The sequence below is a fragment of the Phoenix dactylifera genome, chromosome 15, assembly GCF_051530095.1.
Source record: "Phoenix dactylifera cultivar Ajwa chromosome 15, Ajwa_hap1_PhDact_Kaust_v1.1, whole genome shotgun sequence".
NCBI classification, from domain to species: domain Eukaryota; kingdom Viridiplantae; phylum Streptophyta; class Magnoliopsida; order Arecales; family Arecaceae; genus Phoenix; species Phoenix dactylifera.
Window position 1 is genome coordinate 13,926,418 of NC_143204.1, and position 144,179 is coordinate 14,070,596.

General features: G+C 42.5%; 5 protein-coding genes and 1 non-coding gene across 7 annotated transcripts; 3 read left to right on the forward strand and 3 right to left on the reverse strand.

Annotated features, from left to right (window-relative positions):
- The first annotated feature begins 10,396 nt into the window (after positions 1–10,396).
- Positions 10,397–10,505, forward strand: LOC149751236 (small nucleolar RNA R71). The gene has a single exon (XR_016398588.1). It is a non-coding gene; the product is annotated as a small nucleolar RNA R71 (small nucleolar RNA).
- A 10,317-nt stretch (positions 10,506–20,822) lies between these two features.
- Positions 20,823–21,284, forward strand: LOC149751237 (uncharacterized). The gene has a single exon (XM_089927413.1). It carries the CDS (start codon positions 20,823–20,825, stop codon positions 21,282–21,284), a length of 462 nt encoding a protein of 153 aa, XP_089783539.1.
- Positions 21,285–25,961: 4,677 nt separating this feature from the next.
- On the reverse strand, positions 25,962–28,433 carry LOC120107864 (protein SHORT-ROOT 2-like). Its single transcript, XM_039121366.3, has one exon. The coding sequence runs from the start codon at positions 27,952–27,954 to the stop codon at positions 26,302–26,304; it is 1,653 nt and encodes a 550-aa protein (XP_038977294.1). The 5' UTR covers positions 27,955–28,433; the 3' UTR covers positions 25,962–26,301.
- Positions 28,434–48,140: 19,707 nt separating this feature from the next.
- On the reverse strand, positions 48,141–57,805 carry PUB49 (plant U-box 49). Its single transcript, XM_039119915.3, has 12 exons — positions 57,687–57,805; positions 57,269–57,536; positions 57,074–57,136; positions 56,850–56,953; positions 52,054–52,145; positions 51,886–51,975; positions 51,722–51,797; positions 51,253–51,626; positions 50,889–51,145; positions 50,519–50,807; positions 49,052–49,159; positions 48,141–48,960 (listed from the first exon to the last, which is right to left on the reverse strand). The coding sequence occupies exons 2-12, from the start codon at positions 57,394–57,396 to the stop codon at positions 48,757–48,759; spliced, it is 1,785 nt and encodes a 594-aa protein (XP_038975843.3). The 5' UTR covers positions 57,397–57,536; positions 57,687–57,805; the 3' UTR covers positions 48,141–48,756.
- Positions 57,806–68,801: 10,996 nt separating this feature from the next.
- LOC103720763 (mechanosensitive ion channel protein 2, chloroplastic-like) lies at positions 68,802–91,178 on the reverse strand. Its single transcript, XM_088711679.2, has 14 exons — positions 90,980–91,178; positions 89,870–89,923; positions 89,729–89,788; positions 88,476–88,633; positions 86,897–87,017; positions 86,709–86,803; positions 86,488–86,601; positions 84,104–84,164; positions 83,338–83,487; positions 83,121–83,231; positions 81,643–81,810; positions 81,409–81,522; positions 75,351–75,407; positions 68,802–69,846 (listed from the first exon to the last, which is right to left on the reverse strand). Exons 3-14 carry the CDS (start codon positions 89,777–89,779, stop codon positions 69,073–69,075), a joined length of 1,974 nt encoding a protein of 657 aa, XP_088567805.2. The 5' UTR covers positions 89,780–89,788; positions 89,870–89,923; positions 90,980–91,178; the 3' UTR covers positions 68,802–69,072.
- Positions 91,179–92,478: 1,300 nt separating this feature from the next.
- On the forward strand, positions 92,479–98,548 carry LOC103720756 (uncharacterized). Of its 2 annotated transcripts, none has more exons than XR_015973613.2 (5): positions 92,479–92,885; positions 97,471–97,618; positions 97,723–97,793; positions 97,864–98,087; positions 98,187–98,548. XR_015973613.2 is itself a non-coding variant. In XM_008810623.5 (5 exons), exons 1-5 carry the CDS (start codon positions 92,664–92,666, stop codon positions 98,196–98,198), a joined length of 657 nt encoding a protein of 218 aa, XP_008808845.3. In that variant the 5' UTR covers positions 92,480–92,663; the 3' UTR covers positions 98,199–98,548. The 2 variants fall into 2 exon arrangements, 1 of the variants encoding a protein (XP_008808845.3); XM_008810623.5 differs by having other exon boundaries at positions 92,480–92,885; positions 97,884–98,087.
- Positions 98,549–144,179: the final 45,631 nt, after the last annotated feature.

Genomic DNA, 144,179 nt, shown 5'->3' on the forward strand with positions numbered 1-144,179 from the left:
ATATATATATATATATATATATATATATATATATATATATAGAGAGAGAGAGAGAGAGAGAGAGAGAGAGAGAGAGAGAGAGAGAGAGGGAGGGCGTGTTAGGCTAGGCTACAATCGAGTGAATTTTCACTCAGATTTGATTAGGTCTAGATTGGATGATAAGAGTCTCATGTTGATGATTTGAGATGTTGGATATGATCAACTATTTTTATATTATTTACATACTAAAAATCATACGATTTGGAGACGCCTAATCTATGCATCAAGTAGTCCATTAATAGATAGTGTAAATAATATTAAATTGTGTATGTTCTTTTAACCAGTTGATGTATGGGCTAGGGGTCTTCAGATCACATAATTTTTAGTATGTATGTGGTTTAAAAGTAGTAGATCACATTCAACGGTTTGGAACATCGATGTGGAATCCTCATTGTCTAATATAGATTTAAGCAGATCTAAGTAGAGATCCACTCAAATGTAGCTAAATTCATCTCTCTCTCTCTCTCTCTCTCTACACACACACACACACACACATATATATATATGAAAGATATGTCTTCTGTTTTCAAGATTTCACTAATGTTTGTTTAACTATCTAAAATTAGAATCTATATTATATTCACATGTTGCTATTCTTATTCATTTTGCTTTACTTCTAGATATTATTTATATAGAACAAGCGTAATTATAGGTGACTTTGCTAAACTGATTCAGACAACTCGACCCAACTTGATCTAACCCGAAGGGAGAACCTGAGCTCAAAAAATTGAGATCAGGTTGTGTGTGGGTTGAGGAACTCAGGTTAAAGATTGGAATGGGTTGAATTTTAGGTAGTGCTCTCAGAGTGTTTGGCCTGGGCTAACCTTCAAAACAACCTAACCTGTCCCATTTTGACCCATAGAATTATTTTGCGACCTGTGTCATCGAGAAGCATGATTGTCCATTATCCTCAAATTTAGAGAACCTGAGGCTTCCTGAGAGATTCTGCACGTCCCTTTGCAAAAGCTTATTGATATCTCAGCCTATCAATCTACTTTGATATTTGCCTTGCCTTGCTGTCCCTTCTTCTCCAGTAATATAATGATAAAAAGTAGGTACCAAATGGTAAGGCTGGCAATGTATGCTGTTTCTGGTTCAGATTGGATCAGCTCGATAGATTTGATGATCAATAGATTTGATACAAAGATTCAAAACCTGACATATGGAACATAAGAATTAGGTACCAAATAGTAGTCTTTAACTGCTGCCATGTTACTGTTTCGAAAGAACCTCCACAGAAAGGGGTCTAGACCTTGTCTTTGGCTGTGTGATGCATAGGGTTGGGGAGTTAATTTGGGGTCAAAATTGCTACCTTTGTCCTTGGCTATTCCAATCAAACCATGGTTCACAGCCATTTCATGAGGGTTTAGCGGGAGATGAAGCATTTCAATTAGGATACTTGTGCAAGGTCTCCATTCATGAGGTCAGGATTCGTGACACTCAGGGCCTGTTTGGAATAAAATTTATGATGGGATGTGGGTTTTGATCCCATAGGATTATACATAAAATTCTATTGGGAGGAAAATCTTGAGTAACTAATCCTATCGTATGTTTGGATAACAAATTAGGATTTCCTACAGGATAACATATGCTGCGATCATCGCGTTCCATGAGCCCGAGTTCCTCTCTGGCATTTTACCGAACACCCCACTGGCGTGCTCCAGCATCCCATTCTGGGCGTACCCGGAAATCATCGCCGTCCAAGTGGACACGTCGTTGTAAGGGGATGCATCAAAGAACATCTTTGCCTCAGCCAGATCCCCGTTGTGGGCGTACCCCGAGATCATGTGTTCCAAGAAACCACGTCCCTCTACGGCAGCATCCGGTCGAAGAGCTGCCGGGCTTCCGCCATCCTCCCTCTCCGGGTGTAGCCAGCGATCATCGCATTCCAGGAGACAGTCTCCCAGGAGGTATTCGAGTCGAACAGCTGCCTCGCGGCCTCGAGGCGGCCATTCTCGGCGTCGGCAGCGAGAAGGCCGTTCCAGGAGACGGCATCATTGTTTGGGTTGCGGTCGAACATGTCCCATGCCAGGTCGACGAGGCCGCTGCTGGTGGGTTGCAAAGGCAACTACTATAGGTGAGCTGTGAGCGGGCGTGTGGGGCTGCATCAATTCTCGTGCAGCTGAGTGGGAATTTCTTTCGAACACTGAGGGGGCGGTGCTGATGGCGGCCCAGGTCACTGGTGCGGCGGAGGAGAGGGTCGAGACGGAGGGCCGGTGCGTTGACACAACTACCCCATCGTGGTCGGAGGTCACGAAGGGCCCTTGGCGGCAGATGCGGTCCCAACACCGGAAAACGGCAGAGGAGTCAGAGGTTCTCCACCGACTTTTCCCAACGGTTTTGGAGCTCCCATCGGACTGCATGGTGGTGCAAAAATAAAACTGCTCTCCCAAGTGCAGGAGAATTGCACAAGTAGTAAAACTCGGAAATCCGAGGTCGAATCCTCAGGGAACGGTATAGGTATTATCAGCGTATTTTAAATGTAATTTTTAGTTGATTTTCAGAAATCAAAAGTAGAGAATAATCGGTAATTAAACAAAGTTCAAGAATATAGATAAGGCTAGGGATCGGGATTCCCCCTTGACAATGCTATTTTCAACAATTAAATTTTGCGATTCTTGATTAAGGATTAATTAGATAGAATAGTTCTAAGCATGGGATATATACTTTGAAAACATGAATTCAACATTTAAGTATTTATCGTGCCGGTTACGTCTACGACAAATCAAAAATCGAAACAATCCATGCATCAATAAATATAAACCATACAAAATCTATCTAATAAATAAGAACGCAATAATCAAGAGCATATAATAGATGTAAATCAAAGAGAATAATCGTTCAGAATTTACTTGAAGAAAGCAAATTGTCAAGGGTTCTTCCATCACCCCTGACCAAAGGAATTAGCCCCCCTTACAAAAATCAGCCTCACCATTTTTTTTTTTCTTTTCGGAAACAGGGCATCCCCTGTTTCCTTTCTCTTTTTTTTTTTTTCTTTCCTTCCCAAATGGCTGGAGAGCCTCCTCTGTTCCTTCCTTCAACCGCAGCAGCCGGCCTCCTCTGTTCTTCCTCTTCTTCCCCCCAAAATGAGCCCACATGAACCGATCCCCCCTGTTCCTTTTTATACAATGAAAACCTCCCCAAATTTTGAATAATCTTCCAAGCAAATCAAAACGGACGCTGGAATCTGGGACTCAGATGCTGCGCTGGTGGGGAGGAAGATCCGGAAGCGCGTGAGAGCTGAAGATGAAGCTTGGACTGCTGGCGCTTGGGATTCGGATGACTGGATCGAACGCATGAGATGGGGCGTGGACGAGTGCTGGGATGAGCGGACGAACGGGATGAATGGGGCTGGGAGGTAATCGCGGCTGGATCCGGGCTGAGAACGGACGCGATGGAGGAGGCGGGCGGACGAAGGGGGCGTTGGTCGCGGGATCGTCCTGGCGAAGATGGAAAGACTCCCGGAAGGCAGAAGCGTGGACGCTGAAATTGTGCATGGGATGATGCTGGGAGGCTGCACGCGGACGGATCCAGGCTGAAAATTAGATCACGGATCCGGGAAGAAGGAGACCACCACGGACAGCTGGGTGTTGGGCTCGGGATGCTGAGTGGAAGCTCACGAATGGCTGGGGAAGGCTGACGATGCACGTGAGATGCGTGGGATTCTGATTATGTGGCCCGATTGAGAAGGATCCGGATCTCTTCCACGCGGGCGGACGCGGGGGATTGGACGTAGACGGCTATATCGTGATCTTCTTCAAATGGCTGTGCGAGATGAGACGAGAAGGAATCTGGACATGCTGCTGATCTCTTTCTTTATTTTGAATTCCAATGCAGAATTCCAATGCACTCAAGGGACTGTGACAAGTAGACAAGTGTTGCTCGGGTGCAAGTGTGTTTGACCAGGTTCAATTCTGCTCCAGTGTAATCAGACTTGAAGTCATGAATCATCCCAAATTGTACCAAATGCACATTTAAACTCTGATTTACGATAATCTGTGCCAAATAAAAATATAAAATTAATGTAGCACTTTTATCACTATTTGTTAGCAATAATATTAATTTAAGCAGCGTGTAGATCGCACTTTTGTGCTCTCATCACACCCCCCAACTGGCTTATTGCTAGTCTCTAGCTATTAACGAGCAAACGATAAAATGAGAGCGCAAAAGGTGTGGTAAAACCTATGACTTTTTATTGAAGCTAAAGATACAAAACAAAGATACATACCCACTTTCGTAGGGAATTACGATTGCACTTAGCACGTGCAACAAGCCGTTAAACCCCTAGGTTATCCTAGTGGACGAGTGTTGTCTCGTGAGGGTTTGCAGTAATGTTACCCACAAACATCATTCATAAAATGATATACAATGAAATCTAAGTCAATACACATGTGATATATATATTTTTCTCAAGCTTGGCAACTATCAAAGCAAGGGGAATACTAAAGTGTAGTATGCATAAACAGAATGACTTTCTTAGAGCACTAATACCTCCACCACAACATGGTACCGCTTGAATTTTAGGTGCACTACTCAAGTTCGCAAGTGTTTACTACAGTTTATTAGAACCTGATCTATCAAATTTTCAGAATATCACATGTTGTCTACATTCGTCAAGAATGGTTCGTATGTAAAGAAAGAGCTATCAATCCCAACTAAATATCCAAAGTACACAAAGGTCCAATACAATGGAGTCAAACCAGCCATTACCACATGTCACTGGGTTCAGCCCGACCAACCCTATTCATGCTTTTTTTTTTTTTTTTTTTTAAAGACATATGGTGATTACAATAGTCCAACCCCCTTAGGCTCTAGCAAGGTCCATGTAGCGAGTTTTCGGCCAATGACTCTTGATCCAGTTGGCTCAAGGCATTAGGTGAAAACACCCCTCGGGCTTAATTACTCGAACCAAACTACGCCACGAGGTTAGACTTGTCATCTCCTCATTTATTTATTTATTTTAAATTTTTTTTTTTCAAAATAGAGAAGGTAAACTGAACCATATAACGTGACTGCATCGTGACTATAGGTCAACCAAGGTCGGAACATAAGGCACTTAGGTGATCTAGCCAGGGTATTCAACCTCTATCTTTATGTGAAAACCAAATCATGAACCTTATAGTACAGACAAGGATACTCGTACTTCTTTTACAGATACGGCTTAATAAAAATGCATTAAACAAATATGAACTCCTGAGGCCTTCCTATAATCATTAAGTACATGTGCGGGGATCTAATAATAGGTCTCTGATCAGTCATAATATGCATATGTTCCTTGCCGTAATAGTTGCACAAACTCAATATGAAAATACATGTGCATTTGCTTAGAAAAGAATGCAAATTTTTTTTTTTTTTAATCAAAATACTTCCCTCCCCCCAACTTAAACATTGCATTGTCCTCAATGTAATAGATACAAAAAAGCTATAATGAAAGACAGTAGAGAAAATAATATTGAAGAGAAGAGGAATACCTTGAGCTATTGATATCCAGAAAATAAAACCTACAAAACTAGAAAAATAATCCTAACTAATATACACGTACCTTTGCCTTCATGCTCAGTCATAAGAAGGCTCCCCTAAGAAAAAGGAGTCCTCTTCATCTGCAAAATTCTCAAGAAAAGGTTTTAACCTGTGTCCATTTACCTTAAAAATTTTACCATCCCGTGGATTCTCAATCTCAACCGCCCCATGTGGAAAAACAGTTTTTATAATGTAAGGACCTGTCCATCTCGATCGCAACTTACCAGGAAACAGATGTAAGCGGAAATCATATAAAAGAACTTTTTGCAAAGGTTCAAAAGATTTTTTTAAAATTGATTTATCATGTAAGATCTTCATTCGTTCTTTGCAAATTTTAGCGTTGTCATAAGCATCTCTGCGAATCTCATTAAGCTCGTTTAATTGCAATTTTCTAGCTAGACCGGCATCTTGTAAATCAAAATTCAATTTTCTAATTGCCCAATACGATTTATGTTCTATTTCTACGGGCAAATGACACGCTTTTCCGTAGACTAGCCGGTAGGGAGACATGCCAAGATTGGTTTTGTATGCAGTACGATAAGCCCATAATGCATCTGATAGTTTCAAGGACCAATCTTTTCATGATGGGTTCACCGTTTTCTCTAAAATACGCTTGATCTCTCGATTGGCTAACTCTACCTGGCCACTGGTTTGCGGATGATATGGGGTAGCAATTCTATGGGTGACACCATATTTTTTCAATAAGGTTTCGAAAGGCTTATTACAAAAGTGTTTTCCACCGTCACTAATTATGATTTTAGGCATCCCAAATCGTGAAAAAATATTTTCTTTTAAAAACTTCAGGACAGGTTTGTGATCATTGGTCTTACAAGCAACAGCTTCTACCCATTTGGACACATATTCGACACCGACTAAAATGTACTCATATCCAAAAGATGGTGGGAATGGGCCCATAAAATCGATGCCCCAACAATCGAAAATTTCGATAATAGTAATGGGTTGAAGAGGCATCATTTGCCTACGAGTTAGACTTCCAATACGTTGACATGGATCACATGTTCTGCAGAACTCGTGGGCATCTTTGAACATAGTAGGCCAATAGAAACCACATTGCAAGACCTTTGCAACAGTTTTCTTAGAGGCAAAGTGTCCACCGCAAGCATCAGTGTGGCAGAAAGAAAGTACGCTTTGTATATCATGATCCGGTATGCATCGTCTAAAGATTTGATCATTGCAATATTTAAACAAATAGGGTTCGTCATAGTAATAATTCTTTACTTCGTGCAAGAAAATTTTTCTATCTGTCGACCCCCAATGCTCCGGCATCCGGCTTGTAACAAGAAAATTTACAATATCTGCATACCATGGTATACTAGAAAGTGCAAACAACTGCTCTTCAGGGAATGAGTCCTTGATGGAAAACTGTGGCACTGAATCATGAAAAACTAATCGTGATAAATGGTCAGCAACCACATTCTCTACTCCTTTTTTATCTTTGATAGTGATGTCAAATTCTTGGAGTAGAAGTATCCATCGTATTAAGCGTGGTTTGGCCTCTTTCTTATCCAACAAATATTTTAGTGCCGCATGGTCCGTGAAGATAACAATAGGAGCACCAAGGATATAAGAGCGAAATTTATCTAAGGCAAATACTACTGCAAGCAATTCCTTCTCGGTGGTAGTGTAATTCATTTGAGCATCGTTTAAGATTTTGCTTGCATAGTAAATGACATATGGTTTATTATCCTTGCGTTGTCCTAGGACAGCTCCTATCGCATAGTCGCTAGCGTCGCACATAATCTCTAAAGGTAATGACCAATCGGGTGGTCGAACGATGGGTGCAGTGCTAAGCATAGACTTTAACTTCTCGAATGCATCTTGGCAAGTTTCAGTCCAATTGAACGATGTATCAAGGGATAGGAGGTTACATAATGGTCGAGCTACGACACTAAAGTCCTTGATGAACCTCCTATAAAATCCGGCGTGACCCAAAAATGATCTAACATCTCTAACCGTCTTGGGTGCAGGTAGCTTAGCAATTAAATCAGTTTTAGCTCTATCTACTTCCATGCCCTTCGATGAAACAATATGTCCTAAGACAATTCCCTTTGGCACCATGAAGTGACATTTCTCCCAATTCAGTATCAAATTCTTTTCTATACATCGAGCTAAGACTGCTTGTAAATGTGACAGGCAATCATCAAATGAGTCGCCAAAAACGGAGAAATCGTCCATGAACACTTCCAAAAATTTTTCGTTCATGTTTTCAAAGATGCTGAGCATGCATCTTTGGAATGTTGCAGGTGCATTATACAACCCGAATGGCATTCGTCGGAAAGCAAATGTGCCAAAAGGACAAGTGAAGGTAGTCTTCTCTTGATCTTCCGGTGAAATTTCAATTTGATAATATCCCGAATAGCCATCGAGAAAACAATAGAAATCATGCCCTGCAACCCTCTCCAATACTTGGTCTACGAAGGGTAGAGGAAAGTGATCCTTTCGTGTGACTAAATTCAGCTTTCGGTAGTCAACACACATGCGCCAACTCGTCGGGACACGAGTTGGAACTAGTTCACCTTGTTCATTTTCTACTACCGTCAAACCCGATTTCTTAGGAACGACTTGAGTAGGGCTTACCCACTTGCTGTCGGAAATTGGGTAAATAATACCCACGTCAAGCAACTTGAGGACTTCTGCCTTAACCACATCTCTCATTGTAGGATTTAACCTTCGTTGCATTTGCCTTGTGGTTTTGGCATTGTCCTCCAAATATATCCGGTGTGTGCAAATTAAGGGGCTAATTCCCTTCAAATCGGCAATAGACCACCCTAAGGCTCCTTTATGATTCTTTAAAACATCAATTAATTTTCTTTCTTGGGTATGATCAAGTTCAGACGAGATAATTATAGGGTAAGTGTCCTCGGGTCCAAGAAAGGCATACTTGAGTTCCTTCGGTAAGGGTTTCAATTCAAGCTTGGGTGCTTGCTCATGGGATAATACTATTTTCACCTCTCGAGGCGACAACCTCTCAAATTCTCGTACTTTTGGTCTCCACCCATTGACCATCTTGATATCCAGATTATCCACAATAGGTGTGACTGACAAATCATCATCATCGGTTCCATTAGGACACCAATCAATTAAGCTATCATTGAATGGGTCGTTAATTGCTTTAGCTAACAAATAATCTTCTGCGATGGTTTCAACCCAATCAACCTCCTTACTCTCTTCGGGATCATTGGGTTGTTTGCACACATTAAAAATGTTCAATTCTAAGGTCATGTTACCAAAAGAAAGTTTCATGACGCCATTCCTACAATTAATCAATGCATTAGAAGTTGCAAGGAATGGACGTCCTAAAATGACCGGAATCTGAGACTGTGAATTCGAAGCCGGATGTGTGTCCAATACAATAAAATCGACAGGAAAGTAGAACTTGTCTACTTGGACTAATACATCCTCGATAATCCTCCTTGGAATTTTAACTGACCTGTCAGCTAATTGCAAAGTGACGGAGGTTGGCTTCAACTCACCTAAACCAAGTTGCTCATATACAGAATATGGTAATAAATTCACACTCGCCCCTAAATCTAACAATGCTCGCTCTATCCTAAAGTCACCTATGATGCATGAGATGGTTGGGCAACCTGGATCTTTATATTTAGGGAGAATGTTGTGCTGCAATATAGCACTCACATTTTCAGTTAAAAATGCCTTCTTCTTAACATTTAATCGGCGTTTGACAGTACACAAGTCCTTCAAAAATTTGGCATATGAGGGTACTTGTTTGATTGCATCAAGAAGAGGTATGTTGATCTTTACTTGTTTAAAAAGCTCAAGAATTTCAGAATTAGGTTCGAGATTTTGCAACGGCTTTAACCGTTGTGGAAAAGATGGAGGAAAAGGACATTCAACTTTCTTAGTAGAAGTTGGGACCTCAACTTCTTCTTTGTCCCTTTCATCGGCATTGGGAGCATCAGAATTAGAAGTGACCTGCGGTCTCAATGGGATGGTCTGATTAATGACTTTTCCATTACGCAAAGTCATGATGCTCTTTGCATGTTCTGTATGCGAACTAGAAGGAGCCGTATTATTACTACCGTGCACTTGTGGGTTAGGTTGGGGTTGAGCTGGAAGCTTACCCTTCTCTTGGGTACTTAGGACGGTAGTCAACATTGACAATTGGTTCCTTATATCTTCAAAATTTCGAGTATTTTGAGCATTGATATTAGCTTGACCTTGTAGAAAAGTTTGTATGGATTGCAAGGTATCCTCGATATTTGGCTTTTGAGAAGGTGATGGTGCATAAGTAGGATGTACAGGTGGAGGAGCTGAATGGTGTGACTGTTGAGGATGATCATTTCTCCACCTAAAATTTGGATGATTCTTCCAACCAGGGTTATAGGTATTCGAGTATGGATCGTTATAAGGCTTTTGGTAGGAGTTCATAGCATTTGCTTGATCGTGCAAGACTTCTTTGAATGCCGGTATGGTGGGACAATCTGTAGTAGTATGACCCGACATATCGCAGATACCACAACACTCGTTTCTAAGCTCTATAGTTTTGATAGGCTCAGCCTTCCTAAGCTCAATTTCTTCTACCTTCCTAGTGAGGGCTGCCATTTTAGCATGAAGATCATCCTCAGTTCTGAGGTTGTAAAGGCCTCCCTGTACAGAGCTAGTAGGCTTAGGCAAAGACTTGTTGTTTCTATCCCCGTTATCCCAAAGTTGGGCAGTCTCAGCAAGGGAATCCAAATACTCCCATGCCTCATCAGGTTGTTTTTCTAAAAATCTACCATTGCACATGGTCTCTACAAACTGTTTCAACTGTGGAGATAAACCTTCATAAAAGAAGCTAATGGTTCTCCAAGTTTCGAATCCGTGATGAGGGCATGAGAGAAGAAGGTCTTTAAATCTTTTCCAACATTCATAAAATGTTTCATTATCTTTTTGTTGGAAATTGCTGATATTTCTTTTCAAAAAGTTGGTCCTTTGTGTGGGGAAGAACTTCTTTAAAAATTCTCTCTGCATATCTTGCCAATTTCTTATTGATCTAGGTCGCAAAGAGTTTAGCCATGTTTTGGCCTTATCCTTTAGAGAGAAAGGAAACAATGTCAACTTGAGGACATCCTCGGTGACGTTTGGCACTCTAAATGTAATGCTCAATTCTTCAAAATCCTTTAAATGAAGATACGGACTTTTGGACTCTAACCCATGAAACTTGGGCAGCAATTGGATTACCCCTGGTTTGATGTCAAAATGTCCTACATTATCAGAAAAAATTATGCAGGAAGGTTGACTAGTCCTAGCCGGTTGTAGGTATTGTCTTAGAGTCATAACATGGGGTTCTCGTTCTCGATTGTGGTGACTCCCCGCATCTTCATTTAGATCAGCCATCTCACAAGGTGTGAGATATTGCGAAGGAATTTCAGAGGTATGTCCAAAGGGATGATCTAAAGTTGTACGACTTAATCGACCGGTGTCGTCCCTATTCCACTTTAACATGCAAAATAATTCCCTCTCTTTTTTTTTCTTTTTTTCTTTTTTTTTAAATAAAAAAATAAATATAAGTACCAACTAAAGATACCCTAAAACGACATCCTAAAACAAAAATCCTATTCACAATCAAACATGCAACAAAACATTACACCTCAATTTCTAATGTTTTTCTTAAATTTCTAGACAGCTCCTAACTGGTTTGAAGAGGGCACCTAAGCCTCCAATCCGGTCTAATGAACCGAGTTGACCAGGTAAGCTCCCAGGTAAGTGGAGGGGTCACGATGCATTCGCAAAGGTCCCACTTAAAACCCACTTGCCTCGAACAGATGAACTGTCTCCCTTATAGGGACAAAGCTTGCCTAGACATCAACTAAGCCACAAAGCGAAATTGGTGCAACTTTCGGTGGTCTTCGTCCTATTGAGCTCGAATGTCCTTAGGGGCCAACGTCTAGTTGATTTTAGTTAAGCTTAGGATATTTATGCACTGGGGTGATTTTTGGGCTAAGGACGAGTGATGAAATCCCGACCTTATCTTTTTAAATGGGTTCTGCCCTTAAAATATTTTATGCTGATGCCTTATACTATATGCAACAATCAAGAGATTTTTTTTTAATATTTTATGACATGACATTAAATTTCATTGAATAGGTGATCAAGCAAATTATTTATTTATTTATTTATTTTTTTTAAATTTTATGAGTTGAAGTCTGAAATTTGAAATTTGAATTCTGAAATTTGAAATTTAAAATTTGAAATTTTAGGTTTTCCCTCTTTTTTTTTTGGAATAATCACCTTTGATCTTTTCTTAAAGTTTTTTTTTTTCAATTTTCAATTAGCAACAAGGGTTAATGAGATATAATAACAATAAAATTCTGATTCTAAAAAAATTAAATGCAGAAAATTCAAAACAGACAGCAGCAAGGTTTCGTATTAATCTAATGGTCTTAAAAATCTCAGAATGTCAATCAGACCGTTCAGATTATTGAAAAATGTCTCGTGCACCAGCTGACCAAATTTGAGTCCAATCAGACAGCTAATTTCTATGATATCAGAGTTTGATGCAAACTGTGCAGGGAATTAAAAATAGTAGTAAAGATGCAATTTTTTTTTTCAAAAGAAAAATACTAACTACTAAGGTAAAAATTAAATCTAAAATTATACTAATAACTCAGCCGTTTCCCGGCAACGGCGCCAAAAACTTGGTGCAAAAATAAAACTGCTCTCCCAAGTGTAGGAGAATCGCACAAGTAGTAAAACTCGGAAATCCGAGGTCGAATCCTCAGGGAACGGTATAGGTATTATCAGCGTATTTTAGATGTAATTTTTAGTTGATTTTCAGAAATCAAAAGTAGAGAATAATCGGTAATTAAACAAAGTTCAAGAATATAGATAAGCTAGGGATCGGGATTCCCCCTTGACAATGCTATTTTCAACAATTAAATTTTGCGATTCTTGATTAAGGATTAATTAGATAGAATAGTTCTAAGCATGGGATATATACTTTGAAAACATGAATTCAACATTTAAGTATTTATCGTGCCGGTTACGTCTACGACAAATCAAAAATCGAAACAATCCATGCATCAATAAATATAAACCATACAAAATCTATCTAATAAATAAGAACGCAATAATCAAGAGCATATAATAGATGTAAATCAAAGAGAATAATCATTCAGAATTTACTTGAAGAAAGCAAATTGTCAAGGGTTCTTCCATCACCCCTGACCAAAGGAATTAGCCCCCCATTACAAAAATCAGCCTCACCATTTTTTTTATTCTTTTCGGAAACAGGGCATCCCCTGTTTCCTTTCTCTTTTTTTTTTTTTCTTTCCTTCCCAAATGGCTGGAGAGCCTCCTCTGTTCCTTCCTTCAACCGCAGCAGCCGGCCTCCTCTGTTCTTCCTCTTCTTCCCCCCAAAATGAGCCCACATGAACCGATCCCCCCTGTTCCTTTTTATACAATGAAAAGCTTGGACTGCTGGCGCTTGGGATTCGGATGACTGGATCGAACGCATGAGATGGGGCGTGGACGAGTGCTGGGATGAGCGGACGAACGGGATGAATGGGGCTGGGAGGTAATCGCGGCTGGATCCGGGCTGAGAACGGACGCGATGGAGGAGGCGGGCGGACGAAGGGGGCGTTGGTCGCGGGATCGTCCTGGCGAAGATGGAAAGACTCCCGGAAGGCAGAAGCGTGGACGCTGAAATTGTGCATGGGATGATGCTGGGAGGCTGCACGCGGACGGATCAAGGCTGAAAATTAGATCACGGATCCGGGAAGAAGGAGACCACCACGGACAGCTGGGTGTTGGGCTCGGGATGCTGAGTGGAAGCTCACGAATGGCTGGGGAAGGCTGACGATGCACGTGAGATGCGTGGGATTCTGATTATGTGGCCCGATTGAGAAGGATCCGGATCTCTTCCACGCGGGCGGACGCGGGGGATTGGACGTAGACGGCTATATCGTGATCTTCTTCAAATGGCTGTGCGAGATGAGACGAGAAGGAATCTGGACATGCTGCTGATCTCTTTCTTTATTTTGAATTCCAATGCAGAATTCCAATGCACTCAAGGGACTGTGACAAGTAGACAAGTGTTGCTCGGGTGCAAGTGTGTTTGACCAGGTTCAATTCTGCTCCAGTGTAATCAGACTTGAAGTCATGAATTATCCCAAATTGTACCAAATGCACATTTAAACTCTGATTTACGATAATCTGTGCCAAATAAAAATATAAAATTAATGTAGCACTTTAATCACTATTTGTTGTTAGCAATAATATTAATTTAAGCAGCGTGTAGATCGCACTTTTGTGCTCTCATCACATGGACAGGGCGCATTTGGCATGGGCGATTGCAGCGGTGGTTGCCCGAAGTTTGGGCCGTCGCGTGCCGGCGGAGTGGATGGCACGCTATCTTCAACGTCGTGGTAAGTTGGGATACGAAGTAATTCTGATGGTAGAGGGCCTTACGACATTTCGTTTCCAAAACGGCGCCAATCGGGATGCGGCGCTGGGTGGGGGACCGTGGGTGGTGGCCGGTCAGCTCATAGCGATGGAGGCATGGAGGCCGGATTTTGTGCCAGGCATTGACATGGTGAGCCGCACTGTGGTTTGGCTCCGCCTCCCATGCCTCCCCCTGGAGTTCTGGGAAAAAGGACTCCTTGTTCTACATAGCTGCTGTGGCTGGTAAGCCGTTGGAACTCGACGGTATGTCTGACCAGCAGGTGGCATTATCGTTTCTTAAAGGCTTGGTGAGTGTTTTATTGTCATCTTCCATAAATGCAACCAACAGGTGGTCATGGTGATATTAAAGGGGAGTGAACCCCTGTGGGTCTTTCTAGCAGCCTATGTAAGCACAGACTACAGGAAGAGGACGGTGTTGTGGGGTGAGGCCACTAGTTTGATTCAGCAGGGTCCCCCCCGCCACCCCCCCGGCTTCTCATTTGGTCCATCGATAGATGGATCCAGTGGTTTCCAGACTTCCTTGTGCAGCATCTACTTCGGATAGCCTTTGACCACTACCCACTTTTAGTGAGTATTTCGCACCCTATCCTGGTTCACAGTCCATTTCGCTTTGAGTAGGTCTGGCTTGCCTACCCACAGTCGTGGGAGGTGGTACGGAAGGCTTGGCAGATGTCGGTACGAGGGGATGTCATGTACAGGGTCACCCGGAAGCTTGAGTTTATGAGGCACTGATTGCTCAGATGGAACAGGGAGGAGGTGGGGAACATCTTCAGAAGAGTGGAGGAGGTAGAGGTGGCCATTTCTAGACTGCAGACTCAGGAAGAATATCATGGTGAGTTAACGGATGGAGAGCAGGCGGAACTCAGAGGTATGCTATCTAGGCACCACTCACTTCTGAGGCAACAAAAGGTTTTTTGACGGTAGAAGTCTCGCATCCAGTGGATCAGAGAAGGTGATTGGAATACAAGATTCTTTCATCAATCAACCATTATCCGGAGGCAGAAGAATAGGGTGAGCAGAATCAGGGATACAAACGGATAGATGACTGAGGATCCGGACACCATCAGACAGGTACTACAACAGTTCTTTTAGTTTAAATGGACAGATTTCGGTGGAGGCACAGGAGGGGGAGCAGTGCCAGCACCAGAGGTGAGGGTCTCCGAGGCAGAGAATGCAGGGTTGTTTAGTCCAGTGATGCAGGCAGAGGTCCAGGAGGCCATTTGGTCCTAAGGTGAGGACAGGGCCCCGGGATCAGATGACTTCCCACCAGTATTCTACAGGAGGTATTGGCACATCGTCGGACATGAGGTATCAACAGCTATCCAGCAGTTCTTCTCTTTGGCTACAATGCCAGATGATTGGAAGAGGACTTTCGTCACATTGATTCCTAAGAGGTAGGACCCTTTGGAGCCCAGTCACTTCCGACCGATCAGTCTGTGCACCACTCTCTACAAGGTTGTGGCGAAGATTCTAGTCAAGAGGATGCAGAGTATCTTGCCTAGGCTTGTATGCCCGGAGCAGGGAGATTTTGTTGGAGGTCGGTCCATCTCGAATAATGTACTCATCGCGCAGGAGTTTATGTCTGACCTTCAGAGGGCGCCAGGGAGGAGTCTTATCGGTGTCAAGTTGGATATGGAGAGAACATATGATAGGATGAGATGGAATTTTTTGGCTCAGTCGTTAGAGGGTTTGGTTTCAACCCCCTTTGGATTAGGTGGATTCAGAATTGTATCCTCGCCCCATCTTTTGCATTATTGGTGAACGGCTCCCCATCTCGGTTTTTTGTGTCATCGGTGGGCTTGAGACAGGGATGCCCACTATCACCGTTACTTTTCATTTTGGGTGCGGATTGTCTATCTAGGGCACTCCGGTTAGTCACGGAGAGATAGGAGGTAGCAGCATATAAGTCTGCACCGAGAGCGTCTCCGATCTCTCATCTATTGTTCGTGGATGATTGCTTGTTGTTAGCCCGGATGATGAGGAGATCAGCCCTGGCATTGAGGAGGGTGTTGGAGGAGTATTGTGGGGCCTCATGTCAGGAGGTCAATCCACCCTTTTGCAGCAATAAAGGATGGTTCATTTGTACCAAAATGCTTATAAAAATGTTAGTAGTACGTTCCCCATACTTCAAGCACAGTTCATGGGCAATAACGCACAAAGTGATACGAATGCAAAAAGTAATGCGTGAGAGGAACATGCACATGGATTGCAGTACGAAGATAGGAATGTGCCATTTGGGCTCATTTGGAGATCTTACAAATTTTTAAGCCGATTATGTGACTAACCATAGGTTGTCATGTAAAGCTTGAACAATCGATGTCCTGCAATATATCATTGATAGTCCCCACAAAACACAAAAGTTGCTCATCTACACCAACTACTTATTTATGGTTAGGGAACAACTCTTGAGGTCTTATTTGTGCCATTTGACAAGCATTTTTTCTTGGCACAAAGCAATACAATAAATTCTTTCTCATTTTGATGGGCAACAACTCTTGCATGCACATCTAATGAATGTATAGTCACACTAATGAAGAAAATCCTAAGAATATAGCATATGATACAACTTGGACATGAGAATATGATTATAATACAAATGGGATGTCAAGAGAGTAGTTTACACTCGTAATAAAATTTAATGATCTGAGTTGCAAATTGAAAATTCAAATTATCATTTATGATGTAAAAGGCTTATAATGTTTTGGTATAAAAAATCATATGTTTTGAAGGCTGCTTGGATATATCTAGTCTCAAAGTAACCAAATTGTATTGTATTATTAGGATTATATAGTTGAGAGAGATTAGTGCATGGCCAAAAAAGTTTTCAAAAATATTATTTTCTTATGCATGGGCATTTTAGACCTTGAAAATATTTAATAGTTTATATTTTATTGTGTAAATTGAATGGTTGGAAGGTGTTATCTAAAGGTGTGATATTTGTTACATAGGCATTTTAGACCTTGTATAGCACATTTAACGATTTATATTTTATTATGTAAATAGAATGATTGAAAGGTGTGATAATTAGTTATCAAGCAAATTACACGTGTCCGAGAAGCACGTGCATGATTTATGAGTGGGATATGTGGCTTATTAACATATCAACATGTGTATAACCCTAAACAACTCGGTAGTGGGATTAGGCCCTTACCTATATATTGCATTCTCGGGGATCCTCCTTGTAAGTTCTTTTGCAACTTTCTTACGCTGCATCTCTACCCCTTTCAACTCTTCTTTTGTTTTTTGAGAGCCGTATTTTATTTAGGCATCAAAGGGTCCCTCCACCGGACATGCTTCGACAGATGGACTTCTTTTTTCTTATTATTTCAAATCAAAGCCAGCGTCAGAGCGATGGTCGAAGCAGTGCCTCCGCCATCCAATGCTGATTTGGAAGAGCTCTACATCAGGATTATCACCAATAGAGTGCAACAACCATCGAATCATCGCTGCGGAGGTATGCCACCCCATCAAATCTTTTCAATCCAAATGGTGGATGAACTGAGATCTCCAACAACCCATTAACTCGACATCTACATTGGGCCAGTTCCCAACGGTAATAGATTGGCACTAAAGGAAGGTTTCTGATCTCATCTTTGGAGGTCTAATCAATCAAGCCGGTGACATACAACCATGAAGTCATGGAGAATGCAAGTGGCGGCCACACCTGCCCAACAAGATGCATTGTTGGAGTCTGATGGCTCTTTGCAGAGCCCTCGAAGGGTTCCTTCTCCACAGGAGCCACAGCCAGACCCACAGGAGCCATAGCCAAGCCCATCAATCACCGTTAAGCAGTTCTGTTTGCTTATGTTCAGACATTGACCACCACTGTCCAAAACCTACAGTAAAGTGCTTCTAACCACCACCAATAGTAGCAATTGCATGTGCAATAGCTGTTGCGACAGACTCACGCACCAGGAGACCAGGGGCCTGGTACAGTTGAGTCATCATTCCCATCCTTGGAGTTAAGGATGGGCTCGATATAGTCATTACTCGCCCACGGAGCACAGTACAAGAGAGAAGGCCCCGATCCCTAAGCTCACAGTCCCGGGAGGGATCAATGCCATGATATTCGTCCCATCACTAACTAGAGAGAATTTTCAGGAGGAAGGTCGATCTCGACCATACGAGAAAATGGATCGACGCCTTGAGGCTTTGAGAGCTCACAATGTTGAGCTCGAGGATGATGTCGACAACAAACTCTCCGTTATGGGCGATGATTATGGATGAACCCTTTTCTCCTTGTTTCAAGATGCCCTCACTGGAGATCTATGATGGGACTACTGATCTCTTAGACCATTTAGAGACTTTTAGAGCCCTCATGATGCTCCAAGAGGCCACCAACGTAGTTCTCTTCTGAGCTTTCTTAGCTACTCTCCAAAAGACAGCTTGACTGTGGTACATTTGGCTGCAACCAAACTTGATTCACTCCTTCGAGCAATTAAACCGATTACTTATGGTACACTTTATCAGCGTCCACTGGCAGAGGAAAGATTTAGAGTGTCTATTCCTATTGCGCAACAGGATGGAAAGTCCCTCTAGGACTATGTTAACTGTTTCAACGCAGCGGCTCTAGAAGTGCATGACTTGAACCACTCGGTCGTGGTCTTTGCATTGAAACACTGGCTGAAGACTTCTCAGTTTCTCTTTTTTCTTGAGAAGAGGTTCCCCATAAGCCATTTGGAACTCCCTGCCAAGTTGAGAAATATACAGATGTAGAAAAAGCTATGATATCTCTGCAAGAGTCAGCCAGGAACAAGCCTAGGAAAAAAAAGAGTAAACAGACTCAAAAGGACAAGGACGAGCCCAGGAGGAAGCAAACGATGGACCACCAAAGTCTCCATTGTCCGAGGAGTCCAACTCAACAGTTCGAGAGGTACACGCCTCTTAATACTCCTCGAATATAGATCTTAGTGAAGATAAAGGATCGAGGCTATGTAAATCGCCTCAAAAGATGAAGAAAGCCGCCAAGAAGGATAAAGATAAATTCTGCAAGTTCCATCAAAACTTCAGCTAGAATACCAAAGATTGCCAGTAGCTCAAGAATGAGATCAAGGCCCTCATCTAGCGAGGATACCTCGGTCCCTTTGTTGACCACCCACAAGATCGGAACAATACTAGTCAGGAGTTGCCTGTGCCTGAGCAGGAGATTGACAATTGACCAACGACGGACATCATCAACACTATCTCGTGTGGTCCAATAGCTGGTTGAATGATCTTGTCCATGCAAAGGAACTACACTCTACTCAAGCAAAAAGTTTAGATCTGAAAATGTAGAGGACGGGCAAGGTGATATCCTTCTCGTATCGACATCGAGGGCGTCCAAACTGCACATGATGACACTATTGTAGTTTTCTTAATCGTCGGTAATTATGATATAAAACGTATTTTAGTAGAAATGTAAGCTCGACGGATGTATTGTTTTATGAGGTTTTATGCAAGATGAATATGCCTACTGACCAATTGAAGAGGATAAACTCACCTTTGATTGGATTTTTAGGAGACCCAATCTCTGTAGAAAGAGTTATCTCCCTCCTGGTCATCCTTAGTTGGGCTCCGAGGCAAACAACCATGATGCTTGATTTTTTGGTCGTGAAAATATCCTTGGCATATAACACCATTTTGGATCGACCCAGATTGAACACCCTTCGTGCTACAGTGTCCACCTACCATCTTCTCATGAGGTTCTCAATCAGACACGATACGGAAGAAGTTCGAGGTGACCAAACACTAGCTCGATAGTGTTGTGTGGCCACTTTATGAGGGAAGAAGCCTATGGAGCGCATCACATTAAAGGCTTTGATGCTTGGGATGAGCAAAAGCAGAAGTAGAGGGGATTCACCCTATAGAGGAAACAGCCACTGATGAGGAGGTGGACAAGCTCTCGGCTTCATCCGAGAAGTCACCTACCCTAGTAGATAGTGAATGTCGTCCTTATGAAGAAAGCTAATAGAAAGTGGCAGGTGTGTGTTGACTTTACAGACCTTAACAAGGTCTATCCTAAAGATAGCTTTCCATTATTAGGATCAACCATCTCATGGATGCAACATCGGGGCATTGGATGCTAAGCTTCATGGACGTATTCTCGGGCTACAATCAAATATAGATAGCACCTAAGGATGAAGAAAAAATATCTTCATCACTGATAAAGAACTCTATTGCTCCAAAATCATGCCATTCAGACTAAAAATGTCAGAGCCATGTAGTAACGCTTGGTCAACAAGATCTTCAAGCACTAGATTTGTCACAACATAGAGGTCTATATTGACGATATGCTAGTAAAAAGTAAGGAGATTGAACAACACGTGGCCGACCTACAGGAGGTATTTGCTGCCCTGCGAAAGTACTGTATGAAGCTCAATTTGAGCAAGTGCGCTTTTGGAGTCACTATGGAAAAGCACCTCAGGTTCTTGGTTACTCATCATGGGATTGAAACCCATCCAGAAAAGATTTATGCAGTGATGGAAATGATACCTCCAAGGATGAAGAAGGATTGCGACACTAGGCAGCTTCATTACAAGATCGGCTGAGAAATGCTTGCTTTTCTTTAAAGCACTAAGGTAGATCAAAAATTTCTAATGGTCCAAGGAGTGCCGAGATTCCTTTGACCAACTCAAGTAGTACCTCAGCTCACAACCCCTCCTCACTAAGCTAAGCCTGGGAGGAAGAAGGAGTGCAAAAACCCATATATTACAAAAGTCGAGTCCTCCTCAATGCAAAGACATGATATTCCAAACTTGATAAGATGGCTTATGCTCTTATCATCTTGGTCGAAAGACTCTAATCATATTTTTTGGCACACTCCATCACAGTGCCGACTGACCAGCCCATGGCGACAAGTTATGCAAAAGCAGGATATGTTAGCAAGGTTGACCAAGCGGGTGATTGAGCTCGAAAATTTTGACATCCATTTTTGTCCCCGACCAGCTACCAATGGCCAAGTGTTGGTGGATTTCCTCATAAAATGCACCATCCCTAAGGAAGAAAGTATGGAAGAACCTCAAGAACAACTCGAGCTAGAAGATGTCTGGATATTACATGTCGACAGATCTTCCAACTCAAATGAGAGCGAAGCTAGGCTAATCCTCACCAGCCTTGATGGAGTTGTGGCGGAGTACGCACTGCAGTTCAACTTCAGAGTTTTCAATAATGAAGCTGAGTATGAGGCCCTCCTTACTGGCCTCAAGCTTGCGAGAGAACTCGATGTTCGACACTTAAAGGTCTTCAGCGACTTCCAGTTGGTCATTGGGCACATCCAACAAGACTTCGAGACAAGAAAACCCATGATGGCCAAGTACCTCTGAAAGGTCTAGTATATTTTCTCATCCTTCGACAAAATTAAGGTACAGCAAATCCCGAGATCTTAGAATGACCAAGTTGTTTTAATATCCATGCTCGCCACATTGGAATGCATAAATTTGGGAAAATCGACCAACCTGGAAGTCCTTGAGATGCCCGACATAGAGGAAGGCTCTAGCTCGGTCCTACAAGCCGATCTTGAACCAAGCTAGATCGACCCCCTGGTTGATTACCTCTAAGATGGAAAACTTTCGGATCGAAGAGAAGCTCAGGGACTCAAATCTCAGGTAGCTCGCTACATCCTCTTACAAGGGATATTGTATAAAAGGTTATTCACCGTATCTCTCCTCAGATGCCTTCGACCTTTTGAGATGGACTATGCCCTTTGGCAGGTTCACGAGGAAATCTATGGCAACCATCTAGGGGGTAGAGCCTTATCGTACAAGGTTATGCAGTAAGATTACTACTTGTTAACCATTCAAAAGGATGCTGCTAACTTCATGAAGAGGTATGATTAGTGACACGACATGCAAACATCCAACAGTAGCTGGCGGCACCACTCATGCCGATCAGCGCCCCTAGCCTTTCATATAATGGGTGATAAACATTCTCAAGCCTTTCCTACCAGCAATCGGGCAGAGAAAGTTTCTCATAGTGGCCATTGACTATTTCACTAAGTAGGTCAAGGCCGATCCATTGGCCTAGATCATCGAGAACAACACCCCGACAAAAAATGAGAAAAATAGGAAAAGGAATCGAAACAACAAACCAAGGATCACCCATTGGTTATATGCCTTGTTACTTCTCCCAGACAAAAGGAAAGAAAAAAAGATGAAAGAGAACAACAAGAAGCAGGAATCGAAACAAGAAACCAAGAAGGCCTAATAGAAGTTTACAGTGAAGAAGCATCGACAGAAAAATAGGAGAACAAACAACAACGACGATGATGAAGAAGAACCTTCGCCGAGAATGGAGAAAAAAAAGAATTTCGGGGGTGGAGCACTGGTTCACCCTTGACCACTCTCACGAGATTGGGTGCAGAAACTTTGAAGTGAAGATGAAGCACAGGCCATAGGCATTATATAGAGCCTCTGGTGGTCTGAATCGATGTAGCCATTCAAGTAGCTGGTCTAATCTCGATCACGTGTTGACCAAATGTTCGATTCTAAACTGTTCTAGGATTGTTACTAGCAAAGCATCCAATCATTACCCCCAAAAATCTTGCCACTAATAATACCACTTCGGGAAGAATAGATGCTAGCACGCAATCATTAACGCCATCTCTAGAAGGTTTTCAAAGCTAACAAGATAGCTCAGCTAATCGGCTTCGTAGCTCGCCTCGGCTGGTCAATTTTATTCGAGGAAAACTGCTTCCTTCACCTGAGCCGATCAAGTTACATCGGCCTTGGAAGTAGGGGACAAATGACATATCTCTGAATCAATCTTAGTTGACAAGGCAAATCGACCAATAAAAGATTGCCACCTAGATGTAGGCTGACTATTCAAAACTTGCGACGTGGCCAACCCAGAAGACTCATGGAGAGTCCTTTGTATTTCAAACTCTCCCCCCCAACTAGCAACAACTCGGCCATGATCGCTAATGTTTCCTAAAAAATATAATACTTGAGCAAATCTCCATGATTCAGAAGTGCAGATATGATTTATTGGTGAGATACGTTCATGTGAACTAGCATATAGCTTCAAACTACTTGGCAGCAAGCTCCATTCCTATCCCATATATTGTGTTTCTTGAGACCCTCCAGGTAAGTTCTCTTTCGACTCTCTTACGGTATCTCTCTGCTCCTTTCAGGCCTCCTCCTCGACTTAGGTATCAGAGAGTTCCTTACCGAACATACTCCAATAGGTGGACTTTTTTATTTTTTTGTTTCAGGTTGGAGCCAATGTCAGAGCGACAATCGAAATAGTTCCTCTGCCATCCATCGCCGACTTGGAAGCACTCGGCATTAGGATCATCACCGATTGAGGCAAGCGGCCATTGGGTCATAACCACAGAGGTGAATCGAGATCTCCGACGACCTTGTTAACTCAGCTCCTAGGTCGAACTGATTCCTAGCGGCAATACCAACCATCCTAAGTAGAAAACCGAAAGACCATGATTTACATTGACGTGGTATACCAATCAGCTTCCAAACTAAAAGACAATGGCTAAAACCAAGTACGCACTCCATAAGGACCACATTGAGTTGGAAAGCGTGCAAAGAGTGATTTGAGCTAGCACCTCACGAAAACTCCAAAATAATAACATCTCAGAACAGTTCTGATATGATGGTACTTTGAGAAGATCAATCGATGCATTAAAACTCTATTCTAGATATCTTGTCTTCGATCAAGATGATGATACAACGTCTATCACCTGAACTAAGATTCGGTTTGGCCTCAGAAATGGGGGGCAAATGATGGGAGAAATATTGGACATCTTGACCTTGGCTTAGACCGACCTTCTTCACCTTGGTATTAACCAAGGTGAACTACTTCGATGAAAACCAATGTGTCATCTACTTGTGCTAATAAAGACCAGCAGTTATGGCGATATTGCAGCCAATGTATGAACAGCGTAATTGCCACCGCGTGCTGCTCAGGTGGGATGATTACTACGTTATTAACATGCAACTAATCATTACCATACAGTTAAGACACGTCACGCCAAATAAGATAACAAGATCAGCATACTACCCTATATAAAGGGGTGGCCCGAGGATCCTCAAGTAAATTCATTTTTTGAGATTCCACTTCATAAATTTTCTCCCTTTTATACTGTTGTTTTACTATTCTGACTTAAACATCGGAGGATCTCCATCAAAAATCTTTCGGCAAGCGGACTTCCTGCAGATTGGCCTCGGCGACATTCAGCTTATTTTTACCTCAGCCACATCCGACCTTACTTCTCTTCGGTTCATACCAACCTCCGAGTATGCCAAGCAGCCGCTGATCTCGGTGCAGAATTTAGTGGCAACACCTTCATCTTCATGTCACAATATAGAGGGAAGGCACTCTTCTGGCTTCGCGAGAGATAAAGAACACTCCTTCTAGTAATAACTCGGATCGGGCAAAGCGGGAAGCTAGGGCTGGCTGCTTAACCTTTTCACTACAGTCATCGTTAATAAATGCTCGTTAATTTTGCTTCTTTCCGGAAATTCATCAGGCGCCATTCGTACCTCGAGTAAATAATGCTCGTTAACAAATGACATTCTAGCTTCCGATGAACTCACACTAAAATATACAAGTGCACCGGGGGGACCTAAGCACCGAAATCTCCCTTTCTCTGTGCCCCGCATCATTTTGACTCTCCTTTACTCAGAATGACTGCTACAAAGAAAAGATGTTTCTTTCAGCTCCTCTTTTTTTAGTGTTTCTTGTCTTGAGCAGTGCTAAACCTACAGCTTCTTTTCGGCAGGGCCTGGGTATGGCTTCCTTTATAATGTGGGTCAAGCGGAGAGCTTTGAGTTGAGGCACAAAATTCATGCAGGCAGTTATTGTCTGCGCGTGTAGATCTAGCATGCTCTTTTTCACTTTATTTGCATGACATGAATAATTATTTAGTGGGCATGTTTAAGGAACAAGAGGGGACAAGCTTGGGCGTCTCATCAAACAACCATGTTGGAAAGAGATCTAAATAGAACAGTAGGATGAAAAGAAAACCAGTCCCCTGCCCTCTCTCAAAAGGAGTTCCCACTATCTCTGTCCACCTCTGGTGGCCCAAAAGCTCCACCCTGGACATCATGAAACCCCCACGCTTTAGTGGTGGGCATAGCGCCCAAAAGCCTCAAAAGTTCAGCTCCCATCCATCACACTCTTTCCTCTCAGGAGGAAAGAAAAAGGGGAAAAGATAAAAAATGGGGCCACCCCCACCACCCCCACCACCATCTTTTGCTAGATTCCAGCAGCACTCGTCCTAAGATTCGCTCCCCGACCGCTCTTACCTCACGAGATAACGACCCCTTCCATATCTACCTATGATCTATATAAAGGCTTTTCTTTCCTTTCTTTTTATAAATAGCCCTCTTTCTACTGATATCACCTTATCACCTAACCCTCTCAACGACAGATACCTATCCCTATTGTTTAATCTAGTTTTCTTATCACAATCCACTAAGCACTTTTAATAATTAGCATATAAAATCTTCGTTACTTTTGAATATTAATTATTTGGCCGTTCATCGCTTCAAGGATTGTTGGATAACGTTAACAGAATACCTATCCATTGTAAGCATTGGATTGGAACAAAATATCGATCAATTGTTATATAGTTGTAACCATGCATGGAATAGAAGGTCTCTATGGTTGCAATGACATCATCTTGGACACTCTATACATACTCATTCTTAGAAATAATAATGTAAGGGCAATCTAGACATTAATATTTTTTCAATTCTTATGATTATTTGTCATCACTAAACTACCAACTCCAATGAACCCTCTCTTCTCTCTTGATTTTTTTTTTTTTTTTTAAAGTTTTAAGCCCATAACAAAATTTAAAATGTCAACAAATCACCTTAGATTAAAGTAGAAAACTTGCTTCCCAAAGCCAGCAGCCGTTTAATGTTCTGACCAACTGGTTTTTACGTGTGGACTCAAGTTCATGAAAGAGCTAATTTTGTAAGGGGTTATTTAAAGAATTTTTTTTTTTTTTTATCTGAATTCTCGAAACCTTTCTGCGAGTCTTATACAAACAACCAAAATCACATATAAGACTCACATACAAAACACAAGCAAAGTTAAAAAATGAAAAGAAACTATGGAAACAAGGGAGAGAATAATAGCCGTCATGATGACAATATCTTGTGATAAAAATTAAAAATATTCTCTCCTTTTCTCTTTCCTCCTTTCTTTCTCGCGCATCCATTGCGTTCCGTCCTTCTCTCTCTTCCCCGCTCTCCTTCCTCGGCCCTGGTTTCCAGTTCCCACGTGCGAGCCATTTTAAAACACAACACTCCCGCTCCACCGCACGTGCCAATGGCTAGGCTTTGGCTTTTCTCTTTCGGTCTCCTCTCCCGCCATCTTTCATGGCTTCCACGCGCTCGCCCATACCACAGGCTGGTCCTTCCACGCGAGAAAGATTCCGGCAGCGGCGCCGCAGGGGTCCTCCGCCTCCTCCGCCGCCCGCATTGACCACCCCTCCCTATACCTCCTCAGCAGCGCCCTCACGTCGTCCGCCACGTCCTCACTGAACGCCGCCGGCACGAAACCCGCAGCCCGCATCCGCCGCGACCACCCCGCCGCCGTCTCCCTCCGCTCCGCCGACTCAGCCGCCGGGCACGCCACCAGGTCCACCACCGCCCGCCCCGCCGCCCGCTCCAGCGCCAGCCTCTCGTTGCTCGTCCTCGGAAAGCTCTCCTCGAGCGAGTCGAAGTAGGCCGAGAAGAACCTCAAACTCTCCCTGAACCCCTTCAAGAACCCCTCCTCCCCTTCCTCCCCTCCGCCATCGCCGCCGCCGGCCGCCTCGAGGTCCGCCTCCTCCTCCACCACCGTCACGATCCGCGGCTGCAGCCGGCGGAGGGAAGCGATGAACGCGTCCCGCCGGCGGCCGGCGGGGGACACGCCGTGGAGGGCGTTGACGCAGTTGACAGCCAGCGCCGCGCCGCCGCCGTCCTGGAGGTCGAGGCGATCGAGGTCGAGCTCCGATAGATCGCCGGCGTGGTGGATGACGTTGAATTTGAACGGCACACCCATGAGCCGCGCGAACTTCTCCATTCTCTGCCCGATCTCCTTCATCACCCTCTGGACGGCGGCCGACGGCGAGGCGGAGGAGACGACGGTGGTGATCGAGAGGTGCGGGGTGTCGTCCGACGACCGGGTGGCGAGCGCCTCCAGGAGAGTAGGCCACTGGGTGCAGAAGGTGTTGCTGAGGTCGAGGATGTGGAGCCGCTGCGTCTGGGACCCGCCACCGGCGGCGGCGTCGAGAAAGGACTCGAGGATGGCGCCGTTGGCGGCGACGTGGCCGAAGGAGGACCAGGGGCTGAGCTCCTGGAATCTCAAGGCCGTGCGGCGGGTGGAGTCGAAGGAGCAGGTCCGGTCGGAGGCGGCGGCGAGGGTGCGGAGCGTGCGGGCCCCGGCGGAGGTCAGCCGGGCGAAGAGCGCCTGCAGAAAGTACGACGCCACCTTCTGCTCGGTGTCGCCGTAGGGCGACGCTAGCTCATTCAGCATCCATATCAGCTGCTGGACGCGCTGCGAGTCGCGGGCGGCCACCGCCCGCGCACAATCCAACAGCAGCTGCGCAGCCCACCCTCCTCCGCCAGCGCCGGGGGCGGCGGCGGCAGCGGCCGATGAAGAGGAGGTCGGAGAGGCGAAATCGAGATTAAGGTCCGGTGGGAAGGAAAAGTCGGCCGGCTCGAAGAGTGCGTGGGCAGTGGAAGCGGTCGGCGTGGTGGCGGCGGTCGAGGGAGCCGGGGTGGTGGTGGTGGTGGTGGTGGAAGGTTGAGGGTGGAAGTGCTTGGAAGAAGAGGAGGAGGAGAAGTCTTCATCCATGTAAAGGTGGTAATTGTTTCCACATTCTTCTTTGTACAGCTCCTCTTCTTGGTTTTGGAAGGGGTGGTGGAGGAAATGGTGGTGGTGGTGGGCTTTCGAGGATCTCGAGCTACTCGACGTGCGGTTGGAGTTGAAGGAGGATTGCTGATCTGATGACTGGAGGCTCACCAATCTAAACAACGTATCCATCTAACCAGCTCTTCACATAGAGATGGATAAGGGGGAGAGAGAGAGAGAGGGGGGGAAATCAGAGAGTATAATAGTTAGAGGGTGGAGAAAAGGGAGGAGAAGAGGAGGGTGAGAGGGAGTTGAAAAGGAGAAGGGAGAGGAGGAGGATCTTGGGGTCGGAATTGAGCTAAGGGAGGCTTCAACTTGGAGAGGAGGGATGGAAGAAGGGTGGAGTCTGTGGTGGGTGGTGACTGCATGCTTTTTAATGGGGGTGATGGTGCGGTGGGGGTGGACGGTGGTGCCCTTTCTTTTGGAGAGGCCAATGCTTTTGGTGCGATCGATGACGGATATGAGTGGGGGAATGGAGATCCCTTTTTTCTGTGCTTTGCTTTGCTTTGCTTTGCCTCTCTTTTATGCTAATTTGCCAATGAAGTGACTGATGTGGGCCTTCCCTTGTTATATAAATGTATAATAAAAAAGAACAACCTTGGATGGGCAGCAGATGGCCGGGCTCCTTGCAAGATAGGAAGATAGGTATGCCTTGTTTTTCTGAGATGAAGGAACTCTCTCTCACTCTCTCTCTCACTCTCTCTCATCTCTCTCTATCTCTCTCAATCTCATATGCATGTCAGAGAGAGAGAGAGAGAGAGAGAGAGAGAGAGAGAGAGGGGAATATTAGGCGTGCCAAGGGGAGGGGGGACGTCAGAAAAGCAGGAGAGCGTGCATCAGCTCAATCATCAAACCCACCAGCAGCTCTCGAGACATTCTTTTGCCCCCTTAATCCCTTCTTGGCTCTCATAAATCCTGCCCATGCTTCGGCATTCTTTTGCTCCTTTTCCCATGTTAAGCATTAGTTTATGTTGTTATAATATAATATGTGGAATAACCAATACCTGGTTCTCAATTTTGCTGACCATTTTAATAATATTGCAAAGAAGAATGATATGGGTCTAATTTACAAATGGAGGTCCCGCCAAGGACCATCCACCAAGTTTTTTGGGTGTATTCTGCACCTAGGGTTAAAGTTCTGCATGTCTCCCTAGGCTACCAATGGCCATTTCAAACTCACCATGCACCTCCTGCAGCTCATGGGACCACCGATTGGATCTTAAGCTCGAATTCTAACGGAAAATAGAGGACAGAGATCTGAACATGGTCATGCTGAAATGTAATTCACGAAAGGATAGTTGAATTGTGATGGATATTGCTGTGCTAAAGACATTACATATAATCCGAATAAGATATCTACATTAATTTTTTTTGTTAAATTGTCTTTTGTGTACCCTTTTTGTTTAGAAGAACTCCAAAACAAATAAGAATTTTAATAGTATAATTGAAGCATGGGAACAGAGTGTAGTAATGCATGTACATGAAACGATTGACACATTCTAATCTGAGTTTGTAATTTAGATTTTGATCAGGAAACAACTTATTTCAACATTATCTCATGGATTTTAGAGTTCGAGAATAGAAATTTACTTGTATAAACTAAGGCGGGGATGAAGTGGAGTAAAGCATATGATATGATTTGAATTTTAGAAATGGATTGCGAAACAACTAATTTTCAGCATTATTTCTGTTTAATGTTCAAACATACAGATGGTGAACTCACATAATATGAGCAAAACCAAAGTCTAATTTAGAAAATGTTAGGGACAAAACTATATATTTAGCAAAGTGCAAGTTATGTTAGATTTGAGCCTTAACATCTGTTTGAAATGGAATTGAAGGGTAATTAATTAAGGTGGCATATATCTTCATCCAAAAAGATAAGGTGGTACATATTTACATCAAAAAAAAAATAAAGGTGCTATATTGCTTGAAAATAAGAAGAGGACTAAATAAGATTTTGTGGAAGCCAAATGAAGGTGGTTGACAAGATACAGAAAGCTAAGTCCAAGGTCCCATAATGGTGAAAGGGCTTCTTACGAAGTCTAATCTAAAATTAAATATGCCATGAAGTTTGATGGTAATGCTAATCTTAAATGATGTAGCGAACAATTAAATGTAACATGGAATGGACAATCATATTTCCTTGAATCATTAGCCATATTTTTTTATAATGTATAAATTAATTGTTTGAAGATGAGGTTCCCTCCTCTCATGAGTGAATTAAGTAGCGTCAATAAGATTATGACAAACTTTCACACATCACTGCCTTGTATATTTAATCCATCGATCCCTGCCCAAAAAGTCTGAGAATGGAGCATAATGTCTTCTAGCATCAATTTAGGGCAGCAACATACTCATGTTGACTATTCCCAAGAGGCTAATAGCTTCATACATCATGTAACATGTTGTGAGATTGACTCCATTGCATGGATCAAAATGTCAATGGTCAATGCACAAAGGCACGACGAGCGTAGTAGTGATGAAGATGTAAAGGTGGATGCATGTCTAATTCATAAGGGTGACATAATATTTTGAGTATTTCATAATAGACCCAAAGTTGAAGGCGATAAAGGAATTATTGGGGAACCATATATACTTGGTGGTTTACAAACATAAACTGAAATGGAAAAACAAAAGAAGAAGAAGTAGAAGGGAACCTTTAGCATTTGTCTTTGTAGACTTTAAATTGCATAGTAGGATCCTTGTACCCAATGACGTCCGACATGGACCGCTTTGGCTGAAGTTGCCGTTTTGGCATTTGAAGCGCAAGAAGAGAGCTAAAGAGAAACATCTTTAAGTCTTGATTAGAAAATCTACACATGGATTTCTACTTCTTATTGTATATCATATTGCTCTATATACCTTGATCAAATTACCTGTTCAGCTTCTTTACAAATTTTTACTCTACAAAACCTTTCACCAAAGAGAATAATATAATCAAGGAGATCATTAAAATCCAATGTAAAAGATGATGCGATATGACCTACAGAAAAAGCTTGCTATTATGACATAATCTACCAAACGATTTGTGTGCAAGAACTAGCCCTTCAAATTTGGTGCAGTGCAAGAGCAATTGAATGATCTACAACTCTCTTGGCACGTCAAAAATGAAACCATGTTCAGAAGTTGTCACGGAGAAAGAGGCTTCCCACCATGAACTCAAATAACTAAAGAAACTCGGATAGGTATAATTGCTGTCCCTTGAAAGGGGTTCCTAATCTTTTTCTTTTTTCCATTCATTCTCCTTTTGTTCTCTCTCTTTGCATCATTTTTCAAAATCCCCCTGGTTGGAGCTCTTCCTGTCTTTTGTCTGACATAAGAAGCGGATAATGTTTTATGAATGGCTTCTTGGCTGTCTTTGTGGAGGCTTTCCTTTCAATCCAAGGAAGCGAAAGTACGTGGACATCATCATTCATTTGTCTTGGTTTTGCGACCAAATAGAGCACTAAAAAAAAAAATGGGACGGTTTTGTCTTCTCTTGCTTCTCGTGCCACCATGACCTCCCCCTTCAACATCCAGGGAATTGATGCCACTGTACACCGTCAACTGTGGATGGAAGCACTGCCCTAGGTTTGGGAATAGAAACAATGGGATAGCAAAATTAAATTTATGCATATAGATCTTGTTGCTGGAAATTGGACCCGGGGGCGGTCGTCGGCTGAGAAGGGGGAGCTGCTGGTGGGCACAGGTGGGTGGCAATCCGTCGGCGAGCGGCGTCCTCCGTCGGGGTGCCTGCAGAAAAGCCGGTGGCCGGGTCTTCCGGCGCCGGCCCTCCGATGCTTAAGTCAGAGGGGGGAAACTTCATTTAAAGAAGAAAGGAGGTAAGTTTTTCCTGAGTTTTCTGAGTCCAACCTCCATCGGAAAGCAAGGGTCCCCTTTTTATAGGGGGGTCGGATTACTTGTGATGTGATAGGGCGAGGCCGTCGTACGACTCAGCACGTTGCTTGGACTGGCACGCGATCAGGTGAATCATTGCATTGATGTCGGAGGTGAGGCCATCGTACGACTTGAACTGGCGCGCGATCGGGTGAATCATTGCATTGATGTCGGAGGTGAGGCCGGGGTCAGAGAGTTGTCACGGCCGACGGGACCCTGCCGAGCCGATTTGCCGTGGAGAGCTGAGGATCCGTAGATGATAGGAGCCACACGCATTAATTGTTGAGTGCGTCGGAGATGTGCATTAATTGTTGAGTGAACTGCAGGTTTGCAGAGATCATGCGTAATAAATGCTGGGGCGGTGGCAGGGTATGGCCCCCGGCCGGACTTCGGAAGGGCACATCCGTGGTAGGTGGGCGACGAGGACGGACTTCCGAAGTCGGAAGCTCTCCGGGTCGGACGTTCCGAGGTCGGACGCCGACCTCGGCCGTCTAAGGTCGGCCGTTATGCGGTCTTCTGGTGACGAGGTTCCCATGTACTGGGGGGGGAAACCACATTCCTCCAACACTACCCCCCGACTTCCGAGTTCGAGCCGCTTGCGAGCTCGGATGCGGGAAGTAGAAGTCGTTATTATATTTATCGAGGCCGAGGGGGATTGGATCATGTCTGCTTCCTTACGCGTCTTGAAGCCTTTATAACGGAGGCTGCGCCCTTTGGCCCTTCGAGGTCGTTTTATATGGTGAACTTATGATGGGGTCTACGTCCTTACGCATCCCGAAGCATTTATAATAGAGGTTGCGCCCTTTGGCTCTCCGAGATTACTTCATACGGCGAACTCATGATGGGGTCCCTGGGCCCGATGGGGCGGCGCCTCGATCTTGTGGTTAGGGCTGTTCCCTGAAGGAGAGCGTGAGCCAGTGGTCAAACCATCACCAGGGCTTTCATGATTATTGCCCTCGGGTTTTACCGAGGTTCCGGCGAGCGGGGTCGGGGTCAGTAGAGGGTACCTCAGCCTTTTTAAGCTTAGTCGGCACGTCCCGGGTCGGGGTTATTTTTATGGGTCGAGATCGACGTCTCGACGTATGGGGGCCGAATCGGGCCCTTACGAGGGTTTACATGAGTTGTCATGGTGGTTATCGGTAGATAGAGCATGCATGAGGTCTGCGGGACCTTGGTCTTAAATCAACTTGTAGGGGCAACCCGGCCTCGGTCGGGATAAGGTCCCGATCTCAATCGGGATTTCGCTGGCAATACGCAGATAGATAAATGTAACAAGGCGGGCGTCAAGCGGATGTACCTTTTGCACCTCTAAAATTGCGCACCTTGTAGCGGAGTGGGTTGCCTTGTTTCCTAGCCATCCTTCGGAGTCACTTTTTGGCTCGGGGTCGAGGGAACTTGGGCTTCTTATGAACCCGATGGCGCCCCCCGAGGTCGAGGGGGTTTGGGAATGCTCCATCCATCTGCGACACTTCCCGAGGTCAAGGGAGTTTGGGACTTTACGGTCGATCCTCGGGGCATCCCGACCTTAGTCGAGGGATCGTGCGCCAGGTCGATGGGTCTGGGAACGCTCTATCGACCTGCGACGCTTTCCGAGGTCGAGGAAGTTTGGGACTCTACAGTCGATCCTCGGGGCATCCCGACCTTAGTCGAGGAATCGTGCGCCAGGTCGATAGGTCTGGAAACGCTCTATCGACCTGCGACGCTTTCCGAGGTCGAGGGAGTTTGGAACTCTACGGTTGACCCTCAGGGCATCCCGACCTTAGTCGAGGAATCGTGCGCCAGGTCGATGGGTCTGGAAACGCTCTATCGACCTGCGATGCTTCCCAAGGTCGAGGGAGTTTGGAACTCTACGGTCGACCCTCAGGGCATCCCGACCTTAGTCGAGGAATCGTGCGCCAGGTCGATGGGTCTGGGAACGCTCTATCGACCTGCAACGCTTCCCGAGGTCGAGGGAGTTTGGAACTCTACAGTCGATCCTCGGGGCATCCCGGCCTTAGTCGAGGAATCGTGCGCCAGGTCGATGGGTCTGGGAACGCTCTATCGACCTGCAATGCTTCCCGAGGTCGAGGGAGTTTGGGACTCTACGGTCGACGCTTGGGGCATCTCGACCTTAATCGGGGTATCTGAGGATCACAAACGACCCAATATTAGAAGAGATAATCATAATCATTGTAAAGAGACGAATCATTATAAAGAGGAGACTGAATCCATGTTCCTGATTGCCTAGAATCCCTTGGGGTTTTATTGGTAATACATCCGTAGATTCTCGGAGTTCCAGCTTCGCGGAATAAGAGTCCCTTCGAGAGATTTCAACTTGTATGCTCCGGGTCGTTGTACTCGGAAGATTTGATATGGCCCTTCCCAGTTTGGGGTGAGCTTTCCCTGCTCGGTTGGCTGGGAAGCCTCGGCTCTCCTAAGGACGAGGTCCCCCACCTTAAAGAGCTTGGGCTTGACTCTGGAGTTGTAGTACTGGGCCGTTTTCTGCTGGTACCTTGCCATGCGGACCCAGGCGACCTCTCGTGTCTCTTCGACGAGATCCAGATTATTTCTGAGCCGGGAAGAGTTGGAGTCGGGCTCGTAGTGCTCCACCCTTGAAGAGGGGAGGCCGATTTCCAGCGGGATGACAGCCTCCATGCCATATGCCAGGTTGAAGGGGGTCTCTCCAGTGGGCAATCGGAACGTTGTCCGGTATGCCCAGAGGACGTTGTACAAGTCCTCAACCCACTGTCCTTTGGATCGATCAAGCCTAGCCTTGAGTCCCTGCAAAATGGTACGATTAGTTACCTCAGTTTTCCCGTTTGCCTAAGGATGGGCGACCGAAGTGAAGCGGTGATCGATGCCGAGCTCGGAGCAAAATTCTCTGAAGTGGACGTTGTCGAACTGCCGGCCATTGTCAGATATAAGGATACGGGGGAGTCCGAATCTGCAGATTATGGACTTCCAAACAAAGTCCCGCATCTTTTGCTCGGTAATCCGGGCCACAGGTTCAGCTTCAACCCATTTGGTGAAGTAGTCGATGTAGACGACCAAAAATTTTCTTTGCCCGGTGGCCAGGGGAAAGGGCCCCAGAATATCGATCCCCCACTGGGCAAACGGCCAGGGGGCGATAATTGAGGTTAGCGGGGCCGAAGGTCGGCGCTGGATGTTGGCGTTCCGTTGACACCGGTCACACTTCCGAACGAAGTCTGTTGCGTTTTTCTGGAGCGTGGGCCAGAAATATCCTTGCTGCAGGATCTTATAGGCTAGCGCCCGACCTCCCAGGTGATTTCCGCAAATTCCTTCATGGACCTCTCGGAGGGCATAATCCGCCTCCGAGGGGCGGAGACATCTAAGGAGAGGAGAGGTGAATGACCGACGGTAGAGCCTGTTTTCATATAGGACATACCGGGAAGCTTGACGCCTGATCTGGCGGGCCTCCATCTCATCGTGAGGGAGGGTTCCGTCTTGGAGATAGCGGACGAACCGGTCGATCCAGCTTGGCTCGAGGTCGATGCACATGGTTGGTTCAGGTTCCTCTGTGCTGGGTGTTCGAAGATACTCGAGCGCCGTCTCCTTGGAAAGCTCGCTCGTGCGGGAGGTCGCCAGTTTAGACAGTTGGTCCGCCCTGAGATTCTCCGCTCTGGGAATGTGCTGGATGCTGAAGGAACCTAAGGCGGACGTGAGTTCCCGCACTTTTTGGAGATATTTCCGCATCGATGGCTCTTTTGCTTCGAAGTCTCCCTGGACCTGGCTTACTATCAGCTGGGAGTCACTAAAGGCCTTTAGATCTTCCACCTTCAGTTCTTTCGTCAATTTGAGTCCGACAATGAGCGTCTCATATTCTGCCTCGTTGTTTGAGGCCGGGAACTCGAGGTGTAGGGCTTGCTCAGCCACCACTCCATCTGGGCTGGTGAGGATGAGTCTAGCTCCGCTACCCCCCGAAGCCGAGGACCCGTCCGAATATAGCACCCATGGCAACCTCAGGGTCCCCTCTGTAGATGTAAGCGGTAGCTCGTTGTCACGACCCCCGCCCCATTTCCGGCGGGCCGCCGCGACGGTCCTAGGGTGCGGGTAGGCATAAGGCCACCAGCCACCGCGTAGAACCCTACTACCTATCAATCATCAATAAATCTTGAAAAAATTTGGCATGATGCATGCACAAAATGATCACTTTTCCTATAGTGACCTGTCAGGATTATCTCAATACATACAACACACTACCTGTCAGAGCAGCAATCACATAATCTGTCACATAATAAACCTGGACAATATATAGCAATACATCATCTCAGGCATATAACTCATCTGCACACATATATATATATACCTGCTTCCTAATCCATCCATGGTCAAACCCATATCCACAACAGGATCTATGACTGTAACTATGCACTATATACAATAGAAGGTTTATAATACACCAAAAGGTATGAACCTCTATCTACATTATACTATACTATACTATGGAGCGGCACAGCTAGCAGGCAACCACTAATCCTGCTCCTCTCTATACAATACCTTTCCTGCAATCAAAAACATCAAACTGGGGAGTGAGTATATAAATACTCAGTGAGTGGAGTAGAGAGTACTATGCACATGAGACAAGATATAATCATGGCTCGAGGTAAAATCTCAAGATCAATAACAAGATGAACATGAACTCAACATAAAGAATATGGAGTAAATCATCAATATCACCACAATCAATATCAACTCATCTGAAGCATATATGGAATAATCAAGTCAACATATATGCTACTCATGAATATGTTCAACAGGTCATAGTACTGAATCATATAAATCAGGTGTCAATAGGCTGAATCATCAACAAGACAGCTATCGGGAGGTGGGTTTTACGCCCCAGGCGAACCAGCAACAACTCCCTACTGCCATATGCATACATCGAATATGACACCACACCAATATGTAAATCATCACTAGACAGCTGTCGGAAGGTGGGTTTTTACGCCCCAGGCGAACCAGCAACAACTCCCTACTGTCACATGCATATGCAGGATAAGACACCATACCGATAACATAAATGCTAGACAGCTATCGGGAGGTGGGTTTTACGCCCCAGGCGAACCAGCAACAACTCCCTACTGTCACATGCATATGCAGGATAAGACACCACACTGATCATATAAATGCTGGCCAGTATCCAGAACAGAAATCCATCTCACATCTACATACTAAACGGCACCTCGCGGGAATTCTACATCCGCGGAAAGCCATACTGCACCTCGCGGGGTCTTACTATGCCCGGCGGCAAGCAGAATATAAGTCGTAGGACCGGCCGATCCTACGCCTAGGGCCGTGTCCCCCCCTAGGAAGGGACTGGGCTCCGCCCATCCAGAAGGCTACTATGTGCACAAAGGCCGATGTTCAACCCCATCGACTATAGGTGTCCTGCAGATACTGTCAAGCCATGCATGAATGCCATAATGCACCCTCCCAATACTCTACTAAAAGGAGCATAATTAAGACTACCACTCACTCGACTCCGACCCAATCATAAACTAACATCAGGTTTGGGAGTGAGGGGTCAAGGGTGTGCAATGCAACTCAATATACCACTTACAAGTCTTTGAAATAGAGGAAATGAAATCAATTTACAAAAGAAGTCATTTCACAATTCAGATCCAATTTAATTACTCATAAAGAGTATAATCAAGGTTACCACTTACAAGTTTTTGAAATAGAGGAAATGAAATCAATTTACAAAAGAAGTCATTTCATAATTCAGATCCAATTTAATTACTCATAAAGAGTATAATCAAGGCTACCACTCATAAGTCTTTGAAATAGAGGAAATGAAATCAATTTACAAAAGAAGTCATTTCACAATTCAGATCCAATTTAATTACTCATAAACCCCTCGTAATTCCTCTCAATGTTTCCTCAAATGCATGTATAGAATAATCAAGCATGGAGAATCAAGATTATAAAGGAATCTACTACAATATCAATCAATATGCTCAAGTGGAATCAATTCACACTTGGCGACATTCATGAAAATGAATTAAGGAAGCTCATGGTGCAAAGTACATGACTCCCACTCACCTGTCAATCTGGCACAGCCCTGATACGCCTCCAAAAATCTACAGCAGGCAGTGGGGAACTTCTTCCTCTTGTTCCCTAGCTTCTTGCCCAACTGTGACATGCATTTACAATACATTTAGTCTTGTATCAAGGGCTATAATCTACGTGCCAATTATAACATAGGAAACTTTAATTGATTCAACTCCCCTGTTCCCTAAATCTTTTCTTTTCTTTCTTCTTTTCCTTTTTAATTAATTAACTCACCATTTATGTGTATTAGGGACTCCTTTGCATGAGTACAAGGTCCCTTTTAGCTTGATCTAGGCTTAATACTCTATTATAGCATGAAATCCCCTATTTTCCACCCGGATAAACAGTAACCCGAACTGACAGTGGGTTACTTCATCCCGATTTTGATCCACTTTCAGGACTCCAAATTTGATGAAATTTTTACCTAACATTCTACACTCACAGAGGATTCCAAAGAGATAACATGCATCATCATCGGAGGCCGTTTGACCCCCTAAATAATTCGTCGAAGTTAGGACTTCGACACAGTTTTTCCGTAGTGCCGGAAAAATTTGTCGAAATCCGATTCTTTCTCTTTTAACCGCCTCTACAACCCTTATCCGACCCCTCTAGACTATATCCACCCTTTGTATAGCCTAATGTCATCAAAAGACTAGATAGGGACGGATATTTACCTTTTTCTTTTTGGAAATCGAGGTCCTTGCGTAGAGGGGAAGGAGATCTACGTTTTTCCCTTCAGCTGGAAGTGCAACCGGGATCCCTTTCCTCCTTGAATCCCCTTCCTCTTCTTCTTTCTTCTTCTTCTTCTTCTCTTTTTCTTTCTTTCTTTCCTCTGTTTCACGCCTGAGAACCCCCTCCCTCTTTCTCTCGGTTTCATTCCAAAAGCCAGCTCAAACCCTCCAATTAAATCACATCAAGACACTATTCACCCTTTGTTTAATATTATTAAATTCCCATTTTGCCCCTAACACTTCAACATATCTACCGTTATGCCATTAACTTTTGATTCCTTCCAATTTTACCCTTACCACTTCAACGCATCTACAACTATGCCATTATCTTTTGATTCTTTCCTATTTTACCCCTTATATTAATTTTAAAGGACTATTCTATCCCTTTTTATAAAAAAAAAATTTTGGGGTTGTTACACTCGTGGTCGTCTGGCAGGGTACACTCCACGATGAAGTCGGCGAGTATTTGAGCTTTAATGGCCGGCCTGGGCCGGTATTGAAGGTTGAACTCCCCGAGCTCAACCGCCTATTTGGCAACCCTCCCAGCACGATCCGACCTTTGCAGTATTTGTTTCATAGGCTGGTCGGTCAGTATAACTATTGTATGTGCTTGAAAATAAGGCCGGAGTCTCCGAGCTGAAATGATAAGGGCAAAAATTGTCTTCTCGAGTTTAGAATATCGGGTCTCAGCATCCCTGAGGATCCGGCTGATATAGTAGACTGGCTTCTGGAGCTTGTCCTCTTTCCGGACCAGGACTGAGCTTACTGCGACCGGGGAGACGGCCAGGTACAAGTAAAGAACCTCATCCCACTGAGGCTTGGTGAGTAGCGGAGGAGAGGCCAGAAGGCGCCTGAGCTCTTCAAAGGCTTGCTGGCATTCTTCCGACCACAGGAAGTCCTTTGGCCGCTTAAGGATTTTGAAAAAAGGGAGGCAGCGCTTAGCCGATCGGGAGACAAATCTCCCCAAGGCGGCGACCCGCTCGGTAAGCCGCTGCACTTCTTTGACTGTCCTCGGAGGCGTCATCTCTTGCAGCGCTCGGATTTTCTCGGGGTTGGCTTCAACTCCGCGCCGGGTCACTATGAAACCCAGAAATTTGCCCGAAGTAACTCCGAACGCGCACTTCGCTGGGTTGAGCTTCATTTGGTACCTCCTGAGCTTGGAGAATGTTTCGTTGAGGTTAGCTACATGGCGTTCCGCCGCTCCGCTCTTCACCAGCATGTCATCCACATAGACTTCCATATTTCGGCCGATCTGATCTTCAAAAATTTGGCTGACCAGCCTCTGGTATATGGCTCCAGCATTCTTCAGCCCGAAAGGCATCACCTTGTAACAATAGGTGCCCTTGTCGGTGATGAAGACCGTCTTCTCCTCGTCTTCTGGCGCCATTCGGATTTGATTGTATCCCGAGAAGGCGTCCATGAAGGTCAGCAATTGATGTCCTGAGGTGGAATCGACGAGCTGGTCGATGCTTGGAAGGGGGAAACTATCCTTCGGGCAGGCCTTGTTCAGGTCAGTGTAGTCCACGCACATGCGCCATTTTCCGTTGGCCTTCTTTACGAGGACTATATTGGCGAGCCAGTCTGGGTAGGAAACCACCCGGATGAAACCGGCTTTAAGGAGTTTATCCACTTCCTCGGCTGCGGCTCGCTGTCGTTCCGGGGCGGAGCCCCTCTTTTTCTGCTTCACAGGTCTGCAGGTTGGCTTCACCTGGAGTCGGTGGACCATGACCTCAGGGTCAATTCCTGGCACGTCAGCGGGCGACCAGGCGAAGACATCAGCATTGTCCCGCAGGAAGCTGATGAGGTGATCCCTCTCGCGAGTGCCAAGGCCGGAGCCGACCTGCACAGTTAGCTCGGAAAAATTTTCTCGTAGAGAAACTTGAACGAGAAGCTCACCGGGCTTTACTTGCTTCTTCCAGAGGTCGTCCCTTGCGTCCAGGGTTTCTATGGGTAGCGAGGGGCCCGTTGCCTGAGTTGGCGCCCCTGCTGATGACTTTCGCCGACTCGGCGCCTCAGTTGGTTGCTTTACTCTGCGGGTCGCCATGTAGCACTGCTTGGCAATCAGCTGATTCCCGCGGACCTCGCCTACTCCTTGGTTGGTGGGGAATCACATGAGTAGGTGGCGAGTTGAGACCACGGCTCGGAGGGCATTTAGCCCTGGCCGCCCAAGGATAGCGTTGTAGGCTGAGGGTAGACGGACCATAAGAAAGTCCGTCCTCACAGTGCTTTCCTGGGGAGCGAGGCCGACCGTAACAAGAAGGCTGACCTCGCCCTCGACTGGGACCGAGTCTCCGGTGAACCCGACCAGCGGGGTATTAATTTTCCGAAGCTGGCCTTCTGATAACCCCATTTTTTGGTAGGCATGGTAGTACAAAATATTGGCTGAACTTCCATTGTCAACTAAGACACGTTTTACATCAAATTTATTTACAATCATGGAGATTACCACAGCATCATCGTGAGGGGTCTCAACCCTTTCCAAGTCCTCATCCGAGAACGAAATGACTTCAGAAGTGCGCGGGCGCTTCGGGGAGATTCCTTCTTGGGCTGATCCTCCAGCCGAGGCTCCTCCGATTACATTGATAGTGCCGGAGATAGGCCTATTGTCATCCGGATTTTCGGACGGTGTGGCATTTTCCACTGGCCTTCTTTCCTCACGTCGGTTCCTTACGAACCGATTGAGTACTCCGCGGTGAATAAGCGCCTCAATCTCATCCCAGAGCTGAAAACAGTCCTCCGTGTCGTGCCCGCGGTCTCGGTGGAAGCGGCAATACTTCCTGGGATTGCGGAGAACTCCTGTATCCCGCATAGGAGGCGGAGGTCGGAAGAAGTCCCGACCTTCGATTTCCATCAGAATTTCGGCTCGGGGTGCATTGATAGGGGTGTAGTTCTCGTACCTCCCCGGGTATGTCCGAGACCGCGGTGGGGACCTTGGCTGAGGCGGGGTCCTCTGTTGAGGCTGTCCCCGCTGTCGAGGCGGGCTTCTCAGCCGGGGAAGGTTCTTCTCTCGGCGGGGGGATCGGCTTCTTTGGCGGCCGCGCTCCTCACGGCGTTTCTTCTGTTTCTTTGAAGCTGGTTCGATTGCACCCCGCCTGGAGGCGATAGCCTTCTCGGCCTTAGCATACTTCCGAGCTCGGGCCAGCATCTCGGTGAAGTCGGCGGGGAAGCTTTTCTCGATAGAGAAGAGGAATCGGTAGGAACGAGCCTCAGTTTTTAGGGGCGACATGGCTATTGACTAGTCCAGCTTGCGGACTTCCCACGTGGCGGCGGTAAAGCGGTCCAGATACTCCTTGGGGGATTCTCCCTCCTTCTGTTTGATATCTAGGAGGGAGTCCGACGTCCGCCGCTGGCGTCGGCTGGCAGCAAAGTTGGTAACGAACTGCCTGCCGAGCTGCTCGAAAGAAGATACCGTGCTCGGCTTCAGCCCGAAAAATCAAAGCCGAGCTGTCCCTCGGAGGGTCACCGGGAAGGCCTTACAGAGCACGGCCTCCAAGGATCCTTGCAGTGCCATGAGAGCTCGGTAGCTCTCCAAATGATCGAGGGGGTCGGTAACTCCGCTGTAGGGCTCCACTTGAGGCATCTTGAACCTCGGGGGGACCGGCTCGTCCTCGATTTGGCGGGAGAAGGGGGACTTGGTGGTAAATTCAAAATCCCCCTCCTGTTTTGCCTTCTTGCTGTGGAGCGCTTCGATCTGGCGCTCCAAGTGCTCGACTTTTCTGTCGAGCTCCCCAACCCGAGGAATCGTCACCGTGGTTTGCTCCAGCTCACGGTGGACCGGAGCCGACTCGGCTTCAGAGAGTTGGGGTCTTCTGTTGAGACTTCCCCCCGGCAGCTCTCTCTGGGGGAAGCTCGCCCTTCGTTGTTGGCCCTGGAAGAGCCATGAAGGTTCTGGCCTTGGAGAATCGGGCCGTTGGGAGAAAACTCCAGCATGATCTGGGCCTGTGGGGAGAGCGTAGGTGAGGCCTCCTCACGTCGCAGACCTTGGACGGCAGCGGCCAAGGCCTGGACTTGCTGCACCAGGATATTGAATTGCTCCGGCTGGACCTGAGGAACCGGGTCAGCCGGAGTAGGCGAATTCTGGACGGAGTGTCCAGAACTCTGCGGGGGACGCCGGAAAATGTTGGAGGCTCCCTTACTTCTCAACTTCATGATCGCGACTCGGTCCCTTCCTCTAACGCCAACTGTTGCTGGAAATTGGACCCGGGGGCGGTCGTCGGCTGAGGAGGGGGAGCTGCTGGTGGGCACAGGTGGGTGGCGATCCGTCGGCGAGCGGCGTCCTCCGTCGGGGTGCCTGCAGAAAAGCCGGTGGCCGGGTCTTCCGGCGCCGGCCCTCCGATGCTTAAGTCAGAGGGGGGGAAACTTCGTTTAAAGAAGAAAGGAGGTAAGTTTTTTCTGAGTTTTCTGAGTCCAACCCCCATCGGGAAGCAAGGGTCCCCTTTTTATAGGGGGGTCGGATTACCTGTGATGTGATAGGGCGAGGCCGTCGTACGACTCAGCACGTTGCTTGGTCTGGCACGCGATCAGGTGATTCATTGCATTGATGTCGGAGGTGAGGCTGGGGTCAGAGAGTTGTCACGGCCGACGGGACCCTGCTGAGCCGATTTGCCGTGGAGAGCTGAAGATCCGTAGATGATAGGAGCCACACGCATTAATTGTTGAGTGCGTCGGAGATGTGCATTAATTGTTGAGTGAACTGCAGGTTTGCAGAGATCATGCGTAATAAATACTGGGGCGGTGGCAGGGTATGGCCCCCGGCCGGACTTCGGAAGGGCACAGCCGTGGTAGGTGGGCGACGAAGACGGACTTCCGAGGTCGGGAGCTCTCCGGATCGGACGTTCCGAGGTCGGACGCCGACCTCGGTCGTCTAAGGTCGGCCGTTATGCGGTTTTCTGGTGACGAGGTTCCCATGTACTGGGGGGGAAACCACATTCCCCCAACAAATCTACTTATATCATGAGTTATTTTTATATTTTTTTGGTTACAGCTTTCCAAGAAACTTTTGGATAAGAAATTTTTACTTTATAAAAAATAAAAATAATATAAATGATGATGTCCTGTGGCGAGGAATAATGTAAGATGAGAATATCATGTATAACCTAAATTTGGTTTTGACTTGAGCTCAAAGTTGATCTTAACATCAATCAAAGTAGAAAAAAAATTGCATAATTGAACTTAACCTAGTTAAATGTGAAAAGATCTAGATCTAATATAAATTAGTTATATATTCAGATTTCGGTTCTATAAGTTATCGATCACGCCGGTTGAATTAGAAAATAATTGGATATTCAATACTGATAACCTAGGTTTGATTGTGCCCTCATCCTGATTTTGGCTAATCTTCCTCCAATCTAGATTTTTTTTAAAAAAAAAAAGAATGAAGGAAATACAAATCCTTCAAATTACTGTCAATCTAAATCTGCACCCGAAAATCTTAATTGGAAGTCCTAGCGACAACCTAGAATTGCATCGAGGAGTAGCTTGCAAGGGACTTTTAGATGTGAAGTTAAACACTGGTGTATAGTTATAAATTGATTAGAATCATTAACCTTTTTTTTAATTTTATGAATGGCCTCATTTCTATTAGTCCTTTAGAGAAGCCTTCTCATTAGGTCATTCAACTAACCGAACATAATGTTTAAATTTTATGGACTTGAAATGGGTTGATGTAGGGTACATTTGGTTCTTGTGTCTGATAGTAGGGGCTATAATTACCAAATATAGATGAGATGTCGATGGCTCAACGATCATTGAGAGACCAGTCTGGATTTTGGATTAGCACGGGCATATAACCAGTTAAACTGTGTATTTTTAAGCGACAACTCCTAGTTTTACATCTTGTTTCAATGAAGTGGCTTGGTTTTGCTGAACCTTATTTTATTGATGGGGTGTAATCATGAGCTTGCTGGGTTTTAGGCAGGAGAGTTATAGGGAATCTTGCTGCTTTGCTCCTTTTTCCTTTCTATAATGGCTTTTTTAATTTGTTATCAATTTTCAATGTGTTTAAAGCCGGCCTGTCCTAAAGCACAGTTGGAAGTCCTTTTTTTTTTCATATATATATATGGCGAGAGGAAGGCCCTCTTTAGTCTTTACCTGTCTCTGGGAGCAGGGCTGTGGGAGTGTATGTAGAGCCTAGTAACCTAGAATGATTAATTTTGGATTCTAAAGCAAGAACCATTAAGACCATATCAAGTTATTAGGAAAATTATTCTTAAAATTTTAAAATAAATTATTAAATCTAAGCTAGAATTTGTTCAAACATCATGGTCGCTGATTGCCATTAGTTATTTGGCTCACAAAAGGGGGGATTAAACCTAATTGCTGCCTAGTGCCAGTGGAACTTTAGCATGTTGCTGAGGATCTTTTTCTCTCATCCGCATTTCCACTTAGGTGGGGTCTAAATTTTAAAATCAAAAAGATCACCTTGTCATCATTATTCTCAAATATATGTATAGTTTTTGTTTCATTAAAATAAACAGATGAGATTGCAAATATAGAATATGATAATTGTTAAACTAATATAAGGTCCACTATCATAAAATTGTTACAAAAGGGAAGGATACATTTTTGTACCATGAACTTTTGGTACAAAAGTTTAATAATATGGTAATTTGATCAATAATATGGAGAAATCGTGCGAAATTTAATTTGCTACATCAGCTTATTTACAAATCACAAGCGGTCATGTGAAGGGTAGACGGTGTCGAGCTCTGTCTATCTGATTTTCTATTTTTGCATGATTTTTCTACATTGTTGATGAAATTGCTATACTTTGAACTTTACTGGCTCCATTGCTAGTACCCCATTTTTCTCTATAAAAAATAAAAATTTAATAAAAATAATAATTCTAAAATTTTATGAAAAGAGCTTCTGAACTGCAATTAAGAATGCAAACTAAAATTGGGTTTGGTTTGAATCTTATTTAGATGTCCACCTAGATCAAATGTACAATTCTATCTTGAAATCTATTAGAGTTCTCTTATTTGACTTTTACTAGACATAAGGTTGCAAATGAGTCGAGTTCATCCATGAGCTAATCCAATCCGACCCACTTAGACCCGATTTAGACCCGATTTAGAGATCCGTGAGGCCGGGTCGGATTCCAAATTTGGACCTATTCCATATTTCAAGTCATGATGTATTTATTGAGTTCGAATCTGATCTAACCCGACCTGATCCACCCTAATTGTTATATGGGTCTGCTTTAGGCCTTCTGGCCTATCACCCGACCTAACCCAATCTAATAAAAGTTATGTGGTTTTTGTATTAGCATATAATTGAACAGGCTTTAATTATGAAATTGTTTAACAGGAAAAGCAGGTTAAAAAATAAAAAACCTTAAATGAAGGAACCTTTAATTACTTTTGTTTTTAGATTTCTTGACCTTGTTCATTGTTTTACTCCATGATTTATAAAGCACTAATCATAGAATAGGTTATTCAAGTTTATTTTAATTGATGGTTTAACTCATGTTAGGTCTTGGTATATAGAAAATCTGTAAACTACATTTATAAACTTCAGCTATGCGCAATACAATAGAAAAAAAAAAGCATAGAACTTGAAAGCATTAGAATTGTGTGCCAGAATTTATAGAATCATTTAATAGTGGCATCCATCATCAATTAATTAAGTTTGAAATAAATGGTGTCCTCATCCCACCAATCCAAGTTTTTTTATCTGATTTTTTTCACATGATATATGGGATATTATGGCAAACTAGATAGCTAAGTGATATAAGAAGTTTGACTTTTAGATTATAGATTGATACCATCACTGACTTGGCATTCTATCCATGCTCTATTTCAGTCTATTATATATCTTTAAACATGATAATTCGTATAATTCATAGGAAATGCTCGACTTGTAGAACTCTTTTTAATTATTTTCCGAGCTTTGTTGGAAAAGCTTATCATGCGGAATATGTTATACATGCTTCCACAGAGATAATTATGTCTTACAATGGAGCTAGATTTTTTTCTTGTCCAAATTTATCTCTTTTACTTTAGAACTCCATATGTGACCCTAACCCAATCCGGATCCGGACTTTTTGGGTTAGGATCGTATTATTTATCAACCCTACCCAATTCGAATGCTCCATTAGGTCAAAAATTTTAGTTGTGGACCCAACTCCATTGACCATATTTTTTATTGAGTTGGATTTGGGTCCCACTTTGGAATCCAAACAAGGAACCAAGTCGGGCCGGGGGTCACTCATGACTCTATCGACCCGACCCATTTGCACCCCCTCGCTAGACGCGCACACATAGATTTTACAATTTCATGAAGTTGAGAGCCATGTAATTCTATCTAGAATTCGTGAATCAGCTCATGAGGTGTTTCGTGAAGAAAAGCACTTGTTAGATTTTATTAGATTCTGGAAAAACAGTCCTCAAATTTTCTAAGTTTATGCTACCATTAACACCAATGCATGCGTGGTGCGTATAGGCATCTATTTAGCTACCTCCAACTAATGTTAGTGAGAGCAGATTGCATTTCTGATTCATGAAATGATTGAAAAAATTCCTGTCTTAATAAGCTACCATATTCATATCTAATATCAAAGAGTACATATCCGTGGCTTCCTTTTCCTATCTACTTAGCATTTTATTGGACAAAGGCTGCTCAAGGGAAAAGGTGTCCACACTCTAAAAGCTACCATATGTGGTCCAACCTGTTGACTTTGTGACCAGTGATCCATTTCTTTGTCCTCATCCATAGCCCTCTCTAACCTCAGTCCTTGAAGATAAATTTCCTTATCCAAGACAAAAAGAACCAAATAATTGGAGTTCTTCCCTTCCTCTACTTAGCAACTCTCAAGCACACAGGAAGATATCTCATAAAGAGGATGCTAGCATCTGAAAAAATAGACTCAACCCTTGAATCTTTTAACCAGCATCTGTGAAACTGTATCAGTGGGCGACTCCCACAACAACATGGAAATGAAACCATCAGGTGAGCTTCCAACTTGACGACTGACGACTGAATTCTATAGGCTGCACAGGGATGAGAAAAAGCTTATCGCTGTCCGAAAGAGACAGCTGACACGATAAAAAGAGAAAGCATTTGCTGTTGCACGACGAGATCAATGACTTTTGTGAGACAACCATGCCAGAAATATTAGATTGTAACTGTACATGGATTGCTTTGGATGATGGAAAAACAGGAATAATAGGTGGAAAGCACCGGGTTTGCAATGATTTAAAAGTCACCATGATATATTGGTTGGGATAAAGACCTACAAGAAGATAAACTTCAGACACCCAAAAGCTCTTTAGCTCTCTCAGATTTTCTAGGGCATAATAACCCCTTGCAAAGGTAGGAAATGAGATTTGGGAAAGGTTTCTGAAGCAGATACCAGCACTGTTTGCCTATAATTAAAAACACCTTACAAGTCACTGATCATAAGGTTAAAGAAAGGCATGTGTTTTAATGCTTGCAATAAACTTCCACAAACCAAAAATAAGCTCAACAATATCTTGTTTAGAATTCCAAAATCATAATAATCAGTCAAGTTACTGCTATAGTCTACAGATGAATAATCTGGTCATTTATCAAAATCGGCTAGAACAGAAATAAACATAAAAATTAATATGGAAAAAATGAACGCAGCCATTGGGGTATATAAGGATCACAATATCAATGCTTTTTTCCAAGGAAAGATTTCGAGAGCATATTCCGAAAAGTTTATTTCTTGCTGCAAGTTGAGTAAGGAAAATAGAAGGGATCGGCCAATAATATACAGGGCCTGTAGTAATTAGTTTTCCCACTGAATGTTCGAAATAAAAAAAAAGTAATACAAACATTAAGATCAGCATGAAGACACTGAAGGACTATGAAACAGTTCCACGAATGCCAGATTCACAATCCACCAAAAATTATGCAGTCATCTCATTATTGGCTTAACCAACCTGGCATGTTAAGAAAATGAGCAGTTCGGGTCACCCTTTATTGCACTCTCGTTGAAGACAGAAAAAGCAAATAGAAGCACCTTTTCCAGTGATAAAAACAACACAAGGACGAGTGACCTCATGCATCATACCCCTACTGTGACATGGCTCAGATCACCTGCAGCTGAAATCCATTTCCACTGCCAAGGCCTCGTGAGGAAGAATCCTTGCCTCCACTAATCAGAAAGCCGATGACTGGTGCATCTTTCTACAACATTTCCATCCTCTTTTTCAACGATTAAGTTCATTTTAGAAGGTTACACTTGTAGCAGTAGACTCATCATCAGCTAGCATCTGCTATTTTCATGCTTATAATACATGAAACCTTTTTACCAGCCAGAAAAATTTTTATATTCTACACTTTTGACCTCTACTTTCCTCTTCTTGCTCGAGTCATCTGTTCCCACACCATTTCCAGCTGTGCTGTCAGTTCCACTAGGCCTTGCTTTCAGGTACTTGCCCACTCCGCCACCCACACCAAAAGAACCAGTAACTCCGGTGCCTGGGTTGCTAAACCATGCACCCACCTTATCCTGAAAAGTATACAATTTGACCAGCCAAATCATAAACCTACGGCAGGAAATAAACATTATTCCTCAAAAAGATATGAGATATGGAAATTACCCTATCATCATCAGTAGCTTTCTTCTCCTCTTCTGCCTGATGTCCCTCTTCATCTGGTTCTGTGTAAGGATTCACGAAAACTGAGGCACCTGTTATCTTTATCTCCTCCTGGATCAGAACAAGGCACCATTTAACTGAGCAGGATATCAAAAAGTACAACAATGGGCTGAGACTTGAGAAAGAAAGAGGTAAAATTCAACATAGTTCCACAGGACTCGTGATAGAAAGACAAAGAAAATGCAAAAGCTACAATCGCATTTCCTATCCACAGACTGCTTGAGCACTTCAATGGGTTGCAGGGAGTCTGGCTGTGTTCAGAAAAGATTTCTTTTCTCTTGTTATGATGGATGGATAAATTTACAATGCCAATTCTATAGCATACAAAACCAAAAGCAATTATATCATAAGAATCTATTCTCATTTGCATATAAAAACATCAGATTCAGATGTAGATTTGGAAATAAAAGTCAAAAAAGATAGGAAGAAGTAAGAAGACCTACATAGAACATGTGATAAATCATCTTGAAAGGTTACTCATGTTAATGGAGAATTCAACCCGAAGTCCGTGAACAGCAACTCAAAAGCCGAACCAATAGATAGCATAAGGTTTATCATGGGAATGATAAAATATTTTTAAACTTAACTGAATGTGCAACTACTTGCATCCTATTGCAGCTAGTAGTTTCTAAGAAGCATGAAAACTTCCGCAAAACAACTCTTATTAACTTGCACAATGTCCATGTTTTAACAATTACATGCACCTATAAGTCAGTGGTACGTCACAGCAAAATCGCCATGTAAGAACATCACTTTCTTCTGAGAAAGATTTTCATGCCATTATAGTCATCCAAAATTTCCAAAATACCTTCTTACTATGTTATATGTTACATGAACACTGAAAAAAAACATTCTAGAAAGACACATCTACAGTAATTCTCAATTTGGTGCAAACTACAAGCATTTGTTACTGACGTCGGAACTAAGTCAAATGTGAGATGATACGGCCAATATCTAGGAAGTAAATATTCATAGATGAAGAATAATATATTGAAGTTGAAAATTGATACTCTATTACTCACTTGTGTGACATCTTGCAGTGAAATTCACAAATATTGAATAAATTCAGACACCTCAATTCTAAAGAGAAAAAGATGCATATGCAATGTTTGAGAGTAGGTTGAGTGTGTTGCACCCCTGACAGATACATAAATAATGGAAAGAGTAACTTCAAATAATAGATAACAGAAAAATAAATTATAGATTTTAATGAATATTCAAGGAAATAAATTATAGATTTCCTCTGGACGTCCGCAGTAGACATACCCCCTCCATTGTACTTTTTTACTTTTTCTTGATTTGGCAGGATATACTCACGTTAGAGCTATATGAATTGCCTTTTTCAACCAAAAAAAAAAAAAAAAGGAAAGAAAAACAAAACAAACTAGAAAGTTGAAGAATGTTACTCACCAAGGGCCGGTCATCATCGTCAACAGGAACCTTCTCCATTGCTCCAAGAGTGGTCAAACCACCAACAACCATACCAAATATTGTATGTTTAAAGTTCAGATGATTTGCAGACTTGTAAAGAATAAAAAACTGGGAACCATTGGTATGGGGACCACTGTTTGCCATGCTAACAACACCCCTTCCTGAATGCAGCAATTTTGAATTTAGCTCATCCTTGAAAGGTTTACCCCAAATGGACTGCCCTCCTTTCCCTGTGCCAGTGGGGTCCCCACCTTGAATCATGAAGTTCCTACACAACATGAACCATTAGCCTCCTTTGTGCATACATTAGAAGAAAAAGGAAAAGAAATTTGCGAGTCATCGATCATACCTAATGTTTCGATGGAAAGCAACACCATTATAATAACCATTTTCACAAAGCGTGATGAAGTTTTCGCACGTCCGTGGAGTTAAATCACAATGCAGTTCCAGATTCAAGTCTCCGTGGGTTGTATGCAATTGAACATATCCTTTCTTTTTCGGATTCTTTTCAACTTTGACATATTCGAATTCGTTTTCTGTCACAGGATCATAAGCAGTAGATGTGAAAGAACGTGAAGCAGCCCCTGTAGTAAAACGGCTTTTTACCTGAAATTTACCAACTCTATAAATTTTATGGGAAAATTAAAGTGAGGAATGCAACAGAGGTTCCAATAAAGTTGCCTTAGAAAGAAAAAAAGGAGAAGCAGACGTACAAGTTTTGCATTTACAGGTGTTCTTTCACCTGCCATGTGTAGAGCAATCTGAGCTGCAGTCTTATTGCCAGATGATGCTTTGGCTGCTGCTGCACTTCTTCCATGAACTGCAGCAGATGCTGCATCTACAATACTGAATCCTTGAGTGGATTTAGACTCTCCATTTGCACTGGACTTGGAGTCCTCTTTGACACGAGTTCTTGCAGCTAAAATAGCAGCAAGTGCAGCAGCTCTTTCATTCTGTGCTTTGCTCCCACCTCCACCATGAAGTGCAGCTAGCTTTCCCTTCTCAGTCCCAAGCTCCTGCAGCATTTGCTTGATATCACCAGATATATTTATATTATATAATGGATCTTCTTTCATTCTCCTCAAGTCTGACAAAAGAAAGATATGAATGAAAAAATCTATCTCAATTTCCTGAAAACAAAGATTCAGAAGTCACAAGAACAATGTAAATTTAGATCCACACCTTCATCATCAAGTTCAAGACTGTTTTTAACATGATCAAATTCCAATAGTGCCTTGCTATCAAGTGCATTTGGATTCTGGAAAAGCACAAGCAGAAAACTGTTAACAGTTGATCCAGTTATAAGCATGGTGGAAGAAGAGAACATATGCTTTCTAACCAATTACCTGAATTGTTATCAAGTCATCTTTAGTGAAAGGCTCATCTGTAAGTAACTCTTTCCAATTTTTGGTTTTCAAGTTTAGTTCTTTAATAGCCTGCATCATGAAGGCGAGCAGTGAGATAAACTTGTTAAAGCAATATGTCAAAAACATCCCTGTCTAAAAACAACTTACCTCAAAAGAAAATACATTTCCTGTAGTTTTCACAGCAACTATATGAGTAAATTCCGTAAAAACTTTGTTCAAAACAGGACAATGGTACTCCCCTGCAATTAAGAGAAGGGACAACAACAGTCATAAAACAGCATCACCCAAAATCCATGGTTATACAAATGCACAAGGAATCTGATTTATACAAAATCAGTACAAAAGGAATGTTTAAGTCACTAAAAAGGAGCTTTCATGAGAACTATGATGCAATTTATGAATTCATGATTACTATTTTTGATGCAAAATCAAGTTGTTCGAAGAGGTCCTCATGTAATCACACAAGAGGGTGCACCACTCTATCTATAGCATAGTTTTGGAGTACCATAGGAAATAGGTCATAATAGGATTAAAGTAGAATAAAGTTAAGGTTTTATATCTATGGCAAAGTTTAGAAGAGCCATAGGATCTAATTCTGAAACTAGTTTGAGTTTCACATATGGTTTGAGTTGGTTGGAAATAAGAAAAGATCGCTTTATCTATATAGGGGTTGAGACCTTCCCAGTGGAAGTTATTTGAAAGGTTAGTTACTATGGATTCTAAACCCCTTCTCTCCTCTCTTATTCATCTGATATCTTTTCCTATTCTACAATCTAAACACAAAAGATCATCCCATCCCCTTTCTGAACATTTCCTTGGAGCAAACTGCATTAATTGTTACCAAAGCATAAAAATTACTTCATAACAATAGAAAGCAACTGTAAAGGAAGAATGAAATCTAATGCTTGCACATGTCACATCCCACTGTATACGATGCATAAATTACTTCATAAATTACAAATAAAATTTCCAGCCCCAAGCCATTTTGACCTTTGACTTTAGTTTAGATAATAATTCCACCAATGTATAATACCTTTCTACATAGCTGGTCCCAAGCCCAGATAAAGGAGGGGGGTTGCTGTAGGTTGACGACTAGCATAAAACTATAGTCACATACTATGAACATGAATTCAAAAGAGAAATTTTATGATACATGTAAAAAGAATAAAGAGGGATAGAGATAATTCCCACTGATACCTAATCGATAACGAACCTGAATGGATTCTTTAGGTCCAATTCCATCCATTTTTGTTAAGGCAATTCTGACTTGTTCATCGAGAACTGATATAGCTCCTGAGATATATGACATTCTTTATCCTTCTCCTTGTCTTGGTCTTCTCGGCTGGAATCTACAATGGTTCTCTCCCTCTACTCCCGAACCAAAGACTATATCACTCAAGCGCCAGCAATTTCTCTTGACTATCAAGATCAAAGATCACCCCTACCGAAAATCATATGGGACGAAATAGTACTTGATATCTCAACATCGAGTATGGCCCTAAACCAAGCACAATGGAGGAAAAGGATTCATGTAAGCAACCCTAACTAGTTTGGGGTTAATGCCTAGTTGAGTTGAATTATGCCAGCTTAGTTTCGATCATCTTGACCATCCAAATCAAATCCCACATTCATCCTGCTTCATATATTTATGCAGAACCTATATTCCTCATCCGAATCTCAAACTACCTCGAGTTTCGTAGATTCCTCTAATTACTTCTTCTCCCTCTTCCATGTCTCTGATTCCTTACACATGGTGGCCCTTATCCCCTTTTACATAAGCAGTCGCTCAAGAATGTTCCAATTTGATTCTTGCTAATACATCTTTGAGCACATGGATACCAAGGAGTTCTCAAACTTCATAGTTATTGCTTGTGATGAGTAATCATATGTTTCTATATGAATGTGGAAGAAAACATAAACATGGATAAGATGTCTTTGTACTTATGATGAAGTTGAACGTGCAAGGTTTTATGGTGAAATGAAAGTAACCTATTGACCACCAAGTATATAAAATAAATCATCTGAAAGCCATGAAGTAAAAGTATAGAATACAAAGATCTCATAAATCTTGCATTGTTCAGATATCAGTTATTATTTAGTCAAGGGGAAAAAACATGGCAAATGAAGTACCCAATATATATTGAAACCACAAAATTTGCATCAGATGCCTATGGCTTGTGAGAATTTTAAAATAAATAAACCGCTTCACAAGGTAAGGACTCCAGACCTTGATACTTTGAGCATCTGCACTCTTTATTTTTTAAACAAATTTATTGGAAATGAATCCAAATGCCAGAATAACAATGTTGATAAATAAATTGAGTCACAAGGAATGGCTCAAATGACCTTAATAGTTTGAATGCCTGGAATCCCTTCTTTTTGTTCATCAGGAAATTTATTGGAAAGAAATCCAAATGTGAACATGTAGAAGTTATTGTCATCACTCAAAAGAAAACTTGAAAGAAAACCAAAGGTAAGATTATTTTCATAAAAAAGGAAGATATGAAATAAAAAAACATTATAACAAAGGATTCAAAATAACAATAAAGGGCACCCGAAGGTTTTTCCTTCCTTTCCTTAACCAATTGCAAACCCCTTCCTTCACATTGTGTGAAGTCAGAAAATTATCAAGAGTTTGAGTACGAGCGTTTTCCAAGCTCATTACCAACCTCTCAAAAATTCTCCATTCTGTTATATACTTATCATTCTATTAAATAATCCATATATTCTCTATAGCTCTAACTCAAGAAAATACAAGAATTTCTGTACTTCATGTTCTTATTGATTGCATATTTTTAATTGAATATTTTTGTTTCTAACATCTTTTCTAGGACTTTTTGCTTATATGTGTGTGTATATATGTAGCCCTGCACATATGGCTTATTGCATATTTGTCCTTCAAAAATCACTACAACCATATATACCTCACATTTTACCATGTTTTTGCAATGTTGCCCATCTCATTAAATTTTTTTAGTACCAACATTAAAATAAATAGCTAGTTTAAGTATAAATGACTCTATTACCTTTTGAGTTAATATCCTTGAAAAATTTTCAACCTTTGTTTATCTTGTGGAGAGATGTACCTGTGCATCAGCTTTTTAGGGGTACTCATGCAAATGGTAATAAAGGCATTTTAGACTTAAAATAGCTAGTTATTGACAAAAACAGTCAATCTAAGAAGAGGGAAATTGCCTAAAGTAGGGTGTAATCAAGAGTATATATGTGAATAATGATTTTCAAGGAGCAAATATCAAATAAGTTATATTTGCAGAGGTATATATGCAAAATACCCTTTTTTCCGACATGCTAATGTGTTTATCAAATTTATTAATAGAAGTAACACCCACTAAATGAATTTTTATGACCATATATTTTCGATACATAGATGCTTTCTTTGAGCCATGTCAAATTAAAATCTGATTATTCCCCCAAAAGAAATCACGAGATTATTCCTCACATAAGGTTATCGCCAAGAGTATGTGGCCACATATCTATAAATGAGAATTTTCAGAGAAGACACAGTCGTATTCAATTTTGGATGTTGAACTTCCATTAATTTGTTAGGGAGTCATTTTATGGTATTCATCATACTCCGTGTTCTGAATGAATAAAACTTTAGTATTTGCCACATGCACTGCACATGAAAGTGTGGGTGGCAGTGTGATTTGGGATGTGTGCACATAGGCCTATTTTAATTTTAAAGAAGTAAAGAAGGTACCATTATGGAGATGCACCTTCAAAGAGCCACATCTCAAGGAAAGAAAAAAGTGTTCCAATGTATTTCATTTTTATTAGGAATTCAATTCGCACACATGGATAAGGCATTAGAGTCAATCCACTTAAATTTGAAATATTTTTTTCTTTTCCTATTTTGAGACTCCTTTCTGAGGCATTAACTCTGACCAACCTTGGATGATCAGTAAATTTATTTTCGCAGATTTTCTCTCTTTAAGAAGGAATTTTCCTTCTTCTTTGTTGACCATTGAATGACCTACAATTATTTGAGAGTTCTGTCCATATGTATAAAGAGATAATAGATGATCTTGCTCTTCAAAATGTGGTTGTTAATTGCAAGCGCTGCCAAGTCCTACTTAAGATATGACCTCCCAAAGGGATGGATTAAGCAAAAGCTCTTAGCCAACTGTCAAATTATGGTTACAATTACACGAGAGCCACCCAAACATTCAATTTTCTAACCTGTGATAGTAAAACAAGCCTTGAAAATACAAAAATCTCGGATTTACAAAGTTTTTTTTTTTTTTTTACATTACAATGAATGTTTGTCATCCTTCCTTTATTTGTGAAGACTAAAGAGCAAACAGGGTGAATAGGCAAACTTTTCCAAGCTGTGTAAACCTTAACTTGACAAATAGGCAAAGTGTTAGAGACAGCAGCAGTTAATATGTGCTTTCTAGGAATTGATGATTAACAACTCTAACAAAATAATATCTTGGGCAAACAGAAAACATTTTCAGTTTATGACATTTTTTTAATCTACCACGCTTGGTCTTGTTCCACTATTAAGATCACCAACATTGAGTGGTAGACCACCAATTGCATGGGTATGCTCACCATCATATGTAGCTCACTACGGTCCTGATACCTTTTGTTCCCAATTATATGGCGTGGCATCTAAATACAATCCATACAATGATATATACACACACACATATATATATACACACATATATATATATACACATATATATATAATAAACATTTATAAACTTGCAACCTTGCCTAGTCTGCAGATAAAAACAAATAAATATATAAAAAACTAAATACCGTGACTTATTTATCACTGAATACTAGAAACTGTATTATCCTAAAAAAAAATCTTATATGCTGCAAATTAGCATTACTAAAATACTATTGATGAGGGGAAAACCCACTTGAAGAAAAATTTTCATTCCGTCCTAGATAAATTAACAGGAATTTACCATCAGAATTCTTGTGGAACGTGAGGGGAATGAGATGTTCTTGCTTGAGAGGACCTCCGGTGACCGGATGCTTGCCGTATTTCTTAATATAAGGAAGTATATTCCTGCACCGAACATTCAAATGAAAATCGAAAGTATTTTTCGCCGATTAAAAACAATGAATTTGATAACTCCAACAATCTAGACAACAAAAAAAAAAATTGCAATTTTCTGAAGATACTAACATTATATCGAATACACTCCCATCAGCCGTGCACACAGGGTCTTCAAATGGCGTAAAAGTAAGCCTACAATTCATCAAAATAAAGAAAAAAAAATCCCAACGTAAGGAGAAAATTAAGAAAAAGAGCGGAAAACAAATGAAGGCCTCAAAATTCGAGAACAATTAGGGAATTCTCGGGTTTTAGGAGGAAACTTACGAACAGCAGTAGAAAGGCAAGCGCTTGAAGGGCGTGGACGTCTCCTTGGATTTGGCGCCGCCCCACTCGGTCGCCCACTCCGTCTTCGTGATGAACATCCGATCCTTGCTGTGCTGCTTCTTCCCCATCTCGACTTCAATATGGTGCCTCCGAAGGGAACGAGGAGATAAACCTAGGTTTCTACTAGTTCTCGGTTCCTCTTTTCCAGAGCTAGGGTTTCCTCCACTTCGCCATGGATTTGGGGATTTTGATGGAGCTCCGAGAATTTCTGTTTATAGTGACTCGCGGAGAACCATACGAAACGTAAGTATGATACTCGATTCGTACGTTAAAAGTCGTGTCCAATCGAGACCGTTTATTAATTGGAGTTTCTAGCCAATTTAGTGAAAAGAAAAAAGCATAGTGAGAGGCATCGTACCGCTATGACTAAAGTGCCGAGTTCCGACTTCCCATCACCCCCTCAGGCAAAACAAGGAGTTCACTGTAAAAGCTTGGTTTTTTTGGTTATTTAAGATTTCCATTCTCCTGAGATCCATCAAAAAATGCGGCTTGAGTTTTCTTGATTTTAAACTATGTTCTCGAGGTTCTTGGCCAGAAAGAGTCACCGGAAAGCCTAAAGCTTCATCCGAAATAAAGCACGTCTATTTCGGCCATGATTAGCCACCATCGGCCATCAAGTTTGGCCAGAGTTACAGCCACCTGAGGCTACCGCCAGGTGGGCAATTGGGACATCGTGGCTACCTGTTATCGGTGAAGAAAAAAAAAAAAAGAAGAGAAAGGATTATGCCCACTTCTCTATTTTCTCTCTTTCTCTTCTCTCTCTCTCTTCCTCTCTCCATTTTCTCTTTCTAGAATATTTATGGAATTAGTATCGGATCCTGTCGACCAGATCTACGAATCCAATTTGACCCTTGCAAAGGCCCTGATCCGCCCTGGTGCCTAGGCCACCTACTGGACCGATCACCTCAGCTCTGCTGAATGTTTCTGAAACTTCCATTGATGAACCATGTTGATTGATCTTGGCCTGATTGAGTCCGATTTATTGAGCGAAATATCTAGACCTACCCACACGAAACTACCGTACGCTCAGTCAAGTCTTCTCGAATTATTTATTTAAAATTATTACTTAAAAATTAATTTTATTGTTAATATTTCAAACAGGTCTAGCGAAGTCACCTAACGAAGTCTGATAATATAAGACAAAAGAGGTATGTAAATCTTATACTATTTACTAATTTTTGAACTTGTAAGTAACCTGACACTCCTTATTAATTTGCAAATTTTCATATATTTTTTGTACTTATAATATTAAATGTTGACGATATTATTTTTTTTTAAAAATTAAAAATCAAGCATATGATATTTTGAAACTTATATCACTGCAAGAAAAAGAGGCATTAGCGACGCTTTTTAAGGTCTTTACCGATGCTTGTAAGGGTCAGTAAAGAGCTTGCCGATGCTTTCTAAAGCGTCGCCTATGTAAGAGTAGAAAAAATAATTGCCGATACTTTTAAGAAGCGTCGGCAATTAGCAACGCTTTACCGACGCTTGTAAACATCGCTAATTAGCGACACTTATTAGTGTCGGCAATTAACAATGCTTTAAGCGTCGCTAATGAGCGACGACGTTAAAGCATCGCTAATTAGAGGCGCATTAGCGACGCTTTAAAGCATCGATAATTGGACCGTATTCCTAATTTTAACGACGCTTTAAAGCATCGTTAGAGTATTTTTTAAAAAAAAATTAAAACTCTGTATACAAATTCAAACATATATACAACAAAAGGCATATACATATGTCACAATTAAACATATTTTTCAAAATATTCATATTGTCAAATATAATTGCATTCATATTGTCAATTTACATGTACAATGTACTTAAAAAAACATAAAAAATATACATATAAAACTCTTAAATAAAAGCTATCAGGGTCAATGGCATCATCAACTCTATGCGCAGATGAAGTATCAGGAACCTATAAATAAAAATTTAAGAAGTTAAGAATACGAAAATCATTAAGATCATTAAAAAAATATGATACTTATGTAAAATGTTCAAATAGATGTAGTTATTCACCTAAGGAAGGACAAACTTATACAACAAAGATGTAATCTGGTTAAGCTGAGCCCTCAAAGATTGTATCTTTGTTTGATGGCTCTGTATCGTCTCCTGTGTCTCTGCCTTTAGAATATTAACCTCTGTAGTGCTACTACTCTGTCTGGCATCTTGAGTATATCTACCCACTGCAAACAACTGAGTGAAGGTAACTCCAATGCTATAACTCCTCACTCGACCATAACACTCCGAGCCCATCAATTTGGTAAACACCTGAGCTTCGATACGACTGATGTCGCCGGTTGAAAATGACTTTCTGATATGTTCTGAAATAAGGGATATAGCCTTGTCCTATATCTCTCAAAAAAAATCACATATTAATTTTTTTAAAAATAAAACTAATAAAAAATTATTGCATAAATCAAAGATGAATACATGCAACTCTATCTCTCGCTTTTTTTGGGACAAAGTTGTCATCTCGGTAGGTATAAGTCATCCTATAAAACTCCACCTCACCAGGCTCCCTCCCATGCTCTTCCATCTATAATAAGAAGTATATTGGCAAGCTATATATCATGATGCATGCTTATGATACAAGAGTTTCAAAGAGTTTTAAAGAAACTTACAAATTCAGCTCCACGTCTCACATAACTCTTCGAGTCTGAAGTGTGAGGAACTGTTAGAGATACTCATGCAGCTCTACCAATGTCGAAATATGTCTGGCAAAAAAAAGTAAACAATGTAATATATTAAATATATTAAACATAATATAAGGTATTGAGAGAGTATACAACCTGTCCTCTTTCGAAAAACTAGTAGCGAACAAGCTCCCTCCACTGATAAGGGTATACATCAAGAGAACAAACACGAGCAACCTCCTCCTCTATCATACCCTCATCCTTCCAGTTCGCCTTCAACTTTGCTTTATATTCTTTCCATTTGCAGTTGAAGGACTTTAGTACCCAATTATGACATTCTAAAGGGAGCATAAACTTTTTCTACACCAAAGTAAAGAATGTTATAACAATATTAAATCAAAAAATTAAAATTGTGATGGTAAGCAAATTAACATACAGTAGGTATCAAATTAACAATATAAATTCAAATCTTTACCTGTACAACTCTAAGTAGCTCAACTTTATACGAAGGAAGCATATCATTTCACTTTTGATAGTTGAGCGAACACAACTGACCCTTACACGCAACCGATCCTAGAAAACTTGATAAAAGGCTTCCAGCCTTCTTGATGGGCTGCCCTACTTCGTTGCATCGGATGACGATCTTTTCATCCTCACAAAGCTGCCACACATCTCTTGCTCAAGAGAATCCCCATGTCGCCCTCACTGTAACAAACCAGGACCTCACCCAAAATGGCTAGCCGAAAGGTATTATTTAGGTTCCTTGATCCTGTATAAGTACCCAAGATCTACCCAGCGAATAATCGATGTGGGACTAAATACACGCCTGCACGGGTCCTTACATACTCCCCCCGTTTAAGCCCTGACGTCCTCGTTAGACTAAGGGTTCATATCTATTCAAATCAAATCACAAATACCACGATTGGCCCGTGGTCAGCCCCAATGGATCCGTGCTGCAGTGTCCCCTAGTCCACATAGATTATAGGTCGGATCCGCTCTGATACCATTTGTAACAACCCAGGACCTTACCCAAAATAGCTAGCCGGAAGGTATTATTTAGGTTCCTTGATCCTATATAAGTACCGAAGATCTACCCAGCGAATAACCGATGTGGGACTTACACACGCCCATACGGATCCTCACACTCACTCTCCCTTGTCTATCTATAAAAATATAATAAAATATCCATTAAAGCATTGAAGGCAAATTAATTAAAATAATTAGATTGTAACAGAACTTAATATATGAACTTAAATCAAATTACCCTAGATCTGTAAGTCATCCATAACAACCTCCTCGCCTGGATAATCAGCAGGAGGCTCGTGCTGAGATTGGAACTCGTGCTGAGACTCGAACTCAAGATGCTGGGGCTTATAGGGCTGCTAGGACCATAGGGACTGACTAAGCAGAAGAAGATCCCACCTGAGACTGCTGGAACTCCACATCTCTGAACAGTTTCCCTCGGGGCATGTTGTTACCTAGTATGCACGAAAAAAAAATCAATATCAGTTAAATAATAATTAAATACTAAATAAATTGCTAATAAAAAATAATTCATTCAATGTATACATCGTAAAATTTTTTTACTATTAAGAAATTGTACTCTTTCATTCAACATCCGTCCTAACCAAACTCGTAGCAATTAGTTCATCAGTTGGCACAACATTAAAAGGCATACACTAAGTATAAGTCTTATTATCCTCCTCTTCCAACCCTTTTTTCATATCATACAAGCCTAGGTTTAGTCTTAATAACAATAAACCGATCTTTATCTTTTGAGTCCTATACACAAAATACTTGTCGAGCTTGAGATAAAAAAATGAATGGATCATCTTTCAATAGCACACTATTATGTATCAACCTTGAAAAATTTACAAGTGTGAAGCTATTTATGTCTTGCCTCAAACCTCTAAATGAGTTTATATCCACCCAATCACATCGAAATAGTACTACCTTAAAATTTGCATAATAATCCAACTCATAAAAATTTGTTAGGGCATCATAATAAGTTTTTCCGTCCGTCTCAACCATAACCCCACCATTTTGGATTTTTCTAAATTTCTCACTTTTTAATATAAAATTTAAAATTATTTATAGTGAACCCATCATATCTATTGACAATATTGTTCGGACCTCAAGCAATGACTATTAATTCATCAGAACAATTTATCTCCATCATCGTGGGTACCTAAAAAATTATAGAAGTAATGATTAATTATTCAATGATAATGTCTACAGAAATTAAAAAAAGACTAATGTATTAAATGTCCAACCTGTTTGAATAACCATTCAGGAAATAACTCAACCAACCATATTTCCTCAATCCTTGAAGTAGGATGAATGTTATTGTTGATGCTTTGCTAAGTTACTGAAAATTCTTTGCACGATCAGAAACTCTTTAGTTAGGAATATTATATCTAATATTACAGCTCAAAATATTATAACCATACTAACCTGCGATACTCGGATATTATATCACTGTGAAGTAAAATATAGCGATGTGCCTGTGCCAATGATTTTTGGTTAAGAACAACTCTTTTGACTGTCCCCAAAACTCTTCCAGCAGATGAGAACTTGTAAACTTCTGCATTCTCTATAATATCACAATTCATTTGAGCCGATTGAAAGCAATTTCAACACCTTCAAGATATCTCGAGCAAAATGTCAAACACTCCTCAGCAATATATCTTCCAGCAATCGAGCCCTCGGGATAGGCTGAATTGCGTATATAATCCTTTAAACGCACAAGAAACCTTCAACAAGAAATTTTTAAGATCAATATCAACACCAATATGATTTATAAATATGGACATTAGAGTTTAGATACATCACCTCTCAATAGAATACATCCATCGGTAGTGAACCAGTTCACTAAATTTAGCTTCCGCCGCTAAGTGAATGAGTAGATGAAACATAATGGTAAAAAATTCAGGAGAAAAGATATTTTCCATATGGCATAATGTAAGTGCAACATTAGACTCTAATTGATCAAGTTTCTTAGGATCAAGCACTTTTGAACATAATGCCTTAAGAAATGATGACAACTAAGAAACAATTACAAGAACTTATTTCGGCATTGACGATCTTAAAGCTAATGAAAAAATATCTTGCATCAAAATTTGACCATCGTGACTTTTAAGATTTGAAAGTCTTCGCTTTAAGATTTATGCATCGTGAAATATTCGATGCATACCCAATAGGAACCTTCATATTTTTCAGAATTATTAGAAAAAGATCTTTCTCTTGAGTAGATATTGTGTAATATGCAGAAGGTATAAAAAATTTATCATTGGCAAGCTCTTTTGGATAAAGCTCTTGTCTTATGCCCATGTCTTTCAGATCAAGAAGCGCTTTCAAGTTGTCTATGGTCTTTCCATCAAGATTTAACAATGTTCTAATCAAGTTATCATAAGCATTCTTTTTTATATGCATGACATCAAGATTGTGTCGAAGAAGATTATACTTCCAATAAGATAAATCAAAAAAAATGTTTTTTTTTTTCATAACTGTCTTTGTATAGATGCTACCATTATGTCATCGTCATTTTTCTGTCCATATGCATTGTGATCATTCTCGAAAAAGTTGTCAGGATCCTTAAAAATATCTGATATTAACCCTTCCTTCATTGAGCTATCAACATCCTCTCTTCTTCTCTTCTTCGAACATTTGGAGATCTTACCGGGTATATAATTAGTGCCATACATTTGTCTAAGAACTTCAATTCCAGTTAGTGGAATAGGGGCAAATCACAACTTTGTGGTACCATCAAATAGATCATTCTGAAATCGAAATGAGGTTTGCTTCTAACCATTGACGATGGCCCATATAACAGAACTTTTCTTCATGTTTTAACCAATACGAATGGGTTATATCTCCATAAGAAGGACATGCAATACACCCCATAGTGCTCCAACTAAATAAATTAGCATATGCAGAAAAATTATTGATAGTCCAAATAAGAGCTGCATGCAATTTAAAAGTTTGGCCAGTGAAAGCATCAAATGCATCAATACCCTTTCATAACTATTTCAATTCTTCTATTAAAGGCTGCAAAAAAAATTAATATCATTACCTGGGCCCTTATCACCTAGAATAACTATTGACAAAATAAGTGAAGACTGTTTCATATACGTCCATGGTGGCAAATTATATCGAACCAAAAGAAGGGGGGAAGATGATCATATTAGAAAGTTGGGCATGTTGAGGTAAATTCCATTATACCTTACCACATTCAAAAGAAGCTCAGCATAGATAAAGCAAGTATTCTATTCTAGCATAACACAATAATGCTTCCAAAGGAGTTCAGCAGTAACTTCACCTAGATAATCATATCAGTGCTTTAGAAAGGGTAGAGTTCCAATAATGAGTGAAAACAAACAAAATTTGATTGTATAATCAGATAAAACATGAAAAAAGAGAAACTAGAACAAATTCCTAAACAATTCGATTATAAAATCAAAAGAAAATCCAAAAAATTCAGAATTTAAGGATCGAAGCAAGAGAAGAAGATACCAAACCTGGCCTTGTCCTTGTCCTTGCCGGCTCCAAAATTCAAATGCCCTGTGAGTGCAGAGTAAGAAGTTTAGGAGGAGGAGGAGAATGGGAGGAGGAAGTTGGCCAAGGAGAGGAGGCCAACAGAGAAGGGGAGGAGGAGAAGGAGATGCGGTGGAGGAGAGTGATTTGGGATCGGTCGGCGGAGGAAAAGGGCTGAGATCGGTGAAAGGGGATGAGGAGAGGGTCGATCGGCGTGGGTTAGGGATTTGGGGTTGATCGATGGAGGGGGTCGGGTTTTGTTTGGGGGACGAATGGAGTCCGACAACACTTATAAGTATCATTGGATTTTGGCTTTCGCCGATGCTTATAAGCGTCGGTGATTAACCCTTCCGATGCTTATAAGCGTCGGTAATGGGTGGCTTCCGGCGATGCTAAGCAAAGCTTCAGAAAAATCTATTTTTTTCTATGCTTTTTAAAAGCGTTGGTAATCTTTGTCACCGAAAAAAATTTATCGACGCTTCTACCTAGCATCGGCAATATAGAGTCGGCAATTATAGTTTTTGCTGTAGTATTATAATTTATTGCGAAATAATGGTTTAATGAATATTTTAATATTAACGTCTCGTTTATGAACTACGAACTTCAAATTTATGAAAAATAGTATTTTTGCTATGAAAAGAATAATTTCATAATTATTCTACTGTTAAACGCTTATTTATTGACTATGAACTCTATAAAGCCATTTAGTGTTTATTCATGTATGATTCAAAAACATATGATTTAAGAAATATGACTCAAAAAAAAAATTGTTCTAAGAACTATGACAAAAAGGCTCTCAAATAGCTAGGTATGGCTCCCGAAAGTGATATAGATCAACATCCAGTTCCATATGATCCTCCTAGCAGGTAATAGTAGTTGGCATACGACTCTACCAGTGGATATTAGTAGTTGGCATATGATCCTACTATCGGGTAATAGTAGTTAGCATACAATCCTGTCAGTGGGTAATAGTAGTTGACATACGATCCTACCAATAGGTAATAGTAGTTGATGTTTGTCGATTATGGGCTGTCACGGGAATAATAGTAATTTATGTTATACACCTAGTAATTTAGTCTGAGAGTAGTAATTTGATGGTTAAATGGTAAATGATTTACGATTTTATTTATGCTATACACCTAGAACCATGTTTACGACATATTGATGATTTACTTAAACATGAACAACTATGATATGTTCTATTTTGTAATAGTTATTATTTTCTTTATATACTGCATCAATTCATGCAAAAACTTATGCTTGATCTGGTAAGATAGTAAAAGGATTACTTACTAAGCTGTGTCACTCATATATTTCTATTCTTATTTTTTTCTCTCCAGACGAATAGGGTCAATAAGAATGAAGGATGGTCTAGGCTTAGAGTTCGCACTAGCAAATATGACGATTTTGTAGAAGAATTTTAGTATTTTAAATTGACTGTGAAATTGCAGTTAATGATTTTCTGAATATTAAGGAATATGGATTTGGTATTTATGTTTGGATTCAGATGCTCTAAACCAACATTGGTTGCATTTAATGGATAATGAAATTGAATTTTTATTTATTATATTTTGTTTGAGAAGAATTTGGAAGTTAAATGAAACGTTTGACTTCGTATTATCATGGGTTGTATCCCTCGGTAGCACGGCCATGTCATGCTCTGGATCTGGGGCGTGACATCTTCTTCCAAATCTTCATTCATTCGCTCTGATGGCGTGGGAAGATATTGGATTTGGAGGCTAAATCATTTCCTGAATAGGAAAAAGATTTTGTGAGGGCTTTGCAATTCATCCCTAGTGAGGTTCATAATCCAACTTAATACATCCATATACAAAGACATTTGGAAAAGATACATCATGAGAGCTTCCTTGTCCATGTATTTGTAGGCGTCTATCAGAAAGGTGTTGATATGATCAGTGAGGTACCCATACGTACCATACATTCAAAGCTTGGGGGCTTTAAATTTAGGAGGGAAGACAAATGCTAGGGATTTGATACAGATCGGTCAGTGTTATTTTTTCACTAATAATTTGCATAGCTTCATTCCAAGAGGGATGTCGTTTAGTTTTCCGGTCTTAGCATTTGAGGTGAGAATCGAAGGAAGAATTCTTTTTAAAAGGCATGGCGTACTGAACTGGGATCGATTGAGCCTCCAACTCTTCATATAAGCAAGAAAGTGCAACCACCATCATAGCTTTGTCTATGAAAAATGAAAAAATAATTGATTATTAACTATTGTACATAGAGAATGGCTAACATATACTGTTAAGGTATAGAAGAAATATTTTGGATTTGTTTGGAGCTAATCATAATAAAAGGGCAGAAAAGGGAGGCTAAAATGATGTCACATATGTAAATAAGTGGGTCATTATCATAATTTTAAGTCATTTAAGGGTATTAGGATGAGCACACACTTTATATGTAATCAAGGTGAAGCTTGAGAAGTGGTAGATAGGTCCACAACGTGCACTTGAAACTGTAGACAAGTGAAATTGTTTTGGTATATCCAGCATCAAGTCATGATTTATAAAATTGTTCTGAATTCATGAATTTATTGTGAATGCTCGATAGTACACATGGATCTCCTACGATTGATCATATATTGCATGGGAATTATTTCTATATGGCGAATTTATGTAAACTCTTACCTAACATGAGTCAACGATCTAGAGTTTGATTGTTCATTATATCAGATTATTTACTAACTTCCTCAATTTTTCTGTTGTAATATTTGATATAAGGTTTCATTAGCTTATTTTCAGAAGGTGGAGGAAACTAAACAAACAAAAATTATTAGTTTAGTTAAATGCATTTATATTTTATTATGCAGAAGATGTATAACTGGAATTTTATGTTAATGGTTACTTGTTAACTAAAATTATCCTCTTGTTACTAAGAAAAACCATGCAAACGTGATTTATTGGCTTGAGAAAGAGGTTGAAATTTTATACTATCAAAACAAAACAAATTGTTGAACTCGGAATTCATGGTCAGCTTATTTAGCTCAAAACACATGGGATGTGGATAGCAAAGAAAATTTTATCCAATTTTGAAAGCATATCCTTTAGAACTACCATCAAGAGTAGCCACAGCTGTAATTCATAGTTTTTCAATTTTCGTAATCCATTCAATGTATATTAAGTTTCACTAGGATAAAAATATATGCTAATATCAGACATAATTTTTATCAATTTTAGTCATGTGTTCTTATATAATTAATCAAGTATATACCAATAATATCAGAGTATGCCAGATGGAAAATAGGTCAAAACATTCCAATGTACACACCCATAAGTTGCATCTATTCTAAGGAGATAATCCAAAACAATAACTATACTATCTGATAAAAAAGTTTCTCCAATATAAAACCTAAAGACATAGCAAATTCACAACTTTTTATTTCTTGTGGCTTTAAAGTCCCAATACCAAGTAATTGGGATTGCCAAGTGATTGTCTCTAGAAATCTCTATAATGTGAAAAGGAACATTAAGAAAGAGGAAATACAAGGGAAAAAGAGGGAAAGAACAATGCACCAATCAGAGATGAGATATGAGATTCTACTTTTTTTTTGCTTAAAATATGAGATTCTACTTCCAAGGTGAGAATTTGCGCAACTTTTTTCTCCATCAAGATAGATTACAAGAGACCTCATTTTAAACACAAAAAAAAATGGGAGGAGCTATGAAAATTCAGAGATGAATATAGATACTCTTGAAGAAGTACTCTTGGGTTAAAAAAGCTAAAATAACGAGCAAACCTCAATCTTAAAGAAATATAGTCACCATCCAAATTAGGATCCTGTAGGCAGTGTTGCTGACAGTCAAACTTGTTTCTTCAAGTTGTGCAGGTTGATCAGACTTGATGTACATTTATCTAATGAAGTTTTAATTAGAAAAGCTATGATATCTTAGCATACAAATTTGGTCATAGAATCTTTTGAAAATTTAAATCTCCTTTTATTTAAGATAGATAATATATTTTTTCCATATTTTTGTTGCATCTGCCCAACATCTGGTAAATCTTCTATGCTCCACCTAATTCTCTGCCCGTACCATATATATATATATATGTGTGTGTGTGTGTGTGTGTGTGTGTGTGTGTGTGTGTGTGTGACAAAGCTTGTGAATTTTGTTAGGGCATGCAACATATGTCATACCAACCATCCATCTACCACTTGGAACACCAGTTGCGAAATATAAGTTATAATCACACATCCTTTTAAAAGCATGATAATTCTTTCTCCAAAAAAAACGAAAGGTATGAAAGAGAATACACATGATCTTCATAAGCTCAAACACTTATCATGATCGAAGTTATTGATCAATTGATCAGATCCCAGTTACGTTTTGCCAAAAGGCAGCCCAAAAAGACAAAAACACCAGGCAATTAAAATTTTAATACTTGAGAACAATGACAAGAATCATTACCCTTCTGTTTTTTTGAAAGTAGACGAGAATCATTCCTATTATCACAACAATGTACAACAGCATTTTACCAGCCTCTAGAGAAAACAGATTTGAAACAAATATACCTACTTTGGAATGCCATCAAACAATTCAATAAATTTTGTTGATGTCACCTCTCTTGATCCTTCGTGTCCACTTTTGCTTGACTAGAGACTGCTGGAATCTGTTCTTTCCTATCCTTTGTAGAGGACGAAGACCCTTTCTTATCCAAGTCATTTGCCTCCGATGAAGAAGCCGCTGGACCCATCCCTTCTTCAATTGGAAGCGTCTGTTTTGACCCCCCAAGAGCCACACCAAGGACAATGTTATCTTCAAAGGCAGGCCTGGCTACTGGGGGTGTTGTAGTAGGCACCCTTTCACCTTCATTTTTAGCATGAACTGGACTGGTACCATCCACCTGCTCGCTAACAGCCTCTGGGGACAAAGGATTCTCACCACCAGCTTTAAAGGTTGATCCTACTGAGTCCAAGCCTTCAAGCTGTGAACTCGAAGGTGTTGTTGCAGGGTCAGCCTTATTACTCTTGGAAGGCGTGTCTCCTGAGTTTTTCTTCTTCTGTAGCTGTTTGTCTGAATTGTTTAAGATTGTGCCTTCAGACGATGGAGTGACCTTGGGCCCTGATGCAGAAGTAGCTTTCGAATTTTGTTCTCCATTAGTCCGTGATGTACGGGGCTTAGCTTTGTCATCACCATTGATTCTTGGTGAGGGCTCAATAAGAAGGAACGGGCGGTTGGTGGCAGCAGCAGAACGGGTAACAATGGTCTCAGAATAAGGAATGTTCTCCATGTCTGCATCACCATATATTTTCTGCACGGTGCGAATTGGAGTGGCAAGCCTGGCCCGGTGATGACTGATGACTCTGAGGAGATCTAGCAAAATCGCTTCCTATTGTTTTTCATTTTTCACCAAAATCCATCAAGTTTGTTATTATCATATTCAAATTGAGCTTGATAAAGCAATCTAAGATTGTTTGAGAAACAACACTAAATTCTTCAGAAGCTAAAGGCGCATATGAGGTTGACAACAACAAGAACTGGAAGTGCCACTGTATCATAATGCCGAAAGTTCATAAAAAATGGGAAGCTAACTGAAGAAAAAAGATATCAACTATAAAACATTTTATGCAGAGAGGGGGTATAGACATATGGGCAGCCCACTGTTCAGGGATTCTTGTCAAAGTTACAGTTCACGTTCACTCTCCTAAGTTGGCGGTAGTTTGCAATACTAGAAATCTTGGAACCTCTCTTTTTAAGATCCAGGACAGGGAAAGCCTGGCCAAATTTGTAGTTGAGGGTGGGACTCAATCTCAGGCCATTGGCACCCAACCCCCAATGACTTTACCAACAGCACTAATTGGCAACATTGGAAATCTCTGCTAGTTAATTGATCAAACCTGAGCTTTATTAATAGTTGATACGGTAAAGATCTACATGGTTAGAGGTTTTGCATATGATAACAAAATTTTTAAAAAAATAATAAAGCTTCCCAGGCTCTTCCCAGTGCAATTAATTAAACTAGAAAAAGAGCTCAAATCACAAGAGAGAATTTTTTTTATATTGGGGTACAACAAATCATAAAACACAGATTGGTTCTAAATTGTGTTCACATACCATGTGAGAAGCCTATGGCTATTATATATTGCTATATAATAGCTCCATTGCATTTTTTTTTAAGATGGGTCATTGTGATTGCATGAATTAAAATAGCTTGATAGATATACTGATTGCCTTAAAGATATGGAATACTTGGATAGGCTCTATAATTCCCAGTCCATTTGAATAAGCAATATACTAGAATGAGAGAAAAACCTAGGTAGGCTTTTCAATTCCGACTCTCATCAGGAAATTAAAGCAACAAATTATAGAGAAAAAAGGACAAAAGCATTATCTCTTCCTCGATTATACTGTAAAATATGCCTAAATTAGAGCAAGGTGTGGGGAGAGCCTAGCAGTTTCTCCAACAGACAACTCATTTTCAAGGAGCGTGCATTATATTAGCACAAACAATGGAAACTCAATAAAATTGTCATCCATTTGGCATTTGATGGTTTCACGTGATCTCATGTGAGAAAAGAAAGCAAAAAAACAATGGAAGAAAAAATAAGAAACAAAAAAGAAAGTCTGCATCAAAAAAATTGAGATTCTCAATTCCACAAAATCATCAGAGCTGTTGTAGGCTACCCATTTATCCCGGCAAAAGAAAAGAAAAGAAAGAACATTCAAATAAAATAGGATAGTTGTGGAAGTTGTGCGATAAAAGAAAAATGGGAAGGCCGGAGAGAGAGAGAAAGAGAGAGAGAGATGTCAACATATTCCATATTTCTCTCTCTCTCTCTCTCTCTCTATGTCCACATTTCTCTCTCCCCCCCCCCCCAAAAAAAAAAAAAACAAAATATCGAGAATTCTCAAATAACTCGCAACCTCCTGCATTATAAGGGATTCAAAATAGAAGGCAGAAAAAAGCATAAAATGCATCAAATTTCCTATTCTGAAATAGATCATAGATATTCATTGTCATCCAATCATCTAATCATGACCATCATGGAATGTTCCTTCTCCATAATTTCAAAAATATTGAAAAAACTATGATGCAAAATCAGCCGGCTTTTCTAACATGCATCATACGTGTCCAAGATCTAGTGAAAGTAATAGTAAAGATAATTTGAACCCTAAGGTGAAGTCCCAAATGGCATCAACATGTCACCATAAAGCCCCCGCTCGATGCATTAATACCATCTATGTCAATATACCGGTTACAGCGACCAAACCCTATAACATTAATATCAGCATTCGCCGAACTAACCTAAATCAGGTGGTTCGGCTTACCAAACGAATTGACACTAAATCAGGATAGTTTGGTGGGTAAATTCAGTTTATAACCCCCTCCACCAGCATTCAGCCGAATACTCAAGAAAGTACTTGCTCTCTCTTTTTGCTCTCTCTCTCTCTCTACCCCCCTCCTTCCACGTTGATCCATGCTAACCGACGCCAAGGGAAGCCCCCATCTCCCTCCTCCCTCTCCTTCTTCTTTCCTCTCTCCATGAGCCCCTCTCCCTCACTCTCTCTCTCTCTCCCTCTTCTCCCTCTCTCTCCCCCCTCCCTCCCTCTCTCTCCCCCCTCCCTCCCTCTCTCTCCTCCCTCTTTCCCCTCTCTGTATGCCCCTCTCCCCCCTCCCTTCCTCCTCCTCTCTCTTCCTCTCTACCCCTCTCTCACACAAGTTCAATATGCCCTAGCTCAATACAGTACTAGTATCATACTAAACTAGTCACAGACTGGTACGAGTCCCAGTACCGATCCTGCAGACCTTGATTGATACAATCTCCTTCAATACACCCTACTTTTTTCCCCATAAGTCTAATGAGTTAAGATGAATAGAAGTCTACTACCAAATATTGGATGTATATAACAATCCATAATTAAAAATAAAGACTTGGATTAAAAAAATCTAATCATTGGCATTTCAGTAAAAAAAATGTTGGAGTCTATTCCACAAAATCCTCTCTCTCCTCTTAAATCCAACCATCCATCAAATATATATAATCCATCCACTTGAATCAAACACATTTATCATGAATAACATCTCATCAAATGATGTGGCATCCATCCATCAAATGCTCTTTTCTCTTCAGTTACTCATATGCATTGCATGTACCGCAACATACTATATTCTGATGGGATCATAGCTTTCCATCAAATACTCATGCTTGAAGATCATGTGCATCATATGCGTCGACTATTAGTTATTACATGTATCAAATCAATTGTCCATATAGTGTATTTTACTTGAAGATGTACCACACTATAATTACTTGGTTCTCATACTTGAAGATGCACCACCAAAGATTTGAATCCAGAACCTTTAGTTGCTAAGCAGAGGGGTATCAAATTTCATGGTACCAGACTCTCATGATCATCTCCCCAACTTGCTGAGACTGCTTCTGGAATTTTGTAGTTGTCAACACACTTTGCCATTCAATGGAATTTGACAAACTTAGATGCCTATAGTTGTCAAACACTCAAAAATTTTAACTGGGACCAAATGATTTTGTTCATGCCCACCTGAATATTGTACATATCCAGTCAAGTCACCGACTTCTGATCTTTCTAGAGGCATATTTGGCACTGCTTCATTGAGTACAGCAACCATAAGATCACCCATATGAGCAAATTGATTACCGGCTCATAAAACGTCTGTAGTTTCTGATTTCAAAGCTTCCCTTGATGAATGATACATATGAGTTCATTAACTTTAGCTTTATTTTTCTCCAACCATCAATTTTACAAGGGAGGAACTAAGGAGAAATGTTTTAGGCTCATCTTCATTCGGAGTGATCCCATTCCAGTCAGCTGCTCTCACTAAGAAATCCATCACCCAATTCAACACCAATCTTATTCCTCTACTGCTATTTTTGTATCACTTTAATAGGAACTCATTTTCACATCTTCAGTCATTTTTTTCTCAGCGCTGGTTTTGTTTGTTAGCATTTACCTTCTTTAATACTTCACAAGTATTTCCTTACCACCTTCTCCCTCATTTTGTAACTTCTAAGGGCCTGTTTGGAAAATCAAGTAGGATTGGGCTGGATTCCTATGAGAATCGGGCCTGTTAGCCTCTGCCCAAACCCCTTTTTCTTTTAAGGCCTATCCTAGTCTTGGCCTAAATCCCATGTATAGGTCTGTTGGCCGGCAGGATTAAAAAAAAAAAGAAGAAAAAGCTATAAAGGTCTTTTTTTTTCTCCCACAGGATTTGGGCTGGGGAGGGATTGGGATGATGTGGGCCTTATTCAAACAAGTTGTGTAGTCCATGATCCAACAGAAAATCCAACTGGCTGTTGGATCATAGATTCCACATCTTATTTAAATAAGGCCCATATCAACCCAATTCCTCTCCAGCCCAAATCCTATGGGAGGGGGGAAAAGACTTATATAGTCCAACACGCCCATAGATAGGCCAACAAGACTAAGACGGGCCTTTAGAAAAAAAAGAGGCTGGCAGGCTAACAGGCCCAATTCCCATAGGAAATCCAGCCCAATCCTGCTGGATTTTCCAAACAAGCACTAAATGTTTTCCTTTTTCCTATATCCATCCCACCTCACTCGACTGTTTGTTGAACCTCCATCTTATCTATCTTCAGCCTATAGTTTGTGAAGTTTCACTATAAAAATTATCAGCCTATAGGGGCCTGAACACTTCTAATTCCAGTTCAGTTCTCACTGTGGCTCTCGCCTTAAGATATATTTTTTTCCATTCTCTCACTCTTATGGCCGACACTTTCACAACATGCCACATAATATCACCCTACTATAGATGTCTGACTAGCTGGGAGAGGTGAGTAGGTGGTGTGCTCCACCAATTTGTGAACACTTCTCACAAGAGATGACCAATGAGGTCATCTCCAAGGCCTTAAATCCAGATCCAATATCTTCTGCCGCTCAACATGCATTTTCCAGGATATATGGCTTGATAATCCAAATCCTCATCATCTACTTCTGACAGGTATTGGATAATCAGTCCATCCGTGTTAACCTTTTCACAACACTGTACCGTATCCTAGAGCTCATATTGCAGACTTCCATAATGGAAGGTAGATATTAACTTATTTCTTTCATGTGTATGTACAATTGAGTAGAGCCTGAAAGTAATTTGGACTGAAGATCCAAGCTGTGAGCCAGCACATGCAACTGTGAGGTTGAATTTTGCTTCAGAAATTGTCAACGGGTTTATGACTTCCTGATGCAGAGCTTAAAGCTAAGTATGAGCCAGTTTGTTAACCTCATTGAGACTGTCCTCTCCTTAGTGTCTAATATTTGCTAAAATGATCCCTATGCTGACATGCCTATACTTTCACACTTCATCGGGTCCTCTGACATCCGATAGGATCAGTATGCTGCCAGGTCTCAACTTTCGTTCTCATATTTCCACTAAAGGAGTTTCTCATGTTTTCAAATATCCATCCAGAATAATATGAACAAGGCTTTGATGTTTCCAAAATGGTATCAGAATATACTCTTGTGATCTATTTCCACTAATATAAAAAGGTCATCTCTTGACATAGCATTTCTCATGTGTCTCCACAGTAAATATTATATTTTATTACTTAACCCACCTGTTTCATAATCTGTAAGGCAGCTAAAAAACATAACATAAAATCCATGTACATAAACCATCATATGAAATGACCCCCAAGCCCAGCTCTGCATGGCGAAAAATCCCTTTTGTCCATATTAACATTAATAAACATGAGACAAACTACATGATTAAAATGTTTACAGTTCATGCATGCAATGGCAGTTGAAATAGTCATGCTTGCAATGATGAGAAAAATTTTTAAAAAAATATCAGATAGATCATTTAAATAGATTAGTTGGGAGAGATTCTTATTTTCTTACTTTGACGCAGAGATACTCTTCAAAATGTGATGTCTTCACAAAGCATGATATGAGAATCTGAAACACAATTGAAAGAATATAAATGATATCAACACTGTAGGAATATGATAGAACCATGTAATCAGATATAATCAGGGCCATTAATCTTTAGGGGAGATACATGCACATCCTAATATCTTATAAAATAAAACACATTAGTTATATGTTTGAGCCATACCCTTCCTCAGGCACAAGATCAGGAATAAGTTTAACTTGAAGCCCAGATTTGTACTGCCATGCTCAAACTAAGGTTTGATATGCTACCTAAAGATTGTTAGTTCCACATATTTTTGTACCGATTAGTGAAATGTTCGTGCAAATGCATGTGTAGAAGGAGAAATATAACCAAAATCTATAATCATCATTAACACAATTGTAAAAAATCATCAAATTATATTATCTATTGCTTGAGATAGAATTGTAGTTTTGAAAATAAAAAAATGTTTGATATAATTATTACATTGCATAAGGTCAAGTTACTCCATTATATTACATTACTATTGCTATTGTATTATTGTAAGGAGTATAGTTATATAATTACTATGTTACAATTCATATACAACTTTTGTTTAGAGATATGTTAGATCAAATCAAAGTCAACGGAACCAGTACCAGGCAGCATACCGGTTTTCCGGCAAAACGAGTCGGTATAGGCCGTGCCGAGTCTGTACCAACAGAGGAGACGGCACGCAGACCGTGGGGGGGGAGAGAGAAAGGGAGAGCAAGAAAGCCCAGCTGAGGCCGTGGCCGGACCCCTGTTTCGTTCGAAACAGAGGAACCGGACGCAACCCGGCCTCCTTCAGCCCTCCACTGGCATCCCGCTCTCTCTCTCTCTCTCCCTCCCTCCCCCGCTTGCTCTCTTTCCTTCTCCTTCTCCACCTCCGGCAACAGGTTTCGTTTCCGTTGCAGGAACCGTACCCGTGAGCCACCAGTACGGCTCCGAACAGCCAATACCGCCCGATTTGGGATAGTTACGCCGTCCTTGGATCAAATGGTTCAAAACTGCCTTTGTCTATATGGAACCAATAATCTTTCAAAAGGTACAACTTTACATGAGAATATCAGCTTTTGATGTTCTTAGACTTGTCGGATAGGTCTCCCCGAGATCTACAATCAATATCTGATGGCTCTCAACCAAAATTCTAGTGATGTCCAGGTCAAAAAGTGGCTGAAAATTATAGCCATAATTTAGTGACAATTTTCTACTGATTTACGAAAAAGTATAATTTTTAACAGAAATATTAGATTTCATGATTCAAACATATTGAACAAGATCCATAATTGATATCTCATGGAACTCAATGAATTCCAATGTTTTCTGGCTCAAAAAGTGATCAAAACATATAGTTGTAACTTAGTGACAATTTTCTTCCGGTTTTTGGAATTTTAATCATTTCAGCAGTCCATTTTTTGGTAAAGTAATCATATTAGGAGCAGTTTAGACAGCCAAGATATCTTTAGTTACACTAAAAAGCCATGACATTTCTGGACAAAAATTCTATTCGCTCTTTTATAAACAGTAGTGACGTAAGCATACCATGATGATGAATGTGATTGGGCAAGAGATTGGGAAGGAACTTTTTGTTGTTATTAAACTAGTTATACAATAAGATTAATTCTCATATACTTGACAGGTTTAGATTTATCTTGGTTAATATCTTTTAACTAGATTGAGATGTAAAAAATACTTTCATTTAATCTTAAGAGGTAAATGTTGAATGTAAAGTTCATAGTTGAGCATTAGAATAACAACATTTACTTTCTTGCATGTGAACTTTTGTATGTAGCATTGGAAAAGACTACACTATACCATGCAGTTAAAGTTTATATGAAATCAGAAAGGAGTTTCAAATGAAATATAAGCAACATTGGCAATGAAGAAGAAATGTTTACTGGAGCAAAGTTTCCACTTTATAACAGCACAATAAGAATTTATATTATCACATTAGAAAATCATAAAGAACATCATATGGTACATTCTTGTCGGCATCATAAATATTGGAATACAGGAAATATTGTTGTCAAAAGAATGGTAAGTAGCATTCTTCTTTATAGGTGGTTGTTATCTACCAACTTTTACAGTTTTCTGCTCAGCTTATCTACATATTGCCCTGATGATAAATATGAATACTATAAGAGCTGACTGGATATAAATATGGATATTACCTTCACAAGGATAAATTTTAGTCTTTTTAAAAGTATAGCTCCTTTTGTTTACATCAATTTGCCAGTGTTTGTCCTTGTATTTGTCCAAATTTTGTGGTAAATGATTCTTCGCCACCCGTTGGACAAAAAAAAAAAAATCTTAGCCTCCTTAAGGTACGCATTTAATCCTATATTGCCAAAAGATTTTCCATGACTGCCAATACAGTTAGATAGGTAGGCAAGGCTTTATCCTTTAGATCTACTCTTTGGCATACAAGCTACTTTTTCATCTAAGCTATACTCAAAGAGCAAGTTGAAGATATGGGTCTGTCAAGTTTCCCACCAAAACTGCCATTAGACTTTCAAGCAAAATATTATTCGAAAAGAAATTTAATTTAATGATATACTATTAAGTATAAATAAACTGCAACTACTTGCATTTACATTAATACTGTTGTCTCTATACTAACACTAACCTTCGTCCCCCCAACCCATAATACCCCATTGCCCCCTCTACCATCACATGTTTTAGAATTTAACTTAAATATTATGTATAAATGAATATATATATAGCCCATTAAACTTTAATTTCTCCTTATAGCTTTCAATTTAACTTTTGAACTGTCTGACATTATATGCTTAAATCCATGTCTCAAGACCCTTAGGTTGTATCTCCACACTTTTTTACCATTTGTTCATAATATGTGCTAAATTCTTTGTGGAATGTTTCAGTTAAATATTCTTCAAAAATGGGCATCCTAAAGCAGTAATATTTTCTTCTTCTGAGGAACGTCAAACTTTCACAACCTTGTAGACATGCAATCTGCATGTCTCATGTTCTCATTTGAAGCCCAGTTGCAAGACTATCATGTGGTGCCTGAAGAAAAGGTATTAGGATTACATCCAACAGAAGCACAAACCATTTGCACAGCCATGTAGATCAAAATCTCTCTTTTCTTCTCTTTGATTCAAAATAAAATTTCAGTTGATCATTCAACGTAGGATCAAGCAAGCAAATCATATCTTGTGATGCAGTGCTGATAGCCTGGCACTCAGAATATCAGAACCTGATCATTAATATTATGATTGACAAAAAATTATAGGCATTCACTGTTTTTATATGGATCATTTTTTTTTAAAATCTGGGCAGGTTGACCAGGTTGACCCATGGCCTGGAAACATGCATGGGTCAGGTCGATCCCAAATCCAGAAATCCCAAAAGCCCATATGACTCGACCTGGACGGGTCAACCCACTTTTGATCTGTCTGGGTTAATCACTTAAAAGATGCTGAAATAACACAAAACAATTAAAAGTTATTACTTTACTAGTTTACTATATAGGATTAGGACTTTATTTTAGCCATGGTAAAAGCTTCATCCCAAGTCCTAATTTCCTTCATCATCATTGTCATCCAAAATTATTCTTATAGGGTATTGCTGGTAGGAGATATTAATCTACATTTTTAATCTTATTTTTTGTACAAATAACTTGCATGATTCTTTTATTTTTTGGTATATATGTAACATATACGATGAACTCATCATCATCATCATTATTATTTTATATTTTGAAATTTTTACTACTTTTATATGTTTATTTATTTATGATGCGATGGGCTAACGGATCAACCTGCAGTTGAATCACTGACATGTGACCTGAACGCCAAAACATATGCTGTGCAAGCCAGGTAACACTGATACTGACAGTTTTCTTCCGCTGACCTGTAACCTGGACACCAAAACAGGTGTTGTGCAAGAAAGGCTTCAGAACATTGATATGGAGAGTTGTCTTCCCTTCTGCATTCTTATCCAATGGTGGATGTGGAGAAGGAAAAGCTCATTTTTTAACTTTTAGGCAACAATATATCTCTTTGGTTTGTCCAGAAAATTACCCAGTCACCCTGTTTCAAACTTTGGAAAGTGGAAAGTGAGGTTCAGCTAATTTGATACTTTCGAGGATAGCATGAAAAACTGAAATTCTTTACTAAAGATTTCCAGGTGCTCGCCTATGATCTCGGGCAAGAGGAGATAGCCTTGCAGTGACTCGATAGTCCCTAGGTGAGGCAGGTTTACTGAAGTGATGCCCGCTTGAGATAAAGCAAGAGACATTCGAGCAAGGACCTCTCCAATCTCCAACAATATTCTTCTTGTCCCTTTTCTTCCCATTCTTTAAAAGCTCTGTTAGTTTTATTCTGAGAGGCATTTTGGGCTATTGGAGCCCTCATAAATGAAGGGCTAGAGGAACACTAGGCCTCATGCAAGATCGTGGCAAGTGCAATAGCTTCAACTTAACCAGATTTTGAAGAGGAGGCTAATTCAAAGGACAGACAATGTGACTATTGATTATAAACCTACTGATGAAGGAATCAATGATTATGTTGATGATGATGCTTGAAGGCTTGAAGCTACTCTAGGATGTCTAGCAATTTTTTGTTATGTTTTTTCTTCAGAAACATGTTATGGGAAGTGGCATTTTGTTGTCATGTTTGAACAATGAAGCGATTATAAGATGTCTAATGATTTACTTTTGCTTCCTTTTGTGAAGTGGTATTTTTTTTTTTTTTTTTTGATGCGAGACATGATGGCTAATGTCTAAGACAATTATGATGTAGGATGTTGAAACTTAAATGAATAATGTTACAATGTTTGCATTGCTTTTACGTAGAAACAATATTTATTGCATTTTTCACAAATTAGTGACCTGCTTTCCTCGGGTGAGCACTTTTTTAGCATCTAGCACCTCAAGAGATATAGAGATCATGTCACCTTAAGAGTACCGTTTGCTTTTGAAAACCATGAAGTTGATTAGTGTACAGGTCCCTTTAGGAGAAAACTTTAGCTAGAAATTAGGCATCATGCAAGCCAATGCTAGACTTACTCCGGCAGCAAAAGTTGTGTCTGCCTAATATCAAAATTTTGTAAAGCAGCATATCTAAAGATATAGAAAGCTTGTTGGCATGGTTCATTGTACCGGTACCGAACCAGCCGGTACGAGACATACTGTACCGGTTCGGTATCGATATCTGGTACGGATGGCGTACAAACACTCCGTACGCCGAAAAGACCTCGTACTGTACCGTACCGATACAATGCTAGTATGGCACCGGTACGGAGTTTGGTACCGAGACGGCGAACCTTACTTGTTAGTGTACATATTAACATGACATTCTATATTCATAGCAAATTTAAAGTTGCAAGGAGTACCATGTGAAGAAGCTTCTTAAGAATGTTTCAAAATGTGGCCTGTGTTTGAAATGGGAAAGACAAATTTCTCTTTCTGCCCTAATGTGCTCTTATCTGATAGCCAAAATACAAGAATGGCTGCTTAAAGTTAGCTTAATTAACTAGGTAGAAGCATGCATGCTTTATAAATTGTGATCACATTCTTTCTAGACAGAATTTTAAAGATAACAAGAAATTACCCTTGAGAAAAAGGAACGATTTGAATATTCGAGCGTGAGTTTCAGAATGGGAGAATTAGGTTATATTTTTTGCTTGATACATGAGAAACTGATACTTCAGAAAAGGTCGAGGTTGCATTAATAAATCTAGACAGACAAGAAGTGATAAGACTGCCATGTAATGGGGGAATGCGAGTTGCAGATAGAGTCCATGCATTCTGATAGGTCAAGACACCTAAATAAATTTAATATTTTCATGCACATGAAGCTTGGCAAACACAATTTATTACCTTTCTTCTATTGATTCTATTCAATACTATTTACCCTATCCTTAAGAAGTTAGCTTATAAAACACTTACAAACTGGCAAATAATCACCTACTATAGTAAATCAAAGCTTCAGAAAACAATTAGAGTTTACTTATACAACATGGTAAAGAGGCAAGATTTTAAAAGCTTAAAAGTGTGTTTACCAAAAGAGCTTGATTTTCAGGGTTGATATTTTCTAGAAACACTCTTCTATGCAACCTCTGCTGTTCTATCTGAGGATTTTTTGCCAAGACTTTCCGCATATCTGCGACTATATTCTGCTCCACAAGGCATGTCAAGGTAACATATTTGAGAGAAAGAGAGAGGTATAAAAGCCAAAAATATCAATGAAACGAGAAGTATTCACTGAAAGACATAATCAGCAGAACTGTCCTCACATTAATTTTGCTAACATCCAAGTGGCTGATGGCAAGATGGGTCTTAATACGCCAATGAGTCTTCTGGCTGAGATTTCTTACAACATTTACTGTAAATTTGTGGTTAGGAATATGTACTGCTTCACGATCATCACCTCTTATAATTGTTGGAGACCACCAACCCACATGCTGAAGGGAAAATAAAGTTTCATTAGAAGTAGCTGCATAAGATTGCATATAATAATATCTAAAAGGCAGTAAATAGCAACTACCATCAATTATGATACATATACATTTTATTTATCCAACATATAGAATACAAGGAAATATATATATATCTATCTCTCTGTGTATGTATGTATGTATGTATGTAACATATATGTATGTTTATACATGTTTCCATGTATGTGTACATATCTACATATACATACATATACAATAGTGTTTGCCATATCACCCTATATCAATATCTCTCTGCATGTTGGTATATATGTACGTATATGCATGTTTATATATATGTATCTGTATAGATCTACATATACATACATATAAAATAGAGTTTGGTTGTTTGCCATATCACCCCGAACCATACAGCACTAGGCCAGAACAAGTACAAAAACACTATTTGGGTTGATACAAGCCCCATACCAACCCATACCGAGCCGTACAACGGTATACTAAGATGAACTAGGATGCGTATCGGCTCGTACTCTCCATTTTTGGGCAGTACCATAATAAAATGTGAGAAAAATTGGCTCAAGAGTTATCTCGATACGGGGCGCATACCTTACCGTACCGACCCGTACCATACTAAACCGGTAAAGTATATTACCTAGTACCGAAATCACGAATCTTGGTATACATGCATACATACATGTGTCTATATCTATATATACTCACACACACACACACATATGTATGTATACATATATGTATATGTAAACATGTATATATCCATATACACAAGGTTTGTCGTGCCAGCACCGAAGCCCGTACTAGCCAGCTGGTGCCATGGTTCGGTATGCCCCAGTGTCGTTCCGTGTCATGCCCATACCGACATAGTAGAGAGGGCGAGAGAGAGGAAGAGGGAGAACGAGAGAGAGAAAAAGAAAGAGGGGGAGAAGGAGAGGGAGAGGGAGGGAGGGTTGCTGGAGGCGTCCGAAGGGTGCAAGAGGGCTAGAACAAGGGCTCCACCCTCCGGACCCCTGTTTCTAACAAAACAGGGGTCCATCGGGGTACTTTTTTATTTTGAAAATTTTAAATGAAGTCGACAAGGAGTTTGCCGACTTCACTTACAATTTGGGCCCCTTTGCTGCCTTTACTTAAAATTTTCAAATAAAAAAGAGCCCCAACGGACCCTTGTTTTGTTCGACACAATGGTCCATAGGGAAAATAGTATGCTCTCATGCCCTAAAAAAGGATTTAAAAAAGCAAGCATCACCAACTACCATCAAGATTGAAACAACATATTAGTTGTGACTTGTGGTCTTAAAACTAACCTCGACGGTACCAGAAACCTCATAGCCCTCTATCTTAGTCTGAATCCATTCATTCATAACAAAAGGACGTGTTGCATGTATCATTATACCCGAGAGGAAGTTTGTGAATATCTGCACCAAACATGATTTATCAACCAAACCAGCAAAAAGGCTAAGACCAACACCTCATAGGGAAGACACTACAGCAGTATGGTACTTTTCTAAATTCTGGCAATACCTCGCGGCCAGCAAGAGTCAGGAGGACAGTTCCCAGGCCTCCAGCAGTAATCCATTTCTGGGTAGAAAACCCCAGCAATTCCATGAATAAAGAAAATGCAGCAACCCAAACTGCAGTGTACACAGCCTTACCAGCAAATTCGAAACCCATCTGCAATCAAGCAGATAATTAAATAAACATAATGAAAAGAAAACAGCTCCATCAACATAAGAATAAAACTACATGAAAAGCTTGTGTATTTTAAAAATGGAGACTTCTTTTTTTTTCCGTAGGGGGTGGGGGGTGGTGGGGGGAGGGATATAATGGACGCTTCTTAAGATCATTTATTAGTGGCACATAAATCTACATCATAAGATACTTGATCAACTGAAATGCAACAAGATTTCACAATATCTGTAATTCCAGATATGGCCCTTGTGGACTGATTATGAAACTAGCAACCCTTTTAAGTAGCAAGATTTAATTACTACAAGCTTATTCAAGAATAAAAATATCTTGTTATCATAATTGCCTCCAAAATCAACCTCTACATCAAAATTTATGAAATTTAGAGACGGCCAAACAATTGAATATTAAATGAAACTTTCAAAGTTCAAAACCAATAGGAATTGCTTTTCCCTTCTCTTGGCAATCCATGATAGCACATATAGAGCCAACCAGTAAGTCCCTCACTTAAGCCCAAGAAAATAAAGAAAAAGAAAAACTATTATGAGTTCAAGAAAAGAAAGAAGAAATTTGCTTAGCAAAAATTATAACAGAAACATACATTTCTTGTATCATCAAAACCACTTGTCTCCTTAAAGAATTTCTGTGTTTGCTGAATTAAGCTGCAAAGGAAACAACAAGGTTAAGCACCAAATATAGAATACTAGTTCGTACGCTAGTATTTTAAAATAAAGTCAAGATCAGCAACATACAGCTATAAATTAAAGCAAGCAATGAAGGAAAAAAGAATCATGCAAAATGAAATATCAGCTAGGAGTCATATAAAAGAAAAGGTCAATTCAAATGGTTTTCCAAAAAGAAAACAAATAAATAAACAAATTGCATGCTGCGTACATGTTGCTTGATGCTTGTATACAACCAGTTAGACACACTCCTCTTAGCCTCTATGGCTAACATGTAGCATGCCAAACCCATGAACATAGATAAATCAGCTTAAAACACTACATGCTCCTCTGAACCTCAAAAAAAGAACTTGTTTGATGGTACACATGGGATGATGGGACTATACATATTGGCATCAAGCTCTCACAACAAAGTAAACAATGACTTGCAAGACAACGTTGCTATTGAGCTGCACAGAAATCATCTCATACTGAGAGAACTTTTTTATTTTTCTTCCAAGTTCTTGCAAGTCTATTTTTTATGTTCTGCCTATTCATGCTTAGCATTCTGGTACTAAATCTTGAGATAGGCACTTGGCCAGATTTATCTTTTGACAGACTACTTACAAAACAAAGGAAAGACCTTAAGGTAGAGATAGAAACTTTATGATGTTCAAGAAAGACAATAACTACAGGTGGGTGAAAGGAGAATAGAGGAATCTAACTTGCAAAATAAGCACCAAAGCTCATCATTAAAATGTTGACCGACCAAAGATGATGCGGGTTGGCAGATACATGCACCAAGGTCTTTGGTGATGTGACCAACATACACCAATGAGCAATGTGACTGGAAAATGGAGTATGAAAAGTAAAAAACAAATTAAGGAAATGATCACAATGATTCTTGTAATCAACTCTTTGTGGATAGAATTAGATATGGAGAAAACTGCCTTTCCTCAAGCATCCAGCTTTGAAGTAGCTCCCATTTTAAAGAGTATCCAAATGAGAAATTGAAGATTTAGGATACATTTCTTCAGTGGTCATTTTCTTCCTGATGAAGACACAATCATGTACAACAACAAGGTTAAGGATGATGACAGTGACAACATTTAGATCTTTGAGTATATTCTGATGAATAATTAAGAAAGCAATATAGATAAAGATTTGAATTCTCTTTCCGTCAAGAATTCAAGAAAGATTATACAGATGCTCCATTTTTTTCTTTTTGGTATGGAAATGTTCCAAATTTTAAGAATAATAATAGAAAGTCATTATGTCAAGGAGTTTTTTCATCTGGTTGGTTTCTATGATCATCTGGTTGACAATTGACATGCAATTTTCGTCTATTCAACATTTATAGCAATCCTTTTACTCCTGCTTCATGTCCCCCATGTTCAATTCTTCCAAGTTCGTGTGCCTTCTATCTCACTCCTTTCTTCGCCCTCAGAAGATAGATTCAGTACAATGGGTGATATATACATAAAAAAGATATTTATTATTTGACAGCTTAACCAAAGGATATATGACTACTTCAATTTAGTCAGACCACAAAATAGGAACAGTTATAAAATTTTTCCAACTCTATAAATCACCATCTATGTGAAATGCTTGTGTTTGACATGCAAGCAGATGTTTTAATCAAACCCAGCTTAAGTCTATAAAAGAAGCTTACATGGCAAGCACAGAAGCATGTGAAATGTACTTTTGCACTTGTAGATAAAAAAACAAAAAACAACGCAGAAACAACAATATATAGAAAAGGGATATTCAAGTTTAATGGACAAAAAGTTTCATGAAACTGAAACATGACGAACAAGTATCAGTTTGTAGTAATGATGCAGAGAATCGATGGGGCAGTATTTATTTCAGAGGAAAAAGGTATTTGGGACAACCACAAGGGTCATTCTGTCATAATGATGCAAAGAATCCACGGACAGTATGCATTTGAGAGGAAAAAGGTATTTGCTGGAAAAGTAAAAAAGATTTAAGTCCACCATTCAATAGGACACTATCAGAAATGGCACAGGTGGCAGAAGGATAAAAGCAGAAAATACTCTCGAGTCTCGAGAATCCGCAACAACAACTAGTTTCTAATGGTGCATCCATTACGGTAACTTGGTAAATTAAAAGATGGTGGCTTGGAATGTTGCAATATAGCAATTAGCCTCTATGTGAATGATCCAGATGGATGTCATTGCAGCAGTCCAGCACTTCATGTATACATGGGTATACAGCTTGCATATGTATGGTATACAGCTATAGACAATCCATATTCAACAAAAATCATTTTAAATGATAGAAGATTGATACAGCAACAGCTTACCTTGATAGACAATATGCAAAAGCCAGCACAGTAGATAATGATCTCACAAAGCTCAAAAGGCGTTGCTTCACTGCTTGGCTTGCTTCTGATGGCAGAACGACTGGATCAAGTGCCCTGATTGAAACAACCAGCTGTTATCAGTGCAGATATCCACAACAAATCACAGCGTGCTGCTTATAAGAATAGTTCTACAGGAAACACAAAATTCAAGGTCATGATACCTGCATATGAGTGTTGCTCCAGCCCAAAGCAGAAGTGGTTGAATATATGAGGTAGAGACATGATATGTTTTACTCTTTTTCCAGTTATTGTCATTCTGTAGGATACAAAATTTATCATATTGCTTAGCTAATAAGTGTAATAAAGCTATGAAATTGATGAATGCGGTACCTGAGCATAAAACACATACATGAAACAGACTTCTAATGGAACGCATGAATGGTCCAAGACCCCAGACAGCAAAAGCAATTATTCCAACTGCTGGGACTAATTGGGGAGTAAAAGGGCTTGCAAGGAGTGCATTATATGACCTATATGACAAATTCAGGTCAAATTATGTATATAAATATTCACATATGGAATAGAACAATCAATAAGTGGAGTTATAACAATATATAGAAACACCTGATCTACAATAACACCAATGAGAAATCAAAACCATGAGAATTAAGTTCAGCAACCATGTAACAAATGCATTATGTGACTGTAGACAATGGACATACCTTAATATCAGCTCATATGTGTACATATGTGAAAACACAAGCATTTAAACAAGTCATGTCTAGATGTATGCAGATCATGATCTAGTGGTCCTGGAAGTTGGAAATTTTCTAAATCTGGGAGACTATATAAGCTATCCTTAAATATGCACTTGAGGACCTAGGTTGTAATTTGAACACCGTAATCTTGTAGGAGTTGATTGGAACTGATTTTGATCTAAGCAAAGTAAGTTGAGGAAAAACATTATTCCATTTTCTTAATTCAGTTCTCAAATTTAAAACTCTTATGACATCTGTGAAGACATTTTCCCTCAAAATAAGACTCCAAATGATATACGTCAATGTAACAAAAAGAAAAAAAAACTTGGCAATTTTATGCTTTTGCATATGAATACTCCTTGGGAGGCAATGTCGTCACCTCTTTGACCAGAGAATGATCACTGTAAAGTATGAGCTCTTAAAAGCAAAACACAGATGCATGTACTCAAGCTTAAACCCATCTCATCTGACCCTTATCACACACCAATCACTCCCAAAGAACTAAAAAATAATAAGAAGAAAATATAGAATTTACATCCTCATAGTTGCATCAGCAATCTAGTCCTACCAGCATGGGAAGCAGAATCAAGAGTTATTCTGCCAAGTTTCCATATATGAAAGTCATATGTAGACTGGCCAGTTGGTGGATGTGTAGGAAAGTTTAATGTATGGCATGTGTGAGGAGTAATAGCGAAGCATATAACCAAGCTAAGCAGTCAAATCAAATATTACATTACTATTTTGCCATGCAATCATGCAGCAGAAAACTAGAGTGATCCTTTTTGTGGCACTCTCTCCTTGTTTTCATTTTGTTTTTAACATAATATTTCATATCATTTTGTTCAAAAGATCATAACCAATTTATTAGGCTCCTTTTCTGTTGCATTAAGCACCACACTTCCTTTTGCCACATGAGAAAGGGTCTTTAACATAAATAAGACAACTAAATACATGTATTAACAGATAAGTACAGAGTATCGCATGCATAAATCAACATTTGCAGTACCAGTTTCGGTACCCATATTGGTACCCAACTGGTATAGTGTCGATACAATCCAGTTCTTGATACGGACACTCAGTACAAGAGTCATATCGAGTATCGATTTGTAACTGGTACAATTTAGTATGCTGGTATAATCAGTAAGGACCGATATAGTCAGGTACTGCAAACTATGATATAAATAAATATGATACATCAGAATATATAAATATTAAATCTTGAGGGTATACCTTGTCAAAGCCAAGGTGGTACTTTTCAGAAGAGGGAATTCATGTACAGAGCTTGGCATAGCAAAAGACTGGGAAACGAAAACATTGTATCTATAAGGGACCAAGAGCATTGGCTTGTTTATCCTGTCTGAAACATGTAGACTCCAAACATCTTGTCGCTGCACAAAAAATATTTAGATCTCCTTTAAGCTGCATGTGTATAAGGAAAGAATAAACAGCACTTTACTACGGTGACTTGCTTAATGTAGCAGGAAGGCAAGAAAAAATTTATAAAATATTTTCTTTTAACAACTCATGATGTGAGAACCTATGCGAGCATGTGTTTAGTCCCACATCGATTATTCGCTGGGTCGATCTTAGATACTTATATAGGATCAAGAAATCCAAATAATACCTTCCGACCGGCCCTTTTGGGTAAGGTCCTAGGTTGATGCAAATGGTATCAGAATGGATCCGAACTATAGTCCATGTGGACTAAGAGACACTGCAACACGGGCTCATTGAAGCTGACCACGAGCCGATCGTGGTGCTTGTAATCAGATTTGAATGGATTTGGATCCTTAGCTTGACGAAGATGTCAAGGCTCAAATAGAAGGTATGTGAGAACCCGTGCTGGCATGTGTTTAGTCCCACATCAGTTATTCGCTGGGTAGATTTTAGGTACTTATATAGGATCAATAAACCTAAATAACACTTTCTGGTTAGCCCTTTTGGGTGAGATCCTGGGTTGTGACACATGATTCTAAGAGGAAGTACTCAATTTACCAAAAACCTAGAATTTTACAAAACTAGGAACCAAAAGAAGGGAAAGAACAAAGTAAAAAACTGACAACCTCAAGGCTTCAGAGGTAAAACAAGAACATGGAGAAGCCACAACAAATAGGAATAATCAAGTTGGAACTTGGGACATATACAAGATAATCCTTTCCTCTGCGGAATTTCATTAAAAAAAGGTACAACTTAAAAGGTATAAAAGTTGTAAAAAGATACAAAAGTATTTTAGGGGGAAAATTAAGGAAAAAGAAAGAAGCAGCTATATACTTCTGCATTGAAGTTGTGATATACTCAATTGTTGTCAAAAAACTTAATCAATCAGAACGCAATATAGTCATTTTTGAATTTACTTGAAGAAAGAGTTTAGTGAGCCCATATTGAAATACAATAAGCAACCTCAAATAAAGCATTGAGGACAGGATCAAATTATGCTTATAAAGAAAAGATATGAGAAAATAAAAAAGAAAATAGAACCATACTGAAGCACATGAAGAAAAGGAAAAACTCGATAAGTGGTGCCAACTCTTCATTTCTGAAGTCTGAAAAAACGTAACCAAAGTCAAAAATTAATTGAAATGTAAATGTTGCATTAAGCTAACAAATTGACAACTATAATGTACCTTAAGTTGGTTAGCCTGTCCAAATCTTTTGATGACACCAAAGTCATGGAACAACTGCAGGGAAGCTCCAACAGCCATGGTTGAGAGAAATACAGAAATGGAATAACCAATATGTTAGCAGCAAGAAGTTGTCCTCTTGCCAGAATATTCAAAAAATAGTAGCAAATTTCTGTTAGTGCGAATTAAGAGGCCAAAAATATATGTACAGCGGGCACACCACAAAACCCTGAAACCTGTTTAAAAAGTAGATAAATCAGGTGTTAGTAGCATCAATCACACATCATTCTACTAAAGCACTGCAACTCCTCCCTAAGTATCCAGATTAACTATAAAAGAGGGAAAAATTTCTCGAGTAACCAAAGGATAATTCCAATGAAACCAGTAGATTCTGGAAATGTTATATATTCTCAAAGAAATCTTTGAATCTTCACCAATTTTCACAGTCCAAATCAGTGGCCAAATTCACTTGATAATAATTTTCACCTATCGTTTTTACTTATGATAAACACAGAAATAGCTTTTTTCGCGTGACAGTTCTAGTGAAACCAATTTAAATATAATGACTTTATGTTAGCTTCCATACGATGAGTATTTTTTTAAAAAAAAAACGTAAAAAAAATCAAACAAACTGCTCTTTTCACCTTTTCATTACATGAATTAGTGACCTTGTAACTGCAACTCGAGCTTTGTCCGATCTTTTTTTTTAAAAAAAAGACTATTTTCCACATTGTTTCTGTTCCAATTAATGATCCAAACTATTTCGGCAATTCAAATTTTGTTTTCCCCCCTTTCAACGTCGAGATTTTGGTGAGAGACAAAGCATAGCTTTCTAGCATCAATCTAGCCTTTAATTTCTCAGAAACAAGAGTCAGTAGAACAAACCCCAGCCAAAATTCATCAAGCGCAGTTCAATTAAACCCGTTCCATGCGATTAAAACTATTAAAATCAGAAAATTAGCACCGTCAACCACTCTCTATCACGAAGATCAATCCGAGAAAAAACGAAAGGGATAACAGAACAGAAATTAAAATTACCTGCAAGGGAAGCGAGGAACAAATCAATCCCCACGACGATTAGTAAATAAACGGAGAATTTAGCGCGAAAATTACCGATTGGTTTCTGAAATTCGGGCAACAGGGGAAGAGGGAGGTGGGGGAAGGGGAAGCGAGGGAGGCGAATCGGAGGAGGGCGCCGCAACCAAACGGGGCAAGCGGGACGGCAATGTCGATAACGTTAGCCGCGTAGGTGACGGCAAGTCCCCCTCCTTTTTTCTTTGGTTCATTGGCAGTTTCTGTCTGGTCGTCAGGGTGTTTTGAGATCCATGACGTTCAGAACTTCAGCCATTGCTTCTCGTGGACATCCACGCTGTACCGCAGATCAGGACCGTCAAAATGGCTATGGGCTAGCAATTGTCGAGGATTAGGTACGGTAAGTTTGGATGCATCGCTACTTGTGTATCTAATGGCAGCCGATGGCGGATGGAAATGGATGTGGCCAAATTACTGTATCATGATCTAATATATTTATAATAAGTATTATTGTAATAACTAATAATTATTATTAACAGGATTTATAGTATAATTAAATTTTTTATGATTATGATTATGATACAACAATCATAACTAGATATGTATATCATGATCAAGATAGCAATATTTATTTTACTAAATAATTATTATCTCATTATAGCAATAATTATATAATAATATATCTTTTTTATTATAAAGTAATAATTATCATTTTTTAATAATTATCATATAATAGAAATAACATCAAATTACTATTAAATTAGCTTAGGAATAATTACTATATTAAATGTATCACTATAAAATTGCTTGATATTATAATTACAAAGTATATTGCTTTAATCGTAAATATATATTAAATGTATGATTATAATAACTAATAATTATTATATAATAGAAAATATGATATAACTTTGATTATTAGTTATTTTTTATAGAAAATATAATAAAATTATTAAAATACAAATTATCTTGTTTATTATAATTATAATATATATAATAGTGATATCAAAGATTATTATATTAATAATTAAATAAGTGTATTATAATATAGTTATGATTCTTTGTGATAGTATAAAATTTATTTGATATTACAATAGTTATGTATGTTATTTATATTTTATTTAATATTATAATAACTATGTATGTATTTATATAATAAATCTATATTTTTAATATAGCTTGAGAGAGTGAGAGACCTGATAAAACTCTCTTTTTACTAAGATGAAAACCTTGGGTGGGTGACAGGTTCTTATGAAACTAATTTGAAATATATTAAATATTTTACAAGAATGATTAGTGAATTTTGCATAAAAAATCTTTTTAAATATTAATTTTATAAAAAAAATCAAATTATTTTTGGATTCTTGAATAATTTTGTTTCTTGACTTAAATATGGCCAGTAATATATATTTATTGGATGCCTAATATATATTTGATGAATATCTTATACATATTTTTCACATCCAATATATATCTATTTAGACCTCCGCTAGTTTTGTACTTAGATCAGAAATATAATTACAAGAGATCTGTAAATTAATTTATTTTTTTACAAAATTAATAATTAAATATATTTTCATCCCCTCCCCGGGCTCCCCCCTCAACGCCACTCCACCCAACCCTCCAAAAGAGGAGACTCTCAGCGACCGTCCGATCTTCATCTTCCGAAATCCATGCCTCTTGCTTTTCCGCTTCAAAACCAGGCATCAGGCGCTAGCGAAGGTGACCTTCCCGTGCGAGCAGCAGCAGAGCCAAAGAAATTTTAATGGGCGGCGGCAGTTCGGCGAGCAGCAGTGGGGAGGAGGACGGCGACGCCGAATGGAAGGCGGCCATCGATTCCGTCGCCGCCGTCAACTTCGGCGTCTCCACCTCCAATCGCCCCGCCACGCCCCAATCGGTCGCCGGCGGTTCGACGGCCCCGGACGACCCCCGCAACGGGCAGCTAAAGAAGTCCCAAACCCCTGGTCTCAAGCTCTACCAGATCAAGGTATAAACTCCCCCCCCCCTCCCTCTGTTTCTTCGAGAGATTTCCATCATTCTGTTGCTAATTGTGAAAAGATGGAAGCTTTTGATGATTAGGATCGATCCAATGGAGGTCCAACACCTTCTTAATTTGCTTGGCTTGCACGTTCTATTAAAAAGGAGATTTTTCCCTATCTATCCATGCTTTGAAGGAAGGAATTGTTAAAGAATGCTCCTTTTGTGCGTTTCCGGTATCCAATTTCATGCGGGAATTAGTTTAGCTGGCAAATAAACCGAATTTCTTGAATAATGTAATGCTTGTCTATCTGTAAACTTTGAAATTTAGTCTAGTAGAGGTGTGATGACTTTAGCAAATACTATTCCATCTAATGTGTTGGGCTCTGCGATACTAGAAGTTATAATGAATGATATTGAAATATGGTAAGCTCAAGTGTTAGTAGAAAACAGTCTCTCATAACTCAGATGGCTTAAAGAAGTGCAATCTTCTATACCCATGAATACCTTTTACTTACAACTTTCGACATGATTTTCATTCAATGCTTGCATATTACTAAATTAAATTAAGATTTTTCTTTGGCACATTATAATGATTGGTTTCTGCACAGCTTCCTAAAAAATATATAGAATATATTTAAACTTGTTGCTTCATCTACCAAGTTGGTTGACTAGGATTCTTGACCTGTTGACTTATGATGTTTTGCCATCATGAATCAAGTGTCCTTTCCAATTTCCCCCCCTGTAGCGTGATTCCCTTCTTACCATGACTTCATGAGACTCCTGAGCTCTTGGAAAAATTTAACCTCAAGGGGCTAAATCATGACTACTACTAATTATCAAGTTTTGTGTGCACAGGCAGAACCTTTTTTCAACCCCTCTTATGCAATCCCTGTTAAAGCAAAACGTTTTATCAAAGCATTTGCTTTTAATGTGATAAACAAGATTTATTGGCAATCAAATAATCAGTTTATGTGCTTCTCTATGCATCCGAATGCTTGCGTGGATCTGTTGCTTCATGTTGCAATGCTTGAATCTTCAATTACAGATTTGATAGCCATTATTGCATAGCGTACACAAGATGTAGCTGATATGTACTTGAAATAATCAATTATTGTTGCTAAGGTTCGCCGAACTAGTATCAGGGCCCATACTGGTTGGCAACTGGTATGGTACTATATAGGCCTGTGCAATGTTGTTTGGGGATGTACCTTTTTTTTGCCAATTTCAAAATTGATGTCGCCAAATGGTTTACCAAGTTCACTTAAATAGGGATCTTCAGTTTCGAAATGAAACAAAAGATCCCCTGTTCGGAACTTCCGATAAGGACTTTTGAGCCCTCTCTCTCGGCTTCTCTCTTCCTCTCCCTCTCTCTCTCTCCCCCTTCCTCTCCCTCTCCCTCTCCCTCCCTTCCTCCCTAACTCTCTCTCTTCCTCTCTCTCCTTCTCCCTCTCCCTCTGTAGGTGCGGTAAGGCTTCCGTTTTGTATCGACCAAATGAACCGTGCCAGTAACCAACTGGTTCGGTTCACTATGCCTCGAATTAGCTAGTTCAACATGGTTCAGCATTTCATGGTTGTCGCTTTCCAAGGACCAAGTGAAATGAAATATTTAGAAGGAGCATATAAAACCTATATTACTTGTATAATCGTCAAATGAACAAGACAATCGCTCTTGTTTTAATTGGCCCTAGTACCGCCAATTTTATTACTTTCCCTACCCATGGTTTCGGTCAGCTTCTTTTCACTTTATTTAGTTCATTGGGACTAAAAATAGTTAACTAATTTGATGCTGAGTTGGTTTACAGCGATGGGGTCCATCTGACTGGAACATTCTGTCTTATATATCTGATGCTGCCTTCAGGTTTCTGAAGCTTTTCGATTGAACCACTAGTAGAACTTAGTTTAGTTAAAATAGGTACTGAAAGGTATTTTTCATGGGTTGCATAAAGAAAACAAAAAAGGATTTTCAAAAATGCATTGCTTCAGGGATCAGATTATACTATTTTTTCTTGTTGATCTTTAGGTTGACTGTTTGGTTGAATTGGAATTTTAGCTTTAATTGCTTGATGAAGTCTTTTGTCTTGGACTAGAATTTAATTCAGAAAATAATGATTTTAAAACCCAAAGGTCTGCTTGGAAACCACTTGGGAAATATTTACCAAAGATGACCTTCATAAGAGGGATCAAGTTTTAAACCAAAGGCATCTGTTGTGTAGTGGGATGTTGCAAATGAAGATTTTTCTTCTTAAAAACCGAATGAAGACTGTTAATAGTGGAAGAGGATTGAGTGGCCTTTCAGATCTTCTGATGAGGCCTTAGATGCCCTTTGCTTTAATTTGAGCTTGAGCAAGGTGTTCTTTGCATTTGTTTATAGTTTTGTGAAAAATTTGGAATGATAGTAGTACCAAACTTCTGAGAATTAAATAAGAGAATGAAGGCTATACCACATGCTTCAACCTTCAATAACCTGTTGTCTTCCTTTTTCTGTACTGTGGCTGTATGCATTTTTTTTGTCGGATATGGACCCTTTAGTGTAATTGTGTAAGTGTAATTGTGTAGTTCAGTTATTTGTATGTATAGTTTATGCATGTGAGGTCAAACTTGAGTACTTTGTTTTGAGGAGTTGATTTGATGTTGTTTGAGGGTTAAAAGTAAAGTACAGCATTTACATCTGAGGTCAAGCTTGAGTATTTACCTTGCTTTATTCTGAGTGGTCGGTTTGACCTTGTTTGAGGGGTAAGATCGAGCCAGTAAAGTCTAAAATGTTCGACTGTGAATCTAGATGGTACATTTAGAGAGTTATTTGTGAGGCTACTTTTTTTGGGGGGGGGGGGTATTATGGTAACTCACATCAACCTGGCATGAGTTCTACCTTCAGAATCAAAAGAAATAAGAGTACATAAGGGTGGGGGAGCAGAGTCAGTCTCTGTCCATAAAACCTCTTTCGAGTGGTGAGCAGTAAAAGAGGCGACCAATCTGCTGCCGAGTTCGCCTCCCGATACACATGGGCCATTTAGAATGATCTGTAGCCAGCCCCCAAGCTCTGGATATCCCCGAGTAGGGGGTGACCATTGCCCTGTCGCCCGGCGTCACGAATCCACTTAGTCCCCGTAATCGAGTCCCCCTCCGGGATTATAATTTACTTAAATTGGTCTTCCTTATTGCTAATTTGATCAATTGTCTTCTGCGATTCTCAGATTTGATTCTTGATTTAGTGCTCATGCAAAGCTCTTTTTTTTAAAAAAAAATATTAGTGGTTCAGTAAATCCTTATTCAGAAAATTCTAGTATTGTTTGTTAGTATCCAAAACCTACATCTGATAAATGCAACTATTGTTGATAACGAGTTTGATGTTAGGAGGCTTCAATGCACACTGCCTAATAATTTTAACTCCTTCTACAAAGATGTTGAATGGTATTCAAATAAGACGACTGTTGCCAAATTTCTGTCACATGGATTAAAAAGCTGTGCAGTCTCTTGCAGAGGTGATATTATTACCTGTCTAATGCTATCTACCACTGTATTGAGATCTCATTTATAACATTAACTCAAAGAGCCACCTGATCATCTGATACTAAGAGATGAAACTTCAGACTCTCCTATATTCGATAAGACTAGCACAAGAAATTGAGTAATATTCAAATAACAAGAATATTGCTAAATATTTTCTTCTGCATGGATTAATAACCTGTGGCAGTTAATATAACCTGCATAATGCTACCTCATATTGCATTAGATATCATTTTGTATTACTAATTCAACAATTGCTTGGAAGACCTAGCAAATAACAGTACTATGGGCTTAAAATAGATGATCGAATTAAGCATGCCCCATGATTATCTGAGTATAAATGTAAAACAAAATGCAAATGATTATACCAGAACATTCCTCCACAATCTGATTTAGAGTTTATTGCAAATTTGCTTGTTAACTAGTGCTAGACCATTTTCAAATAATATACACCGAGGATCTTTACTGGAATGCTAGCAAAAATTCATTTGTAGTCAGTGTTAGGGAGTTAGGGAATCGAAAACCTGGGCTTAATTCATATGCACTGCAACTAGAGTATCTCCTGTACTTTTTCAGGAAGTTCTCATGTTAGTTACCATTCCATTCTCCAATGACGTCAAATAAGTTCCCTTGGTTGTGGTTCATCATTTTCATACTGTTCAATTCTCCAATGACATCAAATAAGTTCATTTGGTTGTGTTCAACATTTTCATTACTTGCCAGATAATTCCTTCCTTTTATTTGGTCTACTGGGGATTACATGAGGGGTGGAGGTCTATTAACCAATGGATACCCGTGACATTTTTTTTTTGCAAGTTATCTCCATTATGTAACATTTAAGACTAAGTGATTCCCAAAGAATGTGTTTGGTATGTGCTGGCAAGAAGCTCTATAAGTACCTTTGAGATATTACATTAATCCAAACTTGAACAAAAAGAATTCGTTCTACTGCTCTCGGTACAAATAAACATCTCCTTTCCTGCCTAAATAGTCAACACCAACCCCATCTTCAAGATCAAATAAGTGTGGTGCAATTCTATTTCTTGGTGAAGATGAGAATTCAAGTTTTAGCATATCATGGACAGGCACAAAAGCTTCTTGATGATCTGTTAGAGAAGAGTCTTGAGATGGTGATAAATCCTATCCCTCTGTCCAATGACATTCCTCAATCAAATGGTGGTGGCATTCAGTTATTCAGAAAAGCACCTCCTGGCATAATTTTGGATCCCATTGGTATGATTTTTCATCTAATTCTACTCATATTAGTTTGTCATTGTCAGTAAAACATATTAACTTCTAACATAAACTAGGAATTCAAGCTTGATGCATGTTGCCAGATACACATGTACAACCACAAAAAAAACCAAGAATTCTACCAGGAGAGGAAATTGATGAGAAATCAAAGAAGGTATGCCATTTTCCGTCTTATCACACACTTATCTGTTTGATTGTGGTTTTGATATTCATAATGGTTTTAGTCATCCTTTCTTTGGTGCAGTTCAGATGCCAACTTCAATCTGTCGTTGTTGATGGCAATAATATTATGGATGCAGCGAGAGAGGCATGCCAGCGATCTTTGGCTAGATTTGAAGCTAAAGAAGCTGCAGCAAAGGCAGCAACCAAGAAAGAGGAAGAAAGAGTTTTGGAACTGAAAAAGGTCAGAGGAGAGAAATGGCTTCCTTCCATTGCAAGAGAAATGCAGGTCAGCTCTGTTAAGTGGCCCCTGTAATTTAAAATAATGTCTTGAAGTTTAAGAAATGGACCATGAATAAACTCATTCCTTGCTTTTGTGGGGCTGCAGGGCAAAACTTGAACTCACTGAGGATGGGGAAGGACAGAAGTTGGCAGCTGAATTGAATTCTATCAGATCTTCAGAAGCGAAAAGTGCATTCAGTTTTACCTGAATGCAGTTGGCATCGATTAATTGAGTATAGGAATCATTCTATGCTGATTTCCATTTGATAAATGTGTCACTGTTGGAGGTATGCTGACTCATTTTATACTTTGAGCTTCATTTACCAAACCTCAAACATTCCCATCTTTTGCCGGTGGGGCTCGGGTCTGGCATAGTGGTTACCTGTTAGTAGATTCATGTGTAATAGATTAATGTAGCATCCTGCTGAAATGAAGCAATTTGCTTATTTACAAGAATGAAATTCAGTGGCACAGGATGAGAACTGGAGGGAAATTTTGCACTGCGTGGATGTCTCAAACATCCAAATGTGCATAATGTTAAGGCTCCATTTATTAAACTGCACTAAACCTTTTGGATTTACAGGTCTGGGCACCTGAAAGTGAATTACTCAGGAAGATATCTTGTCCATGATTTCTGGCCGGGAGGTTGGACTCTCCTTAAGATCAAATTTTGCAACAAACTGTAAAGTGCTATCCGGGGTGTAGATTTCAAGTTAGTGTAGATTTCTACTTCCATTAGATTTCCGCTTCCGCTTTTCTTTTCATAGCAATCTGGCATGAGAGTTGTTTAATGAGTTGACTAAATAGATAACTTTCGTAGTACATAATGACTGTATGCATGTCGTTTGAACTTTCTAAGAAACCTGCATGAACCAAGATAGACGTTCCCATAGGCGGCTGTGCTTAATAGTCATATTATGCAAACTGTCAGTTTTATACTGGGAAAATTAGGGACTTGGTTGTTAAGCTTAGATTGGCATAAGCCTAGTCAAAGTGTTTAGATATGTCCTTTTTTCGGTACAAGTGTTTAGATATGCTTCGACACTAATTTATGGGCACATAGAAATCCACATTTAAGATTTTTGTATGTGTGTGTGTGTGTGTGAGAGAGAGAGAGATAGATTTGTGAACAATCTGATAGATTCCTTGTTCAAATCCTTTGCTCTTTCTTATGCAGATTATAGTTTGACTATTGCATGACTTATCGAAAGGAACTTTGAACTAATTAGGTGAAGTTCTTTTCCTTAACCTGATTTGATGCTTAGTTTGGTTGCTAGTGACAGGATATGTTGAAGGACTTCTATCCAGATCCCGGCAATCCGGGGTCCTGGGATATATTTTATGAGAGTAAAATTGAATAAAGCTAGAACTGCAATAAGCTAACCTTCAACAGTTTTAAATGGACGCTCTATGTTGATCTCAAATGCGAGCGTATGTTGTGTTTGTCCGAAGATCAAGTTGCACTTGCAGTGCAAAGTTCTTTCCCAAGCTTTTGCCCAATGGTAAGTATAGCATCAAGGAACAATTTGGCTAGGAGCTCATATTTGGATTTGAGCAAAGTGCAGGGAGTTTGCTGAAGTTTGAAAATGATTTTAAATAGTGAAATCACTACAAATCAAAAATTCGATAATATTAATGTGTGTATATGTTTATTAACAAACAAACAATAGACTAGCAGTACAATTGCCATTAACAACAATAACTAGTAACATCACTAGCAGAATTTCTAATTTGTCATAAAATTTGTGAATACTGATTTATTGACGATTTATTCAATCACCTAAGAATTATTTTGTAGAGTTGTTCGTCAACGAAAGTTCAACCTATAGTTCAAGAAACTTTTGCAATTTAGAGATTACTATTGTTATGTCTAGAATAAGGTTTTAATAATGGTAATATCTCGGTATTAAAAACAATGTCTACATCATTACTTAATGAAGATTTGATGAATTTGACTACTAAGTCCTTACTTTGATGGTATTATTTCTTACCCCTCGGTTAAGAGGACAAGATTCCATTCTGAGTTGTGTAGGCGCTCGCTTCGATCCTACTGGATAGGATGACTGTAGGTAGAAGGTGAGGATTAAACCTCGACATTGTGTGAGCCGCAACCAATGGACTAGATTTTAAGGGAGCCAAATAAAATAGTCACAATGACCTTAGTAACTACTACAAGGGTTAATATATAATGTTACAGATAATGACATTATTTGCTCAAATCGTTGTATATGTAATAAATAGTGATAGTGCCATGTAACCAAAAAAATCAAATAGAAAAGCTGCATTGCTGCCATGTAATCTCCCTATTAGATTTCTCACTGATAACCACTCCAACAAGTAGCCGGTAACAGTCTCATTTAGCGAGTTAGACATTGCTTTCAGCATTTGTTTAATAAAAATAAGCTGTTGAAATATTTATGATTTTTTTTTTTTCCAACTGCTATGGTGACTTTAGAGCTTATAATTTAATCCAACAAAGGAATTACTCCAAGTTTGGCCCCTGCTTATTAAGACACAACAAGTTACTATGTCTCCCTCCGTGACTACGTACAAAAAGATTTAAATACCGGCTAATATTATCCGGTTAAAAAGAGGCGTAACTTTCTTCGCAGGTTCCTCGCTGGTAACTTCGGTTGCCGCGTTGCCTTCGCGTGAACAACGTTTCCCCGGCGACGCCCACCGGGAAAATCCCCTCCCCGCTCACGGATATCACGCATCCTCCGTTGCTCTATGACGTGGCATCCGAATGCCGAAAACTGTTCCAATCAAAAGAACACACGTCATCGCGCAAACAGTTTGCGTAAAATCCGTAATGTGGAAGGCATCGCCCTCGATAGTTGGACGCGGCCATCCCATTGGCCCGGTCCTCTGTGACACCCTGACATCTATGAAAGTAGGAAAACTTACCAAAAAACCGGAAAGAACGTGGATCCTATAATAGTAATAATAAAAAAACTCCTATACGAATCGATGTGGGAAGAAACCTTACCGAAAGAAACCAAATTCTTCTGAGACCACAATAAATTCCCCGAGCTGGCTCTGTCCCCTATCTGTTTCTCCAAATTCCAATTCCATCTCCCCTAGAATTTTCTGTGTGGGTCGGCTGATGGGGCTTTTGGTGGCGATGGTGGAGAGAGTGGGGATGTACGCGGGGACGATCTGGGCGCTGCAAGAGCGGAGGTTCGCCACCGTCTTCGACGCCGCCACCTCGGTCGCTCGGTCCTTCATCTTCTCCGTTTTGTTCTGCGTCCTGATGGTGAGGAGATGACCATGGATGGCCTTTTCTTGTTCCTGATCTCTCGTATAATGAAATGAAATTTTAGCTTTGCTCCCCTTTCTGTGGATTCCCTTCTCTGTTTGTGCTTCTGGATTGGGATTTGATGGAATGCGAGAGTTGGGATTGGATCCTGATGGGTTTTTTGGGGGCGGGATTGGGATTTGATGGAATGCGAGAGTTGGGATTGGATCCTGATGGGTTTTTTTGGGACCGGGGGAACGATCTAATGATGATGGCAACCACCACTTGCCCGGTAGGTGTAAGATTTTGTTATCATGTCATATGATAGGATCGGTTGTAGCAGAAAAAAGACCACCATCCTGTATCTCATTCTACCCACTGTAGTCCCAGTATCCACTTGAACACTTTTTTGCCATTACCTGCAGTGCTGGTTGAATGATTGATCAAATGACGTTCCCGTGGAGTAATTAATTTTTCTTTTTCTCCGTTGCTTGATCGAGATTCAATCTTATTTAAACTAGCAACCGGGCATGTGCCGTGCACGGCTAAGGGGGAGAGAGCAGAAAGAACAAGAATCAAATATTTGTATGAGTCGAAATAGAGAAAAAGATAGAGCCTAATTTTTTTAAAAAATTTATGAAAGGGATCCGACTACAATAATTCATTCGGCATTCGACAGGAATACAGTACGGCAAATGTTGGGTATGGATAGATTTAAAATTATTGTATTAAAAACTCGGCCTTCAAAAAGATTTGTGGCCAGAGTTTGGATATGTGTCAATGTGTGCATCCAGATATAATTATACATGGTTTTACAGTTTGGCAATAAAAGTTTGCACTTATACGTATGGGCAAGCATATGTCTCTTTCTGGGTGAACGATATTTGAGACCTGATCTGGCCACCTCCTAGCCATATGATGAAGAATAGATCTCAAGCCATATGATGAAGAATAGATCTCAAGCCATATGATGAAGAATAGATCTCAATGCATTAACCTATCATTAATTTTTTTTAGCATTTTCCAACGGAAAAAAAAAGCTTAGAAAGCATGCCTCCCCCTCTCCACCTTACCTCTTTAACCCTTTCTTTTTTGCTCGCTCTTGATATCTACTTTTTTTTTCTTCTCTCTTTTGCTACTTTCTTCTCTCTCTATCATTCTTTGGATCATTTCCTAGGGATCTGTGTCTCCTTTTCTCTTTTCTCTCCTCCCACTCTAGGTTCTACCTCTAATTTGTTAATAACTCTCTCTCTTCCCTCTATTCCACTCCTTTCTCTCTATGTTCTCATTTCTACTCTGCCCCTCCTCCCACTCTTTTTTTAGCCAAGATCTTCAACCCTCTCATCGGCAAGGATTGCCAAGAATGATAATGGTGAGAAAGTTTTGAAATCTTGAAAAATTCTGAATAATACCAAAAATAACCATGTTTTCAAAGGTAAGCTCCTTCCCTTAAAACTTAGAGTTTTCTCGGCAATTTTTTTTTTTTTTTTTGAGAGAGAGAGAAAATATGACTATCCAAAATGTTGATTTATATGTTTTTTGCTTTGTTATCGTCGATCCCTAATATTACTATTTCTCTTGTGCCTTTTGTTCTTTTCTTCTTCTTATATATTTTTCTCTTCTTCTTTCTCTTGTAATTGATTTCCTTCAACCTTGGATCCAAAACTTTACAGAAAAGCTTAAACTAGTAGAATAGCATTCTTCAAGAAGCTAAGGAGCATAATCCCACTCTCTTCTCTGATGTCTCTCGATCTCTCTACCCTATCCAAAAGCAATATCGAGAATATCGATGGCTTTGAGATCCATGCCCATCCTATGGTTGGGGAGGAAACTGTATCCAACCCTATATTTGGTTGACCATAGCCAAATGTATCTATATATATATTCTATTATCTAATATATGTAATATACATACATATAATTACATACATATGCCTATATTAATAACCTTATTAGTTGAGCTCTTTATTTTGGATAATAAGTATAGCTTTTATTTAATATAACTCTTTATCAAAATATAACAATATAATATCATATTAAACCATATTAAATCAAGAATTTATTAGTTTACTAAATTAATATGGAAATTAATGACATAATTAATAAATATATTTGCTTAATGTATGCTGATTTTAAAGAAAAATATTTTTCATTAATTTTTATTGCATTTTTATAATCATAATCTTATTCAAAAATTGAAGTATAATCACTAATAACCTTACTATATTGCATTTAAATACCCTCTAGATGCAATACCTTTCTATTTCTTATTATATGCACGTTTGATCATAGTTTTATTATTTTATAATAATATATCATTTTACCATATTGATAAATATACATATACTATTAGAATTTTGTATATTTATAGTTGTTCTATGAACTTGTATAGTTTTTTACCCAACCATTATTAAAGTTGATTCTTAGTATATAATAAAAATTTAGTTATTGAAGCCTTTTATTTATTATATAGTATTATATTGTTATATTGCATTTCAAGAATACCTGAAAAAAGAAGCAAAAAATTGTACTATGTATATCATATGGGTTATATGCTAGTTTTAATCTATTTTTAGGATAAAGAGAAGAGATATTCTTAATAAAAAAAATTGTTAGATAAATCAAGAAAGAACATTTTCTAATTCAAATATTATGTTTTGTTTTATATAAGTTAGACACAGACACAACAGTGTAACTCAATCCAATAGCCCTACAAATTTAATTTGGTCAAACTAGATTGACAATTTTATTTACAAATCCAATAGTGATAATCAGTGGACTTGGACTTGTTTATATTTAAATTCAATCTAATTATGAGTACCGTTAATTTAGCCAGACTTCAATTAAAAATTGGCTAATAGTTTATTAGATTTCTTTTAAATTTTAGGAAAAAATTTAGAGCCCCGAACAAAGGATTGAGATCGTGATCATCTGCCCAAGCCTCGGCTGAGGAGATAAGACTGTGACCATTGCAGAATGACCGTGGCATGTGCGGTCTCCGTGAGGCTGGTATGGAGTAGCCACCGAGCTATTGGGGTTGCTCCCAATTGCTGGCCAATTCATGGGCGGATGTGAAACTACCATGCTTATCCCCTTCAAAAACATTTCTATTCAATTCCTTCTTCCTACCTAATTGAGCCACCGCCAAGCTCCGATGCCTCCTCCTCCCTTCCTCCTCTCCAGTGGTCGCCATGCCACCACAGTTGAGCACCACTGCCTACCCACAACCACGACCATGTTCCTCATCTCTCAAACCCCCTTTGTTTTTCTGTTTTGCATTTTGCCGTCACAACCCTGGTAGAACCGCCACTCTGACTAAGGTTCGTTGCCTTTGCTACTCGCTGACAAGCCCCCTTTACCACACTCCTTTTTTCCCTCTATGTCGAGCCTTATCCCTCTGATTTCAGTCGAGATCTTGTTTAGCCACCTCTCTCTCCCTCTATTTTGTCTATTTCCACTTGCCATCACCCCCATTGGCTGTCGCCAACTCGTCACTAACCCACCACCGCTACGGTCTAGCCGCCATCAACCCCCCCTCTAACCTCTTCTCTTCCCTCTTTTCCTCTTTTCCTTTGATCATTATATTCTTCTATTTTCATCTTTTTTGTCATCTATTTTTTTCACATAATCCACATCTCTTCCACGAATTTTCCTTATCTATTCTTCCATGAAGAATATATCTCAATTTGTTAACCTATCGTTAATTTTTTTTAGCATTTCCCAATGGCGAGAAAAATAAGAAAAGCAGTTACTTCAGAAAGCATACCTCTTCCTTTCTGTTTCTCTACAGCGAGGAAGAAAGAAAGCAGTTATCTTAGAAAGCATGCCTCTCCCTCTCCACCTTACCTCTTGCTCTTGATATCCGCTTTATTTTCTTCTCTTTTGCTACTTTCTTCTCTCTCTACCACTCTCTGCATCATTTCTTGGTGATCTGTGCCTCCCTTTTTCCTTCTCTCTCCTTCCACTCTAGGTTCTACCTCTAATTTGCTAACTCTCTCTCTCTCTCTCTCTCTCTCTCTCTCTCTCTCTGTGTGTGTGTGTTCTACCGCCTCTCTCTTCTTTATTCCTTTCTCTCTATCCTCTTATTTTCTGCTTCGCCCCTCCTCCAACTCCTTTTTTAGCCAAGATCTTCCACCCTCTTGCTGGCAATGGTTGCCAAGAATGATGATGGCGAGAAAGTTTTGAAATCTTGAAAAATTTTGAATAATACCAAAAATAACCATGTTTTCAAAGGTAAGCTCCTTCCCTTAAAACTTTTAGTTGTAGTTTTCTCAGCAAAAAAGAAAATTTAGACAGAAAATATGACTATCCAACATGTTGATTTATACATGTTTTTGCTTTGTTATCTTCTGTTCGCTAATATTGTAATTTCTCTTGTCCCTTCTATTCCTTTCTTTTTATATATTTTTCTTTTCTTCTTTCTCTTGCAATTGATTTCTTTTAACCTTGCATCCAAAACTTTAAAAGAAACCTTAAACTAGCGGAGTGATATTCTTTAAGCAGCCAAGGAGCATAACCCTACTCTCTTCTCTACTGTTTCTCGATGTCTCTACCCTATACAATAACAATACCAAGGATATCAATGGCTTTGAGATCCATGCTCATCCTATGGTTGGGGAGGAAACTGGATCCAATCCCATATTCAGTTGACCATAGCCAAATGTATTTATATATATTCTATTATCTAATATATGTAATATACATACATACATATGCCTATATTCTATTATCTATATATATTCTATTATTAACTTTTTATTTTGGATAATAAATATAGCTTTCATTTAATATAGTTCTTTATCAAAATATAGCAATATAATATCTTCTTAAACCATACTAAATCAAGAATTTATTAGTTTACTAAATTAATATAAAAATTAATGAAAAAATTAATAAACGTATTTGCTTAATGTATGTTGATTTTAATGAAAAGTATTTTTCATTAATTTATATTGTATTTTTATAATCATAATCTTATTCCAAAATAAAAGTACAACCACTAATAACCTTACATTTCTAGTTCTTATTATATACACGTTGGATCATAGTTTTATTATTTTATAATAATATATCATTTTACCATATTGATAAATATATATATACTATTAGATTTTGTATACTGATAGTTTTTCTATGAACTTATACTGATAGTATTAATGATAATGATAGAAGTTTTTATTCAGCCATCATTAAATTTGATTTTTAATATATAACAAAAATTTAGTCTTTGAAACCTTTTATTTATTATAAAGTATTATATTGTTATATTGCATTTCAAGAATACTTGGAAAAAGAAGCAAAAAATTGTACTCTAGATCGTATGGGTTATATGCTTGTTTTAATCTATTTTTAGGATAAAGAGAAGAGATATTCTTAGTAAAAAATGATAGATAAAATCAAGAAAGAACATTTCCTAATTCAAAAATTATTATTTTTTATATATAAGTTAGACTCAGACACAACAGTGCAACTCGATCCAATAGGCCTATAAATTCGATTTGGTCGGGCTAGATTGACAATTTTACCAATAGGGATAGGCAACAAACTTGGACTTGTTTATTTTTAAATTCATTCTAATTATGAGAATTGTTATTTGGGCCAGACTTCAACTAAAAACCGACAAATGGTTTGTTAGATTCTCTTTAAATTTCAAAAAAAAATTAGAGCCCCAAACAAAGGATCACGATTATAATTCTCTACCCAAGCCTCAGCTGAGGAGATAAAGCTACGACCATTGTAGAATGGCCGTGGCCTGTATGGACTCCGTGAGGTTGGTATGGAGGAGCTACCCAACCATTGGGGCTGCTCCCAAGTGTTGGCAAATTCGTGGGCGTTTGCGAAACCACCATGCTGATTCCCTTTCAAAACCTTTCTAGTCAATTCCTTCTTTCTCACCTAATCGAATCACCACCAAGCTCTGACGCCTCCTCCTCGCTTCATCCTCTCTAGCAGTCGCCATTCCACCATAGCTGAGCACCACTACCTAGCCACAATCACAACCATGTTCCTCCTCTCTCAAATCCTCCTTTGTTTTTCTGTTCTACATTTTGGTGTCACAACCTTGATAGAACTGCCACCTCTAACGAAGGTTCGTCGCCTTTGCTACTCGCTGACGAACCCCCTTCATCACCCTCCTTTTTCTCCTCTATGTCGAGTCCTATCCCTCTAATTTCAGCTGAAACCTTGTTTAGCCGCCTCTTTCTTCCTCTGTTTTGTCTATTTCCGCTTGACATCACCCTCGTCGACTGCCGCTAGCTAGTCATTGACCCACCACCGCCACGGTCTGGCTGCCATCAACCCCTCCTCTAGCCTTTTCTCTTTCATCTTTTCCTCTTTCTGTTCTGTCATTATCTTCTTCTATTTTTATCTTTTTCCTCATTTGTTTTCACATAATCCACATCTCTTCCATGAATTTTCTCTCTCTCCCTCATCTAATATACCTTCTTCCCTGACTCATGGACCTAATATCATGATATCCCCTTGCTATCAAGTATATTAGGTCCAAAACCCAATTGGACCTAGACCAAGTCACTCTCTCCTTCTCCCATTGGTCAACCTAGATCGAGTCTAATCCCCTCCATTTAGCTTAATTACTTTTTAATTACTAGTTAGATCTAACCTAAAAATTCTAATCTAATCAGGAGGAAACAAGAACCCAAATAGGTGGGAGGTGTGATTAGAATAGACCCCTTCACATTCAGGTAATCACAAAACTCTATCTTTCTACGAAATACTTTTGTTAGTATAGGTTGTAACTAATCGTTAGATCAAAAGGGTGATTAAGACCCCCAGATGCTAGGTTAGACATGGTGGTGTAAATGTAGATTGGACCCTACTCGTGGGGCAAAGTGAAGGAAAAATATCCCGCAAAATCCGATAAAATCGGATGCCAGGTTAGAAAATCGGTTTTAAAATTTTATCTATTTATTTATAACAGGTATAAATAAATAACATAACTATATTATGTTTACCATACCTCGATCCCGCAGCGGAAGATGGTCAAGGTACTCAGGAACAGAATCTGGTACAGGGCCAAGTGCTGGATCAGATACTGGATCAGATGCTAGATCTGGTACTGGATCGGGAACTGGATCTGGAACTGGATCTGGTGCCGGATCTGGTACTGATGGATCTGGTGCTATGCGAGGCCCGGATGTACGGACCCTCTACTTCACACGCACGCCAAGAAATGCAGGAAGGTAGGATGATGTCTGTATAGTGCAAAAACCCTTTTTGCAAATAAACCCCTGGAAGAAAAGAATTTCAAAAATTCTTTCTTTCCCTTTTTTTTTTCTTTTCTTTCTTTTCCTCTTTCTTCCCGTTTCCTTTTCCTCTCTTTTCAAGCTACTCAAAAGATCACGAATCTCCCCTCTCCCCAGATAAAATCTCTAGCAAAGAATGAAGAGAACCCCAGCCTATTTATAGGCAAAGAAAAGGCTGAACCAGGGAAGAGAAAACGCCAAACGATTCATGATTTAATTAAATTTTTTGAACCGTTTGATTTCATTTAAATCAGCACTACATTAAAGAGTTTTGAAAACCGAAGAGACACATCTCTTCGGATCTTCAAATGGTTGCAGGATGAGGAAGATCAAGCGGTCAATTTATGTGTTTCGAAGAAGGGAAAAAACGTGGTTCACGGGAGAACGTTTCAGCAGAAAAGTGGTTCACAGGCTTGTGTGGACGGAAGAAGAAACACAGGAAATGAGTCATTTAATTCAGGAGGGCATCTAAGTAAATTCCCAATTCAAATTGATTTTTCTTAAATGGTTTAATTCAAATGGGCTGAATTAAAATGGGCTTGGGTCCATTATTGGTTCTAAACCAAATTGAAGACCAATTTGAAAGATTTTGGATCCGAAAAAATTCCACATGAATCTGATTCATGCGAACTCCAATTAGTTCAATTTTCAGATCAATCCGAGTCACACTTGAACTAGAATAAATATGGAATAAATCGTCATAAAGCCCAATTATATTTATTTGAATCCAATTCAAAACCATACTCAACAAATGAGCCCAAATCAATTTCAATTACATTAATTGAAACTTGATTAAGCCAGAATACAGACATAATCAAATACACATCCATGAAATTCAGTATGTACCTCATGTTCAGTGCTAGCTGAACATAGACAAAACCAAATCTCACATGACCCACAATTTAATTCTCAATTAAATTGGATCAAGTCCTTCCTACTTAACTTGACTTGTGTGCGTGACTCCGATAGGTTCGAACACTAAGCCGGTAGTACATGAACCACTTCATGCACTAATCGAGGTGACCATCTAGCAATGATACCCGACGTCCGGATAGGTCGAATATGCAAAGCAACATTCAAGAACCCATTCATATGGTTACCGCATAATTCATCCTTTTGACCAACGATGCTCAAGATGACCTAAAGTGAACTGTCATACTTTGGTCCGGTCATCCATATTGTATTTCAATTAATTAAATTCAAGTGACCAATCACTTGGTTTACCCTGGCCAAGGTTTTACTAAATTGAAACACAGCGAAACATCAACTCCTATAATCTGGAGCGGTCAATCCCTTCTTGACTCATACACAGACTTCGCGAGTACTTGACTGCACCCAGCAACTTTTCAATATCTGAATTAGAAATTCAGATCGTTCAGTGCCAAAGTACAGTGAGTTGCTTGCAAGTCACCGTGATAGTCTCAGGTCTAAGGGATACTTATGTCCATATGCTTTGTGAGCTAACTCCTGACAGTAGAGTGCTCAACAAGTGAGTCACTGTTCAGCGACGATGTACTCCTACATCTCACCTATATGCCATACCAGTGTCTCCACACTCCTTGGTTAAGAGGACAACCAACTAAATGGCATACAACGACCTATACTTGACATAGCTATTGTCCAATTAATAGCTTGTCAATCGGTCGCGAACTAATTTAAGGACTAAATGATAAAACCTCCTTTATCCACTAAATTAGTCCTAAGGACTTCATCACAATACACAGGAGTTCCTATTTGAAGATGCAACACTTGTGATGAAAAGAGTGCCATAATAGATTTTATTATTCATTAAATAAAACATATACATTATTCTTACAATAAAAATTGGCTTTGGGACACAATTCCCAACAACTCCCACTTGAACTAAAGCCAATTTGTACAGTATCTAATACCCATCTTCGATTTGTGATAATCGAACTCCTTTACAGAAAGGGCTTTAGTGAATGGGTCAGCTAGGTTCTCCTTTCCATCGATCTTTTGAAGATTGACGTCACCTCGTTCCACGATCTCTCGTACAAGGTGGTAGCGACGCAGAATGTGCTTGGTTCTATGGTGGGACTTTGGCTCCTTTGCTTGTGCAATGGCTCCAGTATTGTCACAATACAAAAGAACTGGACCATTGATTGAGGGAGCAACACCAAGTTGATTTACAAACTTCTTGATCCAAACAGCTTCCTTTGCCGCATCTGATGCAGCAACATACTCTGCTTCGCATACGGAATCGGCTACTGAATGCTGCTTGGAACTTTTCCAGCAGACTGCTCCTCCGTTCAGGGTAAACACAAATCCTGACATACTCTTACTATCATCATGGTCTGACTGAAAACTAGAGTCTGTAAATCCCACAAGTTTTAAGTCGGATTCTCCATAGATTAACCATTGGTCCTTAGTATTTCTCAAATACTTAAGGATGGTTTTCACCACCTTCCAATGGTTCTCACCCGGATTAGACTGATACCTACTCGCTACTGCTAGTGAGTAAGCAACGTCCGGTCTTGTACATGTCATGGCGTACATGATAGAACCTACTGCAGAAGCATATGGGATTCTACTCATACGCTCTCTTTCTTCGGAAGTTGTCGGACAATCTTTCTTAGAGAGAGAAATTCCTTGGCCTATCGGAAGATAGCCCTTCTTGGAATGCTCCATGTTGAACCGCTTCAACATAGTGTCGATGTACGTGGATTGGGATAATCCAAGCAACCTCTTAGATATATCTCTATAGATTTTCATCCCTAGGATGTAGGATGCTTCTCCCAGATCCTTCATAGAGAACTGTGATGACAGCCAGAGTTTCACATTTTGTAATGCAGGAATGTCATTCCCAATTAAGAGAATGTCATCCACATACAAGACAAGAAATGTGATCACTGAACCGTTAGCCCACTTGTAAATACAAGGTTCTTCTTCGTTCTTAACGAAGCCATACGTTTTGATAGTTTTATCGAAACGTATGTTCCAACTTCGAGAAGCTTGCTTAAGTCCATAAATGGACTTTTGTAGCTTGCATACTTTGGACTCGTCTGTGGATATGAAACCCTCAGGTTGTATCATATACACCTCTTCTTCCAGCTCTCCATTTAGAAAAGCTGTTTTCACATCCATTTGCCAGATTTCATAATCCATATATGCTGCTATAGCTAGCATGATCCGAATAGATTTTAGCATTGCCACAGGGGAAAAAGTCTCGTCATAATCGATACCATAACGTTGACGATACCCCTTGGCAACCAGACGGGCTTTATAGGTCTCCACCTTTCCGTCTGCGCCTCTCTTTCTTTTGAAGATCCATTTGCACCCTATGGGTTTTATCCCTTCGGGTGGATCAACTAGTGTCCATACACTATTGATTTCCATGGATTCCATTTCGGATCTCATGGCATTAAGCCATAACTCAGAGTCGGACCTCTGCATAGCATCCATATAGGTGATCGGATCCTCATTGTTCTCATCGAGCTCAATAGGATCCGCGTCATGGACCAAGAAACCATAGTATCTATCCACTTGACGCGGTACTCTACCGGATCGCCTTAATGGTGCTTCTACATTGGGCTCCGGGTTTGATCTCATCAAAACCGATTCTGTGGGTTCAGTAGATTGTGTTAAATCTTCCACCTGCTGAACTTCACTAAGTTCAACCTTAGAGGCAACAATTCCTTCACCAAGGAATTCCTTTTCCAAAAATGTTGCCTTAAGTCCTACGAACACCTTTTGTTCATTAGGAAGGTAAAAGTAATAACCCCTAGTTTGCTTGGGGTACCCTACAAAATAACACTTATCGGACCTAGGACCCAGTTTGTCAGTTTGAGAACGTTTAACATAAGCCGGACATCCCCAAACCCTAAGGTATGAAAGTGTCGGCTTACGCCCAGTCCATATCTCATATGGAGTCTTCTCAATAGACTTACTTGGAACCTTATTTAGTATTATACACGCAGACTCTAAAGCATAACCCCAAAAAGATAGAGGCAGACTAGTAAACCCCATCATGGATCGAACCATGTCTAACAGAGTTCGATTCCTCCTTTCGGATACACCATTATGCTGAGGTGTTCCTGGAGGGGTCCATTGTGAGAGAATCCCATTCTCCTCTAGATAAGTCAAGAAATCACCGGAAAGGTATTCTCCTCCTCGGTCTGACCGAAGGATCTTAATACTCTTTCCAGTCTGTTTTTCTACTTCATTACGAAATCGTTTGAACATTTCAAATGATTCCGACTTATGCTTCATCAGATAGACATACCCATACCTGGATAGGTCATCTGTGAAGGTTATGAAGTAGGCATAATCACCTTTGGCACTTACGTTCATAGGTCCACATACATCAGTATGTATGAGGCCAAGAACATCGCTGGCTCGTTCACCCTTTCCAGAAAAAGGTGACTTGGTCATTTTACCCAGTAGACAGGATTCACAAGTTGGCAATGATTCACAATCATTGATTTCTAAAATGCCTTGTTGGGCTAACCTGTTTATCCTGTTTTTGTTTATATGACCAAGCCGGCAATGCCATAAATAGGTTTCATTGACTTTATCTAATTTAGGGTGTTTATTAGATGTGTACATTACATTCACAGGCAATGATAGAGTATAAATGCCATATTTCATTTGTCCACTGAGAATTTTAGTATCATTCAAAATGATATCATTTATATAAAAGGTATAACCATTCTTGGCCAAAAAGCCTACAGAGATGACATTCATCAAGAATGCTGGACAAAAGTGACAATCATCTAACATAACTACTCCAGACTCAAAAAACAACTCAATGACTCCTAAAGCTAGGACTGGAACAGATCTTCCATCACCAACATTTAGAAATCGATCGCCGTTCTTGAATCTTCTACTTACTTGAAGTCCCTGCAAAGAATTGCAAATATTAATTGGACTTCCGGTATCCAATACCCAGGTAGTAGAATCATAAACAGAAAAATTACAAGGTGTTATCATATAATTACCTTGTGCAGCAACTGTTTGCTGCATTTTCTTCTTTGGCCTGTTTGGATCAAGGGATGCTAAATAAGCCGGACAGTTCCGCTTCCAGTGACCCTGCTTCTTGCAGAAGAAGCATTCTGCCTTACTCTGATCAGATTTCTGCTTCATAGTCTGTTTGGGCTTAGAGACCCCAGCACGAGCTTTCTGCACCTTCTTCTTCTTTCCTTTCTTAAAGGAAGAAAGTCCTGCAGAAGTCCCACCTACCACATTCACCGACTCCTTTTTGAGTTGGTGATCCTTCTCATAGGTCTGCAGTAAACCTAGCAAACCATGATAGGATACTTCAGGTTTAGTCATTCTATAATGACTAAGGAAGGTCAGGTAGGACTTGGGAAGTGAATTCAAAATGGCATCCTTGCCCAATTGCTCGTGCAAAGGAAAGCCAAGTTTACTTAGGCGATCGATTTGTTCGACCATGTACAATACATGATCGGTGACCGATGCCCCTTCCCTCATGCGGGCATTGAATATAGCGCAGGAGGTCTTATGTCATTCAACATCATCAGGTGTGCCGAAAGACTCCTTCAACATTTGAAGGATTTCCACTGGCTGCGCTTCCTCGAATTTACGACTAAACTCGTCATTCATCGAGGCCCTCATGATGCAACGCACTGTAGTGCGATCGTTGAGCCACTTCTGATAAGCGTCTCTGATTGCACGTGGTGCATTGGCTACAGGTTCCTCAGGTGCAGGATCCGATATCACATACAGGATCCGCTCATGCTCTAATACTATTTTCATCTTTCGATACCAGCTATCGAAGTTAGGTCCATTAAGCTTATCATTGTCTAATAGTGTTCGGAGGGATAATGAGTTAGCCATATCTGAAAGGAAAAACCAGAGCTAATTAGTATATGATTTATTTTAATTCTAAAGACTTGGACTTCAGTCTAAAGATTTCTCCCACTATTTTAGTCAAATTTTTAACCTCTACCTTTAATTCGAGGAATTACTTTAATTCCTTAGCGGGTACTAGAATCCACATGGACTGTATACAGGCCCGAGGAAAGCTCGGCCAACCCATATGCATCTAAGGGTAGGTACATTACCAATTATTTCTCTAAAAAATTTCTAGTATTTTATTTTGCCCCAGGTGGTAATCAGTAGGCGGAGGCCTCCACTGAAAATCCTGGTCAGATCCAACCATTAATGAACTAACTCGATGACACTACCTAATGTATGATCAGGCCCGAGGAAAGCTCGGCCAACCTAATCACAATCAGATAGCTCAAAGAGCTATCATATAATGAAGGATAATTCCAATATTCAGATGAACACCAGACGGAAGCGTCCTGCATGTCCAACTGAAATACTGGACCAATTATCATCCATTTTAATGGGAGGCTATGACCTAGTTATCTATATAACTATATCATTTTAAGGACCTAATAATTTAGAGGATTTTAGAGAGACCGATAATTCTATATCCTCCCACTGACTGCACTGAGTCATATAGAGAACATAGAATTTCATTGGTCTATGGACATCTAAATCAGTCATACTGATTTCCTTATTGACATGGGTGAGTACCAAGTCTCAAGATATCTAAATCAAAGCTTGAACGACCACATTGGCCAGGTAAGAGAGATCACGGGAGGGTTCCGCCATTAACCGTCTTTCCTAGACACCAACCGAGTTGGCCAGGAAAGAGGTAGCCCCAATTAATAACCGTAGATCCAACTTGCCTTAGACACCAAATGGTATGTCAAGTTGATTTAGATAGTCATTGAGAACTCAGGCTCGACCACTGAGCCACAATCAGATCCAATTGAAGTGTTTGGACATGATCAACTAAACTATTGAGTTTGATCAAATTAGAAAAATGAATTTAGTCTAATACAACTATTGATTCCAATTCAATTCTAACATTAGGTCTAACCTAATCAACTAATCTGATTGTGCTAACCCATGCCCCAAAACCCATGTTCAAATTTAAATTTTAATTCGAATTTCAAATTTTGAATTTTAAATCTTTATTTGAAATTCAAATTTTAAATTTTAAATTCAACATTTAATTCTTTATTAAATGTATTATGATCATGGATTCAAGATGTCAATTTATTCCAAATATAAACAATTTATATTTAAACTTTGTGGTCATAATAAATTTAAAACTGAAATTTCATAAACATCAATTATGCATAATTTCACAAAAATAAACTATTTATTTTATGATACAAATTAATCTCAATTTTGTGCTAGGACAACCTTTTCACTATAAGGGGTTAACCTTATAGCAGGACAACCTTATAATTCAGCACAAGATTGATATTTTATCAATAAATCTAGATCTAATCTAAATTTAAAAAATTAAATCATGCATAATTCTAGATATTATAGGCCAATTCCATCGGCCAACCTGGCTCTGATACCAGTTGAAGGAAAAATATCCCGCAAAATCCGATAAAATCGGATGCCAGGTTAGAAAATCAGTTTTAAAATTTTATCTATTTATTTATAACAGGTATAAATAAATAACATAACTATATTATGTTTACCATACCTCGATCCCGCAGCGGAAGATGGTCAAGGTACTCAGGAACAGAATCTGGTACAGGGCCAAGTGCTGGATCAGATACTGGATCAGATGCTAGATCTGGTACTGGATCGGGAACTGGATCTGGAACTGGATCTGGTGCCGGATCTGGTACTGATGGATCTGGTGCTATGCGAGGCCCGGATGTACGGACCCTCTACTTCACACGCACGCCAAGAAATGCAGGAAGGTAGGATGATGTCTGTATAGTGCAAAAACCCTTTTTGCAAATAAACCCCTGGAAGAAAAGAATTTCAAAAATTCTTTCTTCCCCTTTTTTTTTTCTTTTCTTTCTTTTCCTCTTTCTTCCCGTTTCCTTTTCCTCTCTTTTCAAGCTACTCAAAAGATCACGAATCTCCCCTCTCCCCAGATAAAATCTCTAGCAAAGAATGAAGAGAACCCCAGCCTATTTATAGGCAAAGAAAAGGCTGAACCAGGGAAGAGAAAACGCCAAACGATTCATGATTTAATTAAATTTTTTGAACCGTTTGATTTCATTTAAATCAGCACTACATTAAAGAGTTTTGAAAACCGAAGAGACACGTCTCTTCGGATCTTCAAATGGTTGCAGGATGAGGAAGATCAAGCGGTCAATTTATGTGTTTCGAAGAAGGGAAAAAACGTGGTTCACGGGAGAACGTTTCAGCAGAAAAGTGGTTCACAGGCTTGTGTGGACCGAAGAAGAAACACAGAAAATGAGTCATTTAATTCAGGAGGGCATCTAAGTAAATTCCCAATTCAAATTGATTTTTCTTAAATGGTTTAATTCAAATGGGCTGAATTAAAATGGGCTTGGGTCCATTATTGGTTCTAAACCAAATTGAAGACCAATTTGAAAGATTTTGGATCCGAAAAAATTCCACATGAATCTGATTCATGCGAACTCCAATTAGTTCAATTTTCAGATCAATCCGAGTCACACTTGAACTAGAATAAATATGGAATAAATCGTCATAAAGCCCAATTATATTTATTTGAATCCAATTCAAAACCATACTCAACAAATGAGCCCAAATCAATTTCAATTACATTAATTGAAACTTGATTAAGCCAGAATACAGACATAATCAAATACACATCCATGAAATTCAGTATGTACCTCATGTTCAGTGCTAGCTGAACATAGACAAAACCAAATCTCACATGACCCACAATTTAATTCTCAATTAAATTGGATCAAGTCCTTCCTACTTAACTTGACTTGTGTGCGTGACTCCGATAGGTTCGAACACTAAGCCGGTAGTACATGAACCACTTCATGCACTAATCGAGGTGACCATCTAGCAATGATACCCGACGTCCGGATAGGTCGAATATGCAAAGCAACATTCAAGAACCCATTCATATGGTTACCGCATAATTCATCCTTTTGACCAACGATGCTCAAGATGACCTAAAGTGAACTGTCATACTTTGGTCCGGTCATCCATATTGTATTTCAATTAATTAAATTCAAGTGACCAATCACTTGGTTTACCCTGGCCAAGGTTTTACTAAATTGAAACACAGCGAAACATCAACTCCTATAATCTGGAGCGGTCAATCCCTTCTTGACTCATACACAGACTTCGCGAGTACTTGACTGCACCCAGCAACTTTTCAATATCTGAATTAGAAATTCAGATCGTTCAGTGCCAAAGTACAGTGAGTTGCTTGCAAGTCACCGTGATAGTCTCAGGTCTAAGGGATACTTATGTCCATATGCTTTGTGAGCTAACTCCTGACAGTAGAGTGCTCAACAGGTGAGTCACTGTTCAGCGACGATGTACTCCTACATCTCACCTATATGCCATACCAGTGTCTCCACACTCCTTGGTTAAGAGGACAACCAACTAAATGGCATACAACGACCTATACTTGACATAGCTATTGTCCAATTAATAGCTTGTCAATCGGTCGCGAACTAATTTAAGGACTAAATGATAAAACCTCCTTTATCCACTAAATTAGTCCTAAGGACTTCATCACAATACACAGGAGTTCCTATTTGAAGATGCAACACTTGTGATGAAAAGAGTGCCATAATAGATTTTATTATTCATTAAATAAAACATATACATTATTCTTACAATAAAAATTGGCTTTGGGACACAATTCCCAACACAAAGTCACCAGTTTATGGATCTAGGATCACCACCTATGTCTCAAAAAAACCTTAAATTGTGGAGTCTGAGAAGGTCTCACAACTTAATGGGATAATACAAATTATATGACACCTTATAGAAGTCTAATAAGTCACCTAAATTATTTCAGGTTTTGAACAATCTTCCGTTGTGTGAATCTTGAGATTGTAAAGCTAAAAATTATAAATTTTCTTTATTTCTGATAGTTTTGTAGTGAATGCCATGTGTCAGGGGAAAAATATAAGTCGTCACGACTGCGAGACCCTCCGACCTGGAGGCGCTGAGCAGACCCCCTGACCCGAAAGCGCCCGAGCAGCCCTACTGACCCAAAGACGCCCGACTCGCGCTGTAGTCGCATCCCCCCGTAGCGCGACCGAAAAACCACGCCCTGCTTTCGTCAACAATCAAAGCGTATGGCTCTTACAGACGTCCAGTTTACTCAACAATCAAAGCGTATGGCTCCTGCAGGTACTCAGCTTACTCAACAATTAAAGCATATGGCTCCTATTGTCTACGGACATCAAGCCTCTTACGGAAAACCTGCCTGGCTATGAATGATGGTATGACTCCATGATGACTTGAGAGCTTCGGCCTAATCTCCTACAGTAACGACATTGCTTCATACGATCGAGCATTGATTTCTACTGCATGCCCAATCGTACTACAGACCGTTTGCCCCGTCACATCACAGGTAACCCAGCCCCCTCTATAAAAGGGGAACTCTCCCTCTTTAAAGAAGAGGAGGGAAAACTCTGAATATTGACTACTCCCGTTCATACACTTGCCCCCTCTAACTTAAGCATCGGAGGGCCGGCGCCGGAAACCCCGGCCACCGGCTTCTTGCAGGTTTTCCGGAGGACGTCGCGCGCTAGCCGGACCGCCGTTCATCGACTCTCGTCGGAGCTCCCCCTATCCTCAGCCGACGATCGCCCCCGGGTCCAAATTCCAGCAACAGTTGGCGCTAGAGGAAGGGCCCGAGTCGCGGCCATGAAGCTGAGAAGCAAGGGAGCCTCTAATGCCTCCCGACGTCTTCCACCTAGTCCTGGACACTCTGTCCAGAACTCACCACCTCCGGCCGATTCGACTCCTCAAGTTCGACCGGAACAATTCGATGCCCTGGTGCAGCAGGCTCAGGCCCTGGCTGCTGCTGTCCAAAGCCGGTCCCCCCAGGCCCCGATCCAGCCGGTCCCCCCTCCAAGTGGACCGGCCCCCTAAGGCCAAGATCTCTACGCCCGAGCATCTTCTTGGAGAGAACCCCCAGTGAGGGGTCCAGGCGACTGGCTACAACCGTCAGAGGTCGAGTCAGTCCCAGGGCAACCTGCGCCCGAGCAGACCGTCGTGGCGATCCCCCAGAGTGACGAACTCGACAAGAAAGTCGAGAACCTGGAGCGCCAGATCGAGGCGCTCCACGGCAGGCGGGCGACACACGAGGGCGACTTCGAGTTTACCATGAAGTCCCCTTTCTCCCAACAAATCGAGGATGGGCCGGTCCCGCCGAGGTTCAAGATGCCCCAGGTGGAGCCCTACAACAATATGACCGACCCCCTCGATCACCTGGAGAGTTACCGGGCCTTGATGGCGCTGCAAGGATCCTCGGAGGCCATGCTCTGCAAGGCCTTCCCAGCAACGCTTCGAGGAGCAGCTCGGCTTTGGTTTGCCGGGCAGAAACCCGGCACGGTCTCCTCTTTCGAACAGCTCGGCAGGCAGTTCGCCACCAACTTTGCTACCAGCCGACCCCAGCTGCGGACTTCAGATTCCCTCCTCGATATAAAGCAAAGGGAGGGAGAGTCGCTCAGGGAATATCTGGACCGTTTCACTGCCGCAACATGGGAGGTCCGCAAGCTCGACCAGTCAATAGCCATGTCGGCACTCAAGACTGGAGCTCGGTCTTAAAGGTTTCTCTTCTCCATCGAGAAGAATTTCCCAGTTGACTTCACCGAGATGCTGGCCCGAGCGCGGAAGTACGCAAAAGCCGAGAAAGCCGTCGCTTCTAGACGGGGTGGGGCCGAGCAGACATCCAAAAAGCAAAAGAGGCATCGTGAGGAGCGCGGCCGTCGCAGAAGCCCGTCTCCGCGTCGAGCTAAGAACCCGCCTCGTCTGAAGAGTCCACCCCGGCTGCGGGGATCGCTCCGACCAAGATCCCCGCCTCGTCCGAGATCTCCACCGCGGCCTCGTATATCCAACTGGAGGTACGAAAATTACACTCCCCTTAACGTTCCTCGGACTGAGATCCTCATGGAGATCGAGGGTCGGGATTATTTCCGGCCCCGCCCCCGATGCGGGACCCCGGGGCCTGGCACAACCTCAAGAAGTACTGCCGCTTCCACCAGGACCACGGTCATGATACGAAGGACTGCTTCCAGCTCCGGGACGAGATCGAGGCACTCATCCGTCGAGGAGTGATCAACCGGTTCGTGCGGAACCGGCGTGAAGAAAAAAGACCAGTGGAGGACGTCGTGCAGCACGGAAATTCAAATGCTAACAAACCCATTGCTGGCACTATCAACACCATAGATCGGGGGGCCCCAGCCGGAGAACCAGCTGGGGAAAGACTTCTTCCAAAGCGCCCCCGCACCTCTGAAGTCATCTCTTTCTCGAATGAGGACCTCAAGGGAGTTGAAACTCCCCACGATGATATTGTGGTCATCTCTATGGCCGTAAACAAGTTTGATGTAAAACACGTCCTAGTTGATAATGGAAGTTCGGCGAATGTTTTGTACTTTGATGCCTATTCTAGAATGGGGATGACAGAAAAGCAGTTACGGAGGATGAACGCCCCACTGGTCGGATTTACTGGAGACTCAGTTCCAGTGGAGGGCGAGGTCGATCTCCTGGTTACGGTCGGGCTGGCCCCCCAAGAGAGTACCGTGATGATGGGTTTCCTCGTGGTGCGCTTGCCCTCGGCCTATAACGCCATCCTTGGACGACTAGGGCTCAACGCTCTTCGAGCCGTGGTCTCAACCTACCACCTGCTTATGCGGTTCCCCACCAGCCAAGGAGTCGGCGAAGTCCATGGAGACCAGGCGGTAGCAAGGCGATGCTACATGGCGACCCATGAGGCAAAACAACCGGCCAAGGTGTCAACTTCGACGCCGGATGACAAGCTCTCGGTTGAAACTTTAAAGACACGGGTTGGCCCTCAGAAGAAGCGGGTAGAGCCTGGTGAGTTACTCACCCAAATCTCCTTACAAGAAAATTGTCCTGAGCTAACCGTGCAGGTCGGCTCTGGCCTTGATGCCCGTGAGAGGGATCACCTTATCAATTTCCTACGGGCCAACATGGACGTCTTCGTTTGATCGCCTGCCGACATGCCGGGAATAGATCCGGAGGTCGCGGTCCACCGACTCCAAGTAAAGCCAACCTGTAAGCCTGTGCGACAAAAGAAGCAAAGCGCCGCTCCAGAGCGACAACGAGTAGCAGCCGAGAAAGTCGACAAACTCCTCAAGGCCGACTTCATCCGGGAGATATCCTATCCGAAGTGGCTCGCCAATGTGGTCCTCGTCAGAAAAGCTAGTGGAAAATGGCGCATGTGCGTGGACTACACCGACCTGAACAAGGCTTGCTCGAAGGACAGCTTTCCACTTTCCAGCATCGACCAGCTCGTAGACTCCACCTCGGGGCATGAGTTGCTGACATTCATGGACGCCTTCTCAAGGTACAACCAGATCCGGATGGCGCCGGAGGATGAAGAAAAAACGGCCTTCATTACTGACGGGGGCACCTATTGCTACAAAGTGATGCCTTTCGGCTTAAAAAATGCTGGAGCAACTTATCAAAGGCTGGTCAACCAAATTTTCAAAGACCAAATAGGCCGAAACATGGAGGTCTATATCGACGACATGTTGGTGAAGAGCCGAATGGCGAAGGATCATGTGGTTGACCTCGATGAAGCATTCTCCACGCTTCAAAAGTACCGGATGAAACTCAATCCCGCAAAATGTGCATTCGGAGTCACCTCGGGCAAGTTTCTTGGCTTCGTGATCACCCAACGGAGAATTGAAGCCAATCCCGAGAAGATCCAAGCGCTCCAAGAGATGGTGCCCTCGAGGACAGTTAAAGAGGTGCAGCGGCTTACGGGACGGGTTGCAGCTCTCGAAAGATTAGTTTCTCGGTCGGCCGAGCGCTGTCTCCCGTTCTTCGCGGCTCTCAAGCGGCCGAAGGACTTCTTGTGGCCGGCAGAATGCTAGCAAGCCTTTGAAGAGCTTAAGCATCTTCTCGCTTCTCCTCCTTTGCTCACGAAGCCTCAGCAGGGTGAGCTCCTTTATCTGTACTTGGCTGTTTTCCCAGTTGCAGTGAGCTCGATTCTGGTCCGAGAGGAGAATAGGCTTCAGAGACCGGTATACTACACTAGCTGGGTCTTGAGGGATGCCGAGACCCGATATTCAAAGCTGGAAAAGACAATTTTTGCCCTAGTCGTTTCGGCTCGGAGGCTCCGGCCCTACTTCCAAGCCCACACGGTGGCCGTGTTGACCGACCAGCCGATGAAGCAAATTCTGCAACGATCAGATCGTGCTGGAAGAATTACGAAGTGGGCCGTCGAGCTCGGGGAGTTTGACCTTAAGTACCGACCCAGACCGGCGATCAAGGTGCAGGCGCTCGCCGACTTTATAGTCGAGTGCACTGTGCCAGACAAGGCCGAGCTCGAGCTTGCATCAACGGAGCAGACCCTGAGGTCGACGTGGACTCTGCACGTCGATGGTTCCTCGAACTCGGGGGGTGGTGGAGCGGGCCTCATCCTCACCAGTCCAGATGGAGTGGTTGCCGAGCAGGCTTTACGCCTCAAGTTTTCCACCTCTAACAATGTGGCAGAATACGAGGCACTCATCACCGGGCTCAAGTTGGCAAGGGAGCCGGAAGTGAAGGACCTAAGGGTCTTCAGCGACTCCCAGCTGGTTATGAACCAAATCTTGGGTAACTTTGAAGCCAGAGAGCCCACGATGCAGGAGTATCTTCGGAAAGTGCGGGATCTCACCTCGACTCTGTGCTCTTTCCACATCCAACACATTGCTAGGTCGGAGAACCTCAGAGCAGACCAACTGTCAAAGTTGGCGTCCTCTCGCATGAGCGAGCTTCCCAAAGCAGCAGCACTGGAGTATCTTCAGATGCCCAGCACGAAGAAACCCGAGCCGGCCTTTTGCATCGAGGTTGAGCCGAGCTGGATGGACGAGCTCGTCATCTACCTGCAGGATGACGTCCTCCCCATTGATGAGCGCGAAGCTCGCCGAGTCAAGTGCTTAGCCTCTTGGTACATAATGTATGAGGGCAAACTTTATCGGAGGTCTTTTACCTCCCCCCTCCTCAGATGCCTCCGCCCGTCGGAGGCAGATTATGCAATGCGTGAAGTCCATGAAGGAATTTGCGGAAATCATCTGGGAGGCCGAGCACTGGCGCATAAGATTCTACGCCAGGGATATTATTGGCCGACACTCCAGAAGGATATGCTAGACTTCGTCCGGAGATGCGACCGATGCCAGAGGAATGCCAATATTCAACGCCGACCCTCGGCCCCATTGACCTCGATCAGTTCCTCTTGGCCATTCGCCCAATGGAGAATTGATATTCTGGGACCATTTCCTCTGGCAACCGGGCAAAGAAAATTTTTGGTCGTCTATATTGATTATTTTACTAAATGGGTTGAGGCCGAGCCAGTGGTCCGGATCACCGAGCAGAAGATGCAGGATTTCATTTGGAAGTCAATAATCTGCAGATTCAGACTTTCCTGCATCCTCATATCAGACAACGGCCGCCAGTTTGATAACGCTTGCTTTAGAGAGTTCTGCTCCGAGCTCGGCATCGACCACCGCTTCACCTCAGTTGCGCATCCTCAGACAAATGGAGAAACCGAAGTAACGAATCGCACTATTCTGCAGGAACTCAAAGCCAGGCTCGACCAATCCAAAGGACAGTGGGATGAAGACCTATACAACGTCCTGTGGGCTTATCGGACCATATTCCGCATACCCACCGGCGAAACCCCCTTCAACTTGACGTATGGAACGGAAGCCGTCATCCCATTGGAAATTGGACTCCCTTCCTTGAGGGTAGAGCATTATGATGCCAACTCCAATTCTTCGCAGCTCAGAAACAACCTGGACCTCATCGAGGAGACGAGGGAAACCGTCCGAGTCCGCATGGCGAGGTACCAACAAAAGACGGCACAATATTACAACGCCAGGATCAAAGTCAAATCCTTCAAAGTGGGGGACCTAGTCCTCAGAAGAGCTGAAGCCTCTCAGCCGACCGAGCAAGAGAAGTTGGCTCCGAATTGGGAAAGACCCTACCGGGTCGTATGCGTCCAGCGATCCAGGGCGTACAAGCTGGAGTCTCTCGACGGGACCCCTATTCCACGAAGCTGGAGTTTTGAAAACCTCCGGGTGTATTACCAATAGAACCCCAAGGGGTTCTCTGTTTGGAGCATAAGTCTCACCTTTTTACAATAACTTATCTGCAATTGTTTAATTGTGCTGCGCTTCTCCTGATGTCTAAATGTTTTGTGATTCTCAGACGACCCGGCCCAGCTCATATACACGACCCCGCTCGGATACTACAATCAGCACCGGGCGAAGCCGAGCGCCTTAGCGAAAAGTTCGAAGTGTTAATGTCGAGCTTGGTCTTGATGAGATCTGAACCCCTACCTTGACTAAGAGAATTAGGTTATTCTTTTGCAGTTGGTTCTTCCTCAAATACCTCGGCTACGGCCGGGATGCCCCGAGATCGACGGTGCGTTCCCAAATCCCTCAACCTCGGGAAGCGTCGCAGGTCGACAGTGCGTTTCCAGACCCCTCGACCTGCGTACGATCCTCCGACAAAGTTCGGGATGCCCCGAGTGTCGACAGTGCGTGCCCAGACCCCTCGACACTTCGGAAAGACGGGGTAGTACCTTCACGGCCCTCCGTGGCGCTCAACACCAATAATAGGGTAGTACCTTCGCGGCCCCCCGTAGTGCCTCCTCGACTAAGGTCGAGATGCCCCGAGTGTCGACAATGCATGCCCAGACCCTTCGACACTTCGGAAAGATGGGGTAGTACCTTCGCAGCCCTCCGTGGCGCTCAACACAACGGGGTGGTACCTTCGCGGCCCCCCGCAGCGTCTCCTCGACTAAGGTCGAGATGCCCCGATAAGTCGATAGTGAGCCCGAGCTCCCTCGACCTCGGAATGACGGGGTAGTACCTTCGCGGCCCCCCGGAAACAAACGTTCGTAGTCGGCGACAAAGGTTCGTGGTCGGCAACAAACGTTCGTGATCGGCAACAAATGTTCGTGGTCGGCAACAAATGTTCGTGGTCGGCAACAAATGTTCGTGGTCAGCAGCAAACGTTCATGATCGGCAACAAATGTTCGTGGTCGGCAACAAGTGTTCGTGATCGGCAACAAATGTTCGTGATTGACAACAAAGCGCCCCCAAAATATTCGTGGATGACCACAAAGCAATGCCCACACGGATCTCCAATGGCAACTTTCTCCTAATCTGCCGGCGTCCCCAAAGAGCGGACCTCGAGCAAAAGAGCGCCCTCAAAAGCTAGCCGAGGAGCAAAACTGCCGACTTTGGCATGGGACGCTCGACTCCAACAGTACAGAATGTACACCTTACAGTCCCATTACATTTATTCATTAATTTTGCCTGCAATTTCCTGATTAAGCTCAGGACTTACCTCGACCAAGGTCGAGACGATTCTCTAAACCAATTGCAAGCCGGAGTCCATACGCTAGGTACACCTCCCCTATTGCTCGTTAGCGGCAAATATATCCTGGTCGAGCTCGGAAGTACCAAGCCACCACGATTTTGATTCTGTTGGCATTTCGGCCAAGTCTGCGATCAACCGTCGTAAGGGCCCCAATTGCGACGCGACTTCGATCCGGGATCTCCCCGGAGGCCGACCCCAACACTTTTTGTTGGCTAATGCCCGAAAAGCTAAGTTCGGGAACTCAGTTAAAATCGCCTAAAGGATGAATTCGAAAGCCCGATAAAACTCCTGCAGAATTTGGGGGCCGGGCTCAACATAGGCGCCGAGCCTAGGGGCCCAGCATGGTTCAGGTTCGAGCTCAAAAGCCCAGAGCTTGGAACCTCGTTTGGCGTACATGACCTGAATCGAGGCCTAGAAAATCCAGGTCCATAAACCTGGCCGAGCTCGAAGACTTAGAGAAATTCGTCGATAAAGATCTGACTTGATGAGCGCGGCAAAAACTTAAGCCCACGAAGTCCAAGTTTACAAGTTCGGCCGAGCTCAAGGACTTGGTTTTCCTGTGGCTCGAGCCTGACACCTAAGACATCGCCCTAGCAAATATTCTTCGCGACTGAGCCTAAGTCTAAGGACTTAGTCAAGCACAAGCACTTTGATTTATCGAGAAAAGTTCTGCGTTGAAAGGAAGAGTTTCATTTAAAAGAAAAGCCCGAAGGCTAAGTACAAAATTGAGGTTCGGCCATACAATAAGCATAAAGGTCGACCTCCATTACAAAAAAAAAAGAAAAAGAGAAAGGTAGAATACAAGAGGAAAATCTCAAGGGACGGGCGCGGTGGCGTCCACGGCCGGAATCTCACCGGGCTCAACCTCGACGACTTCGACGACTTCGGCAACTGCCGGACCTCCTTCGGCAGTGGTCGGTTCTCCCGCGGCAAGGGCAGCCTCGGAAGTTGCCGCCGGAGCTTCGGGAGCTTCGAGAATGACCTGGGTAGCCTCTTCCGGAGCGGCCTCCCGAGCAGCTTCTCCGACCGCCTCGGCCGGTTCCGCTTCGAAGCCTTCGACTCCCGCTCCCGGTTGGAGCAGGTCGACGTCGAAATCGGGGCAAAGCCGCCTTAGTTGATTGTAGAAGTCGTTGAAGCCCTGGATGAGCCCATTCACGGCTTCCTCTTCGAGTAGGTCGCGGAACTCTTCCGATTCACAGAAGAGTTGAATGGTGCTCTGGGCCTGCTCCTGGGCCTCCTTCTCCCGAGCTCCGAGGTGAGCTTCGAGTTGCTCGGCCTTCAGCTCCGCGTTCTTTATTTTCTGCTCGCGGACGACGAGCAGGGACCGCGCCTCGGCCAAGCGAGCCTCGGCGGCCCGCAACTCTGATCTAGTCAGAGCATGAGCGGCCTTCTCTTCTTCGAGCATCGCGGTCAGAATTCGGACTTCGTCCTCGATGGCCCCCACTCTAAGCAAAAGCTCCTTCTTGTGGAGCTCGAGCTCCGCCAGCTTTCTCTCAGCCTCTTCTTGTGTCCGTAAACACTGACGAGCTCGTTCCTTATAGTCCACGCCGATCGAGATCAGTGTATCGATCTCGTGAAGATGCTGTGAGCAAGGTGAAGAGAAATTAGGCCGAGGATAAAATTAGGGCATAAAAGCTAAAAGCGCAAAGAATGAATAATAGTAAATAATGAAGACTTACCCGAACAGCGGAGAGGCGGGTTGACTCCAAAAAATTGTTCAGGCTCATGGCCTAAATTTTCGCCTTATCGGCTGGGAGAAGTGCGACGTGGAAGATCTGCCGCGCCGTCTCAACATTCTCGAGGGCTGAATCGCCCTCGTACACTTTCCATTCCGGGATGTGGGGCCGCCTTCCTCATTGGCCCTTGCCCTCCGGTGGACTAAGGAGGCGGGGCCTTGTCGCCTTCGGTGGAGGCGACCTCGCGGCCCCTTGGCTGCTGCCCGGCTCAGACGCCGGGCGCTCTGGTCGGATTGGCGGCCGACCAAAGACTTGCGAAATTGGCGCCGGACATGGTAGCGCCATGGCAGCTCCCGCTGAGCTCGAGCTCCTGGGCTCGGAGCTCGAGCCCTCCCTCCGAGCCGCTCCAGAGGGCCCACCTCGAGGGGCGTCCTTCTCGGCCACCCCACTAGCCGAGATCTTGAGCTTCTTCTTTGGCTCGGGAAGGGCCCCTCCAATCTCGGCCGCCCTCTTGTGAAACCGAGCGTATAAAGCTTCGTTCTTGGTCACCATTTTCGCTATGTCTATAAAGACGAGCAGAAAAAGTTAGTAAAATATTGAGAGGAAAAGGAGGATAAAAATTTTAAATTGCTACCCTTACCCTGAGGGCGCGCTGAGCTCAGGTTAACGTTGACCAGAGCGTCCTCACTTATGAGGTCGTTCAGGATGAAATCATCCTCGAGGCCGCGAACAGCGTCAAGGATCCCCTGCTTGCGTTTGGAAAGCTTGGGGAGTTTGTTAGCGGTCTTAAGCCGGCTCTGCCCCCACCTGGGGTCGAACCCCCATGTCCGCTCAGAAGCTAAAAAGAAAAACTTTTTCTTCCATTCGTGAATGGACGTCGGAGCGCCCTGAAAGAGTGGTCGGCCTCCCGGAAGGGCGATATAGAGCCACTCTCCGTCCTCTAGGTTGGACTTCAACATGAAGAGCCGCCGGAAAATATTCACGGAGGACGGGATCCTGTGTGCTATGCACAAGGATAGAAATCCGATGATCGTCCTTCATGCGTTCGGAACAAATTGTGCCGGGACGAGTTGGTACTCTCCGAGCAACTCGTTCACGAACCCATGGAAGGAAAATCGCAGGCCAGCCCAGAGTGCCTCCAAATACACTCCGATCCGGCCTTGGGGGGGTTCGTCACCCGATCCCCCAACCCGGCAGGTTCCAAACGGAACCCTCGCCGAGGAAATAACCACTCCTCGGCCATCTCCACCTCCTCCTCACTCATCGAAGACCCTATTTTGTCTGGACCAAGACCCATCGGAAAGGAGAAAAAGAGAAAGAAAAGAAGGAAAAACTCTGAGCGAGCAGGGGAGAACACTTTCGGAGTTCGCCGGAGACAATGGGGAGAGAAGATTAGCTGCCTCGGACGGAGAAGAAGATAGAAAAGGGCAATAGGAAAGAAGTCAGAGATGGCCAAACAGGGATTTATATAAATCCCACTGACGGCTCTGATCTGCGGGGCGGAGCACTGTCCCCTGCCCAGATCACGACACGCGTCGACCCCGAGAGTTAAAGCGCAGCATTCAATTCGGTCCGATGCTTCGAATACGGAATGTTGCCCAGATAGACAACCCAAGAGGGGGGGGGTAAATTGGGTTTTAAAATAATTATTGCAATTAAATGGTTTGTGAAATACTAATTAATACTTTTTGCAAGTTGATTAATTAGATGCTATGTGCAGTGAATGAAATGAAAGTAAAAGATGACAAGGCAATCACAAACACAATAATTTTATAGTGGTTCGGAGCTAACCCTTGCTCCTACGTCCACTACCCAAGCCTCACTTGGGAATTCACTATAACCCCTCGGATTACAGCCGGTTGTTTTACAAGCTCACAACCCAACTTGTTGTTTTACGAGATCACAACGAACTCGGTCGGTTTTTCCAGGCTCACCGACTAGAACCACCCGATTGTTTTTCCGGGATCACAATCAAACCCTTACACGTTAGTTTCAACCTAGGCTCACCAACAAACCTTTACACCCTTGATTTAATCCCCTGATTGAATCAAGTAAGGACCAAATGAATAGACAAACAAACAGAAAAATACAGCTTCTAAACAAACAGATATTCAGCAATATAAATAGGAGAGAAGTTAAGAGCCCTCAAACAAGTTTATGATGATGTAGAGGAGGGCTTCTCGAACTCTGGGTCTCCTCTTGAATGTCTTGAAGACTTGAAGGCTGAAGGAGACTTCTTTAATGCTGGGAAGAGTTGGTTGAATGGAGTTAATGGCCCTCTTCCTTCTTTTCCGTTGAAATTCTTTGGCAGATGAAGATTTCGTGTTTTCTTTGAAAGGAATATGACTTCTCTACCTTGCTACAGTTCTCTGTGGCTATTTAAGCCATTCCCCACGGAAATTAGCCGTTAGACACAATCTTCTAGCCGTTCTGCACATTCTGCACATCCTGACAATGTTTCCGTTGGGATCGGAGTCGACTCGCGCGATCTGGAGTCGACTCGACTGCAGCAGGAGTCGACTCATGCTTTTCTGGAGTCGGCTCGGCAACTGTTCCAGATTTGAATTAAAGTGCTCTTCTCGACTGGGAGTCGACTTGACTTAACCCGGAGTCGACTCCCCAAAGTCTGGAGCTGACCTGGCACTTTTGGAGTCGACTCATTCCAAGGAATCCATAGAGGTATTCTTCAACTTTGCTCACTCGAGTCGACTCGAAAATTCTGGGAGTCGACTCGGCGCTCAGAGTTCGAACTTTCGATCTTCTGTCTTTTGGCTCGTGCCGTCTTGGAGTCGACTCGGACTGTTTCGGAGTCGACTCGGCTCTCAGTATCCGAAAAACAGTCTTCTGTCTTTTTGGGGTAGCGCTGCCTTGGAGTCGACTCGAACTGTCTTGGAGTCGACTCGCCTCTCAGGGACGACAATACTGTCTTCTGTCTTTTTGAGGTCGCGCTGTCTCGGAGTCGACTCGGGCTTTGCGGGAGTCGACTCGGACTGTCTTCCCCCAAAAGTACTTAGGGAGGTTACTTTCACATAACATGGTTCTAGCCATTTCCTCTAGGGTTCTATTTTTCCTTTCTACAACTCCATTTTGTTGTGGTGTCCTAGGTGCAGAAAAATTATGAGTTATTCCCTTTTTACTACAAAACTCATCAAATAAATGATTTTCGAATTCGGTTCCATGGTCACTTCTAATAGCTATGACTGAAGTATCTCTACCATTTGTTACCTCCTTATGAAATTTCTTAAAAACTGAAAATGCTTGATCTTTATGAGCTAAGAACATGACCCAAGTATATCTAGAAAAGTCATCTACAATAACTAGACCATATTTATTTCCTCCTAGACTTATGGTTCTAATTGGTCCGAATAGATCCATGTGTAGTAGTTCTAGAGGTCTAGAGGTAGAGACACAATTTATGGATTTAAAGGAGTTCCTTGATTGTTTGCCATATTGAAAAGCTTCACATATTTTATTCTTTTCAAACTTTAGTTTTGGCAAACCTATCACGGAATCTCTTTTAACTAGTTTTGATATTGTGTCCATACTTGCATGACCTAACTTACGGTGCCATAACTAACTAGCATCATTATCCTTAGTTTCATTAACAACTAAACATAGATTATGTTTGGCAAGATCCTCAAGGTCTACTACATACACATTCCCACGTCTTATTCCTTTAAAAACTAAACTATTGTCATTTGAGTTGGTTATGATGCATAAGGATGGTTTGAACAAAACATCAAAACCTCTATCACACAATTGACTAATGCTAAGTAGATTATGTTTAAGACCATCGACATATCGAACATTATCAATAAAGGTTGAAGGGGTAAATTGTACTTTACCTATACCAATGATGTGACCTTGGTTATTGTCTCCAAATATCACAACACCTCCCTTCTTAGGCTCAAGGGTGAAGAATTGGTCCTTGTCACCCGTCATGTGTCTTGAGCAGCCACTATCCAAGTACCAACAATTTTTATCGACCTTGGCTGCAAGACACTCTTACATAAGCAAATCATACAATTTTAGGTACCCAAGCTTTCTTGGGTCCTTCATGGTTAGTAATGTTGGTTTCTTTTGGAACCCAAACCCTTTTAATTTTTCTTTTAGTTTTTTCTTTGCTATGATCACACACATTTGCTCTATGTCCTAATGTTCCACAGCAAAAACATGTTATTTTCTTAGTTTTGCTTTTCCCTGCTTTAACAAAGAAATTACTAAGGAGTTTTTGCTTATTTTTAGGTTTATACCCTAAACCAGCTCTATTGAACACAGCTCGTTGACTATTAAGTATCATTTCTAATTTTTCTGAGCTATAAGTAAATTTTTCTACAAAAGGCTTGTACTTTTCAAGTTCTAGTGCCAATTTTTGTTTTTCTGTTCTTAATCCATTTAGGTCTTTTGTAAGACTCTCTTTTAAGATTTGTTTATTGTTTTTAAGTTCGAATATTTTTTTGGTCAGCCTTTCGTTATCTTTAGTTAAGGTATTAGTCTTTTGAATTAAGATTTGGTTACTTGTCTTAAGTTCTGAATTTTCTTTAATAATACCATTTTTATCCTTAACTAATGTATCATACTTACGGAGGTGAGTTTGATTAGTTAGTTTCAGTTCTTTATTTTTAAGGTTTATTGTCTTATACTCGTCCATTAATTCATTGAAGGCATCATATAACTCATCGAAAGTAAAGTCTAAATGTGTTCCGGATGTTACCTCATTGTCGTTAGCCATAAAACAAAGGTTGGCCTTTTCTTCTTGTTCCTCATCCGATGATGATGATGATGTGTCGGAGTCCGATAGGGTGGAGACAAGGACTTTCTTTTTCTTGTACTTGCTCCCCTTCTTTAGCAAAGGACACTCAGCTCTGAAGTGCCCCGGCTTCTTACACTCATAACATCCAATCCCCTCATTTTCTCTTTCCTTACCTTTATTCTTGTGATAGGAATTTGAGGGGCCTCTCCTTTGATGAGAGGACTTCTTCCGGTTGATGAATCTTCGGAATTTTCTTACAAGGAGTGCCTCATCATCATCTCCCTCATTGTCTTCCTCTTCACTGCTACTGCTGCAAGACACATCTTTGTTAGTGGAAACAGATTTTAGTGCAATTACCTTTTTCTTGTGAGAGGACTCTTCTTCATTGTGCTGTTTCATCGTTAGCTCATGCGTCATGAGGGATCCAAGTAGCTCCTCGAGTGGCAGCTTGTTTAAATCCTTAGCCTCTTGGATTGCCGTCACCTTGGCTTCCCATGACCTTGGTAGACAACGAAGAATCTTCCTGACAAGCTCACTGTTAGTATAATTTTTGCCAAGGCTTTTTAGGCCATTGACAATGTCAGTAAATCTAGTGAACATGCAAGTAATTGTTTCATTAGAATCCATCTTAAATAATTCATATTTATGAACTAATATATTTATTTTGGATTCTTTTACTTGATTTGTGCCCTCGTGGGTCACTTCAAGTCTATCCCAAATCTCTTTTGCAGAAATGCAAGTAGAGACTCTATTAAATTCATTTCTATCTAATGCACAATAAAGCACATTCATTGCTTTGGCATTTAGTTGGGCCTTCCTAATGTCATTGTCATCCCAATCCTTTTCAAACTTGGGTATGGTGACACCCTCTACATAAATGGATGGGATGTATGGTCCATTTAGAATGGTGGTCCACATCTCATAGTCTTGGGCTTGGATAAATATTCTCATCCTAGCTTTCCAATATGAGTAGTCGGATCTGTTACGGGGGAACTTAGCCACCATGCCCCACGTGACCGGCACGCGCGCCCAGGAAGACTACGGCTGCCCCTTGATCCAGCAATCCGACCTCGAGTCGAATATCTTCAGCTCCGCAGCCCGACCCCGAGTCGGCTGCCCCTTGATCCAGCAATCCGACCTCGGGTCGGATATCTTCGGCTCCGCAGCCCGACCTCGAGTCGGCTGCCCCTTGATCCAGCAATCCGACCTCGGGTCGGATATCTTCAGCTCCGCAGCCCGACCCCGAGTCGGCTGCCCCTTGATCCAGCAATCCGACCTCGGGTCGGATATCTTCGGCTCCGCAGCCCGACCCCGAGTCGGCTGCCCCTTGATCCAGCAATCCGACCCCGAGTCGGCAATCTCTCGACAACAACAGACTGTTCCTCTGAGGCACGCCGCGGCCCCCTGCTCCACTACTCCCTGCAACGGCCGTATCCGGCACTGCCCCACGATCCCCTGTAACAGCCGTACAAAGTGGAGCTCCACTATGCCCTGCCATGGCTGTACCCAGCGCTGCCCCACGACGCCCTGTAACGGCCATGTCAGTGGCAGCCCCATCGTGCCACACGATGACGAATCCCCGGAAAAACCCCCCAGCCTGATATATATGAGGCTGGGGGGGAAGGGGGAGGGTAAGATATATCTTCCAGAGTATCATCTCACCTGCTACCTTCTCCTTCTCCTTCTCCTTCTCCTTCGATCTCCTCTGACTTGATCGTCGGAGGGCCCCCACTACCCCGGTGGTGGTGCGAGGCTTGCTTGCAGGTTTCACGGCGGAGGGCGGAGCGCAACCAAAGCAACTCAAAGGGAACCCCGTTCACACCGCTGTGCCAATCGTTCTCGGTTTGGACCACCAGCAACAGTTGGCGCTAGAGGAAGGGCCGGATCTCAGAGCGATCGTAATGGCACGGCGAGGTGGTCGTGGAGCTTCCAATGCTTCCGGTCGCGGGGCCTCTCGCGCCACTGGCCGGGAGGCCGCTGCATCTCCAACACGCTCTCAGCAACACTCCACCGCCCCACCGCCCATTCAGATGGTCGAAGCCGCCCAGTTCGACCAGCTAACCCAGCAGGTTCGCACCCTCGCGGAGGCGGTGCAGAATCTGCAGGGCGCGATGTCCCGGGCGCCACAGCGGGCTCAGGAGCCACTGCTCCCTGAGCGCTCGCCTGTCCTCCTCAACCCGCGCTCCTTCCTCTCCCATGGAGAGGAGCGCCGGCGCAAGGAGGATTCTCGAGCACGGTCTATTCTGCCGGGACCTTCCCATCGGAGCTGCGCGGGGTACGAGAGGCGGGCCCGGGCGCGTTCCCAGACCCCCCAGTCCTCGAGGAACCCGCGCTCCAGTCGGTCCCCCACTCGCCGCTCCTTGTCTCCCACCCAACGGTCGCGCTCCCTGGACCGGCGGGTGGACGATCTCCACCGACAACTCCAGGTCCTGAAGGGCCATTCCAAAGATCCCTTCGCCGACTTAGAGATCTCCTCCCAGCCGGCACTTGCCTCGAGGATCCTGCGAACCCCGAATCCCCCGGGGTTCAAAATGCCGGCGATCGAGCCCTATGACGGGGCGGCAGACCCGCGGGATCACGTCGAGAGTTTCAGGACCCTTATGCTCCTCCACGGAGCATCAGATCCCCTTCTCTGCAAGGCCTTCCCGGCAACCCTCCGTGGCCCGGCGAGGGCGTGGTTCGCCGGGCTGGAGGCTGACTCAATCCGGTCTTTCGACCAGTTCACTCGCCTCTTCATCACTCATTTCGCCGTCAGCAGCCGGCGGCGACTGGTCTCCGACTCCCTCTTTGACGTCCGGCAAAACGAGGGAGAAAGCCTGCGGGATTATCTTACCCGCTTCAACAGGGCTACGCTGGAGGTCCGGAACCTGAGTCAGGAGGTAGCTCTTTCAGCCCTGAAGCGTGGCTTCCGGAAGGGCAGGCTCACCTTCTCCCTGGACAAACGCCTGCCGCGGAGCTTCCCAGAGCTGTTGTCCCGGGCGAACCAGTATGCGGACGCCGAGGAGGCGGCCGCCCACCGGAGCAAGGAGGCTGCCGAGATCCCTCCAAAGCTTGGGAAGAAAAGGCGGAAAGAGGCACGCCAGAGGAGGAGCCCGACGCCCCAGCGTCGGCGCAGAAGCCCGTCGCCGGCGAAGAACCACGGAGCCCCACGCCCTCGTTCTCCGCCCCGACGTTTCAACCGGTACACCCCTCTCCTGACTCCCCGGGCCCAGATCCTTATGGAGATCAAGGGGCGGGAGGACCTCCTGGCCCCGAGACAGATACGAAGGATCCCTGGAAAGAGGCCCTCCCGGGCGTACTATGAGTACCACCGAGACCACGGCCACGACACAGAGGACTGCTTCCAGCTTCGGGACGAGATCGAGGCTCTTATCCATCGGGGGCGTCTCGGTCGATATGTGAGCGACCGACGTCCCCCCGCAGACCCGCGTCCGGCCGACCCGGCTCCTCCGGAGCCTCGGGAGCAGAATCGACCCGTTGCGGGCGTGATCCACACTATCACTGGGGGCTGCTCTCGGCCCGTGAGGAACGCAGGGGGCTCGACGGAAGCGTCAGGGACGGCCGTCGTAAAGAGGCAGAGGGTCGGCAATGTAATCACCTTTTCTGATGAGGATGTAAAGGGGGTTCAGACTCCCCACGATGACGCCATGGTGATCTCCCTCACTATGGCAAACTATGATGTAAGGCATGTTCTTGTGGATAGTGGAAGCTCAGCTGATATTTTGTTTTACGAGGCCTTCCAAAAGATGAGCTTGTCCAGACAGTTGTTGCACAAAATGTCCACCCCCCTCGTAGGATTCACCGGTGACGCTGTCCCGGCGGAAGGTGTCGTTGAGCTGCCTGTGACTGCGGGCGTCGCACCCACAGAAGCCACGGTGCGACTCGGGTTCTTGGTCGTCCGTGTTCCCTCGGCCTACAACGCTATCCTCGGGCGACCCGGGCTGAACGTCCTTCGCGCGGTGGTCTCCATGTACCACTTGCTCATGCGGTTCCCCACGGCGGTCGGGATCGGAGAGGTCCGAGGTGACCAACCGACCGCACGGCAATGTTTTCTAGCAACCCTCAAAGGGAAGAAGCCCGTGGAAGCCCTAAGCGTCGAGTCCCTTGATGCCAGAGACGAGGTGGCCTTGCGGCAGGGGGAGCCGGCCGAGGGTGTGGTCGAAGTCCCCCTCGAGGAAGGCCGCCCCGACCGGGCGGTCCGGGTCGGCGCCAATCTCGATCCGGGAGCTCGGGCCTGGTTGGTGGAATTCCTCCGAGCCAATACCGATGTATTTGCCTGGTCGGCGGCCGATGTACCTGGGATCGACCCGGAGGTCATTTCTCACGCCCTCAACGTCGACCCGACCCACCGACCAATAAAGCAGAAGAAGAGACACTGTGCCCCGGATCGGATCCGGGTGGTCGACCAGGAGGTAGACAAGCTCTTGGAGGCAGGATTCATAAGGGAGGTAAGCTACCCCGAGTGGCTGGCAAATGTTGTACTTGTCAGGAAGGCGAGCGGAAAGTGGAGGATGTGCGTCGACTATACCGACCTGAACAAGGCGTGCCCTAAGGATAGCTTTCCGCTTCCGCGAATAGACCAACTGGTCGACGCGACTTCCGGATATCAGCTGCTGTCTTTCATGGACGCCTTCTCCGGTTACAACCAGATAATGATGGCCCCACAGGACGAGGAGAAAACTGCCTTTATAACAGACCGGGGGCTGTACTGCTACAAGGTAATGCCCTTCGATCTGAAGAATGCTGGCGCCACTTACCAGCGCCTCGTCAACAAAATCTTCAAAGAGCAAATCGGCCGGAACATGGAGGTGTACGTGGACGATATGCTGGTGAAGAGCCGCCATGCAGACCAGCACATCGCGGATTTGGAGAAGACTTTCACCACCTTGCGGAAGTTTCGCATGAAGCTGAACCCAGCGAAGTGCGCCTTCGGCGCTTCGGCCGGGAGGTTCCTCGGTTTCATTGTCAACCAGCGGGGTATCGAAGCCAACTCGGACAAAATCAAGGCCATCCAAGGTATGTCCCCTCCGACCAAAGTAAAGGAGGTTCAGGAGCTCGCTGGAAGGGTCGCCGCGCTTGGACGATTTGTGGCAAAATCGGCCGAACGCTGCCAACCATTCTTCAAGGTGTTAAAATGCTCGAAAGACTTCCTCTGGACGGCCGAATGTCAAGCAGCATTCGACCAGCTCAAGGAATACCTGGCGTCTCCTCCCCTACTGTCCAAGCCGCAAGAAGGGGAGATGCTCTACCTCTATCTGGCGGTCTCCCCAACCGCGGTCAGTGCGGTGCTGGTTCGGGAAGAGGCAAAGCTCCAGAAGCCCGTGTACTACATCAGCCGGGTCCTACGGGATGCCGAGACGCGATATACGAAGGCTGAGAAGATCGCCTTCGCGCTGCTGACCGCGACCAGGAGACTCTGCCCCTATTTTCAGGCCCATTCTGTCACCCTCTTAACTGATCAACCACTACGACAGATCCTCAGCAACCCCGGGAATGCGGGACGGCTGGTGAAGTGGGCAATAGAACTCGGTGAGTTCGACATCCGCTACCAGCCTCGACCCGCCATCAAGGCTCAGGTGCTCGCGGATTTTCTCGCTGAGTGCACGGTGCAGGAGGCGGAACCTAGACCGCCGAAAACGCCCAGCCTCGACCTCCCGACCTGGACGCTTCACATCGATGGGTCGTCGAACCCCGAGGGTGGAGGAGCCGGGCTGGTCCTTACCAGTCCTGATGGAGTGATAGCCGAGTATGCCTTGAGATTTGGATTTCCAGTGACCAACAACGAGGCGGAGTACGAGGCCCTAGTCACGGGACTCAAACTCACCAGGGAGCTCGGCATCCGGCGTTTGAAGGTCTTCACCGACTCCCAGCTGGTGGTCGGACAGGTCCGTGGGGAGTTCGAGGCCCGGAGCCCAACCATGCAGAACTACGTCCGGAAGGTGCAAGCACTCATTCCCGATCTCGGCAGTGTCGACATCCAGCAGGTCCCCAGAAGCGAAAATGCTAGGGCCGACAGGTTGTCCCGCTTGGTGAGCGCAGAGGCGCACAACTTGTCGAGGGCAATCTACCTGGAGACCCTGGAGGCCCCGAGCATCGGCGAGGCTGGAGCGGTGATGGCGATTGATCCGGAGCCGTCTTGGATGGACCCGCTCGTCGCCTACCTCGCCGAAGGGATCCTCCCTGAAGACGAAGATCAAGCTCGGCGACTTGTCAAGAAGTCCGCCCACTACGTACTCTATGAAGGGAGGCTGTATCGGACCTCGTTTACCGCCCCCCTCTTAAGGTGCCTCCGCCCCTCGGAGGCGGCCTACGTCCTCGGCGAAGTCCACGAGGGCGTTTGCGGATCGCACTTGGGGGCTAGGTCCTTGGCGCACAAGATCATGAGGCAAGGCTATTATTGGCCTACCTTGTTGGAGGACTCAAAGGATCATGTACGAAAATGCGACGCCTGCCAGCGCCACGCCAACGTCCAGAGAGTCCCTTCAGTCCCCTTGGCACCAATCACCGCAGCCTGGCCCTTCGCACAGTGGGGAATGGATATCCTCGGACCATTCCCCGTCGCTTCAGCCCAGCGAAAATTCTTGATTGTTGCAACGACTACTTCACCAAGTGGGTGGAGGCAGAGCCGCTGGCCACTATCACGGAGGCGCAAGTCCGAAAGTTCGTGAAGAAAAACATCATTGTCCGATTTGGGGTACCCCGAGTCCTCATCTCGGATAATGGTCGACAGTTCGACAACAAGCATTTCCGTGATTTCTGCGAGGAGTTCGGGATCGAGCATCGGTTCACATCTGTGTCGCATCCCCAAACCAACGGTGAGGCCGAGGTCACAAATCGGACAATCCTCCAAGGAATTAAGGCGCGAATCGGTCGGACGGGGCAAGCTTGGGTCGAAGAACTCGAGAATGTCCTTTGGGCGTATCGGACCACGCATCGGACCCCTACCGGGGAGACACCTTTCAGCCTAACCTATGGCACGGAAGCGGTTGTTCCCGTGGAGCTCGGACTCCCCTCGCCCCGGGTGGCCGCGCACCGACCCGAGGCCAATTCGGAGCAACTCCGAGGGAACCTGGACCTCTTGGAAGAAGCAAGAGAAATGGCGCAGGTTCGGATGGCAATGTATCAGCGGAGGGTGGCCCGATATTATAACTCCAAGGTCCGACCGAAACTTTTCAGAATCAGAGATCTGGTGCTAAGGCGAGCCAAAGCATCTCAACCCGCGGAAGGTGGGAAGCTGGCGCCAAATTGGGAAGGCCCGTATAGGGTTCGCTGGGTAAACCGACCTGGCTCCTACCAGTTGGAGGCCCTAGATGGTCGAGAAATTCCGAGGAGCTGGAATTCCGCTAACCTGCGGGCGTATTACCAGTAGAACAACAAAGCCAGGAAGACAGTTCGAAAAATGTACAATTCTTTTCATTTCAATAATTTCTGGTTACAACGGTGTGTTCGTGTGATTACAAAGAATTTCCAGAGGGGAATTGGGGAGTAAAGAAAACAAGAAAGAGGTGGAGACTCCGTGGAGCTGAAGATCTGGGATCCCGAACCCTCCATCCGAAGCAGCTGCAATCCCACCGGGCGTGGGTGCTTCCCCCCGGAGGCGCCATCGACGCCTCACGAAAAAGATGAGGAGCTGCCGCAGAAGAAGTTCCCGCTGCCTCCAGAGGAACGCCACCTCCAAGGGATATTCCGGTCCTCCCCAGGAGAAGGGGAGGGAAGGAATACAAAGGAGAAGAGCGCGAGGAGGCGCGATCCCGGATGAAGCGTCTGGCGCAGAGCTCAATCGGGAGGCGGGGCTGAAAGGAGGGGGGATGTGATCCCGGATGAAACGCCTAGAGCGGAGTCCGCCGGGGAGAACCTCCTTGTTGATCCCAGATGAAACGGCTAGTTGGCGGAAGTCGCGAGGGGCACGCCTCCCGTTCCTCCGGCAGGAGTTTCCCAGCCACACGTCGGAGAGGAGGTCCACGATCCATGGCAACCTGAATAGCTCCGGCTTGGGAGGCTCCACCGCACCTGCACTTATATTTATAGCCAAACTGTGGCCCCCCGGTCGTTCCGATGCGGGTGGCTCCAATAAAGGCGGGCGCACCGAATCCGGAGCCGTTCCAGCTCTCGAGGCGTATCCTCCCACGATCTCCTAAGCGTCGTTCTCCTTAATTGCATTCTTCATGCAGGACACTCCGGGCGGTGTGTATCCCACGGCCCACGTATCTCCGCTCGCGCCCAGGCCGCATCCGCCTCGAAGAGCACGCGTATCACGGCCGCTTAGCTGACACTCCTTGCAAGCAGCAACTGGCGATCCGATTTTCCAGGTAACGCCTCAATTAGCATTTAATACCCTTCTGGTGTTCCCCAGGCGACGCTTGGAGAATAGGAGAAACACGATCGTAGCTGGCCACGGAGAAATCCCGTCGAGCGGCAAGCGACAGGCGCGCGACCAACGAGCGGAATTCCCCGAGGCTCGGCCCTCGGATGCCAGGCTAACCCGATGATCATCCCGGGAGCAGACTAGCCTGAAGCCCCGACCGGTCGCCTCGGCTTGCGCCAGCCTTGGCCGACCAACGAGCGGAATTTTCCGAGGCTCGGCCCTCGGATGCCAGGCTAACCCGATGATCATCCCGGGAGCAGACTAGCCTGAAGCCCCGACCGGTCGCCTCGGCTTGCGCCAGCCTTGGCCGACCAACGAGCGGAATTCCCCGAGGCTCGGCCCTCGGATGCCAGGCTAACCCGATGATCATCCCGGGAGCAGACTAGCCTGAAGCCCCGACCGGTCGCCTCGGCTTGCGCCAGCCTTGGCCGACCAACGAGCGAAATTCCCCGAGGCTCGGCCCTCGGATGCCAGGCTAACCCGATGATCATCCCGGGAGCAGACTAGCCTGAAGCCCCGACCGGTCGCCTCGGCTTGCGCCAGCCTTGGCCGACCAACGAGCGGAATTCCCCGAGGCTCGGCCCTCGGATGCCAGGCTAACCCGATGATCATTCCGGAAGCAGACTAGCCTGAAGCCCCGACCGGTCACCTCGGCTTGCGCCAGCCTTGGCCGACCAATGAGCGGAAATTCCCCGAGGCTCGGCCCTCGGATGCCAGGCTAACCCGATGATCATCCCGGGAGCAGACTAGCCTGAAGCCCCGACCGGTCGCCTCGGCTTGCGCCAGCCTTGGCCGACCAACGAGAGGAATTTCCCGAGGCTCGGCCCTCGGATGCCAGGCTAACCCGATGATCATCCCGGGAGCAGACTAGCCTGAAGCCCCGACCGGTCGCCTCGGCTTGCGCCAGCCTTGGCCGACCAACGAGCGGAATTTTCCGAGGCTCGGCCCTCGGATGCCAGGCTAACCCGATGATCATCCCGGGAGCAGACTAGCCTGAAGCCCCGACCGGTCGCCTCGGCTTGCGCCAGCCTTGGCCGACCAATGAGCGGAATTTTCTGAGGCCTAACCCTCGGATGCCTGGCCTAGCGCCGGAAGAATTTCCTGAGGCCTAACCCTCGGATGCCTGGCCTAGCGCCGGAAGAATTTCCTGAGGCCTAACCCTCGGATGCCTGGCCTAGCGCCGGAAGAATTTCCTGAGGCCTAACCCTCGGATGCCTGGCCTAGCGCCGGAAGAATTTCCTGAGGCCTAACCCTCGGATGCCTGGCCTAGCGCTGGAAGGATTTCCTGAGGCCTAACCCTCGGATGCCTGGCCTAGTGCCGGAGGAACTTCAAGAGTCAGGAGTCGGCGAGACGCTACCAAGAGTTAAAAAGAGGAAGGACGAAAGTGAAATGAGGAAACACTTTGTTTGCATTAACTTTCGTTGCATCAGGGCCGAGATCCATACAACATGGCAAAACGCCAACATACAAAGAAAAGAACAAAGAAAAAGTACAGAGGGTCAGCTTGGAGGAACCCCTGGATCGGGAACGGCGAGCACGTCCGCGAAGGGTAGGGAGACGGTTGGAGAACCGGCAGGCAATGGCATCGGAGGGAAGTCGAGAAGGGAGACCCCACTCAGGTCAATTCCGGGGTATTTAGTGGACACCCTTGCCAGGCCTTCATCGAAGCCTAAGGCAAAGGAGTCGGACCCCGCATCCGACATGTCACGGATGAACTCGGCGGACTGACGATAGGCCTGTACCGCCTGACGCCCGATTTCCGCGCTCTTCTCGGCCAGCGCCGCCTCCGCTCGCTCCGTAATCTGAGCTTTCGCCTCCATGACCTTCGCCACAATCCGGTCGTCCGCCTCGGAGGAGACCCTCAGCAGATCGGCCCGAGCCTCCATGTGCTTCGCCTCGACAGCAACGCGAGCAGCCTCAGCCTCCTCCAGGCGCGAATGAAGCTCCTGGTTGCTCGCGCGGGACTCCTCCAAGGCCGATTCCAATTCGGCCAGCTTGGCTTCAAGAGATCGGGCTCGGTTGCGGGCGTTGTCGGCTGACTGCTGGGCCTTCTCCCACCTCTCCCGGAAGTCGGCAGCCTTCCGGGACTGCTCTTCGGCCCGCTCCTCCGCCTTCCTGATCTCGCCTTCGAGACCCGAGGCAATCTTGAGTTGCTCCTGAGTCTCCAACAGTTGCCTCTCGAGGGCGGCGAAGCCGAGTACCCGCTCTTCGGCCACTTGGAGCCTCGTCTCGAGGTCCCTGGTCGTCCTCCCCGCCGCAGCCTGGCCTCCCTCCTCTACAGCTTTCAGTCGGCTCTCGGCCCTCGCCAGAAGCCTCGCCTGTTCCTCGTGGCTCTCCTCCAGACGGATCATGTACTGGGCGAGCTAAGAGATAGAAAAAATGAGGGCGTCAGGCGGGGATCAATAGAGCCTATAAATGACGAAAGCGGCCAGAAGAACACTCACCGACATGAGACAGACGCAGCTGGCAGCTCCGACGTCAGGGATCCCCATCTGCCGGACCCGCCTACGGTCACTCTCCAGCAGCACCGTCTCGATGAGGTTTCGGGCGCCGGCGAAAGTGAAGGCTGACCCCGACTTCGCCCCGGAGCCGGACGGTGGTTCTGCGGCCTTACCCTTACCCATTGCTTGGGGGAGAGTCGTGCTGACCGTGCTCGGGGCGGGGGCCGCTCCAGAAATCGACAGGGTCCCGCTCGGCCGGGGCCTCGGCGCGCTCCTTCTCATATCATCCGAAGCCGACCGAGTCGAAGGCCGGGCTGGGGACCGATCGCGTCCGACCCGGCCGTCTCGGGCGCGCCCGGGTGACGCCTCCGGAAAAGCGGTAGTCTCATCACCGGAGGGCTGATACGGCGTCAACTGTCGGTCCAAGCCCGCGGCGTCCCCCTGACCGGTGGGTCCGGACCCGTCTGTCGGCGTCGGAGTCGCCTGCTGGCGGGACTTCTTCGCCGGTGGCACCCCGCTCGGAGGAGTCCGTTTCTTCCTCCGGACCGCTTCCAGTAGGGACGCCCTACTGACAGCCGTCGCCTTGTCCGACCGCATGACGTCGTCGATTTCTGCAAAAAGGACGAGATGGTCGGAAACTGAGAAGCTGATGGAAAGAAGAAACGAAAGAGGAGAAAAGAGCTAAAAAAGAAGTGGTGGCGGGCTCACGGTCGGCGGGGACCGAGCTCAGACCGACGTTCACCAAGGCATCCTCGGAAATAAGGCGGGCCACCGGGGGAAGCCGGCCCTCGGCAACCAGCCCCCTCAAGACGGCAACGCCATCGGACTCCTCCCTCGACAACCTCGATAAGCCGATCGGGGACTTCATCGGCGTCTCCTAGGTTATCCCGATTCCCCAAGAGGGATCTACGTCAATGAAAAAAAAACGCTCCTTCCAGCCGTGAATGGAGGAAGGAGCATCCTTGACGAGGCCGCACCCTCGCCGCGCCGCGAAGCACCACCACCCTCTGTCCCGGGGGTGGCCGC

Bases quoted from the DNA above. Each gene is read 5' to 3' on its own strand.
- LOC149751237 (XM_089927413.1), top strand. From the start codon at position 20,823: ATGCAAAAGCAGGATATGTTAGCAAGGTTGACCAAGCGGGTGATTGAG.
- LOC103720763 (XM_088711679.2), bottom strand. From the start codon at position 89,779: ATGAAGAGTTGGCACCACTTATCGAGTTTTTCCTTTTCTTCATGTGCT. The intron at 86,602-86,708 runs GTATCATGACCT...TGTTTCAATCAG, and splicing joins GGAGCAACACTCATATGCAG to GGCACTTGATCCAGTCGTTC. The intron at 81,811-83,120 runs GTTAGTTTTAAG...TTTTCCCTTCAG, and splicing joins AGGTTTCTGGTACCGTCGAG to CATGTGGGTTGGTGGTCTCC.
- PUB49 (XM_039119915.3), bottom strand. From the start codon at position 57,396: ATGGGGAAGAAGCAGCACAGCAAGGATCGGATGTTCATCACGAAGACG. The intron at 57,137-57,268 runs GTAAGTTTCCTC...GATGAATTGTAG, and splicing joins TTGCCTTTCTACTGCTGTTC to GCTTACTTTTACGCCATTTG. The intron at 56,954-57,073 runs GTTAGTATCTTC...TGTTCGGTGCAG, and splicing joins GGGAGTGTATTCGATATAAT to GAATATACTTCCTTATATTA.
- LOC103720756 (XM_008810623.5), top strand. From the start codon at position 92,664: ATGGGCGGCGGCAGTTCGGCGAGCAGCAGTGGGGAGGAGGACGGCGAC. The intron at 92,886-97,470 runs GTATAAACTCCC...TATCATGGACAG, and splicing joins TCAAGCTCTACCAGATCAAG to GCACAAAAGCTTCTTGATGA. The intron at 97,619-97,722 runs GTATGATTTTTC...GCATGTTGCCAG, and splicing joins CATAATTTTGGATCCCATTG to ATACACATGTACAACCACAA.
- LOC120107864 (XM_039121366.3), bottom strand. From the start codon at position 27,954: ATGGATACGTTGTTTAGATTGGTGAGCCTCCAGTCATCAGATCAGCAA.